Source organism: Onychostruthus taczanowskii, unplaced genomic scaffold (assembly GCF_017590055.1).
Source record: "Onychostruthus taczanowskii isolate IOZ18803 unplaced genomic scaffold, ASM1759005v1 scaffold11, whole genome shotgun sequence".
In the NCBI taxonomy this organism is placed as follows: Eukaryota; Metazoa; Chordata; class Aves; order Passeriformes; family Passeridae; genus Onychostruthus; species Onychostruthus taczanowskii.
In genome coordinates this window covers 3,059,494-3,203,672 of record NW_024497629.1, presented here as the reverse complement: position 1 = coordinate 3,203,672, position 144,179 = coordinate 3,059,494, and the positions used below count along the sequence as shown (strand labels likewise).

The 144,179-nt window shown below is 37.9% G+C and overlaps 1 protein-coding gene across 1 annotated transcript; it reads right to left on the bottom strand.

The window, feature by feature from the left end:
* Positions 1–90,390: 90,390 nt before the first annotated feature.
* On the bottom strand, positions 90,391–125,365 carry APOB (apolipoprotein B). The gene is given in 30 exon segments (XM_041420971.1): positions 90,391–90,641; positions 90,643–92,253; positions 93,308–93,491; positions 94,326–94,440; positions 94,895–102,475; positions 103,353–103,729; positions 105,448–105,593; positions 105,862–106,049; positions 106,169–106,344; positions 107,588–107,798; positions 108,363–108,484; positions 108,728–108,910; positions 109,132–109,343; positions 110,385–110,552; positions 111,317–111,508; positions 111,800–111,976; positions 112,522–112,759; positions 113,098–113,309; positions 114,758–114,904; positions 115,067–115,184; positions 115,355–115,582; positions 116,373–116,578; positions 117,324–117,420; positions 117,608–117,732; positions 118,698–118,853; positions 119,037–119,190; positions 120,200–120,345; positions 121,156–121,271; positions 123,896–123,934; positions 125,265–125,365. Coding segments are annotated over 30 exon segments (13,893 nt in total). The 5' UTR covers positions 125,323–125,365; the 3' UTR covers positions 90,391–90,431.
* Between the last annotated feature and the right edge of the window lie 18,814 nt (positions 125,366–144,179).

Below are 144,179 nucleotides of genomic sequence, written 5' to 3'. Positions count from 1 at the left end.
TATTAATCAACTTCTCTATAACTGATCCTCTTTTATATTTTTTAAAAGAAATTTGCAGGAGCCAAAAGTTTATTAGATCTGTATGATCTCGGTCCGGTATCAGATATCAAGTATGTTGTTTGAATCATGTCAGGTGATCAAAGTGTTTCTTTTTGATTGATGAACCTGTAAACACCAAACTATTTGAGTGGTCATTGCTCTTGCATCTGTTTGAGACCCTGACACATCCTTTGAAAAAATGGCCAAGATTTTTAAGAGTGACTTGCAATAGTGAGACTTCACTTTTGGGTGCCTGCAGAAGACTGATTGTTAGACAGCATTAAGTACTCTGGTTTGCAAAGCTGTTTCAAGTTAGATGCTTCCAAAACAGGGCCCCAGAATCATTTGTCACATACAAGAACTGAAACTAAGAAATGCAGGGCCTGATTTTTCCTATAGCTTGTTTTGCTTTGCTGGTTTCAGTCACTGGTTTCAGTGAAGTTGCACCAAATTTACATGCACATAAATGAGAAAAGAAATAGGACCTTCATTTTTTAAAACATGTGCTATGGAAATATGCAGAGCTGCAGGGTATCCAAGTGAGCTTAGGAGATATTTGCAGAAAAGACTGGATCTCAGATAAGCCTTGGCCTAAGAACCATAGAAGATTGTCACTATCCTCCCGCTCTTAAGGCACCTGAAGGAGCTTGGGATCTTGAATGGGCTCCAGAGCCTGGAGAAGGTGTCCAGGCATGCTGCAGAATGATGCTCAGGGGTGAGGACCCTGATTTGTGACACTCTGGGTGTCTTTGCTTGCCAAATGCTGAACATTTTCATGTTTCTAAAATTAGTATCATAAGTCCCTTCCTTCACGATCTGTAATTTGGTTGTCTTTGGTGAAATAGTGTTCTCTCTGGTTTTAGTGATAAATTAGAGAGGTTTTGCTCCTGAAGTGGGATGTGTGTAGGGTGCCCTCCTTTCTGCAGCAGATCAGGACACTGTGGTGTGACAGATTCAAATCCTTTCTCCTCTACTGAGAATTGATGCAAAAAATCAGGTGCTGTGCGAATCTACAGTGGGCATGAGTGAATTTAAGCCCCTCTGCATAAAGGATCTCACACTGTCTTATGCTAAGAGGGACCATGGTTGAGCAGGGATTCCCTACAGTTGACTATACACCTATAGTGTATAGTGTAGATACCCACCCTCCAAGGATCATTTCCCCTACCCTGATTTGAGCTTCTACCATTAAACAATTGAGCAGAACAAAAGTTATTCCTCTTTGTCTCTTTCAAAAGATTTTGGTCTGTACCTTTTTTCCTAGGTTCTTGTCTTTCAGGTGAGCTCTGAGTTTGCACTTCAGCTTATAAATGCAACAGTGCAGGGCCTGGCAGCCTGTCTTCATATTGAACAGGAAGATACAGCCTTTTGGGAATGTTTTCTGGCTTTTGCTAACTTCCTGAGTGTGCCCAGAAATTATGAGAGTGCTTGGTGACCTGGGCTGTAGATATGCCAGGAAATTCCCTAATAAATTCACAGATCAGCTTTTTGAATGCCATTGCATATGCCAGTGTGCTGGTGCTGCTTACAATACTGGTATACACAATAGTTTACAGGCTATATATACATATATTTATATATATGTACACACACACACACATATATGTATGTTTTTCATATGTGTGTGTGTATATATATATATATATATATATGTATATATATATACACTATAGATACAGAACCATACATGTAGCCACAAGCTGCAAGGAGCCCTGCTGAGCATTGCCAGCGTCAAAGAGCAGCTAAGGAGGCTCCAGTGGCCAGAGCAGGTGCTGTAGGAGCGCATGAGCATTGGTGATGTTTGATCACAAAGGATGAACTGATCTTTCATTGCAGGCTTCACTCATAAAGTGGAATACCAGATTAGAGGTAGAAAGTGCAAATGAAGAGTAAATGTAATTTAAAAATTATTAGAGGTTATTTTTCCACTTAGTGACTGCCTGTTGCTGGGTGCATCCTCTGTGGTCAGGTAAAGCATCTGGGAAGAGGACACTAAAGAAAACTTTTTCCTTTCTGTTTGTGCTGAAGCCTTCTAGTTCCCAAATTAAAGACTTCTTGCCTTCACAGTAGAAGTTCCAGTCTTTCTGACATCAAAGTTGGTACCCAGGTAGGGTAGGTGTCTTATGTTTGTCACTGACTCTGCTCCTCCCAATTTACCAGCACCCCTGGAGGGAGGCAGTGCTGCAGTGACTGACAGAGTTAATCTGGGGGCTGCTGGTGAGCAGGGTGGCTGCCTGGCTTGTAGTCAAATTCCCAAATCTTCCTGAACTCCATGTTTTTGCTCCTTCACTGTCCAGCACCTTCTAGCCATTTGCACACGTACAGAGTGAATGTAAAAAACTGCCAGTCCACAGGACACTTCTCACCTACTTTGCCCAAGTTTGAAATGCTGCAGAAGCTGCAAGGCAGCAGAAGCTTCTGCTGAGGGACTCGTTGCAAAGTACATTGTCCCACTTTTCCAAAGGGGGAGGAAGGCAGGAGGAGTACATGGAAGGATTCTTTGTGGTAACCTTTTCATCTTTAATAGTCAACAGGAAAAAAAGCTTTGCTTTGTTTTTTCAGATAGCTTAGCTATGATATCATAATGATAAGAACTTTGCCTTAATGTCCACTTCTGTAACGTATCAGCCAGATAATCAGTTTCTGCTCCAAGAATTTTAACGAGAGGTTTGTGGTCTGCAATCAGAACAGCTTCTTCCAATGTAAAGACTTGTGGAATGTCCTCATACCAAAATACAATAGTCAGAGGGTGAGTCTTTTTTCATACATCTCATGGAAGTGGAAGCAATTAGCATCTTTTTTCCATTATTATTTTAGGTGAGAAGCATCTATTCCTACATCAACTGAGCAGAAAGAAGGGGAAAGGTAGTGTTTTTTTATCTCTTCTTAACTTCTTGATTTAATTAAATAGATTCTAAAAGCTTTCAGTCTCAAACAGTCCAAAATGCAATTTTTGTCATTGCAATTATTAATGCAGATAAGTCATAGAGAAATTTGCTATAATAATTAGCTGTATGCAAAGAGGATCTGTAACAATGTATTCTTTGGCACTGTGCTTTTTTTTGTCATTCATAAACTTACTTTTTCTGGAAATAGTTTAAAGCCTTACAAGTCACTTCCATAACCCAGTCAGCTGCTTGTGAATGGAAAAAGCCATGTTTGTCCTTTGTCTTACCTTTACCAAATTGTGTTAGACATTGCAGCACAGATTCCAGGCTTCTCAAGTGTGTTTTTTTACTTGGGTTTGAATAAAAATCTCTTTCCAGTTATATCTTTCACACTTGTCATATTATAAATGGAGGTGTCACTAGTACACCAGCTATGTGCTGCTATTCCAGAAAAGACCCTTATTCATGTTAATGATGATGCACATCAAGACTCTTGTTCCAACTCCATCTGCTGGTAAGCCTGAGACAGATGTACCTTTGTAAGAAGCTGCTCCCCATTTAGCAGTGGAAACACTCTTCTGAAACTCTTGTAGAGGTCCCAGGATTAATAGTTACATATGCTACAAGTCACATTGCTCTGAGATTTCACTTGACTACAGAATGTGATCCTCTGTGCTTCAGAAAGAGGCATTATTTGGAGTAATCTTAAGAAGTCTATACCTCTGGTTTTAAGGACAGAGATTTTTACAACAATGTTCTTTTATCTTTTTCTCCAAGCTTGATCTTCTAATTGTAGATATAATAACTGAAGAATATGTGGCCAATTATGACACCACGAGTAACACATAAAATAGTTCATTAATGTACACTTATTCAAAAGTACAATACACAGATTCAAAGACAAAGGTTCTTTCTTTACATGTGGATTAATTTCCTAGTCTCAGACAGAACAGTTAGTATTTCCATTCTAAAGTTAAACAGATTAAGCTGTTGCTGAACATCACCTTGCCTTCACTTTTTATGTTAATGTAACTTAAAGAAACTACAAATATGCCCAACAGAACTGACCTGTGCATAATATGTTCACATGTGTCTACTTCTGGTGTTCAAAGGAACACAAGCCTTAACTTAAGTTTTTAAACAAGGATCTTTACAGAGTCCTGCTGGCATCAGTCATTTATGAACTAACATCATGGTGATGTCTTTCTTTGGAAGTGTTGGGAACAAGTTAGTATCAAGTTAGTATTTTGGAGACCTTCTGTAGTTTTGATTCTTGTTTAATGGGACTCAGAAATTTGGGCACTCTTGGCAAGGTGCAAAATCTCAACTAATAAGCAACCCACTGAGAAATCTCTTTATGTGTATTTTTTTTGTGTGTAACATAACTCAAAGAATTTTTTTCAAGAATAATGAAATCCAAGGTGAGTTGAATGGTGCTCTTCAAGGATTATGTTTTTTTAAAACTTCCCCATCTTTTGTGCCTTTGGCACTCCTTCTCTTGCAACAACAGATATCAGGTACCTCACTTAAGAACTGCTTATTAAAGCAATAATCACTGATCTTCACAGTGGGAACTGCAGTGCTGAGCCAAAGTCACAGGTGCCAACTCCACCATATTTGGCTGCAAACCTTTATACATCATCTACTGTCCTGCTGCTTTTTTGGCTGTTAGTCTAGGAATTCCAGTCAATTGGCAGGCTTGTTGGAGAAGCTCAACAGCTCCAGTGAAGCTGCCCTGTGCTCAGAGATCCTGAGCAAATGGCCATTGCAGATGTACAAATTGACTTCACATTTGTAGAGGATTAGATATGTCAGATCAGCTGTGTCAGTGCGGCGAGGCTGCAGCAAGTTGAGTTCCATGGCTACGCCCATGTTAGTAAGTTGGTCAGTGCCAAGGCATGTTTCTGAGCACTGGACCCTGGTTCTGTTCTGGCAAAGTGTTTGAAGAGATCTGCCATTGTTTTGCCATGGACTTGAAGCAGCCTTGCCCAGTTAAATTAGGTTATGGAGAGGGGGACTTCAGTAGCTGAACCAAGGAGCAGTGCTGGTACAGCCCAGCTGACTGACAATGGCTTTGTGTGTCCTACATGAAGCATGTTGGGCTGGCATTAACTGCTTGTCTCTGCAGCAAAGAGGGGCTCCTTTAGGTTTTGGAGCAGAGCCTACAGGAAGAGGCAGCTCAGCACGAGAGCAGAAGATGTCTTACACAGGGCAAGTGCAAAGGCACTGGGGTGAAGCTCAGAGACCCCTGAACCAGCCCCAGCCACCAGGCACAGAAGCATTGCACAGCCGTGCCCTGCTGGAAGGGGATCAGTCCCATTAGAGGTGTGTGTCTCTGCCCTGGAGAAGCAGGACTCATCTTCTCATCCACCAGCCTGTCCTGGGTCGAGCAGGGGATTTCTGCCTTGCACTGCCCTGCACAAGGAGGATGTGTTCCAAGGCTAGCACAGATCCCATAGTCAGTGGTTAGCAGATCTTAAAAGCTGAGCTGTTACATGAATTCTTTGCCATCAAAGTTATTGGTTGGGCTGTATGTGTGCATATCATACATATCCACATACATCAGAATGAAAATTGACCAGACACACAGATTTCAGAGACTGGAAACAGGCAGTTCTACTATTAAAAGTTCTTCGAAGTTTTGCCAGGTTAAAGCAGGCCACTTCAGGTGGGAGATTAACCAATTGTTAAACATGTAAACATCTTCTACATCCAGTGGAGGAAGAGAAAATGTAATTTAAGATATTAAAAATCACCTTTTGTTTTTATCTACCCTGAATATTTCGAGCTTTATTGCAGTTATGGCAGTATTATTGGAGTGATGAGGGAGTAATGACCTCATTACAGGGCAAAGAAAGCAGGGCTAAGCACAGCTCCCCAGGTGTGTTTTGCTGCTTGTGATGCAGCAAAACTTACAGCAAAAGTTGAAATTAGAGTGTAATTAAAACATATATATATATATATATATATATATATATATCTGATACTTTTTATCTTACTGTGATTTAATTTAAATTCTGATCAAATCATAGGAATCTCCCAAGTGCTCCTTTTCTTAGCATCACTATAAACAATTCTGGCAAGCTCTGTTGAGAAAAAACTGTTTTCCAGGTCTTGCTTCCTAAAATTACTGCACACTATCTATAACAGATTATTGGTTAACCTCTACCTCAATTTTTCCACATGTACAGATTGAGTTTGAATTTCCACCTGCTTTTCCTGACTGACATCCAACATAAAGATAGATAGATTTACGCATATTTTAGTACATTGTGGTGAAAGTAATAAATTTTGTTTTAGCTTGGCAGTTCAGAAAACATGGAAGGGAAATATTGTCAGTCAAGGCAATTTAAATTATTTTGATTTTTATTCAGACAGAAAAAATTGAAAAATATTTTGAGTAAAAAAATGCTTTGTTTCACTTGAATTACTTTGATTCCTAAGGCATTTTACTTTTTGACATTTAAAAAAAATACATTTGAAACCCATTTCAAAGCTTAAAGTCACTTCAAATGGGAAACCAGGAATCTTTCAACTTCTAGGGTGTTTTCCAGTTCTTTTCTGTTATTGAACAATTTGTTGGAATTGTTTAGAAGTCATAAAATGTCTGGTCTTTTTTTTCCACAGGAAAAAAAAAAAAAAAAAGGAAAATGCCATGATCTATTAATTTATCTATCCAGAGGAAAGAAAAGAAAATAAAGAAAACCAAAACCCAAACCAAAGTGGAGGCCATGTAGGCAGCTCTTGTGGTCTTTCTTGCCCTTACCTTCACATTTTTCTTTCCCTGCTGACAGACCCCTCTCACCCACTAATTGTAGAGAGAGGGAAGGAAGTGGTATAAGTTCCTTTCCAAATTGGCTGTCAGGTACTTGGTCACATATTTGCTACTTGCTTGGATAATGCAGAGAACCTGTAAAGTTTTTTTTAATTTTTTTCCCCCCCAAAATTTGTATTTCAGCTCCTGAATTTCTGATGTGTCTTGTGTTCTGCCATATTCTGTTACATCTTTTCAGACATGACAGTGTGAAATAACACAGTGTGACAGACAGAATAGCTTGAAACAGCTGTGTGGAAGAGACTTCCACATTTCCTTTTTGAAGATTGTTTCAAAGCAAAAGGTAAAGTTAGCATGACACAAACATACAAATCTAGTGATCTTATTACACAGGACTTTGAACGAAGTGGTATTGCTGAACATTTCTCCAAAGAAATGTACAGTATATACTGTATCAAAGCAGAATAAATTAAAGGTATGTTCACCTTTATTTTAGCTGCAAAGACAAATTTGACTGTTTAGCTAATCTCAGCAGAATCCAATCCAAAATCACTTTTGTGCTTATAAAGTAGTAAGTCTCAGAATTGCACCACAGATGAGCTGGACAATTACTGTCATTTTCATTGACATTTTTAAGTAACATTGACATCCTTCAATGCAGAAATATGTCAATTTATTAATTTCTCTCCCATATGGTGTCCCATACCTCATATTTTTCATATTATTTAAAGAGTCTAGGTTTGTAAGTTAAATAAATACTTTTAAGAGATGGTTGCTAATGGGTTACAAATCTAGCTAAGACTTTTTCCCTCTAAGCTTGGGTAATATCTGTGAAAGACCATGTCATTTGCAACAGGAACCACTGCAAACAAACAAGGCTTGTGCAATCCAGGCATTTAGATCCATGACAGCATCTGGCTTTGGGCTCCTGCTCACAGGGACACGCCTGACTCTCGGAGTGGGGACTTTGGGCAATCACAGGGGCTCTGACCACCCCAGCTTCCTGCCCTCCACTGGGGCTACTGCAGCCTCATCAGCACTGAAAACTTGCTAGATTTGCTAAAATGAGCTTGAGAAGGTCTCTGGAGGCCAAACACACCTGATTGTCACACTGACTGAACCAACTAGACGTGCCTCCTCCCTGGCATAACCATGGGAAGACAACTGAGTCACCTTGTATCACACCTGGCTGCCTTTGTCCTTGGTGCCCACACAGTGATTCAGCTCAGAGCTACCTGATTCTTATTCCTCAAACTAAGAGCATTCAGAATTGAAGTCTGACTTCTATGCAATAGGCAATTGCTTTTCTGGTATATTGTTTGTTTGAAAGCTGCATCACATCATGGGTTTTTTTTTAATTTATTGCAGCACTATGCATGCTTTAAAGACCAAACTGCAAATGTTCACATCTCAGTACTTACTAGTTAATGTTTCAATACTTGAAAGTTAACAGTTCAATTCTTCCAAGTTAAATAGACATTTCCTGACATACAATATACTTACAGAATTCATATGATTCCAGTGTAGAACACACACCCCTATCTGTGAATTAAATGAGCTCTCTCTCGAGCAGATAAGCACACACATGATAAACAGATCACTCTGCCTACAAAGGCAGATGAATTTCCTTAATCAAGACGATGTTTCTTATGCACCTACGCAGATTTCATAGAATAAAGCTCTGCTGGAATTTGCCTGAAAATAACAGGGGGCAAATTAAATTTTCAAGTGGAATTCAGAACAATAGTAATATTTCCTGAAAGGCTACTAATTCTAGTAAAGCTATTTCAAAGGCCACATTCTTTGCAGGTCGCTATGGAAGGCTTGCTCATGTTATAAAATGATAGCACCCTTTTGTGATCTGAGCTCTCTGTTACACCTGCTGTGTCCACTTTTTTCCCCTCCTCATTTTTGGTTCTGCTTGGTCTAGCACAGACTGGTGCTGCATGAATAGAAAGCAACATTATAAAGAAACCTGTCCCATATCTCAGGGATTTTTTTTCCTTTTTGACTGTGTCTAAGATGCAATTAACTTCTCATAAGACATAAAATAACATAATTCAAAGCCAAAATTACTAGCTGGTATTATTCCATGTGTTAAATTACCAGAACACTGAAGCTAAAGATGGGAAACACCCTATAAAATAACTCATTATGAACAATGCTGGTTTTATCTTCTTGTTTTTTTGGGTTTGCACATCCCTTTGATAAATTTTGTTAAGAGGGATATTGCACCCACTCTGTTGCTGAGGGACTACAAGTAAAAAGCTAGTTCCAATCACAAAATATTTTCAGATGAACCAGTTGGGCGTAGGCTCTAGAGCTAGTTTATATTTATTTAAGTTTCTGAGAATATGCCAATACATGTCAATTGCACTTTAAAATAAGCACATTCAGACCACTAAAAAATGTACCTGTATGTGAAGTTCAGCTCCTATAGCAAATCTGTTTATAACCTCTAAATACGCAGAGGATGAATCAACACTTCCCCTGCTGTAGCTAAATTGGTGTCAAAAGAATTTAGTCACAGCAATACACCTGCTAACTTGTAATAGCCTTCGCTGGTATTTTTCCACAGAAGCTTCCTCATTTTCAGTAAATCAAAAGCTTGTTATTTTTTCCCTCCAGTGAGACTTGTCTGATCTCTCATGCCCCCTAATTCCCCTGACTGCCATATCCATGACCAGTGTATCTTCATAATCCATGGTGAGTCTGCTCCTGCAGCTGCAGAAAGGGAAAAGAGAAATAATTGAGAAGCAACAGAATTCAGACTTGAGTCTTCTCAGATGGAAGGAACCAGAAAAACAGAAATTAATATTTCACCTGAAATAGAGTCCTGAATACCAATGATATAAAATCAAGCAAAAAGACCTGGGGAAAAATGTAAAGCGCCTCAGCAGATAGGGATGCCTGTGAAGAAGCAGTGCTGAAAGGTACAGCAAATAGTTTTGCACTCAAAAAAAGAGATAAGTAGCAGATCTTTCTACAGTTCTGTGCTTTCTTTTCTGTGCTGATCAGGTCTGCAAAGAGCATTGTCAAGAAAACACTGACAACCTACAGAAAAACAGTGCAGGTGGTTCTGGGAAAAAGGAATAGAGAATTCAAGTTTCCTGTGGATGAGTCATGTGCCTCATCTCATCACCCATCCACTGCAATTATCTCAGTCTTCCTTCTCTGTGTCTGTGATCGCCTCGCCCCTCCATGTCTTTGGAGCATCTCCAATTCCCCACCTCACATCTGCCGGACTCTTTCGCAAGCTGGAAACCAAGATTCACGTCTGTTCTCATGCTGGAGACTTTCCCACAGTGGGCAGAGTAGCTACTTCTCTCTCCTCTACTCAGCCTTTGGTTTATCCAAAACTCCCAAATAGTGCAGAGTAACCTCTGTAAATACCGAATTTGGGCAATTGCTCCCCATGTTTTTAATGGAGGACTGAGAGATAAACAGACAGATCCTGTGATCATGTAGCTTTCATCACTTGTGTAGGAAACTGGGATGAAAAATAGTTAGAAGCCTCAAAGGACTGATTTATGAGGAAAGATGATCACTGTGGTATTTGTTATTATGTGATAGATCTGTCTCCCTCTCTCCCTGTGGTTTTGACCAGAAATTCCATTCTGGACCTGAGAAAATTTTCCCAACAAAAGTCTTTTAAAACTTGCATGTTCCCATGAAACATGTCAGTTTCTAGGACTGGCATTTTTCCGAAGAAAAAATATTTTCTTGAAACACTTGACCAACGCTAGTGTCCACATGAGCTATAATAATTTGTATTTACAGACTGGGCAGAATGGAAGAGCAGAAAATGTTAAACCAAACAGCATCCACCCAAGCTAGAATAACTAAGAGAGATTCTCAATCCTTTGTTAGAGGATATCAGCTGGAAGTATGAAAGCTTTCATCTTCTAACTGAACATTATAGTTTCAAATTCCTATTCAATCAATAAACTTACTTTGCATTACTTCAGGATAGAAAAACCTGAAAAGTCTACATTTATTTCGAAAAAAAATTCTTCTGGGATTTTTCTATGAATTTTCATGGATGAAAACTCGTTAAACGGTGATACCTCTTCTCTTCTGTGGTAGTACCTCATTGCCCATAAAATCTGTGATTTTCAGCATAAACCATGGCATCAAAATCTGCCTGTGATTTCAGAGTTCAGTCACTCTTATCACTGACTCCATGGCCAGGAATGTTCACTGTGGAAGTGACGTCAGCTTTTACTTGGAAGAGGTGGTGGGCTACAATTTAACAGAGGAAATCCTTTCCATTTTGGGCTGGATTGTTTGCTTGTTTGCTTGTTCTATATAACATTTTCTAGGGTTTAACTAAAATTCTGTGCTTCACTAGTTCATTGTTTACTTTACTAAAAGGTTGCAGGCTAACCCCTGCAAAGCAATAATTAGAGAAGTTTCATTCTTATTGTTGCATTTAAGTATTCCTGGATCTGTGGCTGCTTGGCTGGAGGTTACAGGGAGAAGTTGATATATATTTTGTTTCTTTTTAATATGACATCCAGCATCTCTCCTATTCCAACAGTGGGCCTCCTGACTTTGTTCATTAAAATTAACTGAAAAAATGTTGCTTTTGAAAGGTGAAACATGAAAAATTACAAGCAGCCCAATGAGCTTTGCTACATCCTTCAATGTTTTGCTGCCTACTGGTAGTTCTAAATCATTAGCTGGAAGAGACAAGCCATTTTGAAGAACTTATGTATTGTGCACTTTATACTAAGAGAACCTGGAGGATTTTCTTTCCTTTGTCTCTTTCCATTTGGTTCCTTTGCAAGTGGAGCCTCTACTGACATCCACTGGTAGCCACAGTTCAGCTGCACTCCTGCAAACTGCTTGTAACCCACCCGTGCTAATCCCCTCTCTTGTGCCAAGTCACTGATTTAGTACCGTGCTAGATGTCAGCTCAGATGTAAGGTCAAAATAATGCAATCCTTCCAATTTCTCCCTCCTTCCCAGAGGAACAGCCCCTTTCCCCTTCCATGGTGGTAAATAAATTCAAGAGATGAAAACCTGCTAGCAATTTCTTTGGCTGTGCTCACCAATTAGCAATACAGAAAATCAAACCACAGTTTCCTAGGTGTGTAGTGGGAATTTATAGGGAATGAGTGCTACCAGGAACATGAGCTTCTTTTTTTTTTTTTTTTTTTTTTTGTTTAAACTGCAGTAAATTAAGACTTAATGATCAAGGGTGCAGGAATGAGAACGAGAGACCAGATGGGAAGAGCTGAGGTTGCTTTGCTGAACATGCTGTGCCACTGACTCTTTCTAGTCATTAATCCCATGGCCTGGCTTGTCCATAAGTACTACAAGTACTGCAGTGTGTGATGAGTGTAAAGACAATTAAGAATTCTCCCATCAGCATTAGCTTCTTCTGTCGCTGTGTAACTCTTTCCAAATTATAGGGGCATGTCTACAATATAATTAAATTCCAGGAGGTGTGGGACTTTGGTTTAGATCCCTGTAAATGTGCATGTCTTTACACAAAGGAAATCGAGAAAAAACTGTGCTGTAAATGTTGTGAGACATAGTGGGTGAATCAAGAGCCAAAATAGTGGGCTCATGAAAATTTGGCCAAGTATGTTATTTTCTATAATTTTAGCCAGTTCTTTGCACACTGAGTTTTTTCTTAGTTAACTTGCTTGGTAGTTACATTCAGTGATTCATTAACAGTGCTTACACTTACTTGTAATCTCTGCATTTCTTCTGTGTATTTCAAATTTTTCTTTAAATCATTTTATGGTCACCTTAGTCACATGTTTCTCATTTCTGGTTTGGAAATGTAATTAGTAAGGAGGGCTGTTAAAGAAAAGGAGACCACAGTTTGAGCCATTCACTTTTTACTTTATTTACTTTCTTTTTTGAAGAAGGAATAACAGCCATTTTATTTACATAGAAAAGTCTGGCACAAATCATTATGGTGTTTCCTTTTTTGTGTTTCCTTTTTTGGCATCACAACATCCGTGCCAACCTGCATCAGTGTAACTGGAGCAAAACACTGAATATAGTCATGGAGGCTCAGCAAAATATTTTGCTGATCCCAGATTTAGAGGTCTGCCTTGCAGTCCCACCAACCTAAGGACTCCCAGCACCAAAGATGCAGTATGCTTATCCTTCACAGAAGTTTCTAGAATAGGATTGATTTAGTATTTTCTGGAAAAAAGCGCCAGCTGTGCTGGTCACTCATGGTGTTTCTTCTGAGTCACACTATTTCTGCAACAGCAAGTAATTCTCACTGGTGGTAGCTGAGAAGCTGAGTTGCTGAAAGTAGCAGCAGCAGCAGCAGCAGCAGCAGCAGAGTTGATGAGTACACGTAAATCTGAGGTCCTGCCCTGCAGCCACACCATCAGTCCTGGTGTGTGCTATGTTTGAGGTTGGCTTTTGCTTATGAGGAGCCTTAATGGGCCTAGGAGAGGCAGAGCTGTCACTGCCGTGGTGACACTCTCAGTGGCTACTGATGGAAAGATGTTTGTGTTTGTTTTGAACACCGTCCCCAGGCTCCCTGATCTTTTCCCAATGGCCCCACTGGCTCCTATTTAGGAATTTAGGAAGATCACTCCAGCTCTTCATCTTTGGCTGCTTCATCAGGGTTGTGTCTCTCCTGCTAAGGAGTCTCAAATGAGTCCTGCAGCAAATGGACAGTAGTTTTTGTCAACTGAAGTGTGGAAAAGCCTTCTGCTCCTCTGTTTCTGCAGATCTTTAAGATTTATATATTTTTAAAACCACAAATGATTAATCTGCAAGAAAGTGAAGCTGAATGGCTGAGTGGTGAGGTTCCCAGGGATGTGAAAGGAGTTGTCCAAGCAGGCTGTTAGTGGAACCTAACTTTATTTGGCCAGGTCGTTGAGCTCCTCTGTTCCCCCAAGCTATTTGATGCTGTTTTCCACTGTGCATATGCATCTGTTCATGTAATTTAGAAATTAATAGTTTAAAAACACTCCAGAAAATTACTTAGTATGTTTCAGCTACTTTTAAAATAAAACCTATAAATTCTCTCTGAATGAAACTTGGGGGGAAAATGGAGCATACTTACTTCATTGCCCAGGCTTTGGTGTGCTAACTGGGCCATGCACATCATCTTTATTAAGGCATTCACTGCCTAACATCCTAAGGATAAGCATTAGTGTTTTCTCCTGGACCTCAAGCAGTATTTAAATTGGAAGTTGGAATGTCAAAGCCCAGAGATCTGAGTGTGCCTTTTCCTTATGGAAAGTTCAGTGCTTGGGAGTTCTTAATCAAGATTGTCAGACGTTTCCTGCTCATTTTCAGCCACCAGCGGCAGGCATAGGTGACTCCCTCCTTGCTGTCGAGGGGCGGACAGAGCAGGGCTGTGTGATCTCCTGCCCACTGAGCCACCTGCAAGTCGTTTCGCTCCAGCTGTGGTAGACCTCATGCAGAAACACAGCCCTGAAAGAGCTGGCTCCTGGCCAACAACACTGTTAGGGGTTTTTAGCTCAATTCTTTCACTGACCTCCTCCTGAGGAGCATTATTCATTAAGTACAGTATCATAAAGGCCATGGCAATTAGAAACAGAAAACACTGCCACCAGTGTAGCCCATAAAGGAGGAATCAACAATACAGTGTGTATATATATATGTATATATCTTTTTTTTTTTTTTTAATTCATGTTAGTTTATTCTGGTATTAGGAGCTGAGAAGGAAATGTCTCCGTTCTTGTTTGCTTGGGATCTCTAGGTATAAGTTTAAATGGATAATATTTAGTCTATGCTACTGTAAATCCCAGTGTGGGGCACAGCAGGCTGTCCAAAGTCATCATGCTCCTAAGCAAGGATGTGTGGCAAGGATAAGGGTCACAAATCAGAGCACTTCATGGATATCTCTGCTGTGAATAGAAATGCAAAATCTCACATCACCTCACAGTACCAGTACTTAAGGGGAAAAATAAAACCAAAGAGGGTAGGATATGCAGGGTTAAGCATGATCAGAGCCCATTTTGTATATTTTCGCACGATGACCCAGAAAAACTTATATTTGAGAACAAATATTATTCTGTCATCTGGCAGATGATATTTTGAGTAACTCAGGGTTATGACTTCCAGGCAAACAATCTTGTTAATAGATATGAGACATCCTAAAGGTGTAAGACACTGGATAACATTTTTTGATCAATCAATCTCATTGTAAGTAGGACTATTGTGAAGCTATCGCTAGGCCATACCCATAATTACTTTTGAATTGCACCAAAAGAAGAAATTTTGGTCATCTTCAAAGTCTGGTGACTCATAATGATTATTAGGAATAGCAGACTTAGAGGGTTTTCCATGCAAAAGAGGAAGGAATTTGAAGTTTTAGTTATGGGCCCATTGCTGCTCTTCCTTGTCTGATGGTTAAAAAAGAAACTAGGAATGACAAATTTTTTAATGTACAGTATGAAACATTCAGAATTTAATACTTATCCGGCCTTTCTGAATATGGTTTCCTGACTCAGTAGCCGTATACACATTAATGTGAAAACTGTTTCAGACACAGGACTTGCTTGCTTTATTGGCAGCATGATAAACTTACACAGGCAGGTATCAATCATCTTCAGGACTTGAAACATTCAGTCTCTGCTCATTACTTGAACACAGCAGAGTACAGCACTCTGAGGGCTGCATTATACCTTATACATCATCAGGAATGAAGTGTTGAGGGATAACACTGCAACCGTGAACTCCCAGGGCTTTCCCACTCAGTGCACCCCACCTTCAGTGATTTATCACACTAGAAGAAAAGGCAATGTGCACCTTTTCCTTTCCTGAGGAGTTGCCCTTGGAGGCTTAGATGAGTGTAGGTACATGGACCTAAATTTCTACCTGATCAACTCAGTTAGCTTCTATTCCTGGCAAAGGAAAATCATGAGAAAGGAGTTGGTTACTTGTTCTGATCAAGCCATGCCACTTGCTAATAAAATTTCCTTACTTGATTTCTTGCTGTTGGATACTCAGGACCAGATCCAGAAATAGAAGGGAGTCATTGTAGTGCCCAGCGTTGTGATATTTAAAAATTATACACAGGAGTGGTATTCAAAATATAGGGGTCTGTGCCAAAGTTGCTGAAATATGTACAGATAGGCACAGGTAGGCAGCTCAGAGTGAGAGTCACAAAAGGTATCTCTTTAAGTGAGAAAATAATAATAATAATAAAAAAAAAAAAACAGCTTGGAAAGGAGAGATTTCTCTTGGCAGTTTCAGGATTGCAGTTAGATGATGCTGTGAAATGGATTCCTTTTAAAAAACCCCTCCTGGTTTTTAGTCCCAGTTCTGGAAGGTGACAACTCCCAGATGCATTAGACCTAATTATAGATTATATTTTCATTGTTAGTCAGTGTCATTCTTATAGTACTTATATAAAGCCCTTAAATTGGTATTGAAAACAGTGTAGGTTTCTCTGATGAGGGGTTAGACAATTCCAGCAAAAATTCAGCAAGCATCCCATCTGAACAGCCCTCTTACAGCTATGTATGCTAAATAGTAAATTCAATAATGCTAAACTTCCCTCTTTGGCCTCTAGGCCAGCTGGTCCTCTTTGGTAGTACCAATATTATAACATTCTCTTATTCTCCAAAGCAAGATGGTTGTGCTGAAATTGCCCATGGCAAAAGTGGTGTGCCTGTGGTAATTCTCAGATTGTCTGGAGGAGTTCAAGTTGGTCTGGGTCAGCCTTCTCTGTGGTCTAGCAACAATAATTTGCATGGTCACACTGCAGGGCACGTGTTCATGCCCTGGCTCCATGCACAGAAGCAGCACAGAGGCACTTCCTCCCCACTGATTTCAGAGTGGTCTCAGGGTGACAGGAGTCCTTATTTAGGAGGTTATTCAGGTGCACAAGGTCAATGGGATATATATGAGTCCATCTGTTCCCAAAAGTATCTGCTGGTATCTGCTGGTGCTCCATGTTACTCAAATGACAATGATCACCACTTTGATCACAATATGAAAGAATTATCATGTCTGCCCACTAAGGTGACTTCCTGTCTGGACTGATCTAAAATTTTCCATCATCAGTTTAAGCACATCTAGGGGTTCTGTTAATATGATGGCCATGTCATTGTGATAAGACTTTCATGCATTTCTGACATTTTTATGCTCTGTTTTGTTATTGATGACAGATGAAATCTGGAAAGCAAAGCAAATTGCTTTAAAAATAGTGAGTTTTTATTTTTCTCTTTAAGTAATTTATCTTTCTCTTCTCATTATGTAAATTTATTTATTATCTCCATTTTGGAGTTTTTGGGACATATTTTGCTGAGTGAAAGTTAATTTTGTTTGAAAGTTGATTTTAAAAAAGGAGATGAATAGTAGAAAGTTTCACAAAGGTTATAATATCTGCTGTGAAAGGGCACCAGAGGCAATCTGGCATAATATTTTTAATTCTAGTGTGTTGGTTATTCCTATTTGTGGTTTTACCAAATTCTTTATTGCCTATAAATTAACACACCTAATTGTTCTGGCTATTGCATTATTTTCCCCAAAAATCCAAAGCAAATAAAAACACAGTGTCAGAAACCAAGTCATGAGCTCATATGAGAAAGATCTGCAGGAACTCGATCCTAGATCATACGAGAAAGAGAACATCTCCTTTTTCTTCCACTGTTATTCTGTTGTCACGTGGACCTAAATATTGTAGGCACTGCAACAGGGCTGGGGTCAAAGTAAGATGACACTGAATGTGTTTAAATTAACCACATTTTGCCTTTGCTTTTGCTAGAATTTTCATCCCTTTATTCAAGGTGTTCCACCCTTACCTAATTGAATTGTGACCCAGAGATGCCTCTGACCTGCCATTCACTCTAGAGGGAGCATAGAGTGTAAATGGCTCAGGAAAGTACATAAAGTGGAATGATTTAGGCTCTTGGTACAACGCATTGTGGGCCAGTCTGGTATTTTGCTCTGTTTCTTGGCTGAATGGTTAAGTGAGCAGGAGCAGCTGCCTTCCTTACTGCTCAGAGAGGAGCAGCCCTTGGGGAAGCCTGTTGGTTACATCCCAGGAGAGCAGGAAGGGTTAACCCTTCAGTGGTCACCAGGACCACTCAAGAAGTCATTTCCTATGCAGAGCATATGCTGCTTGTTAATACAGACGGGCAGTGAGCTAGGAAGGAAATTTTAAATCCTGCAGTGCTGCATGGTGCAGTAAGAATATATTCACCTGAGCCAATCAGAAGAATATTTGTCCAAAATTCCATACAAGAAACTAGAAAGGAAGAATCTCTGGTGATTCATGACAAGGGTATTATGAGTGGAAGAGATTTTTCATTATGGAGAGTTATAAGAATGAGGACAAGTTTGGAGATGGGCCATTTATGGCTGTGGATTTATTGGTGGAGCTGTGGTTTCTTATTTAAGGATGATTAAATGATGTGATTTTGAATTTTTAATTCTACAAGCCTCCTGTCAAGGGATATAGATACCTAGCACAGCATTAATACTTTAGTAAATGTAGGTAGCTACAACACAGACAAGTGTCAGCAAATTATCCAAACTCCTCATACAGTCAGGGGAGAAAAAGGGACTTTTAGGATGGAGTTACCAAAACAGATATCTATGTTGAGTGAATCGTTCTCTGAAAGAGTTTTCTTCTCTTCTCAACAGGACAATTTAAGATCGGTATTTCAAATATAAATGTAATAATCTATATTTTCTGTCTCTACAAGATAGTGAAACAGGAAAGGTAAGGGATAACCTGGGTGTCTTAGGCAAGGGTCATTGATGGTTCTTCCTGGGTGAATGTTACATAGGATCCATCTTCATCTTTATTAATTGCAGCTATCTTACTGTTGTGTTTAATTTAGGAAACCAGTCACCAAAAGTTCCCCTACAGTTTCCAGTTGTCCTTCAGTTTCTGTTATAGAAAGGCATAAAATTAAAGGACCTGAGGCTGAGGTAGATGAAATAGCTCCCTAAATGCTGATTTGTGTGAGGGGTCATGAGCCACGTGGTACAAAATGCTTGCATTACCTTCAAATCCCTCTCTCACACAGAGCTGCCTGGGTCCAGAGTCTATAAATGCCAAGTCAAACCCACAAAAATATTCAATCATGATAAGAAAATTTTATATCAGACTTGTCTAAAGACAAAAAGGATATATGCTTCAGCCCCAGTGAATCCAAATCTTTGTGTGGGATAGTTTTGATCATGCCATCTCCTAGTTTTGATGTCTCTTAGGAATTCCAATTATATTCCACCTACTCCATTTAGCCGTCCTTCCTTCAGACTTAACTTTGCTTCAGCTATAGCATATTCTTCTCCCACACTTTTAGGTGGATCAAGTAACCATTCAAGTAGTCATTCCTTTCTCTGGGGAATGATTACATAAGTAAAAGGCTGATGATGGAAAAGGATGATGAAAGAAGTATAGTATATAGAAGTATAGTATATAGAATATCTATATATATAGAAGTATATTATATAGTGTATATGTATATAGATAGAAAAGGATGATGAAAGAAGTATAGTATTCCCAGCAAAGGCCAGAAGTGGCTAGTTTGGGTTTCTGGAGACTTTCCTTCACCTTTATTTCTACATTCACTACCTCTGAAACAGCATCACCTTCCCAGAAGACAGAAGACTGCAGCATCCCTGAGTAATTCTTTCTGGAAGAGATCAACAGGAGAATAGAGTGGCCCATCAACAAAGGTTTCCCTTCCTCCCCCTTCATCAGGAACTTGTGAGAACTGGTTGGTATTTTGGAATGAGCATTTGCTGTGCTAGTAACCCACTGCAGCCTACCTAACTGTCTGTATACATTGACAAACAACTCCTAGAATCTCAAAGAAAATGTTAAAAATAGACCACACTTGGGTAAGTTAATAGTGCACATGTCCTGTCCAATGACAAAGCTGGAAAGGGGAAGGTATCTGATTGAACTAACAAATCTACCCAGCACAAATGGTCTCAGTTTGCAGCAGCACCTGAGGTGTCTTCACACCTCCACTAACTGGATCATTGAAAAAATAAGTACAGGAGCTGCATAGAGGAGAGTGCAAAGGAGAGAAGAGGAGCCTGCACAACAGTGAGGCAGGAGGTGGCTGATGAAAAAGCACTGAAAAAGTAATGAGTGAGGAAGAAGAAATGAAGTAGGACCTTTCATGTAAAAAGGGAAAATTTTCAACTGAAACAGTCCAGAAGGTGGATAGAACAATATATGTAGAGAAAAAGGAAGGTTTTGGTACTTCTGGGTAATGCAAAATGGAATGACTCAGAAAGACAAATTCCCTCATTAAAAACAAACAACTTACAATAAAGGGTGATCAAGTATATCCCACATCAGTGCAATCACACATCAGTTAGACAAATACTAGTGTAATTGCACATGGAAAGAAGAGTAGACAGAGAGGGTGATTACATAGGTGACAAGTAAAAGTGCATCCTTTCTTCATAGGAATGTTAAAGTAACTTTCAAAGTGCAAAAGAAGTAGCATTGCTTGTGGAAAAATATGGACCTGCATGTGTTTCAGAGATGGGGATACCTTGTCATATCTTTAGTATTTAAACTGTATTTTGTTAGTTGTAAACCTATGGATGAAGTAAATTTTGTGCACATATCGGATATCTGTGTGGTTGTGCTGGAATGGATAAAGTGTGGCAGCATGTTGGATCACAAAGTGCATCCATGCTGTCATGTGCAGTTCTGACTTGGTGGTGGTGGGTGTTTTTAGAACTATTGTGTCCTTGAAAAGTAATTTCACTGTGTTTCAGTGGTTATAGCATTAGGAAAGATAATTTAACAGTTTTAAGTGTAGTCTGTTTTAGGGTGCATACATGAATGTCTAACGTGTAATGGCAGTCTAGATTGAAGCAGCTATTTTATTACTTTTGATAACCAGTTGCTTTTGGTGTTCTGTAGGATTTAAAAGGGATGTGAGAATGTGGGACAACACAGGCCTCCAGCTCCAGCACAATTTGCTTTGACTGCAGATGAGCACCATGATGAGGTGAAGGACTATCTCTGATATATGGGAAAGAAAGGCAGCATTTCCTTCTGCAAGGACCATGTGTTGTCTTTCATAGAAAAGTGTGCATGCTTTTTTCCCTTTTGATCTTTATACAGTATTTTCTCTGTACTGTTGAACTACACCAAATGTCTCTTTGAGAGCTAGGCAAACAGGTATTAACCTTTTGCCAACTGGTGTGAAATTAAAAAAGAAAAGGATTTTTTAAAATCTATTTCAACTGCTTTTTTGTCAGACAATTATTGTATAATTGAAAGACATCCAGTTGATAAAAAAGAACATGTTTTTTATTGGCAGCACAGTAACATGAGTTCAAAGACTGTATTTGCCAAGAGTGCATAACTCTGTAATGGCCGGCATACTTTTACAAGTGTTCTGTGGTATTACTGACAGAAAGATCGCTTTGGTCCAAGACAGATGTAAAATACTTCATTTAACAAATATTTACTCCACAATTATCTGAAAATGTAGAAAGTACAACCTGACATGTTTGAATATCTAAAGAACCTGTTTATGGGGTATTCTATTATTGTTCCTGCATAATAATCCAAAAAATATAGTTGCAGGGGAGGCTGAATGATTTAGGATATTGGTAACAGGATACAAAGCCTTTCACTTCTTGGTCAGCAGTTCAAATCTGGCTTAGGCTGGTAGTAACTCAAAATGATTGCTGTACTGTGTCTAGGGTTAATCACAGGGTGTGCCTTCCAGATTCAGAGGCCACAACCATAATGACTAAATTGGCACGATGACCCTGTGGTCATCATGGCACTTTTGCACGAATTAGGGAAGACCATGAAGGTGGCTGCAGAGGTATAGGACCCCGGCACATCTTGCAGAGAACTGTACAATTACCTACTCCAGGAACCTGCCAGAAGTTTTGTCTTATCTCAGTAGTGGTGGAGACAGTAAATACTCCTGCAGATTGACCATCATGGCATGTCGGCATCTGTTAGGAGACATGGATGTCACTATGGGATGTCACTATGGGATGTCACAGCACCAGCCATGCTGATGGAGGACTCTGTGGCACAATTACTGATGGGTAATCAGAAGACTCACTGAAGGGTGAGATTTATCTCAGTTTTTATTTGGTGTTTTGAGTTTGGGAAGCAACAGAACACTGAGGTTTTGATCAGCAGTGTAGATTTAATTCTTGAAAGAGAATGTAGTGGCCTATTTCAGATGGATGAAGGGCTGCATTTGGTCAAGTCCTATGCCTATCCCTGATGTTCCTGCCTTTAACTGGGAAACCAAAGGCTGCTGATGCCCATTTCCTCTCACCAGGACCAGCTGCATGACCTAGCTCACATCCACACTCTTCAACATTCTTGCTGTCCAACACAGGGCATCATAGTAAAGTTACTGACAGACAGTAATCCCTGACACATGCTAATGCCCAGAATGTGCTCTGGAACAGTTTTGGAGAATATTAGCTGGCCCAGACCAAGACTATAACAGGGACCACCTAAGAGGGTAACAGTTCAAACAGTCCTGCTCTGGTGGTAGGCATATGGTCAGGCACTCTAATTCAGTAGTGTAAGGACAGATGTGTGACCCTATCTAAGAGGTTTTATTTTCCTCTTTATACTGAAAATTGTGTCATTTTTTGTTCTTGTGCATTTAGATTTTTTAGAATAAGATTTATAATAAAAAATAAAAGGCAACTAATTTGACCCTTCTCTCTAGTCCTGTAGACTTTTAATCTGTCATGAAAATAATTCTATGTGAATTTAAGCTCAAGATTCACAAGGTGTTGCTGCTCTAGCTGATATAATTTTATAGAATCACAATTTGCATCTGCAGTTCTCCTCTTCCAAATACCTAGGCACATGGTGAGATTCTTTGGATTATCCTGGGAATGGCTAGGAGATGGACTTCAATGATCCTTGTGGGTCTCCTCCAACTCAGGATGTTCTATGATTCTGTGATATTTAACACCTTTTCTCTCATTAATAATGGCAAACTGGGAGAGACTGCTGTGACATCTTGATGAGCAGAGGGTTTTCTGAGGAAGGGAACAAATTCCAACACTGGTGCTCTTTTAAACTTTTTTTTTAGAAAAAGGTGCAGGTTATTTAAACTTATTCCCCGATTTCTAAATGTATTCCCTGATTTCAAGTTCAGATACTTAGAAAGAGAAGGTGGTATCCTGACACCATTGCTTACAGGAATTTCCCAAAATGGTCCAGTGTACTTCTACCATTTCAGTCTTAATTTTCCTTCAGGTAGTAGTGATAGAAGTCTTTATTTTAAATTATATTCTTTCCCTCTGTCAGATGTTATACTTTCTAGCAATGACTGATGACTCTGCACTTTAGGAAGTTGTTTAAAAATGTGCATACCAATACAGGTGGTTACTTAAGTTACATAAGATTGAAGAAAAATGTTTAAACACCGGGGCTTGGATTCAGGTAATTCAATTAAGATGCCTGTGTTAGGATCAAAGTCACAGTTTGTTCTCTCTAATTATCGGAGAAATAGGCACCACCAGGAGTAATTCAGTATCCTCCAGCATATAATTACTCTGTAAAACCTGAACTGCCTTCTGCAGATCCCTGTCTGTACTGATGGATAGGCAAAGACAAAACCAATCCCATCCATGATGGTTCTGCCCTAATATGGCATGAACCCAGGCCACTGCAGCTTAGAGGAGTTTTCTTGGCTTTCAGCTGCCTCTCAAGGATCTCAAATTGGGCATTGTGAAAAACCTTTACCTAAATCACTTTCAGATACCTGAGTCCATATAAACTGACAGATTCAACAGTGGCAGACCCTGTAAAAGGCAGAGCAATGCTCTCCATCAGAGAGGCAGGGACAAGGAGAAGGCAGGCCAACCAGCCACTCATCTTGGACACTTCTATTTGTTTATTTTCTGCCACATGGCAGTGGATACCACTTCTTATTCTTCAGGACAAGCAAGCAGAAAGCCCTGCACCCTGATGGCCTGGCAAGGGGCAGGCAGCCCTCACCATTCCCTGGTTCACATCACTTGGCTCCTGGGACAATCTTTGCTGGCTGCAGGAACCCCAAAGGTTTCTTTTTTTTATGCAGGTTTTCCATTCTGAAACACAAATCCTCTCTGGCAGCCATATGGAACTGTTCACCCTTTATCCTGCCTTGGGTAGTAGAAATGGAGGAGCAGGGGCTGTTTTCCCTCTGCACGTGTTCGTCTTCATTTGCAGCGTGCAGACCTGCGCCAGCCCACAGGCACCATCCTCCCTGTCTTGTGCATTCCTTGCCCTGTGGATCTGACCGTGGCTGCTCAGTTACAAGTGATAATGAAATGATATTCAATGGTACTGTGTGGATGGAGCAGAGAGTGATATTTGTTTGGTATTGTTCATGTACTCGTAAACGAAAGAGAAAAAATAAATTATATACTTTAAAAATGAAAAACAGATTGGAAAAAGTTGGTCTATAGATTTTTTTAAAAGTGTACTTCTACTGACAAAGCTTATAAAAACATTCCAAACTAATGTAGTGTGATGACCCTTGCTCATAATCACAGAAAGCCTCTCCAAGTTTTTTATTTTTTAATAAGTCTATCATTAATCTTCAATGAAAAGAATATAGATTTTATGAAGAAAGCTCAACAAAGCTCTTGGAAAACTTACAAGACATTTAACAGCTGAACAGTGTATCTCACAAATGGACTTTAAAGGTGCTCTTTCAAACTGAAGTCTGTATTTGATCTGGTTTTATAGTTAGCAATTGCTTTGGTCTGAAACTTCACCCATTCTTTCCAACTAATAAACAAAAGAATCCTGAAATATAGCACTTGTTGGAGGTACAGCATGACAGCCTCTGAACCAATTAGTATTACATCTTAGATTATTGAGTTTGGATTCATAATTTGTTCTAAGACATCCTGCTGTACCAGAACTCTGTATTTGTATATACTGAACAACATAAACCACAGGATTAGCAGTATTTATATACATGTAATAATCATGTAGAAGAAGTGATGGGGTTTTTTTTAAAGTTTTCTTTTGTGTTTTTATTTGGTAACATTGAGAATTACTCAAATGTTTTCTCCAATAACTTTAATCTGGATTTCCTTTCTGATAAAACTCTGGTTGTTTGCAGATCCACCCGTCAGTTTTATGAGGATATCTTTGAGACATCACAATTATAAAACAAACTGGAAGGAAGAGCAGCTGTACTTACAAACAAACATCACAGGCACAATTAATCTGCTTTAAGGTTTATGAGGGGAAGCATAAAATATCAAATAAAGGGTAATGGGAAATATTTAAAAAATGCTGAAGCTCGTAACAATCCACAGAGCAGAGCAGCCAGTGCACATTCAGGAAACAAAATGTAGCTAGTAACTCATCTGGTTGGAAGCCACCCATTCTCTACCTCCCAACCTGAACTTCAGGGCTGTTTCATGTTTCTGAAACAGATGCAGCTCTCTCTCTCTCTCTCTCTCTCTCTCTCTCTCTCTCTCTATATATATATAGTCCATTTACTTTGTAGATTACGATTTAAAAGATATTAATTTTTTTTTTAAGTAAAGATGGTAATAAAATCTCAAGAGGCCCATTTTGTTTTCTGTTGTTCAACTTAAACCAGGCATGATCCCATTCTTGTGGTTGAAATTTATGTCCCTGCTTAGATAAAGGCATATACATACAAATGCTCTTTCGAGCTCCTTTTTGTTTTCACTCTCACACCTCTGTGCCAACAAAGTCTTCTGGAATCAAGCAGGTGTGTGACTGCTTTGGATAATTTTTTTTAAACCTCAGTGTATAGTTTAAGATTTTTTTAAACTAATTCTTCTATACATAACAAAAATTTAACCCCAAAATTCCATTCTAGAATCTGAATAAGTGGATAAGGCATTTGTGAATTTCTCATCATTTTCTTAACCTTAACAGAAAGTTTCACCATGTACCAACTGAAATAGTTTGGTGTATATAATTTCTTGAGGCCTAAGATTTGAGACTTAATCTGCTCATGTCACAGGTAAAGCATTTTTATCACTTTTTGTCTCACTGTCCATGGAATCATATATTATCAAAGACACTGCTGTGGTCTGCTCTGCTCATTGTGGCATTTCTGCCATATCTACTATATATTTATAAAATTATTCTTTTTTATGTGATAGAATGTGCATTAATGGATAGATGTTGGCATTAATATGATATGAATTTCCATTGGTTAGAGAGAAGATATTTTTTTCAAGATGTACAACAAATATAATCAGAATGGTTCTTTAAAGAAAAGAAAAATGCTTGCCTCCCCTCACTAGAGCACAGAGCAAAAAGGTTCTTTTTTATCATAAAGTTCACTTGGCTTTGGTTGTACATAAGCTTTTTATCAACAGACTGTCAGCTTGGGCCACTTCTATGAATTGGTCACAAGTGCCATGAACTGTTTCAAAAGAAGCTGCATGTTAGATCTTTCTTGTTGGAGCTCTGTAAGCATGGAGGCTTTTGACACAGGGACAATTCAAATTTAAACTTTGGTTTCAAAGAGTAGTTTAATTAGTGTTTTTGAAAAGATCTGTCTGTGGCTGATTCTGATCTCACTTAAATTTAGGCAGTCCTGTAATTGAAGTATGAGATTCTGTCTTGTAAAGCAGTTCCTTGCTGCCTATTTTGAGGAAAATGTATTTAAAAAAAAAAGTGTAGAACTGAAAATGAATCAATTTTTAAAACATAAAATAAAAACCCATGTTAAAGAGCAACAGTCCAATGAATTTTTTCCAAGATGAAGACAGAGTGCCTTTGGATTCCTGCCTGTTTGTACACATGAGGAATGTTGGTGTCTTGGGATAACCACACTCCTTGTCATGTATTCTGCTTTACATGGACTCACAACTGTCATCGCAATGCGTATAAACATTTTTTATTTTCTTCACCTGCTCATGTGGCGCACACCTGGGGCCTGCTGGCAGCAGGTTTGGCTTCAGCAGGCGAAGGAGAGACACTGCCAGTTTGGAAAGCTAGCCCTGTTCCCTTCATGTAAGCTAAGTCAAGTTGATCCCCCACTGTTTTTATGGAGTGGTTAAGGACAGGGCTGAAAAACTTTAGCTTCCACAGAAAATTCAGATACATGGGGAGAAAGTGAACTGCAGTAGAGACTCAAACAGCCCCATCAGTGTTTCAGTGAGACCCTTGAAGCAGGGCCTCTCTCCTTTGCGTTTCAGCTCTGAAGTTTGCCCTGCTGAGTTTTCTGTCTCTGCAGCATGAGCAGCCCGTGCAAAGCGCTGTGCCAGGCGGGCAGCGAGCAGCCCTTTAGAAGTCAGACACATGGCACAGGGTCTGTTGTTGCTCTATTAACGTAATGGCTTGGACTGAAACCTTTGCTGCTGCTTAGAGCTTCCTGGAGTAAAGGAAGTGTCAGCTATGGATTGCTCAGAGCTGGCTGAAACATTTATAGCGGAACCGAAATTTTAATTGATTTGAGTTCATGGGTATTACATAAAAATTCAACGCTTCCTGCTAGGTTTTTTGCATTAGTAAACATTTTGTTGAAAGATTTTCCGGTGTCTGGTTGTCAGTCTCTGAGGCCTAAAAGCTGCAGGAGAATAGAAACAGCATAAGGGTGAGTTGTTGGAAGGTGTCTTTTGATGAGCAGTGAATTGAAACTTCAGTGCAAAGGCGTCTTCTGGACCATGATCAGATGTCATCCTTGCAGATGTGTGCACCAACACACAGGTATGAATATACCTGGGAGTTACCAGGCTGAATCCTCTCTCCTGCTCAGAAGGAAGAGGTGTTACCTCTTTTTTTCTATTTATGCCTACATGCTCTTACTGATTCAGTGGCCAACCTGTGTGGGCCATTTTGGGGTAAGGGGAGTCAGAGACCTGTCCCCTCCCATGCCTGCCTACCCTCGTTTACTCATATGATCAGATTTTCCCTTGCTTTGCTATAGTGGGAGCTGCTTTCTCTTGGAAAAATTTAATTCCTAGGCCCCTTTATTGCTGCAGGTGCAAAATGTTGTGGTTATAATTGAGTTTGAAATTGGAGAATTTTGTTGATTTATTCTGAGGGGACAATTTGTGCTTGGAGTTAAGACTGACATTTGTTTCTGGTGAGGAGAAAAAATGGAGCACACTTGGATTTGATTTGTGAGTGTGATCTTTGAAAGTGAAACTCTGCAGTGATGGTTATAATGTAAATATCAGCACCAGAACCACCAGTTTGGAATAACGTGTGTATGTCTGGCATCTTGTTTCCTCTACATACCCCAGTTATCCAGAGGATGGATGCCTACCTGTACCTTTAATCAACCTAATCCACAGCTATGTAAGTGATCAGAGTATTTTCAGGTGCAGTGCTTTATGAACAGCATTCATATTTCAGTAATCCCAGCAAGGCTGTCCTGGACATGAGTATTCCCACACACGGTGTGTGGCATTCTGCTGCAAAAAAACCCAAGGGTGTTTCCAGTTAAAATCTGGCCTTTGCATCAAGTTCATCCTTTGGCAGAAGAGTTTGTATTAGGTCATGAAGAAGTCCAATAATCCTATAAACACACATCCTTGAGATACAGAGCTTTTTTTAAAATTAGGACGATGTACCATGTTATCAACATTTATCCAGCTGGTCAGAAAATGAAAAGACAGAGTAAGAGACTATGCAAGTATGTATATGTCATTAATAGATTGCTGAAATGAGCAGCAGAATGATTCAACTCTCTTGGGCTAAGTCCATAATGATTTAAAACCAATGTTTATTGTAAAGCATGGAGTTCAAGCTGTGGAATTTGTCTCTTCACTTCCTGTGTCTTTCCACTCACACTCACCAGCACACACTGAATTCAGTGCTATCAGACAGTTTGTGATGGTGGCAGGGGTTTGACTGGACCTGTTTTAGGGATAGAAACTCTGAAAAATTTCTGATCTGACAGAGGATTTTTATTTCAAAGTTCATGGCTGTTCAGATTCCTGCCTTTGATTTTTGCCCACACCTATTTGCTAATATCTTTGTAACTGACTGCTTTCAGAGAAAAGATTTTGGGCTAGATGGACTTTTGATCTGACCCAGTACATCTGTTCTTATGGCAAGTGAGGCATTGCACAGGAAGTAGGTGATGCAACTTCACAGATTGCTGGTTAGGTCTGGACTGGGTGAAAGATGCTCTTTTCCCCCCTGTAAAGCTGAAGATATTTTGCACTTTGGCCACCACATAGACATGCCTCTTTCCTTCAGGGACACTCCAGATAGCTGTTCTCTGATGGAAGATAAGGACTGTTACTAATACACTCTGCCTCACTCAAACACATTTTTCTGCTTTGGCCAATAAAATTCCTGATTTGTAGATCTTTGGAACATTCTGTCTGGTTTATTTATTGATTTATTTATTTACTTTTCCTGGCAGAAGGAAAAAACTTGCTTATTTGCTGGACACTAATTACTTTTATTCTGAGGTCTTCATGACTTGGATTAATTAGACAATGTTACTGAGTGTTTCTGGATTTAAACACCTGTGGAGAGTAGGGAAAAGGATTCTTGAGATGTTCCATGGCATTCTTTGCCTACATCAGCAGACCAGGCAGATCCAGGACATGCAGTCACCCATATTGCCAAGTTGTTCACACAGTTCTGAGTTAGACACTTCCACAGACAGTTCTACCCTACCCTCATGTTCATTCCTCACTTGACTTTATTAGCCAATGCTTTACCAAAAGTCAGGTTTTTTGTATTTTTTATTTTTTAATTCTCTAAGCAGTTTTGCTGAAAAAGGAAAAGGCAGAATATCTATAAAAATAGTGATTATTTCCTTCTATCTGGGATTTGTGTCACCACATCCAGGGTACTGCACCCTGTCAAGTAAGGCATGGACATAGTCGAGCAAGTCCAGTGAAGAGGAATTGGGGTCTTGCTGCTGCCCATAGCAACCGATTGTGATGGTATGGAGAAGGCCAGGCCAGACCCTTCTCAGAGATCCTCAGTGATTAAATTCTGATATGAAAACCACAGGAAATTCCAACTACATTGCAGGAAATGGTTTTTCACCATGAGGGTGGCCAAAAACGGGAACAAATTATCCAGAAAATCTCTGGAACTTCCATCCTTGGAGTTAACTCAAAGCTTTATTGGACAAGAACCTGAGCAACCTGATCTAAGCTGACCTTGCTTTGAGTTGAGGATTGGATTAGAGAGATCCAGAGGTTCTTTCCAACCTAAATTATGCTATGAATCTATGATTATATTCCGAAATTAAATCTAAGGGAAACTTATCTTCTTTTCCTTCACCCACCATTAGTACTTGAGGTTTCTAAGTGCAGAAAGGCACATATTTTTTACTTATTTTTACTTTTGCCCCCTTTATTTACATCAGGTATATCTTCATTTGTATAATTTCACTCATCCTATATAAAATTCTAATGATGCATACTAAGAAAAGACAATTCCAATGAGATCTTATTTTTAGTTTGTAGCTCTATTCTTCCCTATAGAGAAAAATAAAGTACTAGTTCAGAGAACTATGGGGCTCATTTCTGAAAGATTTTAGATGTGACTATTAATTTTTGATGCCTCAAATTCACCTAATTTAAATTCTAAGAAATCTAATTTTTTTTTTTTTTAAACATTAGAGCTTGTTGTTTTGGCCTCAGTCACCAATAACCCAATTGTAGTTAACAAAAGCAGAAAATACATCAGCATGTCCACGAAACAGAAAATGAGTTTTCCAAACTGGATATGTAAAAGCAGAGCCTTGTAAAATCTGAGATTATTTCTGAAAATTTTATAAGCCCAAGTGAAATCCAACAATCAGAATAAGTGCAGAATGCTAATCAACTTGCAATAAGTTTAAATGCCAATAAAATTGGTGTCAAACTGATGAATGGCAATCTTCCTATTCAGATATTCAGTGTTGTAAAAACAGATGCCCAAATCAAAAGATTAACCATAGAAATACTGTGATAAAAAATACCAAAGGATCTGATTTATATTACACAGTTAATACACTGAGCTTGTCTGGTGTGAACTGAATGTTCCTGAAACTTGAGCAAATAATTTGTTTTTGACTATTTATGGAGTCAATAAAATGAGAGATCTCTGTCTTCTCTCAAGCCAGCTGACCTCAGGACATATATTAGATCTCATGAAGGGGAGTGATGACCATAAAAGTAGTGTTTTTCTGAAGAAAGAGGAGAAATTTAGAATCTCATTTGGTTTTCAGACTTGAAAAGGTTTAGTAAGAGAGAACCCTGGGTTATTGCTGTGAATACAGTCTCTCTTTCCTCAATCTCTTTGCATTCTTCCACTTTTCCAAAGTAAATTTAAAACTGGAAGAGATGAACAAACTAGAATTAATTTTAAAATTTCTACTATTCATAGCTATGTCATGGCAGATAATTCTACATGTTCTCTAACAATTGGATGCAACATGTGTTTGTGTTTGCCCAGCTTTGAGTGTGTTTGTAAATGCACTTGCTTTGTGATGACTGGCAGGGAAAGGAAAACACAAGAGGCTGCAGTCCCACAAAATCGGAAGAACACTTACTCTGAAATGGCTTGAGTTGATGTTATGAAAATGTTAGAATGTAAATACAAACTATTTTCATGCCAGCATCCTGGCCCTTGTGAGAAGTGATGTTCATTTCCCAGACCTTTCTCTGGAGCAATTTGCAGTAATTTATAGCCACTGTGAATAGCCACATCTCCTTTGTGCAGCACACATTTGTTTGAAATATTAATCAGTTCCATGAAAGGAATTACATTTTTGAACGTTTCCCACTGACACATGACAGAACATACAGTCATTACTCTTTTCTGTGGTTTTCCTAAAGGTCTGTTTTCCCCTCATTATTACATCAGGAGAATGGAAGGCATTTTCAACACCTGCTACAGTAGCTCTAAAATGAGAAGTCAGAAGAAGACCATCTGCTTGCCGGCCCTTCCTCTGGTTACTCTGTTTACACAAACCTCTCCTGAAAACCACCCACTGTTTCCACACTAGAAGTATTCTTCACTTCTGGAGAAGGAGTTAGCTAAGAAGAGACAATTTTATTTTATGAAGCCCTACATTTTGATGGAATTATATATGTCAAACCTTGCTAAGCCACCGCCGTTATGTATTACACAAAGTACACCAGTCATTAAGAAAACTGTGAGTTTCAATGAGAAACCACTGAGATATTTACTTTTAATTCTACCCAGTCACACAGATCAAACAAACTGGAACTTCAGTGCTAAGTGGGTTTTTTCTTAGCACTGAACTATCAAACCTATAATGAAGGAGTGTCAAAGTCCAGAATGATTTGTCCAGGTTGTTTTTAGGTACTCTAAATATATAATATTTAATGTTTAATATCAGTTTTATTCACCTGAAGATTTATGATGTTACAAAGTGCCACAGCAATGTACAAAAGTGTATGTACTATAACAAAAAGATATTAAAATAATTTAGTGGAATGATAAAATAATTTCATGTAATGATACCATAGACAGTATCAATGTTTACTAGTATTTTTTGAAGAACAATTCACCTTTCCTGGAAGCCAGAAAAACAGTGGTCTCTAGAGTGGATATTGTTATCAATTGTCATTGAAAAACATCTTTATGTAGGATCAAATTAACTGCTATGCAAAGAATGATAGAATCATAGAGACATTAAGACTGAAAAATATCTCCAAGATCAAGTCCAAGTTTTGACTGAACATCATGCCAACTAACCCACAGCACTAAGTGCCACATCCATTTTTTTCTTGAACCCTTCCAGGGATGGTGACTTCACTACCTCCCAGGGCAGCCCATCCCAAGGCATAAGGACCCTTGATGCCCAACCTGAACCTTCCTTGGCACATCTTGAGGCCATTTCTTCTCATCCTGTCACCAGCTGCCTGGGAGAAGAGGCCAAAGCCTACCTTGATACACCCTGTTTTCAGGTGGTTGTAGACAGCAATAAGTCATCCTGAGTCTTCTTTCCTCCAGCCTAAACACTCCCAATTTCCTCAGCCACATCTCACATGGTTTACTCTCTAGATACTTCACCAGCTTTGTTGCTTCGGCACCTCAGTGTCTCTCTTTGAAGTGTGGGGCACCTCATTTGTAAATGTGGTGGACTGAGGATATTCATCAGAACCATTATAAATGTGCTGCAGGCTGGATTAATTTTTCCTACCTATAAGCCCTTCTGTTATACATGACATAAGACCTAGAGCTTTCTTAGACAAACATGAAAGCAAAAAGATAAGGAGTTGTTTGTGTTTTCCAGTGCTGGTCAGATTCTGTTGTAACATTTGAACGTACAAAGCAATTATTTGCATTCTTGATATGAATGAAATGAAAAAATACCATGTGTATATATTAAGTGCTTTATTACTCTCAGGATTCTTGCACCAGCTAGCATACAGTCATTCCACTGGATATAGAAAAGTTTTAGTAAAACGTGTGCTCTATTGTGGTCTCAGAGCTCACAATCCTGAGTGCAGTGACACTTCATTTTACACAGTCAATGTTAAGGAAAGTGTTTTCCACTTACAGCAACACAAAACTGCTTGTGATGCACATAGCCTGGACACAAGTTCTCATCTTAAATTTTTCCAAATTTCAAATGATCTTTTCTTGGCCATTTCTCTGCTTTATTCCTGAAAAAATCCATATTCCTTTCCTTGGCTGATGTATCTCTGAGAGGCTTCCCCAATTTGACTGCCTGCTGCTGTGTTCCAGAATTGCAGATCACTTAGCACATATGGACCCCAGAATATTAGCCTTGGCAAGATCCCCAGGTTCTTTGCAAAATAAGAATTCACACTTCCCAAGCCAAGTGTAAGTGGAAGGTTCCCACAACACTGGTGAATCCAGAAAGGTTCTTGAAGGCTGTTCACATCCAAACAACAGAAGAGTTTAAAGTTTTTGATGAGTACTTCTGCTTATGGTCCATTCTTGTGGTAAGAAGCAAGTTATTAAATTTTCCTTTTGAAGACATACTGCGTGAAGATGCCAGAAAATAAGGACTTTTCTTAGCCAGTGCTAATAGCATGCAGTTTAAGCTGGAGAATTTCAATTTATCTAAGTTCATTTTATTTTGCATGGAAGAAAACCTACTCCTTAGTAACAATTTGAGTATGGTAAAAATAAAAGTTCAGTGGAATTTTTTTTCTGTGAGTCCTCTACCTGCTTATCCAGTAAAAACATGGATTCATCAGTCCATCTCAATTCTTGGAGCTGGAATCAGTGGGAATAAAATCACAAGCAGAGGAAAATTATACTCCCACCTTGACTTTAAACTGGCTTTAGCAAACCAACCCCAACCTACCTATATTGGTATCTTGCCTCCTAACCCTTGACTCAGAGGAAGTATTAGAAATACTCTCACTACTTGGCTTTACAACAGAGCAAACACATGGTGCATGGATTAAAATCTCCAAGAATTAATTCATGTTCATGTTCAAGAAGGCAAAACTGCATCTAGGTACTGCCACCTGAGGGTTACAACAGCAGAGGAGATTCTCCTTGAGGTTTCACAGATGTGGTGCACCCTTGCACACCATCCTTCTGGGGGAGGCTGATTTTAACATCAGGAGCTTCATAACAGGGTTCATTTAGGGGAGATGGAAGTTACTCAGTGGTTTCTACTATTCTGGTGATAAAAAGACTTCCATGTGGTGTTTTTATAGGATTCTGGGGTGTCCGTCCATTCCTCCATCTTACAATACATTCTTCCACCTTACAGATTCTGTCTGTATGTATAGTACCTGTAGAGATCCATGCAGCCATCTTTGTAAGTTCAGAAACTGCTTCTTTGATGCTGACATCAGACCAGGGTACATGCTGGTACTGAGGATTTGGGGCCTGGCTTACTTTTTTACTCAAATAGACTGAGCACTGTCAATTTTGCAGAATATATTCTTCCTTTTCATAGGGAATGATACACTGGTCATCAATGCTGTTTCACAGAAAATAATGGGAAACTATGAGAAAAGTTTGGCACTAAATTTTACTTTTGTTTCAACTCATTTCCACAGGCCAGGCAGTAAGAAATCATTAAAAAATACAGCAGGAAATATTGCCCTTTGGACAGTTTTGAAACTAAATTTAGCCCAGGAGCAGGAGTGGTAAAATATTCCTCCTCCAACAAAGAGATTCTTGTAGGATTTATTTTTAGCTAAAATGCATCTGGGTACATACATAGGTCTTTAGAACTCCATCTAGAGTTCAACTGTAGCTTACCTTTTCTTATAATGACATTCTACAACTGTAGTAAAAAAAAAAAAAAAAAAAAAGTGATATGCAGATTTATTCCAGGTTCCTTTAATTTGACTGATCAAGTGTCAATAAGAACCTATGCAAGGTAACACACACCTGACTGTGGGCTGTATGAGTCCCTCTTTTCACTATTCCCTTAATTAGATAGATGAGGAAAATCAGCTTTAAGCATAAAGTGTAGTCAAGCACTTCTCCTTAATCAGGATCACATACATGATGAGATATAATGAGATATAATGAGATTGACAACAAACATCAAGAAACCAGAAACAGCTAAGAGGATTACTGGTGGCACTGAGAAATGTTAAACCAATACTTGCTATATATTTACATACAGAAGTAGGAAGACAATTTAAAAGAATAAGAATAGATTCTACAGCATCGTTCTGATTTCTGAACACACAACACACTTAAAGGACTCTTTGCTCTCCTATGTTCACATGCATTTGTTATCTCTTAGCCAAACAGTTTGCAAAAATATGAAGTGAGAGAACTAGCTGAGTCCCTACAGAGAAACGAATGCTTATCTGACAGTGATATCGGCTGGAAAAACCCAGCATCCATGGGTCACTTGCAAATTATAACCTCAGGCCATTATCATCTCATAGCCCTTCAACTGCTTGTGTGAAATATGTTGATGGTCTCAATCCAGTTCCTAGCAGACAGGTGTCTGCATCGCTGGAATCACCAGGTGGAGATGACTGCATTTTTTCCCATTAAAAAAGGTGATTATAGCTAACACAGTTTACAACTTTAATATAAAGTACTTACAGTTCCCACAGCAGATGTTACAGAAACTTGGAATCCTACTCACTGGAGAAAATTGTGCCCAGATGCTTGTACTTAAACTTTATGGTCCGAACTCTGCCCTCAGATGTACACATAACTCCCAGAGATTTCAGGGGGAGTAATGCTCATGGATGTCAGGGCCATGTCTAACTCCTTTCACAGAATCCATATGGATGTTCAAGTGTATTTTGGGGTGTGTGGTCAAAACCCAGCAGCATGACTGAAGATGATGAAGATGATAATAGCAGAGTAGCTCATATGAGCCTGATTCAACTTCAGGGTCAAAAGATACCAAGCATTTCTCAAACACAAATTCATGCTTTGTGCTCTGAATAACCTCAGCTTCAGAGACTGGGAGCCTTCAGGTAGTTTTGCTTTCAGCACTGGTCCGGTAGGCTCCTGTGGAGATGTTAGCTGAGGGTCCTCTCTCTATTACTGCTCTGCTTGTGTATCAGTCACTCCCAGAAGCTCTAGATTGGTTCAAGACATGAGTGTGTGCACTGACCCCCCAACAGAGTTCTGTTTGAGGTCACATACTGTGCCTGTCTCTATATCATTTGCATGCTTGTGTATAATACCTTGATCTTTGACACACGTAATGAGAACATGAATTTTAACCACTACATGAGCTGCTACACAATTGTTATGGTATGTACATCCTGGTTTATTATTTGGTGTTTTAAACATCAGAGCAACAGAAGAGCCCAAATGAAAACTGTTTAAATAAAAGTTTAAGATATCTTTTCTTCATGCATGTAATTTTGGAGATGTGATATGATGTGCCATAAATTTAGCTAACACACTGTGTGATTAATCTGTCAGCATAATCTACAGATAATGTCCTAAGGGCTGTTGTAAATCAAGCTCTTAACAAAAGCAGAGGCTAGAAATAATGTTTTTAGTGGTCATTAATAATGATATATAGAAAAAAAGGATTTCCCACTTTAATGTGGGATTTTGAAAATTTAAGTTCAGCTCTGAATGCTGAGTGTCTGACATGTGCAGCTACATGCTCCCTTTAGGGAAACAGACACATCAAAATGTGCTTAATCTGATCCTGAAATGAGTGGAATGAAACCTCCCTGGGGACTCCTTCATCTTTTTATTATGACTATTGAGTAACCCCATGACAGCAAATTTAAATAAAATCACAAATTTGTACCTTGCCCCTCACCAAGAAGATTTATGCTGGAAATGCATGACAATCATGGCTACATTTGTCTCTGAGCAAATTAACATCTGGGCAGGTGTTGTCCTTTAAATAACATCTATGAAGATATGGTCCTTCAAATAACACCTGTGAAGACATGGACCTTCAAATAAACATTTTATTTCAAAATTTCTTGGCTCTGCAAATTGCACAAATTTCTGTTTTGGGAGGACCAGTACTAGTTGTACTGCAGAGATTAATCATGGGTTGAAAAGAATTTTGAAAATATCCTAATTAGTCATTAAAGAGGTTTTTATATATTTTGGAGTAATAGTAATAGTAATAACTGATTATTTTTAGCATTCAAGAAAGGAGATCAGACAACCAAATGAGAGTGTTATAAGACATTATCTTTGCAAAATTAGAAGCATAAGGATCAGGCAGCATTCTCCACGGTTCTGGGAAAAGGGCTTATGTGTTCATGGTCTGAGCCCAAACAGGAAGAGGCTCCAGCACCAGAGACCTTCCTGAAGGTACTCCCTGGCTGCCAGGTCTCAGTGCAGCTGATATGGAAAATGCCTGTTCTTTCATGGGATGGAGAGCTGAATATCTTGTCCAGCCCTCTTCCAATCTTTGCAAGGCTCTTGCATTTTGATGAAGCATTTTGTTACTTCTGGTGGAAATAAAAGGCTGTATGTCAGACACTGCAGAATTTCAGGAGAACTTCTGGAAAACTGAAGTTCTTGGGCATTTCACAGTGAAAACAGACAGGAAGCACTGCACTGACAAAAGAAAGGAAGACAGGAAAACCCTGAGAACAGTGTAAATTTTTGCATCAGAAAAACTAAGATCACATTTTTACTTAAAATATGAAACATGGACACCACTAAGAAAAGGAAGGTCAGTACAGATAAAATATTAAATCATATATGGCACTGGTATGAAGTGTAGAAAATACATGATCATATCAATAGCAAAGGAGAGAAAACACAAGTAGTAAATTATGAAAAAAAAATCATTAAATGTGAAACTTTCATTTGCCTTGAAAATTCTTAGTAGATGGCCAACCTGCTAAGAAAGAAATCACAAATTTAGAAGCTGCTGGTAGGTGGAATTCTTTTGCCTAAACATGGGCAACCAGGTGCGTTTGAGGTACCTCAAACTACCCAAGAGATCTAAGGGGAACTGAGAGACAGGTTTCAGGCTTCAAGGAACTCTCTTCTCTGCAGACTCAGGTGGAGGCCATGCAGGACAAAGCTCAGTGCCTAAAATGATGCTGAATCCTTTAGTTTTAGGCAATGGAATCTCTTCCTGGGTTACCAAACAGATCATGTAACTGCTGAAGTACCCTCATGCAGGACTGGAGAGACAGTGCTGTAATAAACTGTACCAAGGAGCCCAACATTTCTCTTTCAAGTGCATAGCAGATTAAAATCTTTGTTTCACTGAATAGAGGAAAATTGGATACCACTAACGCTAAATTACCCCTATCTGAGTAAGACAGATGTTTTGATTTTAAATTTCTAATACAAAGTTATTCTTTTTGACACCACAAGTGGTTGGGTTTGATCAGGTTGGCTTTTTGACCTCTGCCCATGAAATCACCTGTTAATCTCCACCGCTTCAGTATTTTTTGACTGACTTATTTAATGTTAATGTGATTATAATTCTGTATTGGAAAGAAGTGCAGTTTGCATTTATATTCTGCTATTCTGCTTTTCATACTGTGATGTTAATTTGTTTCTAAATTATTGTCAGTATTGGTTTTTATGATCAAGTCAAATAAGCACCTTCAATATTCAGTGCCTTGGGAAAGATGCAGGATTCCTTTTGGGAGACTTCAGGAGTCTGGGAAATGCTGGCTGGTGTATGCATGTTGCCAGAACTCAATGTCCTGAGAATTTGAAAATATTGTTCATGTTGATTGTCTAAGTCAGAACGTGTTGCAGGACAATCCTGTGTTCGACACTTGAGTTAGAAGAAGAATTTCCCAATGCTTGTGGTTCAGCTCAAGCATTTGCAACTTGATTGTAGTTGCTTTGAATAAACATAATAAAATCCCAACCATCTGTGCACAGCTGCGCCATGCACACACGGACACACGCCCGCACGCACTCCGAAACGCTCGCGCACACACACGCATGCATTGATGCCTGCAGCCTGTGCGTGTGTGCATGTGTGTGCACACCCCGGGGGCTTGGCAAAGGTCACTTCCACAAAGCTGAACACAATTACAAACCAAATCATCTGGGAGGAAAAATTTAATCAGGAAAATGTGAGTGGTAATTAAAACCTGTTTACTTCAAACCCTAAACAGCATAATCCCACGACTGAAAGCCTTGTTTAAAGAACAAAAATACTTACCAATGAAAGCAGCAGTTACCTATACCTGTAACAGGTGTAGCAAAAAAATCACAACTTATAATGTGGATTTTGTTGGGGTTTTTTATATTGGGAGCTGTAGAAAAACTGACACTGTAAGAGGAAATCTGGCTGTTAGTGTTAAGGACAGTATGAAGAAAGCAGTTTTTGGGCATAAATAAAATGACCAGATTATTGATTCAGTTTTAGAACAGTAACTAACAGTATATACAAAGATGTGTTTAATATATTTTTTTACTCTGAATGGGAAAGGTAAATTACATGTTATATAAAATATTATTTTCTAGCAATAATGTTCTTAAATGACAATCAGCATTACTTTCAGGGTTTTTTTTTAATTTGAAAGTTTTAAAATTGCTGCCCAAAGAAGATTTTAGAATCTACAGCATTCTCTTTCAGTGAGTATTTCAACAATTTGGAAATGCTAGACTGTCAGAAGAAATATAGTGCCAACACTAAACATAAAAGGAATTATTATACTGATGTTAGCAATTACAGGATTGTCAGGGAGATGCTGATTTCAGACAAAAGTATGGAATACATGTTAGTTCAACCAGATTCATAACAAATTTGAAGAATTTAATTTAAGGCAAGCATCATTTGCTTATGAAAATAGATTTCAAAATACTTTGATTTAGCAATAACATTACAGCAACATATTACAGTGATAATAAGAGAAAAGGTCAGTGTTATATATTTTTATTTTTGTTGATATTCTTTCATTAAGAAGAAAGGGGCATGGAATCAGCATTACATTAAATAGAAGTAATCTGCCTAAACAATAGATCCAATAAATTATTTTAAACAGGGGATAAAGAAGGTAATTTCTTTAAAAAGGATTAAAAATGATGGTCAATAAATATCTGCCAACAGACTTCTAATGTGGACTAATGGATTCATTCATCAGTAGCTCCTCAGACTTAGTGCACTCTACCCTGGGGCCTTATTTTGATGTCCATAGTGCAAAGATCTGTGAAGAACAATGGAATGGCATTAGAGAAGGGCACCAAGGAGTGGATCAGTTTTTGAAGAACTCACTGGAAACAAAATCTTTTTAGCTGGGTTTTAACAACAGCAGGAAATTAAACTCCAAATAAGCCAGTTCTCTCCCCCACCCCTTTTGGTATAGGAGGGGCAAAAAAAGGAGAGACTATGGGTTGAGATAACAATTTAGTAAATGCACAGAGTAATGGAACAAGACACAATAACCATGTCAATATTAATGGCAAAAGTACACAAAAAAGAGATGGTATTTTATCCAAAACAAAATACTCACCACCAGGAACAAAGCAAGAAGGCAGACACCCCCTGAAGGTCATGTCCACGTGGTTCCCCCAGAAAAAGGCAGTATGGTGACTGTTCCTGTGCCATGCCACCTGGCAAAGGCAATATGGTGGGGGAGCTCCCACAGATAATGCTTCCCACCCCCCAGCCTGAAATAACAAAAGATGGTGATAAAACAAAAACACTGGAAGCTGGATTGTCTGAGTAGGGGTGGCACTGCCCCCCTGACAAGCTCAGCTCTGTGCAGGGACCTTCACAGCAACTTCTGCTGTTCCACTGCTGCTTTTCCTGCCTCTCCACCATGCTCCTTTCAGCCTGACTTGCTTGGACCTGTCTAGGTTGGGGTCAACCCCTCTGCCAATCCCCTCCCCCTTGCATTGTCATTTCAGCACTGCCATCAATCACCTTTTCTCTGCTGTCCTTTCCAGCACCAATTGTCCATAGTTGCATTCTGGTGACAATTCATAGGGACGACAAAGGGACCAAGGATGGAGGGATGGATGCAAACACCTTCCCAGAGTGAGGGAAAATGGCCAACTTTCAGTGAGGACACCCTGGCTCCACAAAGAGGTGAGCAATATAGAATAACAATCTGGTCATACCCACACAGTACTAAACTGTCCTCTGTAACCAAAACATAACCTTTGGTCTTTTCTTAATCCACTTGTCTCTTTTCCAAATCTCTTAAAAACTTGGTAGGTACAAATGATATGTTCCCTTAACAAATGTGGTTGAATTTGGTAAAAAAGGTCAAATGTATTGGCAAGCTGGGAAATATAGATTCACAGAATAGTTTATGTTGGAAGGGATGTTAATGATCACCTAGTTCCAAATCCCTGCCATGGGCAGGAATACCTTTCACTTATGTACCATCCAACCTGGCCTTGAACTCTTCCAGGAATGGGGGATCCACAACCTCTCTGAGCAACCTGTTCCAGTGCTTCACCATCTTAACAAAGAATTTTTTTGAAATATTTAATATGACAAAATAACATGACTGTGTGCCAAATAAACCCTTCTCTGCAGTCACCTTTCCTATCTCTAGCAGGATCATAATCTCTTAAAGTGAGGAATGCCAGAAGATCCTTGAAATCTTTTATAATGCTGCTGTCTTCAATCCAAGGCATGTGCAACCATGATACTGATAGTGGCGGTTCTACCAACAAGACACCTTACAGTCTTCTCACCCACACTCCATGTGGCTTCTGGAGATGCCGCTTGCTGGGATGGGGGTTCTGTGGAGGATAATTTTCTTCAGACTCTTACCTCTACCTCCAATTGCCCCACCTTAAACCCATCAGGGAATCTATAGCCTGGGCTGCACCTGCAAGGCTGCAATCGCAATGTGTGTATGTTTTCCAAGTTCCCTTGGGATATGTTGATATGTTCCTGAGATAACTTTGGACTGCAGCATGGAAGTGGCCTGTAAGTAGCATCAATGGGCTGGGAGGTTACAGCTGACAAAATTCTGCCTGTGGGTGCAGAGCTGTGCCTGCATTGGCAGAGCTGTGGTCTCACCATGCCTTGCCTCACTTCCTAATCAGAGGGAACCATTCTCCCAAACCCTTCCTGCTGCAGCTGGGTTCTGCAGCCCCTCGCTGGCTCTCTGTCTTCAGGTACTGGCTGAACATCATCTGCACGTGGCAGAGCAGAGCCAGCCATTGGGCATTTACAACTTTTAAAAGGGACATTGGGTTAGAATCTCATTCACAGTAGGATTTTGCCATGGAGCAAAGCCTTTCAGTGATTAAGTGCCTTTGGTATTTGTTAGTAGTCAGTTTTCCTAATGGCCTTGTGAAAACCCAATAAATGGAAGTGCTAGTGATTTGCAGATCTTTTATATTCACTGTCTGGATGAAGCTCAAAAGTTAAATTATTTCAGATCCCAGCTGTATCACTGCCATCAGTTACCATAGTCCTTAAAAATGCATATTTGCACTTACCAATAAGCAGCAAAAATCCTAGTGGAGGATGACTTCTTATTTCTTTTAATTCAGGGAGTGACATGAATCTTTTTTTTTCCATTTTTTTTCCCAAGGTCATTTAATTAATTTTTCACTTGTAAAATCAATTCCATCTCTCAGGCCAAGACTAATGCTGGTGGTGTTGTCAATCAGCTCTGCTACTTGTATATCCACAAGGGATTTCTTTTACAAGAAAGAGGCAAAAAGTACAGGTGATAATATCCCAGAATCAGGGGCTTGCTTTGACATAAACCTTGAACCATATCTTGTTACTCAATATCAACAGAGTAGTTGTTCATTCTCAGCTTTCCTACAAGAAAATGTATGGTCGAAACAGAATCAACATGTTGAGACTAGCCTATGTTCATGATTGCAAGTTGCTTTTTTTCTTACCTTATATTACTGCCTTTTTCTCCCATGGAGTTTTCTGATGGATTAACATGGCTAAAGAAAATTTGCAAATATTTTGCTTAAGGTTTCATGAATTCGTTTGTCTTATAATCTATATATTCTATTGTAATGTTCTCAGTGTGGCAACCTTAAATGTTTGCTTTTTAAAATAAGTTAAAAGTCTTGTAAATATTTTAAAATTAAAACATCTTCAGAATTTTGATTATTTGTGAAAATTTTTTCACTTTTTTCCTTGCCATTAATCTTAATGTCCTGAATGGATTCTTTAACAACTAGAACAGACTGAAATAGTCTAAAATTTAAAAAATGAAAAGAGATGATAATTATATTTATTGGTGCGCTGAGTTCTCAATGGCAAGGGAAGTTAATTAGTCTGAACATTTTCCTTGAGGAAGATGAAAATAGAATAAAAATAGACTCCTCCATTTGTTAGAAAATATCTTATAAGGATTGATATTGTAATTACAAGTCTTGTGTAACCTCTGTGCTAGTTATCTTACTGAGCTGAGTACATTTAACATATGAAGTTGAAGAAGTCAAACAAATATTTTGCAAAACAAGTCAAAGATGTTCTGAGCTGAGCCATGGTGACAGTTAAAGTCCTGTCCTCTGGGAGAAGGGAGGTAGTTACAAACCTTCAGCGTAGATGGTTTTGAGTAATTTCCTTTCTGACTTCCATAAATCACAGAATACTCTAATTGCGAATGCATTACCAGCAGACCATGGCATAAACAGGATTATGGACTTCCACTTGTTTGTAAGATTAACCCATGTTTTTGCAGTTTACTTAAGATCCTTTCAAACGTTTTTCTCTTATCTATAAACTATATTAGTGATTGTATTTCAGGCTGCTTAATTATAAAACTCCATTAAACAAATGTAGTAATTATATATAATTTGATATAAGCATAATTTTGTTAAACACTGAGTTCATTTTCTGGCTAAATGAAATAAGAAGTAGGAGAGAAAAAGACAAATATTGAACTTTTCCCATTTAAGCCTCACATTTTCCAAGTTCATAAAGTAGATGCAAAACTTAATTCATTTTGCAAACTTCTCAGATTTTACAATGATGTTTCCATCCAATATACAATTTATCTGCAAGTTCTCGAAATGCCTTTTCAGCCTCATTTGAAATAGAATGTTTGGTTCAGATTGCTCAGTCAGTCATAAGGTGTTCATTCTGTTAATTAAGGCTTTCCAGATATGCTGAATCCAGCCCATCTAGTCAGGGGGCTTCAAAAGCAAATGTTTCTTTTTCAGGAATCCTTAAATTACAAGAAAGTGGAATAATCTGCTGTTCACAGCCATAATCCATAAACAAGATGTAACCAATTTAACTTGCAGAGAGGGACAATTTTATTATGCATTAAGTAAAAAAGGCACAGTCAAGGAATGGAATAAATTTTCTAGAGAGGCTGCAGGGTCCCACTCACCAGAGGATTTAAACCCAGAAATGCTTGTGTCTGTAATGGTGAATATGTGGACTCTGTGTGGATATGTGAATATACTAAATGTGTTAGTTATATAATTTGTGACCCTTCTTTATGTTATCCTCTGATTCTATATCCTTTTCCTAAGTGTTCCTCAGACCAGCAGTAGGATACTCAGTGTGGCAGCATGGAAAGAAGGATGTACAGAAGGATGTGCTAGTTCCAAAGTAACGTGGAAAAGAAGAATAATAAATGAGAATGAGAAGGAACTCACAGTATATGCAACAGATAGTATTTGCATGACTTAACATACCACTGGCAAATGATGAGAATTTAGTGTTGGAGAGTTTATAAAATCTAGACTTGAAAAACTTACCCAGGCCAGCACAGTAAGGGAGGTAGATATTCTTGATTGTTCCTTGAAACACAGTGGAAAAGAACAATTCTTCTACCAGTCCAGAGAGAGGTATGCAGTAGCCTGTTTTTCAACATAGGACTCACCAAATGGTGGTGAGGAAGTTAAATTTTCTTTTTTGAGGAGAATATATGATAATACAGCTGGATTGAAGTGTCTTCAATAGGGGTGGTCTTTGTGAAACAGGGAACTGGATTTGGTAGTCTTTTGCAGACTCCAGCAGCCATTCATCATGAGATACTATTTAGAATTTTGAGATGATTCAGCTAGCTGAAACTTTGCCTTCTCTCAGCTTGTTTTGCTGTTGTTTATATTTCCTGTGCTTGTATATTTTATGACTAGGGTAATAAACAATAAAATATTCTTTAACTCTATTTTATAGCTTCTAGTAATAAATAATAGTTGGGACATATTTTGGGATCCTTCTAGGATATAAATTAGCCTGCCTGCTACCCTTCTGTATCAGCAGTAATGCCATCTACTTTCCACGGGGCAGTGCCAGAATTTCTTGGAGGTCATACACTCCAATGCTGACTTGGTTCCTGTCTCAGGCTGAAAGCTGGTGAAGATGTTGTATTTCAAGAAAGGAGTGTGCCTTGAGGAAGATATTCCTGGCAACAAGATAATCAACAAAAATCAAGTGTCTGCTACTAAATTTGCAGGGTCTGCATGATTTTTTTTCTCCTCTAAATATCCTGGCCCAGAGTTTTAATATAAATGCTTATTAGTCAAAACAATGAGAGGAACTTTAAAGAATTGGCTGCAATGCACAGATGGTCCTGTGAGAACACTGATAGTTAAGTGAAGGCATGTGAAGGACAAACATTTTAAAGACTGTATAGGATTCAGAAGATCAAAATAAAGTTGTCATGGACATGGGTGTTATATATACATATTCATGTTTATCAAAGAACACTGTAGAGTCTGGCCTTAATCTAAGGCTGAGTGTAAAGCTCGGAAGAGGGAAAGGTTGTCTTGCAGAGCAGTGAGGATGGAAGTGAAAGGATCTCTTCTTGTTGAGAAGTATTTCTGAAAAAAAGTGGACTAGAAAACAAAAGCAAAACAATATAACAATTGAACCAAGATCATGCAGAATTGAACCAAGATTGTGCACAATTGGACAAGGAGAACACCTTCTTCGTAGAAACTGCACATGTGAAATAACCTACCTAACCATCACAGAAGTAATCTGGGAAAATAGAAAGTGGTGTTTCTTTGGCTTTTTGAAATTACAGTTAAAAATCCTAATGGGTTCACTGCAGCCATATGTTTTATTCATGTTTTTTGTAAAGACATTTTATTACCTGATTATGTATTCAGTCTGGTGTGAAAATGTCAGTTCTTCTGACAAATACACAGTGGTTAGAGAATACCTTTCACAAAGGGTTTTTTCCCTCTTTTTTCCTTTTCTTTTTCATAAAATGGTGAAGAAACTCTTTGACATAAAATACCACCAAAAAAACTGAGCAACCTCCAGCAAAAGGTAAACACAGGCTCAAGACATATGCCACAGAAGAAAAAGAGTCCTGTACTTTAAGCTGAGATAGTACCAATTGAAAATTATGGGCAGAAGAAGTTATCAACTTGTCAAGTCTTTCTGGAGAAAATGCTCAGCTTCAGAATGAATATTATAAGAAGAAAATCAGAGGATATGATGTTATGTCCACCTGCAACATATCATATGCATATAAGCACTATTTGTGTGCATGTGTGTTTATGTGAATATTACATGTATATTTCATGGTAAGTAAATCTAATGCACAATTTTTGATATACAATACATAGCTGTCATTGAAATAGGTGGATATAGAGCTGTATTTGTCTTCTGAGAAGATCACAGGGGAGCTGAGGAGATCCTACTGGAGTTAGTTGCCAGTTCCCAGAAGATGTGGTTTTTCCCTTTAAAAGAGTAGATGAAGTTTTGAATAAAAATTTCAAACTATGAAAAGTGTTGTAAAGATTCAAAGCCATCAGCCACTGATAAAAATTTAGGTGATAAATGCATGTGAAATGTCCAGGATAGGAAGAGCTGTTAAGAGCATGGCTTATTTAAGAACTATCATGCTAGTATTTTGTGCTAACAGTCTCTGCCAGGCATGGTCACATGGCATTTACAGGCAGGATTTCAGGAGGACGTGAATATATCCACATATTAGATCCATTTTTCCATCTCCTTCTCTTGTGGTGAAATATTCATGCAAAACACTTAATTAATTTCCATATTTTTTCTCTCTTCCATTAGACTCACCAGAATCCCACACATCCTCAAAGCTGAAATGACCGAGGAAGAGTGTTGCAGCTCTTTCCTTACTGCATATGGAATGTTTTTGCAAGTATTGACCCGGTGCTTGAGAAATATGTCTAGTCCAGGTTCATGAATTTGGAGCAACTGTTTAAGGAAGCCACAGCTCCTGGAGGAACCTCCAGGACCCAGGACATGACACTGCCAGGGGATGTTGGCAGAGTTGGCAGAGTGCAGCAATCTCTCCTGTTTGACTTGCTGAGTGAAAATGAGTGAACGGAGGTAGTGGAGTCCAGGTCAGTGCCTCGCTTGTCATTTGGTGGCCTTTCAGTTGTTGATTGCTTTCTCCATCGTAAGGTCTTTGATTTTAATTGGATCATTGTGTGCACATATGGATATTCCTGGTGGCCTAACCAGTGAACATAATTAAAAGAAATGATTGCCTTTCACTTTAAGCAAACATCTGGTTTTACTTGAAGCAAGATGACTTAGCTGTTTCAGAAACATTCTTGTAACCCTGGATTCACATTTTCATCTTAAAATATGTATTTTCTCTGTTCAAGCAGCATGTTAATGTAAACACTATATATAACTGACAACCAAAATTTTCAGAAGTATTTGGTGCTCTGAGCATTAGTGAAACCACAAGAATTATTACATTTTTGATTTGATCTCTGTAAATCTGTTTCAACAGTCACTCTGATTTAAACAATTATTCTGATTTATATTCCAAGAACTATAATTTGCAGAAAATGTAACCATGTGAAAACATGTTTTTGTATAGTATATCTTGGCAACCTTGTTTTGTTGTGATGTCATTGCCTGAGGTTTCATGGAAATACTGAGGGAATAAAAGGAAAACAAGACCCTCTCTTTGAAGTATATTTGCGCATCCCCTCTCTCCACCTCTAAAACAGTTTTAATGTCCTTTTTCCATAATGACACTGAGTTTTCTGTTATTGCTTGACTGACATTATGGCCAGAAATGTACTAAAGACTCTCATGAAGGGAATTTAATTGAGAGGGAAGGATTTGTCACCTTTCACTTCTCCCAGTCAGGTAGTAATCATCATTTATATAACGAGATATTTTGTGATCCTGGGGTTCTTTACTTTCATGTTGTTACAATTCCAGTTTCTAAACAGTTAAACACAGGCATGTAAGCAAGGTACACAGAGCAGAGAAAATGAAATTTCAGACCATTTATCAACAGCAGAAGTAACACTGGAACTTTATCCATTAAAGTTCTATCTAATCTGGTTTATTGTAACATCTGAGAGAAGATGACTGTGCTTTATTAAACCAAGAGCTCTCATTCACTTCATCACATCTGCTCTTTCTAAAAAAAATAAAATATAATAAATATAAGGTTATTAAGAGTAGCCCTTCCTTATAAAAAACATAAGTTACAGATACGTACAATAGAATGAAAAATGGCAGAAGAAAATGTCTTCATATGGAAGCAATCCATCTGGATACACCTAGATATGCTGTATGGGGATTTCCAGTACTATTAAAAAGGTTATCCCTAGTACAAGATATTAAAAATATGCCTTGTATGATTTAGGGATTTTAAACATTTCCAGTGTTTTTACTGAAAGAAAAGGAAAAGAAAATGGGGAAAAGGAAAGCATCACATTCAGAAACATTCCTAACTGGCTTAATATTTTTGTTTTTTCAGCACCAACAAGAAAACACATCAGAGACGAGCTCATGCCTGTCAGAAGTGATCATATGCTAAATCAAATGACATCATTTGCTAATTTCATTTCCCCAGTACGTGCACTTGTGTGTTTGTCTGGCTGTTATGTGTCTGGGAAGCTTGGAAACTGCAGACTTTTCTTATCTGCTTTGTTGCACAATGAATTACAAGGAATTTTTCTGTTGGGGCTGATTGTGCACTCGGTCACCTTATTGCTTATCCTAAGCAATTTCATTGATTTCAAAGTATCTCTTACCTGATTAAGAGAATGGGTGGAAAATTGTCACTACTGGCCCTGTAAATTCCATCAACCACTTAAGTGCTTAACTACTGTGAGTTGTCTCCTTTGGCACTCTCTGTCAGGCATAGGACCAGGCAAGTAATGCATCCTTTGACTAGAACCAAGTCTTCATAGATCAGATAGGATAGATTTTTTTCATAGGAGAGATTTTTTTTAATAAATGCAATTTTCAAGCAGTTAAAAATCGCAAATAGTTTATGTTGGTTCTGAGTTTATGTGTTTACTTTTAAATTATACTTTTCTTTTAGCCTACCTCTACATATCTTCTCTTCGATATATTATTATCAAAAAATCCTTTTCATTTTGTGAATTGGCAGTTATTTCATCTCCTCTTGCAAAAGTAAATGAGCAAAATGTATGTTGGACATGATCTCAGCACTAGTCATATACTACGTTCTAACTGTTGAAGGCAGCGGTCTATAAATCTCTACAGGTATATCCATAGGTTTGAGTAATCTACCATATTTCCTTCAAAATGCCAATCATGAACCTCATCTCTAGCAAATTTGGTACTTGTTACAATAAATAAAATTAATGTTCATGCATTAAGAAGAGCCGCTGTAAATCATTGCTCCCTCTTTCAGGACTATTGCTTTAGCAGTTGGCATAGGAAATGAAGTCGTTTTGGGGGGCAGGAAACAGCAAGAGTTGTAGAGTACATTTGAAACTCAAGTTAAAGCTGATCTCAGCCCACCTCCACATTAGTCATTCCAAGATCTACTGCAGGTGGTCTTCACACAGAAGCTCAAAAGAGTCCACTTGTGCCAAAGCATGGAGCTGGGAGGGGAAAGTGATGGAGCATTCACAGGGAACAATAAAGCTTTCATACTATGGAAGGAGTGGAGAACCAAGCTGAGCAACTTGGAAAAATGTTAGCATGCAGAAGGCAGAAATAAGAAAATAAATTTTAAAAGCATGCAAAAAAGAGAAGGATAGACTTTGTCTTTGGATAAGCATGGAAGCAGTTCCAGAAGAGACACTGCTAAATTGCCTATCTTCTGCTAAAATGTTATTTTATAAAATAAGTAGAATCTGATCCCAGCTGAAACAGCACAGTCAGTATTGACAATTTTTCCCTGTTCTACCTCAGTTGAAATTAATTATTCATTTTAATTTTTATTGCACCTCCAACATTTCTCCTTTTTCCTAGTTCCATCACTTTCTCCAAAGTTGGCTTTTCACCCTGCTGGAACTAAAAACTGAGGGTGACGTCTTGGCGCTGTTGAAGTTAATATAAGTTTGGCCTCTGCAATGAGGTCTGGATTTTACATAGATGTTTAAGAAGTTCTTTGGGAGCATTCATGCCTTCACCCAAGCATTTGTCAGATTTTAAAGCCTCTTTCTCTCCACTGACCTACAAGAATCTCAGCTTATTGTATGAGATTAGGGGTTTGCCTTGCATTCCAAAGTGTCACTGATGTTATTTTGTTCTGAATTTGAACAATTGAGTCCCTGAGGGGGAGTTATGTCCTCTAAGCTTTGTGGAAACCTGGGCTAGAGGAAGCAGCAATCCCTCCAGAAACTACAAACATGGGGTGAAGGCATAGAAGTCTTTCTCCTATGCAGACAGACTGAGAGATTTGGAGCTGTTCAGTCTGGAAAAGGAAAGCACCGGGGAGAACTTATAGCACCTTAAGTACCTAAAAGGGCTACAAGGCACTTGAGAGGTACTGCAGACAAGAGCCTGTAGTGATAGGACAAGACAATAGCTTTAAAACCACAGAAAACAGATTTAGACTAAATATTACAAAGAACTTCTTCCCTGTGAGGGTGATGAGACTCAGGCACAGGTTGCCCAGAGAAGTAGTAGATGCTCCATCCCTGGAAGTGTTCAAGGCCAAGGTGGATGGGGCTTTCAGCAACCTGGACTAGTGAAAGGTGTCCTTACCCATAGCAGGGGAATAGGAACTGGCCTTTCAACTCAAACCATTATGAGATTTTAAGTAGTGCAGAAAAAGATCAAATAAGGCTGTGATGGCAAGCATAAATAATTTGCATGACTTGTAAGAGCTAAGGTCACTGAAAATTATAGATGTCTTACAAGGGGATTTGTTTGACTGTTGTCTTTGCTGATTCCCTGAAGAACACCCTATCTAGTTGTCCTAGACCAGAATTTGTGTGAGAGTAGTAGAAGAAAGCTGAGTCAGGAGATCCCATTTCCCATGGGACAAAAGTGAACTCAGAAAATTCCCCACTTTCAAACAAACTGTTTGAAGACTGCTGGAAGATACTGCTGTTTGAAACTGCTGGAAGATAATGACTGGGGTTTTGCCAACATCATCTCTTTGGTAAGTCTGCTGTTCCTCTGCTCTGTGGTTAAGCTAGGAGTCATACTGTAGCTTACAGCAGAAAAAGGGATCAGACTTTATAGCTCATCTTCTATTTATGAAAGCTAAGCACTGCATCCCCCTAGTGCAGCAGACAAGATTTAGTTTCACAGATACAGCTTCAAAGTGAAGCAAATTCAGCAAACTTCACCATGACTTTAGTTGTGTTACTAATGCAGTGGGAGAAACCCACATGCTTAGGGTTTTGCTGAATTAGGGTCTAATTCTGCTGCTTTCTTCTCAGCACGTATTTAAAACAAATTTGGAACGAATCAGTGGAAAAAAGAGCCTGAACATCAAATAGTTGTTATTCCACATGACAACCTTAATGAATTTTCCTGTAGAAGCTGTCTGTGTCTGACTGGTTTTGAGCACTGTCACTGATGTAAGTACCACATGTAGTGTCATTTCCAGGTGACAGATTAGCAATGGTACAAGGAGTTGGCTGAGGAAGAGTTTCAGACATGTGAGTGTAAGACTGTGGATGTCATTCATCAGTTGCTGATGGAGTTTTATTTCTGCTTTAAGAGATAATCTTCGCAAAATTTTAAGTTTATAGTAAGAAAAACCCCATGATATCTATGTCTCAGAAATTCTGCTTTTCCCATTTTCAAGTGCTATTATTGCTATGGTAGTTTATACACAAGTGATTATTGTGTAATTCTATGTTGTCAATATTTTTGAGTGTATACAACCAATATTTTACAGGGCAAAAGGAATCTAACAGACACTTAGAGTATCCCAACACAAGCTGAGCTTAAGATTTGCTGGTTTACTCTTTCTCCACAGGAAATCAGGGGTAGTCACACAAGGGAACTGACTGCGGTGCTGAGGTTGCGGTTCTGAAAATTTTCCTATTCTGTAGGTAAGTTAAAATCCAATCTTTTGTTGTCTAGGTTGTAGGCCTTCTGACATTTGGCAGAGATCACCATAAAATAATCTATTTCTATTAAATGAATTAGTGAATCAGTGATTATCTCTAGAACTACGTCATTATGAGATTACAGTGCATGCCAATTGCTGCACTCATATGTGTGGTTTAAATGGGTATGCAGGGAATTTACAGGACTGGGTGAAACACTTGTGCCATTTATTATGTGTTTAACAATCAAAGTAGAAGTAGAGGGTGAAATCAGCATCATGCTCCACGATGTGATGTGGGAGGGGCCATGACATCCTAGCACTACGACGTGCCTGGCTGGCAGGGTTGCCATCCTCACCAGCTGTACCGTGGCTGGTCTACACTGTCTCCTCTTCCCATTAGAGCCATACATACAGCAGGCATGTGCTTTTACTGCCTTATTGCCCTTATTGTCACATGGAAGAGTGGTTTTGGGACGCTCATATGCCTGTGTGCATGCCAGACTATGCCCCATTTCGGACCCTACTATTGTATCCCAAACTTCTGCTTTATAGGAATCTAGTCCCAAGTATCTGTTTGCCCCTTAAATAATGAACTGTAGCTTTAGTGTCACCTGGATTAGATAAATAAACATGAACTCAGAGGTAACAAAGCTGATCAAAAAAGTATTTTATAATCACAGAAACAAAGTAAAGCCTTTTTACAGAGAGTTGAGTGAAATTTATGCTGATGAAAAATTAAAGTACAATGCAAACTTGAAATTTTTGAGACACATTACATGGCTGAATATTTCATTTATTAAACCACAGAATATTCCATAAAACAATGGTTCCCTCTTTAATGAAACTCTATTAAAGAAACAGACCTGTCAAGGGAATACATTTTTATATCCAGTTAGGTTTTGTATTTAACAGATTCCCACTTTGTATATTTTTCTGTGGTAGCTGCTAAGTAAAATATATATACTCTTGAATGTTTGCTTACTTCTGGAATAGGAAATTTCCACACAATTTAGTGATTTAAGAACTGATTCTAATCTAATAATAATAATAATAAAGAAACCCTTTGGGAATACTCAATGTCACTCAGTCTGTGGAACAACAGCCTTTGTTCATTTAGAGCATCATCTAGTTCCCAGTCTTTCCAGAGGTTTCATGGGGAGCTGAACTGCACCCTGGAGCCTCCAGTGTGCCAAATTGCTGATCTGACTGGTGCTCAGGCTTCATTAGACCTCCTGAAGAACAGCTCTGGAAGTTTATCACCTTTCAGTGATTACTCAGTCACTCTGTCTTGCTTTCTTAACTAGATTAATAATTAAAAATCCCAATAATGATGGTAATCAAAGTTCAGGAGGAAGCACAGGAAGGCTCAGAGGGATCATGTCACTGTTCCTTGACAAGCTGCCATACATCTGAGGTGCTCCCACTGACTGTGAACATACTGTTAGCACATGGAAAGGGCCAAGTGGTGGAGTAAAGTCAGGGGCAGGGCCCTACATAAAGATGGGTGTCCCTTAAAAGATTTTAAAAAAGAAGATATCCCAAATCACAAGCCACTCACACAAATCTTCTCACTATTATCAAGAAAGAATGAAATACTTCTGAATAGCTAGTTTCATTAAGAGTTTGCAAGCCAAAGACAAGCAGAATCCATTAACTGTTTCCCAAGAGCAAACAAAGTTCATAAATTTCTTCCCCACTACAATAAATAAAGAGCAGCAGCTTTGAAATTGTATTTTACCACTTACAGAGTCACAGGATCATTTAGTCATCTGGTCCTATTGCCTGGCCAAAGTAGGGCTGAATCCAAACCTAGACCAGATTATCACAGAATCAGAAAATGGGTTGGGTTGGAAGAGATGTTCCACAACATGTCCAGGGATGGGGCATCCACAGTCAGTGTTTTCTTGTGAAGATTATAAACATATCCACAGGTGGAAATTTAACAAATTTTTCATGGTGTTGGTTTCTAATCAACCATTATCATAAATTGGGTACTGTTTCTGAAACACTGGCCTGGTAGAGAAAATTGTTATTTTCAGCCTCTGGACTAAAACTCAGCGTTCAACCCCAAATCTGATACAGTGTTTAATTTAAAGATTTTTTTTTCCGAGTTATTGAAATAATTTAAAATTTCTTTACAACTTGGATCCACAAGCAAAATTCCAATCTGGATAGTGAATTAAGCATTTTAATAGTGGGAAGTAGGAAAAAAGGTGTAAAATACAAGCTCCAGATTGTTGTTCAGGTTAAATTTTTTACCTTTATCTAGTAGATCAGCAACTTTGCTAGTCATCTCTGCCATTTTTCATTGAAATATCTTTCTGTTCTGTACATCCTGTTCAGCTATGAAAACAAAAATTGAAAAGCCACTTCCTGACAGTTTCACTTGTAATGACTCCAGCCACTTTATCACATTTTAAAATTATAATAGCAAGTCAATCAGAAGTTGTCTGAAAATATTTCCCATGGTATCTGATTCAAAGTAAGGTGACTAGAAAGGGTGTTGCCTATTTAATGGAAGTCAGAAAGTATGGATGATGCCATCCAGTTTCCCTTTCCAGGTTCTTGAAATACTTTTTCTGTAAGTAGCATTGTAGGTATGTGCAGGTGTAGTAAATAAACTCAAATACAGCTGCTGCATGTTTTCTGTAAAAAATGCAAGATGCCACCAACTATCTGGCTGAAAAATGTCACCTCATCTGTTCTCCTTTAAGGCTAGACCCATTTTAGCTGTGTAATCTCTGATTTGCCTTAAAATCTAAGACATTAATAGCTTCTGTCTCACAGATTATTCTGTAAAATGTCAATGAGATATTATGGCAATGTAAAGAAGCTGAAAGACATCCATTCTACTTACTTCAATGTCTTTTTATATTGGCATAACAGATATAAAATATCTGTATAATAAATATAATGTACTGGATAATATATAATGTACTGGATTCCAAAGCTTTTTCTTATAGAGGATGGGACAAAGGTGCTTTGTCAGAGTCTATAAATCCCCAATCATTCAGTTCCTTTGCACAAAACTTACTGACTGAGCGCTCCAGCACAATGGCACAAGTTACATTGTACCCCAAGAACTTCCCTCTCTTTAGGGATAGATCGATATTCACACTTGAAAAATCCCTTTGCCACAACAACACAGCACTTTTCCAGAGGAATGCATGTACAAGGGGGATCAGAGGAAAGGAAAAAAGGCATTTGTAGAACAATTTCCCTACTCAACATTTTCTAGTTGCACACATTAGTTCTATTCATCTGTACCTCTGCTGTGGCCGAGCACTTCACTAAAATATCTCATTCTCTTCACCACTTTATTTACAGAGAAAGACGAGCCTTAAACCATTTCAGTTTTGCTCAAATTTTTTCTGAAGTGATTTTTCCTCAACTGTTTGTTTTCATTTCTTCACAGAGGACCTGCAATATGTGAGATGTTTGGTTGCCAGCAGAGCGCCCTGATTACCAAAGACAATGCTGCTATAGAGAGAAAATATACTTTTGTATGGCATTTGGCTCAGTTTCTTCCAGGAGCAGACAAGTGAGAAATTCTCCTTGGGCCTGCCATTAAAATGGAATCCCCAAATAAACTCAGTAGTGAGCAAGGCCAGCATTTTTCATGGCAGTGAGTGCAGAGCGTTGGCTGCAGCTCCTCTTTTTAGCCCTGATAGATGGTCAAGAGTTTAGAGCAAATACAGTATCAGGAAGGGAAAGAGACAGGTACAGGGTTGGATTCAGGCAGTACAGATGTGTTAAAGCTGTAAGCCTCTAGCCCATCATATTCTTCAAGCTGCCATACAAAATGGACAATGAGTATTTGCTAGGTTTTTGTGGCTATGCTTCATTTCCATTTCTTTTTGCTCTATTTGGGTTTTCTACACCTGTTATTCTGACACAAAACTTCTTTAAGGGTGAGCAGTAGGTGACCAAGTTTTATGCCTAAATATAGATATCTAGTGGTACCCTTAGGAGTCTAGGTGTGGTGGGCTGCCCCAGGCCAAAGGCCAAATACCCACTCATCTACTCACTCCCTCTCCCCCAGCAGGATGGAGAGAAAGTAGAGGGAAAAAACTCTCACAGGTTGAGATAATGATGGTTTAATAGGGAAAACAAAAGCCACTGTGCAAGCAAACAAAAAAATAGGAATATGCTCAGCATTTCCTATTGGCGGGCAGTTGTTCAGCTGTTTTGAGGAAAGAAGGTAACAGCTGGGAAGACAAATGTAATAATGATGAAAATCCACCTCTCATTTCTCCTCCTTTCCCTGGTCTTTTATTGCTGAGCCCAGTGCCATAGGGTGGGATTGCTCTTTGGTCAGCTGGAGTCAGCTGGGTCCCCTCCCAGCACTCCCCACCTCCTCACTGGGAGCAAAGTCTGGCAGAACAACTTGCTGCAGTGCTAGCGGTACTCAGGAGCTATACAGCCACTGCTGTGTTATCAGCCCTGTTTCAGCTGCCAGCTCAAAGCACAGCACCCTGCAGGAGTGCTACCTCCACCCAGCCAGTCCAGTACACCATGGTAGTCACAGGAGTTGGTGAGCAAGACACGGGACCTGCCAAAGCTTGCAGCCTTCTGAGGCACAGATGAATGACAGGTAGGATGCCCTGAAGCACCTGAGGCAAAAATAAACAGCTATTTTAGGCCTATGTTCTGTAACACTTTGGGTCCTGCCTTTATCTCATTTGTATTAGATTTTTTCCTCCCATGATGCTATATTGTCGTGTGGTGGTAATCCCTGATTGATACCATTGCTGAGTGAAAAACAACCACAGCTTCTGAATGTAGCAGGCACTTGCTTGGAAAATATATCTGAATGCACATGCATCTGGATTTTTCTATCTCTACCAGTGACAAACATGTGTTAGCCCAGTTGAGCCCATTTCTGATCCTGCCAGATGTGTTGGTATCATGTACTTTAAATCACTTAGAGAGGCAGTGTGTTTTCCACAGCAAATTCTAGGAACAGGGAATGAAGGCATATGACAAGGCATATGACTCTTTTATGACAAAGAGTCATAAAGTGGTAAGTAATTTCCAGTCCTGGATAGGACTTGGCTTATGCAGCACAGATGGGCAGTTTTGACATGACATCTTTATGTCTACTCAGTTAGTGCCTCTGAAATGTGTGCTAGTAGCCAGGTAGATGTTCAGATGCTGAACGACTTTTGGTGCTCTTGATTTGAACTGTAAATCCACACAAATGTTATTTCTAGTGGAGAATTTATTTGCTATAAACTAAGGAGGTGAATGCAACATACATAGTTCAGAAGAATTATAACTCTTGACATCTTTTTACTGGCTGGTGGGGCAGCATTTTTGGCTTGGTATTGCTTCAGAAAGGATTTAGGCAAATTGTACTTAAGGAGTCTTTAGTAATGAGAAAAAAAAAGGACAAATGGAATTTACCTGTCTAGACAACTGTATCTGCATGGGATAACCCCAGATGGCAAGTATCAAACTCTGACACATTTGAGGTGCATCTGAAGATTGAATCCCACAAATAAATTAGCTTTCCATTTCAAAAAGAGGCATTTTGAAGTGCAGGACCTTTGACCTGGGCCTCTGCTGCTGTGGAAATAGAACAGCTTTGCCAACAAGCCTGTCCCACTCTTCCCTGGATGGGGCAGGTCTGGTTTCTGCAGGTCAGGGATACAGCTGCCCATGACCTCAGTAGTGAAACTCTCCCATCTAGGCAGGGCATTGCTTTCAAACTGCTGAATAATTTATTAGCACCTAAATGCTGCTGAAAAACACAGCATTCATAGCTTTGGCACCAGAGGAAGTGTTAAATGGCTGGCAGGAGGGCTATCTGCAGGGGCAGGAGTGGTGTTTCACACCTAATTATCACTTTCCAGTGTCCTCTGGCTTGATAATTGAGAACTGCAATGTGCAAAAGTTTCAGAAATATTTTGGAAATGTAATTACCTAGCTAACATAAATTAAGCTATAATAAAGCCTTTTCCCCCTGTCCTTTTGAAAGTGTTTTCTGCTTTCTTATTTTCTGGAAACAAATTGGCACAGGCAGGGTCAGTTCTTCTGAAACAAAACAGGGACAATCATGTCCCAGTTCCCTCTCTGCAGACATACATACTGTAAAACATTATCAAAACTGATATTGAATGAGTAGAGGCACTCAACAATAGCATGTGACAAGCAGGTGGCAGAACAGTATGAAAAAAACCAGAGATGTCCTTCTTGCCATCAGCTCTGTCCTGTCTGTGGGGAGCTGACTGGAGAAGTGGTGGATCTGGGTAAAGGAGTACAAAAAAGGCCTGAAGGAGACAAGGCCACTGCTGCCATAGGCAATCCCAGTCCAGAGCTCTGTTGTTGAAGTTATAAACTCTTGAGAGAAGGTAGAAACTATTTGTATTCGACTCTCACTCTTTCAAGAGTCCTCCACTCCAAGGATTAAAAAGGGGTTTCTTTGTTTTTAATTTGCCATCTGCATTTATTTCTAGAGACTTTATTTCCATTTATTTTTCTGTCAACATTTTCTCCAGCTTCTAGCAGATTTATTTTCCTGACTCCTGTGTTGCTCCTGTAAATTTAAATAATAATTACTTTATTAATGAATTAATTAATAATTACTTTAATTTTTTTTGTTTATTTTTAGAGCTAGAACAACAAGTTCTAGACCTCACAGGTGCTGATTGTGTCTCCCTGTAACAACAGATCTTGTTTCTGTCACAGCTTATACTCATCCTTACTGAAAATGGAGATTCAAAAAGGTTTTTAAATAACCCAGTCACACAGCTCTTCTCAGCTGCTTTTCTTTGCATTCATTGCTGTTCTCTACATTACTGCTGGAAATATTCCTTGTTGTCTAATATCCCATGTGATGGAAAAGTTGCTATGAGAATTTACCAAGAGAAATCAGAGGAAGAAGCTCCTGGAAAGACTGGTGGTCTGCTGGGATCTGGAGGAAATGAGTTTTGAGCTGGTAGGTTGGATGACTCTTCTCTCAGAGTGAAGATTAATGGGATAACCCTGCTACTGATTAAAGGCAGCTGAAAAGGGGATTGTCAACAGCAAGGGACCACTTTATGCATTTGCTGCTTTCACAAGACACTTTCTGAAGGTGAGGAGGAGTAAGACAAGGGATATAGAAAGTCATTGTGTGTTGGTAAATTAGGAGCTGTAACATGGAGGAGACTGTGGTATTTTGCCACCACGCTGTCCAGGTCACAAACCTTTGCTCAGTAATGTCTGTATCATTACTGCTGATAAACTCTAGAGACAAGGGCTCCAGATCTTGCCAGTTTAATGCTAAAGTCTCTAGGCATTTTTTAAGGGAACAAGTGACTCCCCACATGTGTCTGTGATGGCAAAGCCTTGGAATGTCAAAATCTGTCTTAAAACAAGTGACAGCATTTATCACAGTCTGATTACCAAAACTCATGTTAACTATGTCACGTGGCAGACTTCTTTAGATAATAGGGCACAAAATTCTCTTTCCACTTCAAAGTGGCCTGAAGCCAGGTTTTTCTGAAGCTTGGATTTTGATGCATTTTATTGCAGAAGTTACAGTATACAAATAACCTGAAATGAAACAGAGTAATTGTTCAAAAAAAAAGATGATGTTTTAACTAAATTGTGCAGTGATACTGACACTTCCAAGTCCGCAGGTCTGAGGCACTAGTGTTAAATCCTAATATTTCCATTTAGACTGATGTTTGACAGTATTAGAAAAAATGGTGATGTCAAAAGGACTACTGTTCCCGTGGCTGACAAGGAAACCATTTTATATAATTGTTTCAGCCTACAGAAGAGGGTAATTCCTTTGGACATTGCTGGTTTTTATTTTCATAAAGAGTGAATAAATTATCTCAGTCCCCGGATCAGAGGATGTTAAGTTCAAATCCTGTCGCTGAAATAATCACTACAAAATAGTTCAGTGTTGATTCTGCAATTTGTGGGTAGTTTTGGTGGGAAAGGCATTTTTCCAAGTTTGTTCTCTTGATATGTTGAAATTACAGAAAAACTGAATTCTCAAAAGGGTGGCCAGGATAGTCAAAATGGCAATTGGCTGAAATATGTCCAATAAAAAGTAGACTAAATTCAATAAAATGTAGCCTTGCTGTTATATTTTCATATCTACCAAAAGCCTATGACTACTTAACTAGAACTGGCTATTTTTATGATTTTTAAGATGTCTCTCTTAGAAGTCCTAGGGAAAGAATCCACATGGCTTTTAAGAAATCTCACATTGAGTTTCTGCAGAATTTAAAGGTGTTTTCTTGTGAGGTTTTTTTATGACTGAAGGCTAGGGAAAATTATGATCAACCATATCAAACATCTGATTCTTCAATACTTTATTCAACATGGACTTTATTAATTCAATTCACATTTATACTATTTCTATTTCAGATTTATTAAATTTTTATTTTAGAACTACTTCTGATCAATTAATTTTTTGGAAGCTAAAAGCAGTTCTTATTAGCTTACAAACAACATTGTCAAGAAAATAACCACTAGAACAGGGCAGAAGTACAGAAATAAGAAACTTTTACCTTTCTAGCGATTAATTATACTTAATGTGTGATTATATTTTAAAAATGTTTCTTTTCATGTTCTAGTCTAACCTTTTTGTCCTTGAAGAACTGAAAAAGGTATTTCTGGGTTTTATGAGGTTTTGTAAGTTATTTCCAGCGTGCTTTAATTGGAAGTGTAACATTACTGATCCCAATGTGCATCACCTCTGTGAACCACCTATTGTAACTTCACCACTCTGCCATTTCACACAGCAGGTGTAGCAAGCACAACAAATGAATGTCCCTTCATTTCATATGCAGAATAAACTTCTGGGCATTGTTACTTTCTTTTTTTTTTTTTTTCAGGAAAAAAATAGAAATACATTAGCAAAGATTCTCATAAGGAAGGCATAAAAAAATTATGAGAAAATTATTTCATCTAGCTGATGAAAAAGCAAAAACTCCCAAATCCCAACAACCTGAGTTCATCATTGGTGGTGAAATGATGAAATGAACAGCTGCTGGGACACAGTTACCAGACGTGTGTGTCCACCAGAGTAAGTGAAATTTATCTATTAGATCAATTTTTTTAGATTGATATTTAGTTCAACTTTGCCTAAAGTTTAAAATGTGGGAGCAGGTAAATCTGTGTTCACTAACATTGACAATTTTTTTTTTTTTTTTACCATAACAGATGACCTTTCTGCATCTTACTCATTTGGTTGTTTTCTTGCTAAGCAATTCTTTTCATGGCCAGTCCATTCTCAGCAACCTGCAAGATCAGTGTCACTTACAACAACAGAGAAGTCATAGAGATTTGAGTGGTGAGTAGCTCACTGTTTTTTTATGGTTGTAGCTAATTACTCTTCAAACTCTGCTACTTCACAGGGATTTCACTCTTAGGGTCTCTAAACAGAAATCAGTTAGTTTTGGCAGCCTCTGGTCTGCTGTGTAACATTCATCAGTGTCTTTCCCTGGCGTTTCAAAGGCAACACTTACATGTAATGGTTTTGCTGTGAAACAAAACAGAGAAGGAGTATTGTGGTGTTGAAAACACATTTCACAGGGTTGTTACAGTTTTTTTGGAAGGATGCCCTTTATTTAATTAATCTTGCTGCCTTTTTTTTTTTTTTTTTTTTTTTTTTTTTTTTTTTTTTTTTTTTTTTTTTTTTTTTCATTTTCCATCACCATTTTATTATTCTCTGATGGACTTGGTCCCCAGAGCTGGCCCCAGGGAGAGGTCTGCTGGATCAGACTGTGGTGCTTTCCACCCGGAGTATTTCCATGAGTCCTTCATGGTTCGTAGTGTGGCGTGCAGGCCTACTGTGAACCATCAAATGATCTGTTTTCTTTTCCCTTGAGGTGAATCACATTCGCTTGTATAAGAAAGCAAAACCTCCACAGTAGACCTGAAAAGCAGCCTACTGCTTTGGAGAGGGCTCCAAAAGGCCTTGATGTAAAACCCTGACCCCTGTTAATGGGATTCTATTGCCATAAAGCCTCCTTCAGACATTTATTTATTAGACGTGTATTTATTATATAAGGAGGTGATGCCAGTGTGCTCTGCTGGATTAAAGGTTGTTGAGCTTCATGATTATTCTAGAAAGATTTATTTTCCTCTGCAAGCAATTACACACCAGTCCAGTTAAATGAGCACAGTGGAAAATCTCACCCCACTGCTTTGATGGACTAAGCTGGTGCCATCCGCAGTCTGCAGACAAGGGCTAAAGAAACTGAGACATTTTCATAATGTTACTGAATGACAGCTGAGGTGTTAAGTAATTTCTGTGGTAGACAAGCACCTGGAAGAAAAAAAAAGTAGCTTGCCTTTGGCAGAGCTGTGGCTGAACTCATTGTCCAGGCTGGGATCTATCCAGACACATCATGACTTTGGCTACATCTAAATAAACAGCTTTGAATGCTGATTTAGAGGTATTAATGTGTTTCTTGAATCATTTATGACTATGTGTAGTGACAATTGTGCTGCAACAAATCCACCACATAAATCAGGTGTGTGTTTTGGCATGGTCAGTCCTGCATGATAGGGCAGCTTTTAGGTGAGGAAAAGAAAAGTTGCCTCATAAATGTCAATAAGATACTCATTCCATCAGATGCCAGAAAAAAAGAGAAAGGCCCCTAGTAGCAATAGCAGGGTTGCCATCCATGAATGCTGATGAACTATCAAGTAACTCAAACCAAACTTTTATTGTCATTAATATTCAGAGAGATTAAAAATAAGCCAGCATCGCTTTCTTTTTATTATATATAGGGCTTGTATGCATCTCTGTGTGCATATTTGTCACCTGGCAACCCAGCTGCAGTTTATTCAAACAGTTGTATGAATTATATATATTTAAGAGTTGCTTTAAGCTCTATTTGCAAGCAATGTACTGGCTGAATGTAACTGTAGAGTAAGATTGATAAAAAGTCATGTAAAGCAGTAAGATTGTCTGCATTTTTGTGCCTGATGGTGTGGATCCTCACTACCAGAAGTGCATTAGTTGAAGTGTGGACTCATATTAACCACACATAACTGGTGAGAGGCACATGATAAATTGTTCAGCTGCTGATTGCAGGCTTGAGCTCTCACTTTTCTCTATAGCAAAGTCTGCATGAGCTTGAAGGCTTAAGAGGTTTTTGAGAATTTACAAGAAAAATTTGTGTTTGTTTTTAAATATTGGCAATTTTGAAATGAGGTTGACATTTCAAATGCTACTCTGAGTTCTGGAACTTATATCCATCTTGGGTATTAGAGCCATTTTAAAATCTAGAAGATTTTACACCCCCAACAGTCATTGAAAAAAGACTCTCCCACGGGACAATTCAGAAGCTGCACCACATTCAGGAACCTTCTCTGAATCCAGTGGCCACAAAAGGTGCATAAATTCTTATAGGGTCCTCTGACTTGGTTGCTAGAGCTAAATGCTTGGCATGAGGTCACTGAATCTGAATTTGAGTAGGAAGAAACAAGCAGGGAGGCACAATTAATGAAAGAAAAATGGACTTTATCCTGACTTCTTTTTGTTCCCTTCCTCTTAAAAAAATATTACAGAGTCATTAATTTGTTAATTTTTTACTGGCTTATAAAAAATTCTCTTTGTGACACTCCCTTTCCAGGTCCTGTTCTTCCCTGATCAATCTTTGAAATGGAAATTCAGGATACTTGATACCTGACTTTAGAACAGATCTTTGCCCAAGTTATACCAGCATAGCCAAACTGGAGCTACCTTCTTTGGGAATCAAAAATACAAATCTCTTCTGTGGATTAACAAACATATTTCTGTTTTTGAAAACATGAGCAAATGTTCCATCAAAATAAATCTTTTACATAAATAACTTATTCAAATATTTAGCTACAGAACAGTGCTTTATGAGGCTTGCCAGCTCCAACTTCCAATATGCTATTATCTGTGTTTAATAAAAGAAAAAACAAGAAAAAACCCAAACCAACCAACCAACCAAACAAACAACACCCCCTCCACCAAACAGAAGCCAAAACCCCAAACAAACCAACAAGACCACAAAACACGTTTGTTGAAAAATAACAACTTGCCACACATTCCAGGGTATCTCCTTCAAGCAAGAAGAGGTGACCCTCTGGATGCTATGATTTCCAAGACGTTATCCATGGCAGGCAGAATATAAGTTACATTTCACTTACTCTGAAGCTCCTCAGCCAGCAAGGGGTCATTTCCACTCATGGGAAGAATGAGGCAGATCCCAAAATGAACTCACTTGTTGATCTTCTCCATTATTTATGAAGTCTTTTAGGAACACAGTCTTTGTGTGTGAATTTGAAATGAGGAGTAGGGTGATATTTGCTTAGTGTATGGGTACAATTAGTCATTAGAAAATAAACCTGTGTAAGGATAAGTGATGGACTTGATAAAAGCTGGCAAAAGATTTTGGGTGGAATACACCTTTATTTCTGGCTATAGTTACTTCTGATTCAGATGATGATATGATAATTCAGGTGCTCTAGTGAGTCCAAAGGTGCTGGAGCATGTCTAAAGAAGGTATTGGAACTGGTGAAGAGTCTGGAGAACAAGTCTGATGAGGAGTTGCTGAGGGAATTAGGTGTGTTTAATTTGGAGAAATGGAGGCCCAGGAGGGAATTGATCTCTCTCTATAACTACCTGAAAAGAGGTTGTGTGGATGTGGGGGTCACTGTCTTCTCCTGGGAAACAAGTGGTAGGATGAGAGAAAATGGCCTCAAGCTGCATGAGGGGATGTTTATATTGGATATCAGGAAAAATTTCTTCACTAAAAGGGTGGTCAGGTGTTTGAAAAGGCTGCCCAGGGAAGTGTTTGAGTCACTGTCCCTGGAGGTCTTTCAGACATGTACATGTGGCACTTGGGGACATGATATTGTGGGGGATCTGCAGTGTTAGGTTGATGGCAGGACCCCATGACCTTAAACATATTTCCCGAGGTTAAAGGTTCTATGAATCTATGAATTTCATGCCCAAATGTGGCTGTGGAACTGATTCCAGTGTCCCATGAATTCAGCAGGATGGCTGAGGTGCAGTGGTCCAAGCTAGAATAGGATCTAGGCTGTAAGAAAAATGTTCCTTGTGGATGAAACCCTACTTTGTAATTTAGCAAAACATATTAAGGAATGGGTTACTGTAGCAAAAGGTAGAGTGTGAAAATACTGCCCAGCAAAGTGATTTCTATTTTATGCCTTTTGGCAGCCTCATGGTTTGGGTTTCTCCCGTATTACCAACATACAGAAAAGCCAGGCTCCTGGATTTCTGGTATATTACCTGGTTTTTACTGGGGCTTAGCTCAAGTTGTTCAGGCTGTGTTTACCCTCAGTACAGCATCACCTGTCTGCTGAGCAGACCCAAGAGGCTCAGCTGTGATCACTGCCAGTGGAGACTGTTGTGTTATTATTGCAATCTATTCCTGGGAACCAATCCTGCGCCATCCAACTCCTTCACCCTGGACTTTTGCAGGCCTCCTTACTTCTCAAGTCCATGGCAGTGTTTGGCCAGGCAGAGAGTGCAGACTGGTGCACTCCGAGAGTTTTCTGTACATGTAGGATAGTTTTCTCTCGTGCAGAGATATTGTCTTTGCCATGGAGACTCCATTACATCTGAGTTGTTTCTTTGACAAAACAGGTTGGATATGAGAAGGTTAGTAAAAGTCTATACACTTTGTGCAATGTGAATGTTGTTTCAAAATCTATTTTAATGATTTTTTTCCTTTTTAAAGTTTATAAACACAACTATTCTAAGTATTTATTCACAGGATAAATGCCACTTTAATCATATTCATGCATATGCCAAAACATTTTTACTTCTGATCAACATTATGTTTCCTTTCTATCTGCTCTTCTTAATTTCACTCCTCTTCTCCTTGGGTCATTTAAATGAATATTAACAGCAGGATACATTCTGCCAGATTTCCATTTCTCTGCCTTTCTCCAAACCAGCACCTTGAAGGCTGAGAGAAGAGTTTGATTGAGAGCAGAGCTGTACAGCTAAATGTCTCACCTTGCAGAGATACAAAATAAACCTGGTCGCTTCAGTATCATTTGTCCCTTTGCACTTGGAATAAGGTGCCTTGAGGAATCAGGTGAAGACAGGGCAGAGGTGGCAGACACCCTGATGTTGTGGCAGCCCTTTTCCCAGCCACACTGTACCATGTGGTGCAGCTCTGAGTGGGAGTAGCAGTGCCAGGACACAGGAGTCTCTGTGTGACCAATAGCCATTATGGCACCTGCTGGGTGAACACACAGACACAGAGACAAAAACCTCCAGCTAAAATGCCCTGCAGCATAAAGAGCATTAGGCACACATCCAGAGATCTCCTTTTACACTGTGGGGCTGCACCAATTCTGCTGGTCGTAATTTTCTGTTGATGTACTCAGTGGTATAAAACTGTTAATGGAAAAACACTTCATATAGAAACAACTCTGATGAGCACTACTATCCTTTTCTCCTTCAGAAGAAAAAAAAATGCATATTTAACAACAAGTTTGATTACAGCTTTTCCATAGCAATGATACAATCCTTTTCTGACTTATCTCCAGATCTGGTGTGAATGGAAAAAGAGAAGTAAGCCCTTGAAACACTTGTCTTTAGCTCAAATCTTGCAGCTTTGTCCTTTTTTCTCCCATAATGCCCCATATTTGTAAGGAGACAGATCATCACCCTGATCTCCTTTTGTCTGTAAATCTTATGAACTGAGGATCTATTTTTTCCCTTGGTTTCCATCATATTTAGTTAAGCAAATTTATGCCAAAGCAGTGTTGGAAAAGGAATGTTTCAAATAAAGAAGTGTTTCCCAAAATCACATGAGGAAACCCATTAATCCAAAGAGTTACTGAATGAGTTAGCATCCAGTTTCGAAATGGATGTCTCAGATGTAAAACAAAAGCTTGAACTGAGCACAACATAGTTATGTGGTAATGCTGAATACTTCACTGTTTTTCACTGTGCTGAAATACAACAATAAGTTAAAATTGCACACATTTTTTTAAACACAATTGAGAGATTGCGCTGAATTACAAAAGCTGAAATTTTGGTATCAAGCAATTAAAATTTTCTGATGAAAACAACATTTGTCGCAAAGCATTGATCTTGGATGATGCATTAGCAAATTGGGAAACAACAAATTACTAAACTTTGCATCCTTGGCCTGTTTCTGGTTGCTTAATTGCAGGCTGGCTCCTCTGCAGCTTTGGAGGAGATGGCATCTCTCCCCACTGCTTCCAGTTTAATTTCACATGGTTTCACCTACACTTCATTGAGACCTGGACCCAATCTCGTATCACAGAAGCTGTTTAAGGATCAGAGGTAGAATTAACAGAATCACCTTTTTTTTCTTGCTCGGGGGAGCCAGAGAAATGTTCTCTCAGCGTTCTCTGCTGTGCAAGGAGTAGAGTCAAGCCCTTCTAATCTTCCTGAATGTGGCAGAAGCTCCTTTGCTATAGGATTTCCTGCTATGTAATTGAAATGTTTGCCTCAGACGAGGAATTTACTTCCACCAGGCACCAATCTATCCTTACATGCCAGACTGGCAGCTTCCTTTGTTATTTTGAAGAGGCTGGAAATTCTTTCAGGAATTCTTTCAGACCTGTGGGACTAAGCCTACTATTTAGTTACTTTCAATTGTATCTTTGTGGGATATTGAAGGTTGAACAATGCCATTTCAAGAGCCCAATTCTCATTCTTCTTTTCTTCATTATTTCTTACATGCTGCCAAGTCATAATTGTGACCCTCTTGCAGTAGGTGTTCCTTAAACATTTACACAGTCCCTCTCCCAAAGAGCTTGTAATTTAACACAAAGACTTAGTCAAGGCAAGATTAAAGGGGAAAAATTCAGAAGCCAATCACTTGGATGGGGTTGATATACACTATGTGAGGCAGCACCAATTGTTTGCTGAGGTGTTTTCAATTCCTCTTATGAGCTTCTTGCAGACTCCATATGAATGATTAAAATCACCATATTTTTATATATATCCATTTTTTAAAATTTTCTTCTCCCACACAGAATCCATTGGCAGATACTTATGCATACCATAGACAACACATTGAGTTAAATAATATGGATAAATAAACCAAAAATTCAACCTATTGCAAAGAGGTTTCCGTCTAACATCCTGTCAGAAGATTCATTCCCTCCCTTCAGCACACATAATCAGGGCAATCTTGACTGAATGCGCAGGGATCAAACCACCAAATATTTCTTGCTGATGTTTTACAAAAGGTTTATTCTGTCCAAGTTCTGTGACCTCCTTTGGCATCTCCAGTGAAACATGTCAGATCCCAGCTGGCCGAGTTAGACAGGCCATGATGCAGAAGCAAGTGACAGAAGTAATTTTTCAGCCTTTCTCAGAAGAGGTGGCCATGGAGGGCAAGCAGAGACTAGTGGGGTGTGAGGAAATCAATCTTCAAAACTTTTGGAGAAGGCTTGGAGGAGACCTTATTGAGGCCTGCCATTATACAAAGTGGGCTTACAAGAAAGATGGAGGAGATGGTTTACCAAGACCTGTGGTGGCAGGACAAGGGGAAATGGTGTTTAACTGGAAAAGGGTAGGTTTAGATTGGACATAAGGAAGCTGCTTTTTTTAGATTTGATGTTGGTGAGATACTGGAACAGGTTGTCCAGAGAACTTGTGGATGTTCCATTATTGGAAATATTCAAAGCAAAGTGGGATAGGACTTTAAGTAACCTGGTCTAGTGGAAGGTGTCCGTGCTCATGACAGGAGGGTTGGAATAAATGGTTTTTAAAGGTTCCTTCCAACCAGGAGCATCCTGTGATTCTGTTAGCATATCCACATCCAGCATAAATGTTCATCTTGAGGCTCAGTGACCTCAACATCAGCGTGTGATGGACATAGATCACATGGATGTGTGATGGATATGATGCCCAGTGAATCAGTAGGAAGAACACTAAGTTTTGTTGCTACCAGCGTGGTTTATTATCTGAAGGGCAAGACAGTTTTCACCTTCTGGTTTTGGGCTTTCCAAGGTGTGTCTCAAAGGTGTCTGTGGACAATGTCTTGTTGGCAGCCACTGCCAGTCTCAGGGGCTTTGCAGTGCACATTAGAAACCATGTTAGATGTGGGGAGAGACAATTTAACTTCTCATATTTGGGAAATAAGATTTTTACTGTTTCCTTTTCTTTTACTTTTAGAACAAGATAAGTGCTAAGGTTTTTTCTCTATCACCTCATAAACATTAAGTAATTCTCAAAACTGTGCTAGAAGAAACAATTCAGAATTAACATGGGGCAGTAAATAATATAATAAGGTTTTTAATCAAGCCATGCTCATTCCCATCTGTAGAAGACAGAGTAGACAAGCAGAGAGATGGACAAGTAATACCTTAATAGTGACACATTCACAAATGTTCCTAGAAATACAGAAATTGAAAGCGTGTTTTAACTGTGTGCCTTTAAAAATGCTGAAAAGCCTGCTCGCTTCTTGACACCGTATGTCTGTTTTCTGTATTAAAGGGTTCAGAAACATTGTTTATGGATATTGCATGACCATGAATGCCAAAAATAATAATCCTATTAAGTTTAGTCCAAATAGCATGTAATGAGATTCAAAATGATATGTTAAATACACATTCTAATAATGAAACTCAAATTGCTTTACAAATAGCATCGGAGAACATTAGCCTATTTTGATTCTAATAATTACTTGCATCCTGTGTTCCAAATCTATTCAATATGCTTTGTGTAAGAACAAATATTTGTTCTACTAATTGTTCTGCAATTCTCCTGGTTATTTTTAAAAGGCTAAAGGGCTACACAAGACCAGCAGTTGTCTGTTAGAATAAGGTCTGGTTGTTTTTTTTACTTTAATCATCTTACAGAATTTGAAGAAATTAGGTTCTCTAATACCTCTGTCTTTTGTCCAGATTTCAGTTGTCTGTGTTTTGTATACTATCATTAAACCACTTTTCAAGTGAATCTTTGCCAGACTAAACATAATTTTTCCTTGTAGAACATTCCTTCCAAACCACATACAACCACTGTAGCCCTTTCTGGATTGTCCTAAGATGTAGATTGTTGATTTTGAGGCTAGGCATTATTTCTAGTTTACATATTAATTCTTAACTATTAATATATTATGATCGTATCATATCGTCAGTTAAAAAGGAGCTATCGATACATTTTTGACTGCAGAAAAATGTAAACTATCTATAAAGAAACCATATGGTTTAAATGTTTGAAAATATTGTTTTAAATAGAAAGAGAACAACTATGAATGGGAAAGGAGCTCAGCTTTCGTTCACTTCTGGCTTCACAATGAAACAGCCTGGGATCTCAGTGGGTATTAGAAATGGACCAGAATTGTATAAATGCTACTTTATCCACCCCTAGAAATATTTATTCAGGTTTCTCTCCTTAAGTCTTTTACAGATGTGAAGTCGATTAGTCTTCAGTCTCACTGCCACAATCTCAAAGACCCAGTGTGTGGCCTCCAACACATGGAAAGATGACCAATGTGCAAGATGCACAGGGGACTTTTCAGATCTGAAGCCAACAGTCTGAAAAATAAAGTACCCAGGGAAAGTGTGTCTTCTTTCCACTGACAGTGAGATCAGGTTCAGGGAGAAGCTAAACATGCAAGTTAGATATGAAGACAAAGTCAAGCAGACAGAACACCATTGTCTTCATTTTTCACCACAGTGTATTTGTATTTTGCTCTTTTAAAAAGTGCTTTAATTTTGTTTCATACTATCCAAATGGAGAGTATCTGAATACCACTGTTATATCATTGCTTTTTGATAACTTCATCTCTTTCCAATTTCTCTGTGTTCTACTTAAAGAAGTAGAGGAGAGAGGCAGATAGTAAAAATGCCCACTGCAATATCCTGGCCTTAAAAATATCCTGTGTTTGAATGGCAATTCCTTTTTTTCTTAGCTGAGTTGCGTGTAATTCTTTTCACATATATGGAATAGTCCTGGGTATTGAGTACAGCTGGGATTTCTGAATACAAATTCAACCTGACTGCATACCATTGAAATAGAACTCAGTTGCTTGGAGAGTCTATTGGAGAATTCCTTAAGTCTCATTAATCACGTATGTGGTGACACTGGAAGGGGCTCTTTACTTTTTTATTTCTCATTTGTCTCTGATATTCCCTGTTTATTACAAAATCCCTTCCTTTGCTGGATTTATAATGTGGCTATTTTCCAATACAGTTGTATCCTTTCACTCCCAAGCGGAGCCACCCATGTGTGAGAGCTGGGAACCTGGAGCTTTTTTGATGAATATCCTTACTTGCCATAGAGCAAAGAGACCATGACAGACCTTGGAGATGCTTGATGGTGTGGCCCACCAGGAAGATGACAATTACAGATGGAGTTTGCTGATGCTGCTTGCACAATCTGATTCCAGTTCCCTCTGCAGCAGAATGTGTCTGTCCCTCCACTGTTCTCCAAGAAATTTGTCATTTTTAAAAGAAATATGCACATCTAATTAGGAAATTTATTAATTAATCTTATTTGCAGCATAGTTTCTGTATTTTAATATTGATGCTGAGATGAAAATTTGCAAAGATATTTAGGTACCAAGATGTCTTTGAGGCTATGATTGCCTTATGGGTGTCCAGCTACAGATGCCTTAAACAAATCATCTTTCCCATTTCCAATTTTCTCAATCCTTCTCCTGCTCTCTAATTCAGATTCCTTTCTTGATCTGTGCAGTGGTAAATCATGACCACATACTTTGAAGATCAGTTGCTCCAGTCAGCTTTTTACACAAAGGTGAGATGCTCGGTACATGGAATGGATTTGCAGAGGGGTTTCTCCTTGTGTTGGAAGTGTGAAAATTGAAAACACTTCAGAGGTGGCAGTGCATGCTATTGATACTGCACAGTTACAGCTCCAAAACTCCACTTTATTCTATATGCAGACGACAAATTTTCAAGTGCACATGAAAAATGTCACTTTTTTTTGTGTCTAGTGCTCATACCTCATTTGTCCATAGACATGAGAGCTGAGCATGAAACCATAATTTTCTCTTAGGAGGCACCTAAGGTTCTTTTCCTTATAAGCTCATAGCAAACATTATTTGTTTGGAAAAATGTGACCTTTCAGATGAAGAACTATGTAAGGGTATAGGGACCTAGTAGAAGTTGTAGATGTGCAAAAACTTACTAACCTTGGAGCAAGGAAGGACTAAAGAGGAATTTTAGTTCTGTTTTAAAACTTGCACTGACATATGTGGTGCATTTGTAATGTCTAAGCATTACTCATAAAATCACCCACACAAATAAATTTCTAACTGCATTCATGGAGCCTGACACCTTTTCCCTCTCATTCCAAACAATACTTAGGTGGTGTTTCTTCCCCTCATTTGATGTGGCTAATTCTCTTTCTGGTTTTGTGGTAGGAATTTGACATAAAGGGGAGCACCACTGCAGTGATTTCTATTAATTGTCATGTTAAGTAACTTGATGCTAAGAGCTACCATAGGTGTTAACAAAAAATTGCTTCCAGAACATAAATGTGTGCTGCCAGCAGAATTTAACCTCAGGCTGTAAGAGTAACACTGAGACATGAGGAGGCTGAAGTGGAGTTCTGCCAGATTTCCCTGTGCAGATTATGCAGGTGTTTCCCTAAAAAGGAAAAGTCGATAATAGATACTATGGCAATTTATTTCCTCCAAATGATAGCAGAGGCAAGCAGACTTTTTGGCATGAGTTTTGACCAGGAAATAATTATGATCTCCTCAGTATTACTTAAATACATTTTTTATAGAAAGCATAAGGAAATTTATATTAAAATATATCATGTGTCAAAATCCCTGTATTTGATAAATGAAAAATGTTGGTGGCTGTTCCCATAATGCTTTTTGAATTATAAATATGGGGAAGAATCAAGAAAATGGAAAAGAGAAATACTTCAAAATGAAAACATTTGAAATAGAGAAGTTTTTTTTTTTGTTTTTTTTTTTTTTTTTAGCAGCTCTACTTGGCAATTTCAGGAAGAGTTTGTTAAAACTTAAACTGCTGACTCTGCACACTGGGGTGGAAGATTACCTTCTACTGCCTCAGTTGTCAGGGTCAGTCCAAATAGGTAATAGATTGTCCCACCATGTCCAATGTTACAGCAGCTTCATTTCCAAAGACACCAGCTGAAGTCACACCTTGGTAGAGAGCAGAAGAGTGACCTGTCGGGTGGCTTCTTCTCTTATTTGTAATGGTATAAATGAGCTAAAAGCAATGGAGGCCTGATTCAGAAATGGTAGAAAGTGGGAGCTGGGCTTCTAGATTTGACCCTCCCCAAAAACCCATAATATTAATAACAGAACCAGATGACTCAAAGTTGCTAAATTCAGATGCTAAGGGATTCAGTAAAACACACATCCAGCACTTTGCAATGACAAGCACTCACTCCTGGAGAGACAGACCCACAGGGTGATATTTGAGCACAGGGTAAAACAGGTGAGATCGGCAGCTGAGTGACCCAGGTGAGTGTAGATGTTAACTACATCTGGCTGAAGTTAAACTTCACTCAGTGCACCCAGCCACTCAGCTGCCACACAGACACAACAGACCCCTCAGTCCACTCAGGTTGCTTTATTGAGCAGGCAGGATGCAGTTCAAACCCCACTGTAGTTGCTGAGAAGGCTCCCGGGTATTTGTGAGCTATAGGATGAGGCATGCAGACATGGTTTGCTTTGGGAAGCAGCATTATTGCGTGAAGGTATCCTGGAGTGAAACAGCTTGGAAAAAAACAGTCTCACAGCAGTGATGTTTGAGTGGGATCTTCCTTTGCACATTCTCATCTATTTCCCTCCCCACCCTGCCATATATGTACTGTAAAATACAACTGAACTCAGCGTTGAAAGCTTAGGAATATTGTGAGAAACATTATTCTTGGAACAACATATGTATGCATTGAGGGATGACAATGACTGTGCTCCAGTGTAGGGTGGTTAAGGGGGTTCCAACCACATTTAGATTAAGGCCACATTTAACCTCAGCCCATGAACTTGATGAGCATTTTATTCCTGTTTGCCAAAACTAAAAGCTGAAATGGAGGACAACAGAGGGAAAAGAGGGAAATCAGCACATTTACAATGTTAATCTATGTGAGATATTAATGAATAAGGTTAAAAATGGAGGGGCTTCATTAGCAAAAAACATAGACTGAATATTGATTAATGTTTGCTATAAATGCAAACACAGTTTAACAGCATTTTGAAATGGGAAATCTGCAAACCAAAAGCAGGCCTGGAGCTCCTGTCTGTGTCTACGTTTCATCCTGTCATGGGACAATAAATGTGTATCAAAGTCAAGGCATAAACTCTGCTAATTCTTCAGTATAACTTTTTCACATCACTTGGCAACTGCCCATTTAACTGAAAACTGCTTTAGGAATATGCTAACAAGGAGATTTAAAGGTCTTTATAAGATCAACATATCTCTCTCCCATATACACTCTGAGAAAAAGCGTAACTAGTAAACAGAGCCGTAAATCCTTCTCAGTTTTTGAATTAAAATTTTAGCTTTATTAATATAGCAATTTTTCCTCTTCAAAATAGAATAGAAATAGTACAAAAAGTAAGATAATTTTATTTTGTTACAAAAAAATCTGTTGAGTTCTTTCAGATGTTTTAATTTCTTAAAAAGGAAATTGATTATGAATGGTACTGTCAAAACTTGCTTATTAAAAATTTTTCAATGCAATTGTAAAATCAAAAATGTTTTTCATGCAAAAATGTTGGCCAACTATAACAATGCAATATTTGAACAATACCTCTTTTAAAAAGAGCAATGCCACTCATGGTAATCAGTCAGTCACTGATATTCCTTGCTGCCTCTTGTTTTGCAGTGTGGCATAGGAAAGTGACTATTAAAATTCAGCTGATAGCCTAGAATGATTCCTGTGTTTTATGTGAAGGGTTGCAGAAAAAGAGAGCTTTGATGCTGCTACGAAACATTTAGCTTGGACTATATCAAGAGAGGTAACTTCAAGAACTAAAAAATAAAACTCTTAGGCTCTGCTGAAATGCTTTTTTTCCTCCAATTTCCTTCACAAAATGGAGTGGAGAGTTTGAGCCACGCACAAGTCCAGTGAAAAGATACTTTTCAGCTATAAGAACCAGCTTGTTGCCAATTTCCGTCAAAATAATTCCCCAGGTTAAATCCTGGTGCTATTGAAGTCATTGTCCAAATGCTCATTGGCTCATTGGTGAGGGGAGATCAGGATTTGTCCTGTTCAATTCATTAGTGATGGTATGAACCCCAAGTAGTATTACGCTTCCTTTAAAGAAAGAGAAGCTCCTACTTACTCTTTATATACTAACGTTATTTCTCTCACGTTTATTGTGTTACTCTCCTTAATTTGGTGCCATGCTGGGTCCCTGTGGGATGCCACTCAAACATTATGTCAATGTTCTCAAAATTGAACTCCACTGCTTTATTTTACAAATGGCTTCTAGCAGATGTGTGGCACACTTTATGAACTTAAGTACCCATTAGTTGAAAATTTCATTAGTTTGGGGGAAAGGGATCAGTTTCATCAATAGATCTGGTATGGGTGGACCCTTTGTGTCAACCTGACCCATATCAAAACGGATTATTGTTGTAAGTGAGACAAGTGACCTAATGTTCTGCCTATTATGCACACATGATCTATAACCTTTTAAAATACTAGTGTGGGAAAGGAGCACACTTCAGTGCGTCCCCAAACCATGGATTCCTAACAGGTGGCAGTCCCTCTCTTAGCAACGTTTGACATGGGCTGTCTGCGCCAGCATATGAATTATCAGGGGGTACAGTTTCCAACCAGGTAACCAGGGGGAAAGTGGGATGGAGAATGAAACCAGAATAATGAACGGCCAAGCAGAAGTTTTAATGAGTGCAGCTGGTGGGCCTGGGTCTGTAGTGCCATCGTCTGACTGACCAGTGCATTTCAGCTGAAGTGTTCAGCGTGCTGCCTGGATCTGTCAGGCTAATAAAGCCCCAGAGGTAAGGCTGGCTGTCATTGCAGCAGGAACATATGGTACATTTTACTCCACAGTTTTAATGTTTTGATGCTGTTTGTTCTTTGAATGATGGCAGCAGTAGTTTCCAATGCATTCCCTTGACCTTGTTTTGGAAACCATTTTAGGGCCAACTTGAAAGTCCATGCAAAAATATTTGGCGGGACCACACACTGAAAGGTGCACTATATAACCCTTTGGCTGCTTTGTGCAGCAGCTCTCACACCTGCCTTGAACTGATTGACCTTCTGAAGAGGAAAAAGTAAACCTGTCTGGAAGCGATGAATCATAGAATCATTGAGGTTGGAAAAGACCTTTAAGATCATTGAGCCCAACCATCAATCTGACACTGCCAAGTCCACCACTAAACATGTCCCTAAGTGCCGCATCTAAATATCTTTTAAATACCTCCAAGGATCATGACTCAGCCACTTGCCTGGGCAGTCTGTTCCAGGGCTTGACAACCATTTCCATGAAGAAATCTTTTCCAAATAGCCAAACTAATTGTCTCCTGATGCAACTCGAAGCCATTTCCTCTTGGCCATTGCTTGTTATTTGGGAGAGCAGACTGACCCCTAACTGGCTACAACCTCCTTTCAGGGACTTGCAGAGAGCAGTAAGGTCTCCCCTGAGCCTCCTTTTCTCCAGGCTAAACACCCCCAGCTTCCTCAGCAGCTCCTTATACGATTTGTGCTTCAGATCCTTTGCCAGCTCCTGCACCTTTAGGATCTCCCTGTTTCAGAATACCCAATCTTCCTGCACTTCTTTGCCCTTCAGGACTGCCTGCTGTTGCAGAGAAGGTTGCAGAGCTCACTTCTCCTGAGCTCTGCACACTGGGGTGGAAAGCAAGAGTTAGGCTGGACAAACTGCCCTGTCTGGGATGACCCACTTAAGTGCCATCCTCAGGACAGCCACTTCCCTGCCATATACTCAATACCAGAACGCTGGTGATGTGATTAGAGGTGTGAGAAAACCAGGAAGGCACCAGCTGGGGTAAATTGGAGTGATCTGTTGGAGTCTTTGACCTGATTTGCAGCCAGTTACTCCCAGAAATGTCTGGGCAGCTCACAGACAGAATCTGCCAGACACAACTGATGTGGAAAAAAGTCTTGTTTTCAAAGTTTTGAATTTGGGAGACAAAGGGAAGGTTGGTTGTGCTCAGTGTTTGTAGAAAGAAAATTTGTCATGGAGCCATTTGCTCATCTTCAGTGATAGAGAAAAAAAAAGTGGAACAAGACAATTCCCCCTGTTGATAATTAAAATCAAAGGCAAAATATAGAATCAGTAGATTCCAAAATCAAAGGAACTGAGATGGGCAAATTAGATTTCCTAGTTTAGTGGTGGCTTCCTTTTTCCTTCTGCCAGCTTTGATTGATTCTCAAAGTTTGGGGTTTTGTCATTCATTTGAACAGATAGAGGTTGTTTAGCTGCTGCAGACCTGACAGATATGCACTTATTCCTCTAGGAGACACAGGTTAGGTACAGAAAAAAATGGCTGAGAAAATCAGAAGAATGGACTATGTGCCTTGGCCAGCATACTCCCAGATTCTAAGTGGTTGTGGGACACTTATTTCAGTTTTAGTTGCTCATGCTTGTTTCTCATCTCTGAAATTTAGGTCTAGTTTCCTCCTACAGAAAGTGTTCTCAGGTAGGCTGAAGAAAATTTTATGTGAGAATTCTTATACAGTGTCACATCACCATAAATCATGTTCTGAAACAAACCCATGCTAATATTATAATGTTTAATCTTCTGTCTAGTGTTGAACAGACAAAGAATTTATAAATATTTAATTCCAATCACTGCTTCTGCTGAAAAGCTGAGGTCCTCCCTCTCTCAAGTCAGTAGGGAAACGGGCAGTTGCTTCTTCAGCTCAGGTTCATTGCAGTAATTTCAGTATATTTTGCTGGAAAGTGCTTTCTCACAGCCAGGTCTCCCGTGATACTAATACGAAGTGTACACTATATTCTTTCCCTGTTTCCTCTAGAGCCTAATATATCCTTTGCAGCACTTTCAGCTTGAAATGAAGTGTATGACCTAAAGTCTATAGAATAACATGAATCACTGTACAATAATTTATAGGGTCACCTCGTAATTACTATTGAGTATAACATGACTCCGTTTATTGGAACATATACAGGAGAAAGGTTATTTTTGAAATTTTTCTTATTTATTCAAGCCAACATTACTCCGGATTTGAATGGATTTATTGACACCACATTAAAAGTAATCATTGTCAAAACAACTGGGATAAAAAAAAATTAAAAGGTAGAAATTTCCTGTTCCCGAATCCTTCTTGCAGAGAGGTGGGGAGCAATCTATGCCCCATGGCTTTTCTGTGACAGGTGATTTTTTTTCATATCTAAAGAACTGAAATCTACTCAAGGATTGGTAATAAGAATGGACTAACTGAATGATAACAAAGCATGTTGCATGGTAGTGTTCCAAAAAAATAATGTTTTATTTGGAAAGAAAGCAGATTAAAGCAAGGAGAAGCCAATGATTTAAAGGAGGAGAGTTATGTTTTGGGCTTGTTTTGCAGATTTTCAGGTTTCTGCACTTACTATCCCTAAGTTATAATCCCCCATGACTTTGTCCATGGGAAAGGACAGGGAGCGGTAGAAAGGGAAGTGTGCTAAAACCAGTGGTGCCCTTGGTAGTAAATGGAAAAATCTTCAGGCAATTCCAGAAGTAGTGTTGCACAAAAAGTCTACCTTTGGCACATGTTTGTGGGACCAGAACCAGAGACCTTGCTGAATTTTACCAAAATTTGATGGGTTAAAAAGCACCAAGGCTTTTTACACCACAGGGGTGTCCATAGAGGCTTGACAACCAGAGAACATCAAAGCCAGTGCAATAAATATAACTGCTGTGTTCAGAAGCCCAGCTTGTTGCTCCTCTGGTATTTAGGATCTCTTAACACCATCACACATTCCAGATGTGCAGTCCAGGTTGTGCCAGTTCTGAACGTATGCTTGGCTTGACCAAACATGGAGGGTTTTATTCCAAGTAGAGATGTATTCATTTGCGGTCATCAAAAAATGTATATTTATGGAGGGAATTTTGGGCGCTGTATGCCAACACACCAATTAAGAGTGTGTAGAGTGAAGAGGTACTGTCAGGCTGCATATGTTTCAAATATATAAATTCAAAGACCAAAATACTTAGAGGCAGCAGATGGATTAGTGACACATTCAGAAAACTATGGGTACACATATTCTGGTAAATTAAGCAGTGTCAAGTCACAGGCACAGGCACTGGGATTTACTCATCCACACTCTTCTATTGTAAGAACAATCCTTGGTGTGATTTTGGCCTAGATCAACTAACAAACTCCCAAAAAATTCCTAGGTATGGCTTGTGAGTTAGTTCAGGCCAGGGACTATTGCCAGCAGGCAACATGCAGGCAGCTGTCCTGTGCTAGAGGTTAAGAAAGTTTAATATTATGGATGCGTCAGATTGTTCCAGATGGCTCAGTGGCCCTGACACTATTTAGTTTACTAATATAGATTTAACCTTTAGGTTTTTATACTCATCCACTTGGACCTGTGACTCACGCACACCAAACAAGCAGCTGTGGTGATTTAAGATGTTATTGCACCTGAGCTCTTTGTTACTGGCTCTTGCTGGAGGCTGCTGACCCCACTGTAGAGCTGCCAAAAGTAATGTACTTCAAGTGTTTCAGGACCAGTGAAGGTCAAGCCACCATGTGAGGTCTGTACATGTACTGAATATGGGGAAAAGATCTGTTTAAGATTCTTTCCCCACGCCTTGAATCCATGTATTTATAGAGCCCAACGTAAGGCCAGAGCTCTCACTGGTGCTGTTGCTGTCTCACTCCTCAGCGCAGGATGCCCTTAATCATGAGTGACCTTTTGGATAATGACCCTGTCCTAGAACCACTATTTGGCTTTCATGGGCTGCACTGCTTTTCGTGAATCTGTGTTTTTCTCTGTTTTTTCCTGAATCTGTCCTTCCCCTGTCCTGACTTGTGCAAGAGTTTTGCACCCTAAAATCTATTATATTTTCCCTATATGCAATCACTCCTACCTTTAGAGACAAATTAGCTTTATAGATAATTAGTTGAAAGACATTAGTTTGATGTCTGTTCAGTTGTTCCAGGTAGGTTTATTGTGAATAGAGCTTCCAGGAGGAAGCTCTATTCACAATAAACCTACCTGGAACAACTGAACAGGAGGACTGTGGTAGGGTACAGAGATGCAAGGTGGTGTATGGCTATGAGGAACTATCCCCTGCTGGTAGCACTACAATGATGGTACCAGCTGGGACTATGCCTCTGCCTGAAGGGCAAAGAAGTGCAGGAAGATTGGGTATTCTGAAACAGGGAGATCCTAAAGGTGCAGGAGCTGGCAAAGGATCTGAAGCACAAATCGTATAAGGAGCTGCTGAGGAAGCTGGGGGTGTTTAGTCTGGAGAAAAGGAGGCTCAGGGGAGACCTTATTGCTCTCTGCAAGTCCCTGAAAGGAGGTTGTAGCCAGTTAGGGGTCAGTCTGTTCTCCCAAATAACAAGCAATGGTCAAGAGGAAATGGCTTCAATTTGCATCAGGAGACATTTAGTTTGGCTATTTGGAAAAAAATTTCTTCATGGTTGTCAAGCCCTGGAACAGACTGCCCAGGCAAGTGGCTGAGTCATGATCCTTGGAGGTATTTAAAAGATATTTAGATGCGGCACTTAGGGACATGTTTAGTGGTGGACTTGGCAGTGTCAGATTGATGGTTGGGCTCAATGATCTTAAAGGTCAAGCCCACTTGCCAATGAAGGGCAAAATATGGAGAAATCCACCATGGCTTCCTACCAGACACTTCTGGGGCTATATGTGAACAGACATGAAAAGGGCATAAAAAACTTTAAATAGAAGAGACTGAAGAAATTACAGTCCTCTGGAAAAGGTTCACGGCCTCTGGTGTACACAGAGCAGTGCTACAGACACTCTTAGGAAGATATGCATGTCTGCATGAATGGTCTTTTTTTGTGTGTTATTTCTCTGAGTGGAAACCGTCTCAAGAAAATTTTACTTGACAACCTGATAGCAAAAGGCAAACTCAGTAGTAAAAATAATTGGACATAGGCTTTTTGTCTTGGTCAGTGTCTCCTTGTTTTCCTACAGTGCTTCTTTGGCTGGAGAAACACAGAGCAATAAATGTAATTTAAAAGGCATCCTTGACATTTGTGAGGTTCTTACCATCACAGTACATGCCATTCTTGCCCTCCAAAATATGTAGGGAAAGTGTGGTCATCTCAGAGAGAGCATAAGAACAGCTGCTGGATAATGGTTCTTCTAATCACAAGTGCATTCTAATAACAAATAAATTCTACTACTTCTTATTTTAAGCCAAGTTTATGTGTTTATTTTAAGAACAAAATCTCAAATGCAAAAAGTGTCAGAGTTGGTCTAGCTAAAAAAATTGTAGTAGTCCCATCTCTCCCTTCCCCAGAAGAAAAAGGAATTGTTATCTGGTTGACTGCAAGAGCAACATTTTTAGATTAATCTCAAAAGGCATCTAATGAGTAAGAGGAATGTATTACGTCAAAACAAAAGATCACATTTACTGGCCCATCTTTCCACCAAAACAATTTCTACATGTGTTGAAGGTAAACAACAGCAGCAGAGCAGGGATTCTATGACTACTAAATGTTGTGGCATTTTTCTGTGACTAGAAATGTTAGTGAGAAACAGTTCACTTACATTACACTGAATAACTTTGGGAGCACAAGAATTGCTGAAGCCATGTTTGATATACATTTGTGTTGCATGGTTGAATGTGAGTCCCACTGGAAGATTTTCCTGTGTAGGACATTCATAATTAAGCTTTTCTTTGAGAAATCTCTGTCATTTAATGGGTGTGAATTTGCAGCCTTTCAATGGTTTTGGGAGGCAAATCCCAAAAAGAGTTTAGATCTTATGAAATAGAATAACACAGAGTGTAAAGTACCTCTTGTGATCATCTGATCCGTTCCTCTATACAATGTAGGACTAACTTGGAAGTTATGTGGAATTTTGAAGTCAGATGAAGTTGTTTGTGAATGTTCCCATCTGAATTCTGAACATGTCCAAAGAAGAACATTCCACAACCTCTCCTGGATCTATGCTAGTGTTTGATTATTCCCAGGGCAATTTTTTTTTTTTATACTTCATATGGCTTTTAGTTATTGCTTTTTGTCTTTCTGCTCTGAGAAGATCTTGACTGTCTTCTCTATAACCATGCAACAGGTCATGGAAAACAGAAATAATGTGTCTCCTCAGTCTTTTCCTCTTAAGACTCAGCAAACCCATCCATCTACCACTTGTTTGCATGCTGTGCACTCCAGCCCCCTGAGCAGGCTGCTGGCCACTGCTGAACTCACTCTGGTATTTCCATGGTTCTCTTGCTCTGGGGATCCCCAAACCAGACACAGTAATCCAGATGTGGGCTCACAAATGCCAAAGAGAGAAGGATCTCTTCACAGACCTGCTAGCTACAACTTCCCAGTATGTGGTTGGCCTTCTTGGGCAAATGACCATACTGCTGACTCCTGTTCAACTTCTTGTCACAAGGATACTACAGAAAGGTAGATATAACATCTAAATGCATATATTAGACATTGCACATTACATATTATATCTATATATATCCTAAATTTTATGCTCCCCAAAGGAACAAAGTGGGCTTAAAATGTTCTCTTGCAACCTTATCCAGAGCGGAACAAATGGGCTATCTGCTAACTACATTATGGTGGATATCAAAAATCACTATGGGAGTACTCGACTTCAGAAACACAGACTGGCTGCAAACCAGACTCAGAACAGAAGTGGGGGTAAAGAAGCAGCTGAGCTTAGCATCAGACTTTCTAATATGTGCTGACTTTTCAGTATCAATCTTTGCAGGCTATGCTTCTCTACTTTAAGCACTTTTTTTAGTTACAATTATTTGGTTTTTTAATGGGAAAAAAAAAAGGAATGTAATTTTATTAAATAAATCATTTTCCCCCTGTAATGTCAACTAGTTTTCATGCCTTGCTAAACATTAAACCAGACGAAATGGGACTTGGTTACATACAGTTAAGTAGCACACTCTTTGTGCACGGTAAATGAGATTACTATTTGTTATTTTTAAACAAATGTTCACCCGTAAAAAGAAATATCTCTATTAGACAGAAAAGTGACTTCACAAAGGTGCATTATGTGGCAGCCAAAAACTGAAATGGGCGGCGGATTATTTCCAAAGTTAAAAGTTTATGGTGAAACCACGATATAAATTAACTGCTAGCAGCCGTTGAGTCCATTCCTCGGATCATTTATCTGTATGAGAGTGTTATATGTTTGATGCCTGGTATGTATGATGGTTTTGGGGTGGACTAGAGTGTTTCTGAGTGATTTAGCACATGAAATCAACTCCAAGTTTCTAAAACAATAAACATGATGATGGGAGAGAGAAGTCAATATCTCTGTCTTGATTTCTTGTTGTCATTACAGTGTGTCTATCTACTTCACGGTCTTCAGCACTATGAGATTTACCAGACTATCTCCAGGTCATGAGTTAGTTTCATTCTGACAACTCCATTGAAAAGCAGAAAAGTATAATTCCCATTTTACTCATGGGAAACTAATATATGAGAAAATGAGGTGGATGAATGATGCAGTGGATAAAAAACTTGCCTAGGAACTGAACCCAAACACAGAAAGTGGGTTATTAAAACTTGAACCCATCACTTCAATGGGTAAGACATTTTAAGGGAAGTCAGGAATGGGGTATACATCAAGAAGATTTGTAAAAAGCAAAAAGATAGTGATGTTCAGTGGAAACCTGAAGAGGGATGACACAGAGTGCAGATGACACACATACACATGGCCACAAAGAAGTTACCAGGTCATTACCGGGCTAGCAAAATAACAACAAAATTTTTCTTTTAAAAAAGTGTGTTTCTAAAAGGATTGGAAAATTTAAGCTCAAATCTTTTGGAGGAGGAACTAACCATTGTTGAATAAGATCAAATGTATCACTTTATAAAACTGTGCAATGTTTTCATCAGCACATTTCAGCTGAAATGTAGTGCAAAAAAAAAAAAATAAAAAAAAAGGAAATCTGCCTCCCTGCAGGACTCCAAAACTATAACTTTCTGATTCTGTGTTTAAACAAAAATTGAAGTTTTGGAAGATGAACCTGGTGGAACACCCACCACTGGTGAAACTTCTGGATTAATGGGTCCTGAGTGGGAAGAGCTACATCAGCTCACTGCTGATGGGAAGGCTTGGATGGCTCAATGTGCTGAAATGAAGGGGATGACCTAAGGATTAAGGATTAACTTTAGGCTTTTAACTTGACAGTAATGTACATAGTACATGTGTGTGTGTTTGCATAGACGTTTGCACATATAGACAGATGTGTCTGAGAGAGAGACGTTGTGGGGTTTGTACTGCTGGAATATGGGCTATGTGTGAGAGATGTGTGTTCCTTCAGATTTGGCTGGTTTTCTGTTCTTCAGCTTTAAAATAAAATGCTTTTGCATAACTGTCCATATTGTTTGCAAGTAGTTATAAGCCAGTCATTTCCATAGAGAAAAACAAAGGTTTATTAAATAAACATAGTAACAACAGAGAAAGAGCATTATGGAGATACAAACAGCCTGCTAAAAATGGGAAATGTGTGTGCAAAGTGTCATGCAACACAGATGTGAGAGCTTTTTATTTTTTTTATCCAGCTTCTCTTTGAGAACATTCAAAGGTAGTAATCTTGAAATAAATTAAATTTACACCTATGCTGAACTTTGGAGACAGTGATACCACCTTTCCATTTTTTTTCCTTTTTAGCAGAATAATATGATGGAGTCTCAATGGGATTATGAAGTGTAAAGGAGTGTGCATATACCTGGGAAATGGGGAGTTTCTGGCTAAATGCAGGAGTTTGATCTGGTGGCCTTAGTGTAGGGGCCTAATAGCACCTTGTAACTGGCTTTGGATCTTCTCTTCCAGCCAGGAGAACCACTAATTTAAAACTTAAGAGTATTACAGGTATTAGAAGGAAAGAAACAAATAACCTTTCAGAGTGACTGGTTGGCGCAGTGTGGGGCTGTTTATGAGACCGGTGACAAAACAACATGTTAGCAGATAAAGAGATTTCTGAGGGTTTCAGTGCAAAAACCTTCCACAGGTGAAACCAACCAAGAGAGCTACAATTACCACTGCTTTTGGAGCAGTGGTAGAGCTGAATACAAAGACATCCATAAAATACTTTCTACAGAAAACAGTTCTGACAAAAAGCAGTATCAAGTTTTTTAGAAATAAAGTTCTGTAGTCATTAAAAATACTACAGCAAAATAACAAGTTAACAAGTATGTTAACAATTTTCCTCTAACTGGCACCAACGTTGGAATACATCTTGAATGTGGCAGAAGTAGTGGTAGCAGGGAAAACATGGGGAAAGGAAAGTATGATACGGAGGCTAAGTGTTTCCTTTCCATCCTTAGTCAAAGCTGCATAGAAACCAGAGCAGAATATTATCCCTGTAAGAATAACCAAGTTGCCCAGAAACCCAGGAGTCACCAGCCTCTTCAGTAGCATAATAGAAGTGGCAGGCAACACTTAAAAAGTTGTAGGTCTGATACTTTCCCTATGCATGGCCTTAATTAAGACCATCTTTACTCATCCCAGTGGTCTCCTCTAAGTATCTAACCATGCCATTTTTCTAGTAGATAAAATATTTTAGTGAATATTTTAGTTCTTCATGCTCTCTCTGCTGCGCATTTGGTTCACTCCTTGCTTCATACCAAGTCCCAGGTCCCCCAGGCACCTATGCTTCATATGGCTTTTGGATCACTCTTAGAGGAAACTTGGACACTTGAACAGAGAGTTGTTCCAAGTCTTATTTCCTATATGCTATATAATGTTTGAGCTAGTTCGTATCACTTGTTCAGAGACTAGATCTTGCTCCTTGAGTCCCAAAGGCAGTATAGATTAATAGATTTATCCATAAATTCAAGATTGTTTTAAACATGTCCCCTTGAATTCATTTGCTGGGAAATCAATGTGAGGCTATAACTTGTGGTAGGTCTCTGCTTACAGCAAATACCTCGCAGATTTTTCACAACAGATGCATGGTATAGGCATTTGACCTTTGTTACTTCCCCAAGTTTGTGGTGGATCTGCTACTCATGTACTTGATCCTCTCACTCTGACAACACTCAGCTTAGCAGAGGACCCTTCTTCAGCCACTCTGAGAAGATGTGCATCTTATTCTTCTAACAGCTACCACAGTCATGCTGTCAGAATATGAATGGTAATAATCATGACATCAATTCCTGCATATTGGGAAAACCTCTGTGGTTTAGTATGGCAGAAGTATTCACATGAAAAGCATAGAAGAGGAAAGATGCAGAACCAGCTGAGAAGGCTTCAATTGCTAGAAAGCTTCAGGGAATTTTAGGTGCCTCATGGCTGCAATCAGAATGAGGATGCGTTTACATGCAGGGATACCCTGAAAATTTCTGTCTATGTATAATGATATATTACAATAATGATGCAAATTGCTCGTAAACCATTTACCAAAGGGTAGGTGAAGTGTTAGAGATGGCAACCTAGAGCCATATCAATTTAGTCACAAGAGAATCACAAAGTAACTCAAGTTGTAGGGGACTTTGGGAGGTCTCTACAATCTACTTCTCTAAACAGAGGCAAGCTTTAAATCAGATTGTGTTGCTCCAGAATTTGCCCAGTTGGGTCTTGCAAACATCAACACAAATTTTTATTCTGTAAGGTCCCAGATTCCCTTAACGCCTTGAATGGATAATGAAATGAGGGAAAGGGTGATGAGATGTATGTGTATATTTCCATGTCTAAGGCCTGGACCAGAACCTAGAATTCTTGGCCCTGACAGACTTTCTCTGTGATACTAAGTAACACTGGGTAAAAAAATTGTAAAGAAGCTCTGGTTAATGTTGTACAGGCAAGCTTCATTCTGATCTGACTCAAATTTGTTAGTGATTAATTTTCTTGTCTGCATGTTTTTTCAGTGGTATTTTTGTGTAGATTTTAATAGATAATAATATAGCTTTGTCCTACAGGATCCCAGAGTGCTTCTCAAGTTATACACCTAACTGGCCAAAGCCTACTCCTGCTAAGGCCAACAGACATTTTGCTATTGATTTCATTTGGGCCAGGATTTGGCTGTGTAGAAATGGAATATGAGCAATTCTGTATGTCCGCATGGACTTCAATAAATTCTGGTTTCCCACCTGGGCAGTAAATCTGCCAGCAGAAGAGTAGTACAAATTTTTGTGTCACTTACTGAACAACTAAATATTTTAATATAAATTTTGAAAGGTATCAGTAGGCCATAATGGCAGTTGCTCTAAAAGTATCAATAGCACAGTTTAGAGCCAGAGGTGGAAGATGGTGTGTGTGGATGTGGATAAGTGTGTAGAATCTCTGGATATGCAGCAAACTGTGCATGTACTTTCAAATCACTTAATAAAAAACCAGCTCTAGATGGTTGCATAATCTAAAATTCTGGAACATTTTTGCTGTCCTACGTCTGCAAAAGTTTTTCATTTAGGAACACACACGTTTCTTGTCAATGTTATTTCTACACTCACTTAGTTAGAGCAGGGCATATTGTTCTCTCAATTTCTTGTTAAAATGTTTCACGTAATTAAACTTTTACAACCAGTTCTGCTCTATGTCTGATACCTGCTGTAAATTATAAAGAAAAACCCCTCTGGCATTTATGAGAATTCAGATGATGAAGACTAGAGAAAGAGAAAAGAAAAGAAAGAAGCAGTGTCACTGAGCCCCAGATAGTTGCTGATTCCCTGCTATCTCCCACACAATTTGATTTAATGAAATAAAATATTTCCTGGTATATAAACTAGACTGAAAAGAAGCCAAAATAGAACTAATAATATTACAAATTATTATATTGCAAACATTTCATAAGTTGCAACACAATTTGAATAATTGTGGTTTTGTCTATATTTCTGTAGCTTACTACATGGGAAATAAGGCTAACATTTTCTAAGTTCTGAAAGAAAACAGCAACAACAACCAAACAACAGGAAAACGAATGGAAATTAAAGTGACACCTGGTTGTATGTGCTTGTGTCACATGTGATGCACACACGCAAACATAAACAACCTCTTCTTGTGTCAAAATATTGCCTGAGTTTCAAAGGGGTGCTTCAGATGACCTCTCTGGTGTGGAGATTTACAAAACAGTTAAGTTCCAGTAAGATCAATTTTGAGAGCAGTGTTCTGCTTCCAGGCCCTCCCCAGACCAACTGTGGGATGACTGCAAGATGGCACATCGATTACAGGATGGAGAGCTTTAATCGAGTTGGCGGCAATGCTGCTCTGAGACTTGGAAATCTCCTCTAACCTCTAACCACAGTTTAGTGTGCAAACTATTGTGTTTGCTCTTGGGAAGCTTCACTCTTGCCAATAAGAGCCAGTATTTATACTATTTGGCATATTTATTATTCAGTTAACCCATTCCTTATAAATAAATCCTTTTTTAGCATTTAAAATCCTTCCAAGAACAATGGATGATGGACAGAAATAAATAGACATGAGGGGGAAAACAAAAGGAAAAAAATCTTTAAATCACTCTTCTCCCATAACTGGTATAATTTATTCTATTGTCCTTTGTTTCACGGGGTTGTTTGTCATGATGAAGGGAAGCAACAATCAGTCAGTGTCCGAGAAATCTGGTTGTGCTTAAACATTTGTGAAATTCAGGGAAATGAGTTGTGCAATCTGACATCCAATAAAGATCAGGTGACCCATAGCCTTCGGTTTCCTTGTGAATGAAGGTGAAAGGGCTCTGCAGCCAACATCTTTTTTACTGGGATGCTCAGTAGAACATGTAAACAGGGATTTTTATACCTTTGGTTCCCCTGGGCAGGGCAACATATACAGATTAGTTCTATTCAGAATCAAAACATATTTTATATTTCACAGGGGACTATTCTGCCTCTTATTCTGAGAATGTTTGCTGTAATTGTGATATTTGAAAGTTCTGAAGAGAAATGGATTTACCTTACTTTCTAAGAGACAACCACTTGCTGACAGCTAGATAGGTATGTGTATAATAACATGCTTGTGAGATTCTGATTTCTGGGTTAAAGATAATAATCTGATAAGTATCTGATAAGAATCATTATCTGATAAAAATCATTACTGGTGAAGTTACTCAGGTAATAATATTATCTATCAATAGGGATATCAAAGTCTGTGTGTTCCATTGCTTCATGTATGTACTCCATCACACCATGGAATGAAAACAGATTTTCTGTTTTCCCATTAATGAACAAGCAAGAACCATATTACAGAGTGAACTGATTGTATCAAAACAGACATGTGCACAAACTTTCTAGTGTTGTTTGTCAAAAAGTTTATTCTCAAAGAGGCAACATTATTACAGCCCGAGCATGCATTTCTCTAGGAATGTCTATATAGTACACCACTGCAGCTCAACATATTTTCCACTTAAAAACAGTCTTATTATGTGAGGGACTTCTTCAACATCTTAAATTAATTTTTTAAACTGAGAATTAATTTAAATGGTCTAGGCTTCTGCCTAAGAGGGGAAAACTTTTTGACTGTCACATACACAGTAATGTCCATGAAACTTTGACACTTGACTAAACTCATAGTAAGTAAAACATAGACAATTTAAAGTGAAACCAGAAATATCATGGGGAAACAGGTGAGAAAACCCTGTATTTCTGAAATATAAATTAGCCAGTAGAAAGAAAACTCATATAAAATTCTTGGTATAGCTGTCTGAAAACTGACACAGGTATAAACTAATTCTTATTTAAAAAACCTTTGTATTATTATCTGCAATTTTCCAGGAGTCAGATTTCTACATATGTTCATATTTCTATGTTAATTTTCAATTTTGATGCCATTTTCAGAATTTATAATTTTTTTTAATTCATGTTTTTATAGTCTTTTCTTTACTTATCTATGAAGGTATCCCTATGTTGGGATGTGTTTCAAAGTCTTCCTTCAACTGGCTTATGAATGTGACCTTTATCTTAAAACCTGTTTATCCTATGTATTCCATAGCTTTTGTGACTATTTACAATATGCATTGCACATTATTAACTTGATCCAACATATTGTGAAATTACAGAAAAAACTTCCCATTGACCTTGAAAATTGTTGGATTAAGCCTTATGCTCCAAGTAAAAGTAGTTGTAATGAATGACACAAAAATGTAATAAAGAACTCATTTATTGGCTTATTAAGCTTATTAAAACAACCTATTGTAGATTATCAAGTTTTCATTTACAAATTCAGATTCAAACATATATACCTGAAGCTCCAGTATACTGATTGCTGTTATATTTAAATACATTTTGGTAGAAACATCTTACTTCTCTTCTACATGCCCATTCAGGTGTTCATGTGCTGCTGAATATTTTCCATAATCTCCTGAGGACTCTTTTGCTCAGTGTCAAGTTGTTCATTAGTGAAGTGTTGCATTTCTTTCCATTTCTTGGAGCCTTTCTCAATGCCTTGCTGAATCAGTATGTGTGTCATTTCCACTTTATTCCTGAGTGCCTGTCTGCTTTTTTGGGGCATTTGGTAAATGGACTGCCAGTCACATGGGCACCTGTATTCTGAGCTCTCCTTGACGAACAGCTACATACGGCTTTATGCTCTCAGCTGTTATTTGCTCAAGCCAGCGAAGAAGCTCTGAGAGATATTGCAGGAAAGCAGAGTAATTTTCTATAGTTACATCAATTAACCTCTTGGCTTCACTGATTAGCTTTTCTTGGGACTGGCTAAGCTGCCCAGAGATCTCCCGGAGCTTTTCTTTGAGCTGCTTGTTATGTTCATCGATTTTCCTCTTAGCAGCTGCAGACCAATATCGGATTTTTTCCTGAGCAGCAGATGAGAGTTCCACGATCTTCTCTTTTCCTTTTCCTTCAATATCAGTTATAAGGTCATAATATTCCTGACTGTAGATTTCTGCCAATTCTCTTACTTGGTCTGTCAGGCGTGTGGCAATGCCAGCAAGATCTCCAACATACTGGTTATGCCAATCTACGAGAAGATCTATGATATTCTTCAGCCATGCCAGTACTTTGTCTTCCACCTCATAGTATTTCACTGACAATCCAAGTGCAGTTGGGTCAAAATATTCCTCCCGCAATGACTTTATGTAGAGGAGCAGTTGATGCAGCTTTTTTGAAAGGTCCCGGAATGTCTTCTGGCTAAAGTCTTTGAACTGAGAAATGTACTTTTTAACATCTTTTGTCAAGGATCTCAGCTTCTGGGCAAAGTCTGAAGCCATTGCATCTTTGTACAGCTGTTGTGCTTCGACTTTGATGTCTTCAAAAGTTTTGGATTGCAAGCTTCTAACCATTTCTTCTACCTTCTGAAAAACTTGTTGCACAGTTTGTTTCAGTTGCTTCAGCCTTCCGGCAAAGTCAGCTTCCTGAAGAGTAGCAAATGTCTGCCTGATTTTGTTCTGCAAATCTTTCAGCATTTCTTTAATTTGATCAAGTACATTACGGCCTCTAAGAATTGTTTCAGAAGCAGGAAGTCTGACTTCCAGCTCATTGATAGCTGCAATCAAGGCATCAAAGTACTCCTGAAGTTTTGAAAGGCATACATCAGCAGTTTTTGCTACCTTCTCTGTAGTCATGAGGTATATTTCTGCACCACTGTACTTTTCAGACAACCCAGGGACCTGAAATTTTGTGGTTTTCAGGAATTCAGTGGCTGCGTCAATTACGTGCTTTATTTTCTGGTGGTACTCTTCTATTATGTCAATTAAAACATTCAAAAGTTCTGCTTTTATTCTTTGATAGTCAAACTGTTCAGCCTGATCTGCTGCTCTTCGATAAAGCCGTTTAGCTTTGAACTTCAGCTCCTGATATTTGTCAGAGGCCTCGTTGGCGGCTGTGCGAAGATGAGCATCTATTTCATCTATTTGATTTGCAGCAAAAGTGTACGCTTTTTCAGCATTATTCTGCATTATATTCTTCATCTTTAAGGTGGCAGCACTAATTTCCAGTCCCATATGCTCCTTATGGTACCGATTAACATACCTATAGACTGCATTTGTCATTTTAGGCACTCTTTCTTTCAGACCCAACAGCAAGTCTTTGGCAGCATCCTCGTTCCAGTTGAATTTAATTTGCATCTGGTCAGGTTCTTTGAGGGATATCTCACCTTTTAGTATATCAATATCATTCTGGGGAGCAGACTAAAAATACAAAACAGGGTAAGAGAACTCCAGTATCATTTATGAGCGTATTTTAACATTCTCATTATTGCATCTTTAATTTTATAATTTATTAAGACAAGCACTCTCCAATTTTTTGTCCACTGTCTGTTTGCTGTCGTTTGCTCTCATTTTGAAAGGTTATTTTGGAAGAAATTATCTTGTACCAAGCTACTTCAAGCTTCTTCAAAGTGCAAGACTAGAACATAACTTAGTCTGATCTTTAATATCTGATTGCAAACAAGATTTTTCCTTCCTTTGTATTAAATGACTATCATGTCTCATAAGGCAGGTGAATTACTTGGGAAAATGAGCCTTCTACTCATTCCTGAAATCAATTAAAGTGAATTCAAAAAGCATCTTTTTCATGTGAAAATATTAGAGGATTTAATTGTGTAATCATTTAAATAAATGAGACAATTTAGGCAGTTATTCAGAGTAGTTAATAAATCCTCAAATAAGACTATATTTACATGTATAATTTTTCCATTTATAATAAATAATAAATAGTGAATTATGAGTTGCTTCTGATCCCTAAATTAGTATATAATTTTGGAAGGTAAGATTTTAATTTGGAGATTATTGTAGTATGCCAATAATAAGAGCATGTATTGTAACACATTAACAAATTAAAGAAGACATTTCACAGATGGTCTGACCTCTTCTAGTCACCTTACTCCTATAATGGTCACTTATGTAGTAATTCTAAGTAGCCTGATGGCTATCTATTAAATCTGATGGGTAGCTTATCTAAAACTGACTTTGTATATTCTTCACTTTCAGGGGATGTGCTTTCTTGACCATAGGAGGCAGAAAAAAAAACTCTGTGAAGGGATTGAAAACACCTCTTTACACAGATATTATTTTTAGCACTGGAAAGGCCAGTGTAGGAAATAAAACTTTTAATTACTGATAATACAGTTTTTGTTTGGTGGTTAATTTATATCTCAACATTAACACACACAAAATTTAAAATGGAACTTCTCCTCTAACCACACCAAACATTTTTGCTTTTTATTGCTCATATTAAGCTTACCTGAGTTTGGTAGTACACTCTGGCAAGGAAAGTTTCATCATTCCCTCCCATGACATAAGCAAGGGTCCCAGCTGAGGGTGAGGATATTGAGCCAGATGATTTCCTTTCATTCTCTTGGTAACGCACATGAACATCTGTGAAAGTTGGGCTGATGATGTCTAGTGATAAAGTGTCCTCCATGGCTCTGCAACCACAGTAAATACACAGCTATGAAGCAATGCAGAAAGCACAAGTCTGTATGTCTGAACATAGTACCACCTATAATTTCATATATATATATATATATATATGTAAGTAAACAATGCCTTTATGATGAAAATAAAATGTCAGGTTTATTGTCCATATTTCTTAGAATTAAGCCTGACACATTCAAAACTTCATGTCACTGTAATTTTCCTGTTTTAGATAAAACTATATTCAGCTCTGTTGTGAATTTTCATTAAATTAGAGCAGGTAAAAAAAACCTGTAGCTGAACCATTGTCAGCTTTCTACAGATCAGATTTCTACAAACTGACTGCAATTTTTCCACCAACACAAGTATAGGCACTACTGTTTATTTGCATTTGTATTTGCTTTCACTGATTCTGTTCCTTGGCTGTATCAACACACTTGCAGATTAAAACAGGCAGTAAGAGAGCCAAGTCTAATCCCTGGTGTGGGCACTTGTGAATAAAATTTACTCTGTACTGGCTTGTGGTGACAGAGGGATCCACTGGGAAGAAACCCAACTATGTTGATGGTTAGATCTAGAACTGCTCTGATTATAAAATACTGTGTTTATGTCTCAGGTTTTCTGACAGGGGGCTGGTGAGAAAAGCTGTTCTGGAAAACCTGACAGGGAACAGTTTTCAAATTACCTTGAGGGGGAAAAGGACACAGTCAATAATGGCAAAGTTGATATAGATACAGGTTCTTATTAATTACTGCAAAGCACCCTGGGGCATTAGAGATCAAAGCAACAACACATCATTTGCAATTATGTGTATTATAAATTACATTATTAGAGCAAATCTTTACCTAAATCCTGAAATAGTTAGGTTTTCCTGGTAGTTTGCACTCAAGTCACGATGTGAAAAGCTGCCAGTTGTCTTCACAACAAACACGCCTTCTTTGTATTCATAGTTTGAAACAACTGTGGAAAAGATTTCAAATGTGTATATTACCAACAAAAAATACATAAGACATATCCAATTGTATGTTAGATGGCCAGTTGTGGGGTATTTCACTGATGTGTCAAATTATGCTTCAAGAAACTGAATGCCGATAATGTCTCAAATAAAAAGACATGGAAACATTTGTTTGACCGGAGCATTTTAAAATTCACATTATATCTCAACATGGATATGACACACACAAACATATATATATATATATAGTCATTAGCCTCCAAGGTGACTGATTGAGACTCCGATAGTAATTTATGAAAAAATGTCACTGCTGATAAAAGAAGTGTCATCTAACACCAATGCTAAACAGACAGAAACACCTTCATATGCAAAGCCCTGGGGAAAAAACATCTGAAAAAGCCTAGTCTACAATATTTTTTTCCCCTCAAAATCATGCCATATAGAATTTTAATGTCTTACCATTCAGGTCATATTCCAGGAATTGCAATGTTGAGCTGCAGGTAGAGTCAATGGAATGTTCAAAAGAATCCTTCTTATTTGTGAAGTCTGTTCTCCAGGTGACGTTGTACAAAGGGGAAACAACTTTGAAAGATCCAGTCAAGGCACCAAATGATGGGATGTAAATTCCAGCAGGCAAGGATATTTTCAGAGGGGGGATCTCAATTTTCTGTTCAGGAATGGTAATTGTAGGCATTTCAAAATCTGCAATTTTATTAGCTACTTCATCTAGATCTACCGAGAAACTGCCAAATGAAACACTCTTTGGTAAAGTGAATTGAGACATAGTTATTTGGTATTCAGGTATTGTCACCTCAAAAAATGGCATTTTATATTCTTCTAATGTAATATAATTTGCTCCTACATCCACTTTGGGGAATCTTAGCTTTGGCAGAGTGGGTAAATGGACATCAAATGGCATTGTGCTTAGTGTCTGTGGAATTTTTATGTTGCGCAAGTCAACAGTGTATGCTGGGACCTGGAGAGTGGTGAAAGGAAGGCTGAACTCTGGAGTGCTGAGGACAGCGCTTGGAGCCTCTAGCTGTAACCCAGGAATAGTGACAGTGAAGCCATCGGTCAGCTTATTCACAGGTATGGGGAAAAAGTAACCATCCTCACTCTTGGTGTACACGAGGGACACCGAGCCATTCAAGTACTGTTTCCTGTCAGCACTGGTAGTGACATCCAGCTTCAAAATATCCCACAAGCTCTTCTCAGAAATGGGACACTTGATGACTTTGAGGAAGTCCATGTATCCTTCCAAAGATCCAGAAATAATAAATTTTGCCTCTGAGTTTTCATTTGATAACTGCACATCATGACTGAGAGATAGTGAGTGAATTTGGCCTTCACCCTTCCAGCCAGCTTTCTGGTTTGCAGGACTGATTTTCACTACAACAGCCTCATTAACTGATGCCATGCCCAGGTAGGGATTTGGCTGAATGGCTTGAATCTGAAGATCTGCTGATACATCCCAAGGAGCCAGCTCTAAGGTTGCTTTGCATCTCTGAGTCCCCGTTGTTGTGAAACGAGATGTACATTGTGCAAAGTTCTTCCCATTGTGCTCCCAGACTGCATAAATACGACGGGCAGATGCTTCAACTGCAAGTAATTCTTTGATTTCAATCATCCAGAGCCCATCTGCTTTAGAGTGGGCCTCGAATCTGAGGGATGACCGAGCTCCATTAGCATTTAAATAGGCATTTGCCTCATGGTCTAAACTCCCAGAAAATGCATTTCCAGTATAAAATACTCCATCAATATCCCCAGTTGTAGAAGATTCTACTGATATGTAATATGTAAGACTCTCCAAAGCAAATTTGTGAGCAATTTCTCCCTTAGCACTGGTACCATATTTGGGAGTATTAAAATCATATATTAATTTTATCCCTGAGGAAAGAGTGGGTTTAGATTTTGTATTTCCAGAAAGTTCTTGGCTGAAATTCATTTTTAAAACTGGTGTGTCAACTTCTATATTTGTTGCCACAGAAGCTTCCATGATCCTCTTTAAGAGAGTGATAGTGCTATCATGGTTTCCTCCTAGATATTTGTTATTACTCAGGGACAGTGCTGTGGCCAGCTTCAACCCCCTTTTTCTTGTCAAACTTGTTGAACCATCCAGCTTAAATTGCAGAGCCTCAATGACAGAAGAGGATGAGACACTGAGATGTCCAACAATATCTGACTGATTGAACAGCCCAGCATTTGCTGCTAAAGTGATTACGCTGGATTTAAATGAGAAGTCATAAGTAATGTTGCCCATGGCTGGAACTAAGATGTTGTTTGCTGAGCTATTGATTCTGAATCTAGGAAGCTTTAGAGTGCGTAGATCCTGGGGGATATGAAGTACTGGAAGCTCAAAAGAAGGTACGACTAGTGTGTAAGATGGCACTGAAAAGCCAATTATTGGGACTGTGAATCCTCTTGTGCTTATTTCTTTTGGAAGTGTGAAACCAAAGGCTGGCATCTCAGCAGTGAAAGGAGAAACTTCCATATTCACAACTGGAATGGTGTATCCTGGAATTGTGAGGGTCCGTGGTATTTTGTTCAGTGATGTTTGTATTTTATATTTGTCCAGTTTTGTTTTGGCTTCATTATATGACTTTGTAAGAAAATCTAAAGCTGCATTTCTCCCTTTTTCAAAATGCTTGTTGAATAAAAGAATGTTCTTATTAAGTACTTCATGCACTTTTGCTAAAGGAAGTGGGATTGCATGCATATCTTTGTTTTTCTCATACTGAGCATTCAAATTTAAATCAAAGGATTGTCTTGTTGTCTTCAATAATTCCTTCAGGCCTCCCTGTTCCCACAGTGAATAATCTTTCAGCTGAGGAGTTTTGATTCCAGTGTAGGGAATCTGAATCTGAGGAATGCTTAGAGGAATGTTTAGGAAGTCCAGGTTGGCATCTCCATTCATTTCGATATGAGCTTCAATTCTGTCCTCATTACTGCCAGCAGACATATTATGGGAATATCTGTATTGATTGAATCTGCCAGTAGCTTGCCAGTTGACCTGCTGAACAGAAGAACTGAGGGCAAACCCATAGTTATTTAGGAAGTCAATTTTGCCCGTTAGTTTCATTGGGAAGCTGATTTTCACATTTCCATCATTGTTTGTTGAAAGACGAATTTCAGAAGGGTTTGCCAAGAAGGAAAGTTCATTATTTACAGTTCCAGTAATCCGTCCATGGAGCCGAGCATTGTGAGAGCCTGTTAATTCTACTTTCATTCCTAGAAGCTCTCCTGTGCCTTGCACATTCAGAAGGCTACGTCCCACACGCTGTGACTCCATTTCAGACTGAACCTGAAGCATTGCAGACATTAAGGAATGACATTCATATTTCATAGCTTGGTTGACTTTCAGGTACTTATCATTTATTCTGTTGCTGGCAGAAAATGTAATACTGGGGCCCTCAATCTTGAAAGTGGCATGTGAATCATGAGTGCCTTCATCGGAGAAATTGGGTGAAACCCATTTCCAGTTTCCTCTACCAGCAGAGGTAAATGATATGTATCCTGCTTCTACCTCTGTTGTCATGTTATTGATCAGATCAGCCTGGCTGGAGAAACCAGCTTGTGGAATATTCAGTCTGTGAGAATATGCCATTCCACTCTGCATCCAAATTTTTCTTTGCAGCTTGACCATCAAGTTATTCTGTAGCTCTACTGAATTTTTCTTTGTATTTAAGTTTGCTCTAGTTTCAGCTTCACCTTCTACTGAAGTCCCTAAAAATAACACTTCATTGGTATGATCAACTTTAAGGAACCTATGGTTGACTTTCATGGCATTCTTAAGATTCAGCTGCTTCATGTCAGGGGCCAGCAGACGTGAATCTCCAATAATACTAAAAACTAGGAAGTCTAATTTGGATGTTGTTTGAGCTGAAATGGAGGTAACAAATTCTGGACTGTTTGCAGATGTTGTGGTATTACGAATCTCAGCTTGTGTAGACAGTGTGAAGAATGGAGAGGTGACTCTGAAAGCACCAGACAACTTGCCAAATGTAGGGACAGTCACAGTATGTGGGATACGTGGGAGCTGGAACTCTGGTATCTTCATGTTAGGAATCTGGAGCTCATTTAGATTTAGCTTTGGAATCAATAATTCTGGTATTTGAAATTGAGGCATTTGTATTTCTGGGAAAGAAATGTCAGAAAAGGGCATATCTCTCATCTTCAGATCTTTCAAATAGACATCAATAGATGGGAACTGAAATTCCGCAGACATGATTTTGTCTATTGTTCTCACAATCAGAAGCTTAACTTCAATCAAGTCAATTGTGAAGGAAGGAACTTGTAAGGCATTTAGAATTTTAAATTCTGGGGTAGTAAATTTCATTGGGATTTTCAAGTCCTTTAGTCTCTTAATATTGATCTCATAGGAGGGGATATGGAGATCAGTCAGTGGGACAATGAATTCTGGTGTTCGAAATGTTGCTTCCCGAAGACTTCGGAGACTAACCTCAAAGGCAGGTATAGTGACTATAACTGCCCTGATTTCAGGGACTTTAAATCCAGTTTCAACAAACTGCTTTACATGTTCAGCCCAATTTTTTAGATCATACTCTTCAGCCAACGCAGTGATTTTTTTGGAAGCTGTGTTCCATTGGTCAGAGATGTATATGACAACAGAATTGTAGAATTGGCTTATCTTCTGAAGACACCACTGGAATTCCTGAGAAATATCCATTTCAGAAATCCTCTCTCGCAGGTCTTCCAGATGTTCATTTACCTTGGCTTTGAGATTAGCAAATGTTGTTGAGTCTATGAGCTCCATGAGCCAGTTAATTACTGCAGCAAGCTTCGTGTCCTTTAGTTGTTCCATGTATTTTGAAATCACAGATCTAAAATCTCTTATATACTGTTTCAGTGCTTCTGCTTTCTGTGGAAGTTCTAGATTTCTGAGTTCTTCATTTATTTTCTGAGTCACTTCTCGAATTTTGTTATTTGTGTCATCTACAAATTGGTCATAATCAAAAGCCTTGAGCTTTTTAATAACCATGTCAAGGAACTTGTTGACTTGCTTTATCATCTTTTCATAATCAAAGGTTTGCACTTTCTTGACAGCATCATCAACAAAAGCAACAACTTTATCAAAGCATGACTTCACATCAGCATTTTGCAGGTAGATGGTCAGTTTCTGGAGAGTTTCTTTTATTCTGTATGTTTTAAGCAGTTCTATTATTCTGTCAATTAAAAAATATATCTGCTTATCAATTTCATATTTTATAATCAATTTGTGCATATGACCACGGAAAGCGCTGATCTTCTCAGATAATTCATATTCCTCTATCCAATTTAGAATGAAGTCTTTGATTTGTTCAAGAATTTCATTAATTTTTTTGATTGGCAAAGATCGCTTTAATTTTTCTAAACATTCTTTAGCATCAAACGCTTTAATCTGTTGTTTCAAATTTTCTGCAATGCTTCTGAGATCAATGTTCTGAATCTGATTCTTGAGTAATTCTAGGTTTTCCTGTATTTTTGCTGTAATCTCATACTCATCATCAACATTTTTAATCCAAGCCAAAGTGCTGCTTCCGATTTTGTTAAGATCATATTGTTGGAAAAAAACCCGCAATTTTTCAATGATGTTGATTACAGTTGTTCTTACCTGATATTTGTTATCTAGAGCTGTCATTGTTTCAACTATTTGATCAAGAAGCTGTGCAAGAAGTCCTTTAATGTCATACTGCTCATAACAGTCTTTGATGTATTGCTCAACTTCTATCAGATAGATCTGCAGCAGAGACAGTATTTCTTGAAGATTGTCCATGGCTTTTTCTAGAATAATTTGGAGATCATCAGATGTTATTCTGTAGTCCTTTGTGAAAGCAACAAAATTATTTTTCATGCTGCTAATTTTGCCTGTGATATCTAATTTGTCCATGTAATCATTAATGTCCTGTGGCAGTTTGTTCAAAGTTGCCTTGTATTTTTTCATGTGTTGTTCTACATCTATGCTCTTCAGATATCTTTGTATGGCCTGCAGTGTGGAGAGAATGGTGCCTCTGAGTTTTTCAAAGTAAACTGGCAAATTTTCCAAGAAGGGTAGGCTAATAACATGCATATCTTTATTTTTGTCATACTTCAAAAAGCCAGAGATGCTGAATTCTTGAGGCTCCGATATGCTGTTCCTGAGACCCAATAGATCAATTAAATTAACTTCTTCAGATGTTAATGGTAGTATGACTGATGTGTCCATTACAGAGAGATCTGCTAAAGCTCTTCCATTAAGTTCTACACCAATCTTTTCTCCATTATTGTAAGCACTGAAATCTTGTGAATATACATTATTGTTTATCTGACTTTTCAGTTTCCAAGCACTTGACTGCTCTGATGGAGTAAAAAGCATATTGACTTTGTTGTCAAGCAGCGTAGTGTACCTTCCTCTAGACTTCAAGCTATGGCTGGTAGAGCCTCTGTAATCATGGGAGAAAGTAAAAGCAAGAGGCTCTGCTTTAAACAGCAATTTGCTGTACAAGTCTCCTGTGTGTTCACCCACAGCAACCAGCTTTCCATTAGCATTGGTGTGTACGTCAGCTGTGATGACAAATGGGGCCATAGTGGAACGCACAGCATTGCTGAAACGGAGAGGTTTGGAATCACAGTTTGTGTTCATGGTAACTGAGGAAGAAAGTCCTGCCACATCCAGATGAACTCTGTGACTCACTGCTGCGCCTTGAATGTTTGCCACGGTGTCTGTTTTCAAGTCTGCAGTTACACCAGCACATGTAAGGGTGTAGGTGTGCCTTATTTCATCTGCTTCATGGACTCCTCGGACATTGCCACCCAACTTCATATTCAGAGGCTCGAGAAGGAGTTCTGCTTTATTGGAAACTTCTGTTTTAATGTATTTAAGATTATTGCTCAGTTTAGCTGTTAGTGAGCTAGGCTCTAGTTGAAGGTCAAAAACATGCTTGTGGAACTTCTCAAAGCTGAAGCTGTTGTCTAATTTTGAAACAAATGTTAAGGATAAGCCTGGAATATTCAAATCATTTGTATACTCCAACTTAATCTCTTTGAATGATCCCTGCAAATTATTTGAAAACTTGAGTCCTTCTCTATTAACTCTGAAATTTAAAACATGTTTGTTGTCCATACCCAGAACCGTACTCTGATATTCACTTCCCAGCGTTATTTCTGTTAGGCTCACTCTTCCACCTACATTGAATTTTGCATTGTTTTTCCCATAGCGCCCAGAAGAGGACAGTGACATGGAGCCTCCAGCAGTGTCGAGCTTGGCATTCATTTCACTCTGCATGGCCAAGGGACTAAACTGCATGTTGGTGGTTGCAGTGCTGGCTAGACCATACCGATTGACATTGAGTGATGACTTATGTGCAGCTCGATTCTTCTGATCAGTCAGGGAGATATCAGTGTTGAAAACAAGGTCCTGGGAATTGAGAGAACCTGCAAACACGGCAAAATACTGGATTTGCTTGTAAGTGGCTTGGCATTCGGATCGAAGTGCTGCCATCTTCTTTGACAAAATTATTTCAAGCTTATTGACAGCTGCAGTATGTTGATACCTCCAGTTGGTTTCAGATGACATTTTCAGCTGGCTGTTTTCACACTTCAGTGAAGCTGTGTTCTTTAATAGCCCATTTTGCACATCAGAAACTGAAGTAATGGAAAACGAACCATCACTGTATCTGCCAGATATCTGATTGGTAGCCTGAAGGTAAGAAGAATCCAACTTCAGATCTGATTTTCCTTCTAAAACCCGTCTCTTTTCATTGTATGTGGTGGACAGAGTGTAAATGCTTCTTGCAAACACTGAAGCCACTTCCAGCTGCCCTTCCATATTGACATTATTGGTATTCAGGTTATTTATCTTTTCAGAAACAATGTCACTGGAAAATGAAAGCCGAGGACCCAGAGTACTTGATGCTGTAAGTGATAAGGTGTAGTTTGCAACTGGAATAGGTTCATAATTCTTTCTGCTGGACAGCTTAAAAACTGATGTTAAGACTCTGTGCTTCAGGTGATTTTCGTAAGCACAGATGAATCCGTTTCTGTTATATGATGCTTCTCCAGAACCTTAAATAGGAAAAAAGAGACAAAAGGTAAGTGTGTCTATACCTTTTCATATTTGAGAACTTGACTGATACCACTGAACTTCTATGCTACCGCTTGAATTGCAATTACTGTTATGACATTTTGTTTTAAAGGCCTAAGTGCTTTGGTAAATACTGAATATTTCAGTAAAATGGCTACTATTTTGATATTTGAAGCTAAAGTTTTGAACTACAAATAAATTAAGTTTCTACACTACACTACTAAATATAATAACATGAAATGACATAAAATTATGTAATTATTTAAACTCAAATTAAGAAGATGGACTCAAGAATAGCCCGTATCTAACATTCCTAGATTTCAGTGTTTTCTTTATAGTGCCTCAGTTATCGTGAGGAGTTTAGAAGAAAATGAAGTCAGGTTGTCTGTTTGCTGTTTAAGAACCCAAAGTGCAATTTTAGGGGAACTAACTTAAAAATACCATATTATGGCAATATATGGACAAAAAAAGATAAGACAATTTTATATACATATATACACATATTAATAGACTGAGAAATAAATTGTGGGCATACCTACACATACACTTACACACCTGATTTTGAAAACAATTGATTTACCAGCTGCACAAGTGTTTGTACAATGCCTTCAGTTTTGAAGGACATTTTCTTCTGTAAGGAACACCCAGGAAAATATGGACTGTAAAAGTCTTAACTGAATTAAACTGACTTCAGCTTCAGTGCCTGAATAAACAGACACACCTAACATCTTTAAGATCGAAGGGAAAGTGATTTCACCTGTCTTTAAATAAGTGCAGGCAAATGACTGTACCTGATATAAGGGATACAAAATAATTAAAGTAGGTTTGCAAATATTGCAGTATAGCAAACACTCTTACCTTTCACACTGTAGGAAAGCAGTTCAAGAACTGAATCAGCATTTGTGTTATAGGTAGCTTTAACGCTGGTCGCTCTCTCTGTGGTGCTGTTAGTCACGGTGTACGCGGCTGTCCAGTTGTAATAGTTGCTGTACACGTTAGCAGAGACCTCTAACTTGCCCAGCAAAGGCACATGGAAAGGGTAGGATTTTGGAACAGTAAATGTTGGGATTCTGTACTCCTGAGATGGCACACTTATTCCCATGGACTCCACTACCAGAGGAGGTGTTTTAACAGTCTTCGGCATCCATATCTCATCAGATGATTTTCCCGCAAATGGCAGTGGAATATCAATTACAAAACTGTTTTTATTGAAGTTGTATCTGACCCGGCCCTCACTGGAAAATAAAGATAACTCTGTTAGAACTAAGTTCATAAAGCATATGTTTTCATGATTTCCTCCTCTGCCCAAGATACTGAGCTTACTTACATGCTTATATCAATATCCTGACTTTAGTTTTAGAGAGAAATGTAATGATCAAACATTAAAGTCAACATTTTCAAGCACTCATTCATCGGAATTTATCAAAAGTATTTTTGGTACCAGGGAATTGTTTCAATGTTTTTTTTCTCTTATTTCATAAACAAAGGGACTTGTAGGTAAAATAAAAAAAAGTGTTCCAGAATCACTGGCACACTTGTGGGATGCTGAGTAACAGAAAAATGCAATTATGTTTTTTTAAAAAGTGATGTATTCTTAGAGAAATGCATGAAATCATATTAGTGTTAAGTATTTATCTATATTTCCCATTACAAGCATTTCAAAAGGTTCATTGAAATATTCAGCCTTTTTTTTTTTTTTATTCTGAATAAAAGGAAATAAAAATCTAAGTATGTGACCAGGAACCAGGACTGGAAAATGGATCGTTGGCTGAAAAAACGTAATTAGGAAAAGGCAACACAGAAGGAAACTTGGCCTTAATTTCTGAATGAACAATAAGCTGGCAAAGATACTTTTCTTGTTTTCCTAACTGGTCTTTCATATTGCAAAATCTTTAATTTTTACACTTAGAGCTACATCCTAAGATGAAAATTAAGCAAAAGCTTTTGATATTTGTTCCTTTACAAAAAGATTACAAATTTACAAAAGGAAATTTGTTCCTTTAAAAAGTTACATAAAAGAGCAGTAAAAAACCCTATTATTATTATTATTATTATTATTATTATTGACATTATTATTATTATTATTATTATTATTATTATTATTATTATTATTAACACAGATGACAACAACCTATGAGAAAACAGTTTTTTCCTTGCTTACACTTAGCTCAGGGGCACAATGGCAGCAATAGAGATGTGTATCATTAACACACCATATCATATTAGCACAATGAAAGATAATACATGGAAAAACAGATCTAAGAGATACAAAAGTGAAGACTTCTCCATTTGTTTTTGTAATCCAATCTTACACTAGCCTCTCTTGTCCTCTGCATTTATTTCAGCATTTCATTTCTACGAAATTTAACAGACGGGTAATGACATTCATACAAGTCCTGTGAAACTCTATTAGGTAGAAGAGATGGGACCAAACTAGTGCAAGCATCCAGTCCGTATGTGTGCAACTTCCCTCTGAGCACATCAGGCATGGGAGGAGGCCAGGTTGCTCTACTGCTGGAGGTTAACCAGTATGTCTAGGGGAATGGAAGAACTGTCCAACAGGACTGCATAGGAAAATGCAGAGCTATGAGGGTTATGGCTGAAGTGTCAGTAGGGATGTAGGATACAAATCTCTGAGAAACTTGGCTTCAGTATTTCTGTGGCTTAAAGACTGTTGAATGCTGTATTTTTATTCAGTATGCCTTATAATATAATACAACACTTTGGGATCTATTCATATACTACATGAAGTCAAATCTGTATCAAATATGTGCACCAATTCCTCCTTTCATTTCTCTGACCATAAAGTTCTTTGTTATGATTCCAATTTTATGCTAACGTTTACAGCAATTCCATGCTGTTTTATAAAACCAAAGCACAATAAAGTAACACTAAAATGTGAACAAATATCTGTTTTCAATTTCCTGTTTCATATCCTAATTTCATTCCCTACCTTTTCAGGAAAAGTTCTTCAGGAATGGTGACAACAGGCAGGTTGAGTTTCTGAATGTTCAGTTCCTGCAGTGCACTTAGTTTGTCTTGCAGAGTCTGGGCATAAGGGATATCTTTTGATGTCTTTTGCAGCCAGGTGTTGGTTGCCTGCAATGAGGAGAAAAGTTTTTCAAAGTAAATAAAAAGTTTTGGGATTTCCCAGCGAAGGTATTTGAAAGTTATTTGAACTACCCAAATACTGGGGTCAAGCTACCTACTAAAGTGACTCATTCTATCAAAGCTGGAAATACATAGCTTATTCAACAGGATGAGTGGTTTTACAAGTAGTTCTTATTTTAGCTTTCATAGGGGAGGCAAGAACTCCTCAGGGCTATGTACTGAAGCTGTAATATCTACTGCAGGTTGAAAACCATACCACAATAAATTGTGACACGATATGTCGCAGTGTCATGTCTGTATGAGCCACTTTCCGATCCAGAAGTTCATTGGTATGCTTCTCTAGAGTTTTTGGGTAGTCTGAAAAGTCAACTGGGAAGGCAGAAGACAGTCTTTTCACAGCAGCACTGACACCTGAATTCCACTCTAGCTCAACTTTCTCAGCATCTAAAAATTTTAAAAAGGGTAAAATTAGTACCATTCTTTTTTTGAGAAATACTATAAACTAATGTAAAAAGATGCTTAAATTTACAAGTTGTGTATGTGGATCATGTTTTTGCCCCTACCATATCTGAGAAGAAGTCTTTTTGAAATTGAGTTTCCATGAATTGTTGCAGTTGAGCTTATTTGAAGATATCCTTTGTTTGGTGAATAATTAACCAATGCTTCACTTCTAAGTTCGGTTTCCAGGTGAGGAAAAGAAATGGTGCCTCTTAACATTGCCTCTTCCACACCAGCATACCTGTGAAAGAAAAAATATATGCAAATAAAAATATTTAATTGTATTTTTTCAGGAGTATTTTCAGCATTTAAATCTATAGCACAGGCATAATAGGTGTTATAAAAAAAAATTAGATTGAATCAAATTTGTAAACATTGTTCTAATTCAATTAATATTTTCAGCTTCTGCTAGTTACTTTGAAAAACCTGTGGTAGACTATTATAATGCTACTGTGCAGATACACACAGTAATGAGTCTGTGTTAATTTCAAAGGAGTGAAAAAGATGGAAATATGTACCTGTCCTGTTAAAGTTGTAACTGAACCAAATTCTAAATGCCTTACTCAAGCTGAATTCTCTACTCAGGATACAGACTGTGGCCATGAATCACAGAGAAACACAACACTTGGCAAAATATATTATGCCAGTGGGCTTAATTTTCCTTTATTCGCATTTATTTTATATCTCTAACTTTGTTGACTCGAGCAAACTTCTAATGTTATGTTAGTGCAAATAAAAGGGAATTGAGGTCTCTGACATCTGTCCAAAGCTCCCACTGATATCAGAGGCAATTCTACACGAACAGCAAAGACAAAGACTCCCTGGGGCACCATCAAGATCACAGAATTCCATGGAAGATTGAGGTTTATTAAAGAATGTGATCAGCCCATTTCACCATGGGCTTGTGAGGCAGACAATTTTAGAAACCCTGGCAGGCTGAACATTTTTGTTAGCTCCCCTGTAGATGTTCCCGGAAATATTCTCATCGAGAAGCGTGGGAATTTTTACAGGAAGCTCTCAGTTATTTTTGGTTTTGTTTCTTACTGAGTGCCATTAGATTTCTTCATGGGGAGATGTAATAACTTTTTTTAGAGCCAAACATATCCAGTAAAAGATAATACCTCTCTGAACAAACCTTGCCTTGTTTATATCCTTGGATTATCACACCTGCAATAACAGTAGTACAACGCATTCTTGTACTCATGTGTGTGCAAACATGCAAGAACTACCTCAAGGAACTTGTAATTGAAATTATATCTATAGGTATAGTAGGAAAGATCAGTCAATGTGTTATATGTATGCATTTGATTACTATTACAAATAAAATACTTCGAAGTTTTTTATAATGGGGTTTCAATGGCAAGTTTATCTGTCTCTGTATTTAAGAAATTTCTCCAAAATGAGATAAAATTTTGCTACATTTTTACACCCAGTGAAACCTTTTCAAAGGTAAGTTTTAAATTCTAAATGTTTTCCTGATATACCTTATCTGGCCAGTAAGAGTTACTTCTGTAATCTTATTGTTGTTGACATCTAAGACAAAGGTGTATGCTTTCTTCCCAGAAATGGATTCATCAGTAATTCTGAAGTTTGTACCAAAGTCAACACCAACATCTGGAATCTGGACATCACTGGTCAAAATCTTTTTTCCTCTGTTGTACCTGAAGGTCAATGTTGCCTCATGCTGGTTTACACCTAGAAAATATAATGCAATTTGGTTATTCACAACTATGGAATCTGTTTGGACTTTTCTTAAAAGAAGAACAAAAAAGAATCAGCTGACAATTATATCCCACTAAAGATCTAACACAACTTTTAATGAGCCTGATTAGCAACTAGGTCATCTTCTTCTCATCTTCTAAACACACCATGGGCTGACCCACCAACTCATCAATACTTTTGTTATTTAAATGACCCCACAGATTTTTTGTATGCTTTCACTCCGTATTTCATAAGAAACATATTTTTCTCTTGCTTATATAGACCCCCTGAACATCTCCTCTTCCTTGCTTCCATTCACCAACATCACACTTTTATTAAAATCATGCAAAATACAAAATCGGACTCTCATCATGAAAATCTTGCACTGGGATTACATGAAAGGAAATGTAGTTAAATTGTGGGCCTGCTTGGGTGTGAAAATGGTATTCTATCTTACATGGTTAAGAATACTATTAAGATTATTAATAAAAATGTCTTTTCTGTAAAATGACAGTTCAAAACTGAGAAAAACCACACAGGTTTTTTTTTGACTCTTACCTTCTGCCTGGACAGCAAACTTTAATGTGTCTATCTGGTCATTTCCCTCTCTCTGCAGTTCATAGTTTGCACTTGCAGAGTATTCCTTTACTTCGCCTGTGGACACTAATTCAACCTCAAATCTACAGGAGTAAACAAATGTCTTATGAGTAATGTTTTTGTCCATGACTACAAACAGAAGAAATCATACATACAAATCATATCATACATAGAAAGAGCTCTCAACAGCTCTCTTTCTGAGCTGCTGCTGCTGCCAGTAAGCTTTGAAAGATTTTTAAAGGTAAGCTTCATGCGAGAGATTACTGGAGACTAAGCGGGAAGGTAGTTAGCACAAAATAAACATAGTTTAAGTTGACATGACTTACCTGGATTCTCCAGTCAAGGGAAAGTATGGAACTGTCTCTGTGTCAGTGGAATTAGGGTACAATACTTTGGTGCAGAAATTTAGGCCAGGAATGAAAGGCTTACAAGAAGTTGAGGTTTCTTGGTTCTCTACCAGAGTTGGAATCTCTTCAGTTTTGGCTGGAGACACCAAATGCAGCGTATTGCTAGAACAGAAAAGTCAGTAATTTATTCCCAGGACAAGTGCTCAGATGTCCTATTAACACAGTTACTTCTGAATAAAAATCGCTTATTAATTTAGGGGCTAACTGACATAGCATCTGGCATTAAATGATGTGGGTATTATTAGTGATAATTATAATTTAGTGTAGTGAGCCATTTGCTCTCTCTAAAATTAATGTAAGTAGTTCATTTCAGTTCTCATTACCTGATACTGAGTAGTTTTACTGGACTCTTCGGAGCAGGAATGCTGAATTTCAATTGTCCAGCTTTTACACTAATATGTGCTTCTATTCCAGATTCATGGAATATATTAGAATTCATCTCCACACCACTTCCAGCAAATTCAGGCATGTTTATTCCCAGGTGTGTCACAAACTCAACTGCTACTGAAGGTTTAGCAATGAGATCTGCTTGCATCTATTTAATAAAAACAAAATGGGGTATTTATTTCCCTGATACACTTCTTGCTGGTTATACAAAAAAACCCCATACCACTCCTGTTAATACTCATGCTTCAGAAAGATTTTGTACATAGAGCTACTTGCATGTATTTTTAAATCTGAAGACAACAGCAAGTTCTCCATTGTAAGAAATAAAATAGCAGTTTTCAAAGACAATGAGCAAACTGTTTTACAAAAAAGAAATCAATCCAAGATTTGAATTTCTCTAAACACACACCGGCTTATTGTCAAACTTTTGCTTTTGCCGTTAAGAAAGAAGGGACAGAATGCAAAATTCTGGAAAAGATTCCAAAGCCAACTGAAGGGCAACAAGTACTAAATGTGAGTATTTATTTCTTATTTTTATTTAGATCTTGTATGTGGTAGAAAATGAAAACGTTTAGATTAACTCAAACTAATAAGAAATTCTTACAAAACATTGACTAGGTTAGAGCAAGGCAGTTATTAGAACTGTAAAAAGGAGTACAAACATTTATTTTCTTTTAATTTGTGTAATTAATTTTGTGTCGCATGCCTTTTCCTTGTTACAATTTTAAGATGTTTCCTCTCAGGTGAAAAAATATTTTACTTGACTCAATTTTCAACATTTCTTTTAACTGCTAATCAAATTTTTTCTCTTTCAATTTGCCACAACAAAATGTTTTGTTAACTTTTAGGCTTGAACAGCAAATTCACATACTGTAGCTTTTGTACTGTTGTATTTTGAATGCAGGGGGAGAGAAAGAAAAGATCAACAAGTTTTCTTTTTGAAAGTGGTTGAAATACTAGTAATTCATAAATGTTATTATGTCTCATTTGTAATTTATTATATGCATTACCTCTTAATCTAATTTAAATGTCATCCACACATTAACCAAAGACCTCTAATGAGTTAGGGTTTTTTAATATTGAGAACATTTTGCAATCTTTAAAATGTTTCTAGTGTTACAATTTAATCCATAAACTAAAATGTAGATTATTGGGAGGAGAAAAATTACAGACAACTATTGGGACTTACGCTTTTTTGATGAAGCTTTGCAGCTACTCTTGCCCCAGGTGTTGTTATCCCAGACAAGGCAAACTTCAGTTGCAAACCTGCTCCAGTTGGAAGCTCAAACTCATTGTCCATGAATAGGTAGTGGATAAATAGATCCCTGTCAATACCTTTTGAGATGGCTTGTGCAATCTGGGAATCAAACAAAGAAATGAACACTAATAAACCCACACCTTGGAATATGCACATTTTGTATTTTTCAAACTGATCAGGGAATGACTGCAACTCTATAATCCAAAAGTTAATTTCATACAGAGTAAGAATCTAATTTCCACAGATTCACTGCTTCAAAAAATATACTAAAGACTGTCAGCAAAATCTGAACTTTAAATGAATACCAGATTTTTTACCAGCCTTGACACACACGTTATCTACCTTAACATACACATAAAAAGGTGAATTGGTTTAGGTACCATGTAATATTCTGGTTTCCCCAAAGTCAATGGCAAAAGATTATTTTACTTCAGTGAAAGAAGGATATTACCAAATATTCCTAAAATGTACTACATCTTTTTTTTTTTTTTTTTTTCTTTTTTAACATGACAAGGATGACATTTTTAATATTAAAACATATTTACATAATTAAAAATTTAGTCATGTAACTTAATGGCCAGTACCAAAGTTTTTGGGAATTGTTCCAGTAGACATCTCAATAATACAATATGAGCTGAACTTTCCCTTTTCCCTTCCCCTCACCAATCCTCTAGGACTCCACTTGGTTATTGAGGAGTCTTCATAGATATCTCAGTCCTTCAACATAAGTCTGGATATTTTATTTTAAATAATTTTACTGTCATGCTGGTATCAAATATTTTTACATAATACAATCTAAATCTTAAAAAAATCTGTTTGAAAAGAAAAAGGCGATAATGCACAGTGCTGCATCAGAAACGTACCATTTCAGGAACAGTCTGAAGAGTTTTAACACTCTTTAAAATCAAGCTTCCCAGCAGTTTAAAATCATTGAGTTTCATGTACCCAAGTTCTTCTCCCAGGATCCTTAGATATGCTCTTCCTTCCGGAGCTTCTTTGCTGCCCAATTCTTTTATCAGTTTTTCAAGGTTGAGTATTATTCCTTTCACAATATCCTGAAAATTCAGTCAGAAAGCAATACAACATTTATAAGAAGCATGTGAGGTCATTTATCTAGAACAGGTACTTTGTGAATGTCAGCTACTCTGCACATACACTTATAGATTTCTCTTCATACAAAGATCCCTCCAAATACAATTAAGAAAACACATTGTTAAATAACATTAAGGATTTCTGTTTATCTCACCATAGAGGAGAAGGAACATATAGAGTAAAGCACTAAGTTTTGTAATTACTGTGTAAAAATAAGAATGCTGTGCTGCACAAAGAATGTTTTCAAGCTGTACCTGATCCTGCTTGCCATCCTGTGAGTAACCAAAATAGTCAAAAAGTGCCTTGGAAACCTTCTCTGGCACTTTGCCATCAACCCAGTACAAGGCCTTGGTTGCAGTGTCTGGGAAAAATCCATTCTCTCCAAACAATGCTTCCAGTGTTGGTTCAAATCCCTTTCCATCCAAGCCAAGCTGAAATGAATAGAAAGGACAATGCATAACTGAGACAGTTGTCTCTTTTTCTTTGGAACTTTACAACAAAGAGACTTTCTGGGGAGCAAAAAATGCATTTAAAATGTATCCTGGAAGCCCATGACTGTTAGCAGAAGATATGGAACACTATGTCTCATAATTAATTTTATTTGTATGGTGAGGTTCAACAAAAACCTATGCATAGGTTGTATCTCACTTAAAATCTACTATGAGTACTTCAGTGTGCCAGTAATGATTCATTAGCACAAAGTCAATTTGTTCTGGATGGGTTCATTTTACCCTGAGCCCTTTAATAACTTCAACAGGGTCGTCCATCCAGTCAGTGGCAAGTGACATCACATAATGAATGGCTTGCTCTAAAGCCCATTGAGACCAAATCAAAGTCCCCTTGTAGTCACAGTGATCTTTAGACTTCTCCCAAGGCTTTTAAAAAAATACATTATTCACGGAAAGTTGTTATAAGAAAACAGAAATGAGAAAGAAAGCAGCTGAATACTAGCAAATGTTTTTGATAATTGTTGTACCTCAAAGACATCACTTGGGTCAAATCCATAGGCATGCAGGGTGGTTTTCAGCATGGTCTCCTTAGGAACATAGCTGTTTGAATCAAATATCATATTTCCTTCTACTTTGGCAGAGATGGGGTCAATTCCAGGTACAGAAACTCTTTTTGAAATCTGATAATTTTGTGAGAATTTTCTGAAATCTTTGGCTGGTGGGAGCTGATTTCCTTTCAGAGCTTCTTCAACTCGGCTTTTCAGACTAGGGAAGAAGATAGCAATTAAAATATGATTAGTATATATTCCAAACACTCATTTAGTCTTAGTTAAGGGATTTTTTTTATGGCTTTGCAGACATTCATACAGCTGTGCTGATTGCTAATGGATTGGTCTCTGCACATATTTAACAGTAAACATAAGACTTAAGGAAAAGACTATAATCTGGCACTGTCCTGACAAAGCCAATTTACTCAGCTGATGTGCTTGTACAAATAAACAGAAAAACCAGTCAAAAATTCCACTGCTAGTGAACTACTACTGCAACTATGGTAAAAACTTTTTTCTTCCAATGAGACCAATATACACCTAAATTTCACTTACTCTTCGATGCCCAGTTCTTCAGAGTCCAGGATGTTGGCAATGTGTGAGGCAACAAAGCTTTTCACCTGCTCACTCTTCTCCTTTGTGAGTAGTCTCAAAATCTTTGCAAGATCACTTGGAGAGGGATTTTTCATCACTAGGAGATAGGATGCCAGACGTTTTTCTATGGGTGCATCCAGTTCTTGGAAAGCTTTGAGAAGGGCTGAACGGTCCTACACAAATAGAGAAAGATTTGAATCGATAAACTGGCTCACGGATAATATTCCTAAAGCCTTTTGGGAATATATAGGTTGGAAGGGACCCATAAGGATCACTGAGTCCAAGTCTTTAGTGACTGCATACCTATTTTTGTACTTTATTTCTACAGCTTACCACCACAGTTTCTTTGAAGCTATTTTGTTAAACTTTCTTTTGCTAGAAAATATTATAGAAGGTATGGCTTTATTAAAAGTGATTTTCAGAGAGTCAGAGGATCACAGAATCATTTGTATTGGAAGGGACCTTTGAAAACCATCTAGTTCCAGCTTCTCTGCCATGGGCAGGGACACCTTTCACGGGACCAGGCTGCTCAAAGCCCGATGCAGCCTGGCCTTGGACACTTCCAGAGATGGGGCATCCACAGCTTCTCTGAGCCAGTGCCTCACCACCCCCACAGTAAAGAATTTATTTCTAATATCTAATCTAAAACTACTCTCTTTTAATTTGAACCCATTCTCCTTTGTCCTGTCAATAAATGGTCTTGCAAATAGTCTCTTTTATCCTTTATTTTCTCATATTTTAAACTTGTTTTTCCCCTCTTTTTTCCCCTTATATTTTTTGTTTGCCTTTTTTTTTTAATCTTTTGTTTTTTATCTTGTACATACAAGTTACACTTTTACTTAAGAATTCTATTTTTGATCATTGGGAATCATATGTGCAGACAAATTGTCAAAATTTGGAAAAAAGATAATTCTATTTAGGAAAAGAAGATGCTCAAAATCTACTGCTACAGGAAAATTAAAAACATTAATTAAAACTAGTTTAAAACTAAGTAATAATTAAAAAAATTAAATGTATTAAACTTTAATTTAATCAGAGGATATGAGTTTCAGGTGTTTCCAGTCTCCCAGACCTTTTAAGCCTTGTTTGGAAACAGGAGCATATGTTTTAGAGAAGAAATTTTTCAACATTGAAACTATCTCACCATACTGAGCAGAAATGCTCTGTATAATGACATCTATTCTGTAAGGGATGCTGTAATGTCACGCATTGTAAACATCCATCTACCCAGTACAGTTAACAATGATAACAAAACACCAGTATAAAACAGGAATATGACTTTTTTTCTTGGTTAAATATATTTAAGTCTGGGGTAATTAATTAGTTAACACCACCTTTAAACAAGCAGAACTCCACTTAAGACACTAAAAGGAGTAGATCCCTTTTAAACTGAGACTAACTATACAAAGAAACTGCATCTCAAAAGAACAGCACCCACTAAGTCAGGAGGTTTCCCAGCTATGTGTATGTAAACTTACTGAAGGGGTTCTGAAAAGCTGGCTCCAGCTAAAAGGGAGATAACAGAACTGAAACAATGGGAATAGCTTTGCATATTCAGTAACTCCTGTGAACAGTCAAGGTGAACTGAGAACAGCTCATCCTGGTTCTTGCACCAATTTACCTCTTCAGTAATTGTCATTTTCCTGAACGCCTGGATGGCTGCTTTCTGAACTGAAAGTGATGCAGCTTCATTTCTGATACATGTCTTCAGAGAAGATTTCACACTGGGTTTAGCTTTCTCCATTACTGCACCCATGTTTCCAATAGCCTGGCAGAGAGGAAAACACAGAAAGATGATAAAAACTTCCTCTCCACTAAGAGAAGTAGAGTAATATATGTGATAATATAATATAGTATAATATAATACAACATAATATAATATTAGCATTATAATAATAGCCTGCATAAGGAAATAAGGAAATAAAAATACCCGAAGTGTGAGGTATGTGAGTTCATCTTCCCCAGAACAATCAGTGCCAAGCAGTGATACCATGAAGTCTGCAACATCTGCTATTTCTTCTGTCACAATCTTCTTCTCATTGTAGAACCTAAAGAAATAGATAAATACATCACAAACACAAGAAGAAATTGGGAAATGTCTATATTTTATTCCTAAAGAGCAAATACATTAAAATAAAAATATCCTCCAAAAGTGAACACTCTTAGGGTTTAATCAAAGCACTGTAATTTTGTACAATTGCATGCTGTCATTACTTACTTAGTAACAGAATGACTCAAGCCATAAAAGGAAGCTCTACTTGGCTGATACTGGGCCATGTTAAGAATTTCCCGTATTCTTTGTGGAGTTGGAGAAGGCAACAGTCCCAGGGTGTATGTGACCAGGTCTGCCACAAGTGGATTCACATTTCCAGTTCTCAGGATCTGAAGGATTGCGCTGTAGCACTCTGGAGTCCCACACTGGGCCAGGGCTTGGACAGAGATGGAGCTGAAAGGAGAAGAGATGACTTGTATTAATTAATTCCCTGTTTGCAGTTATCACTGCATGTTGACAGTTTGAAACAAACATATGGCATGTTTATTAAGGTTTTTTAATATAAATGATGTAAGCTTGTGTTCGTCTGGAAGCAAATTATGCAAATTCTTACCAAAAAGAAACTTCTTGGTTTTACAAGTAATACCAATGACCCAATTAAATTAGAACAAGTATTAACAATATGATCAGTACATGGACGTATCTTTTTTTTTTTCCTTCACAACAGACTTTTCCACAACTTTAAGTATTATCATCGAATATATTGACCCATACTGAGGCTGTAGCTCCTTTACAGATGGAGGACATAAAGGATATGTAACCTGGCTCAAGTCCAGCTCGGACAAAAGAGTAAGGGTGTGGAGTGGAGCGCAAGGTCAGACCAAACTAGCACTCTTCCATGTCTGCAGAAGTCTCACACTCAAAACTATTTCTAGTTCTTTGCTATAAGTCACACTTGGGGGTTTGGAATTGCAGCCATTGTCCTTGAGCAAAGCTGCATGACAGATATTTGGCTATAAAAACGCATCCAAAGGATTGTGTCAGACACACACAGCTGGCTTGATGCTCCCTTCCTTATTTCCCTCTCTGTTTAGTTCTCAGAACACTTATCTTTCTGAAAGACACTCATTACATTCAGTACACCTCTAATTTAAAACTATTTGCAGAAAATCATCAACCATAGAATGGTTTTGCCAGGTCATTGATGTGTGGTGTTCTTGCACTGTGAACTACTGAAACACACCTTGAGGTTTCCATCATCTTTGGCACAAGAGAGCCAAGAGTGCTGTTGTGTAAACTCCTCAGCCCAGAAACAAATCTGTAAAAGAGTCTTGCTCTCTGCTGGTTCTCCTGGGAGGCTGCAAGTTTCTGCATTTCCTGCAGGGTTTTCAGAACAGCATCGCCCTGCCTGGGCAGCTTGGCATCTGTACTTTCCAGTGCAAGTCCCTTCTCTTCCAGTGCATCTATGAAATTAGAAAAAAATTGCATTCTTTATGTCTTTATAAGGGACCTGTGTTCATTTTTATCTTCTGTCATACATTCAGTATAAACACAAAGTCTGTACATTATTTAATATGATAACTGTTGAAGTTTAACAGCTGAGCAGTTTACAAAAATAATGCTGTGGAATTTAACATGATTGTCCCAAAAGTTGAATATTTGAACACATTCTTTTATATTTTCATGAAGATTATTCCTTAACACCTCTCATATATTCCTTAACACTCTCATTAAAGCATATTTTGCTTTTTAAACTATTAATAAATATATGTTATAAGAAATATTTTATGACTGGGATTAACAGCTGCAGGTCAGAAAAGTATGTTTCAGAACAAAATATACATACTAATAATGGATTGTTTACATTTGGCACTGAAGCTAAAGGATGCTTAAGAAATTATGGGTAGCTGAAAAGGGTAATTTCCAATAAGATTAAAATTACTTTTCAAGCAAATGATACATTTTTAATTTTTAAAGAAGAATTTTAAAATGAAAACACAATGATTATTTAAAATTAGGGTTTTTTTAAACTTCTTGGGTTTTTCCATTTTATACTCAAACTTTTCCTTACTAAGTTGATAAAATTTCATTTAAAATGATGAGTTTATTTGGTCCCCTCATCTTTAATTACTTCACTATGAAAAAAATTGTCCCTGTATTTGTATTTTGTCTCTGTATTTATAATATTGAGAACTTCAGCTATACCTCCATCAAAATTTTTGTTAGTGATCTTTGGGGTATCTTCAAGCTTCAGAGTCTGGTTGACCTCTGTCATGATACCATAGCGTTTTCTAGGAAAGAAAGACAAATTTAGTGCTTTAGTTAAGTCCAAGTGCTTTTACAAGGTCTTGACAGGCCTCCTGTCTTCTTAAAACCAAAATGTCCATTTAGGGATGTAGTCAGGGCAGAATGTGATACATCACCATTTAAAATGGATATTTATAAATATAGGCTCATAATAAATAGTGAGCAACCTACTTGTATGAGGAAGGCAGAAACAGGTGTTTTTCAGCGCAGACAACATCTCTTATGTGCCTTTTCTTTGCATCAATATTGTAATGACAGAACTGAGTGCTCTTCAGGAGGGCAGATAATGGGGTGTTCTGTAAAATAAATAGTTTGGCAGTCAGCTTACTGAGTAGAATAGGAAACAATCATAGTTTTAAAGGCTGACAGAGTTTTACTGTAAGATTAACAGTTACATGTTGGAAATGGAGGTGCATAACTGGAATCATTCTTACACAAAGACAAAATTGTGCCAGTAACAATCTTTGGACTTAAGACTCTTCTCAGCAAAAATCCCACTGAAATGTTCCCTCAGGCCTTATTGAGGTGCTTGGGTTAGTAGTTGCTTCATGATTGATCCCCTGCTGCCTACAACAAAGGCTCCTTCATGAAAACAATTTGTAATTTTTGGAATAGTTCAGTCCCCTTGTAACAACTGTGATGTTCAGTCTCATGACACAAATTTGAAAGATTTCTACAAAAAAGCTGTAGAAGTGGTAGAAATGATAAAAGGTGTTTTCCGCATTATATGAAACCATTTTTTGTTTTTAGTTAAAACATCCAAAAACACAGATGCCATCATATCAGAAAGAAATCTGACAATATGCATGCAAGCAACTCCATCTGATCATTGTGGACTAACAGGTAGACTGAGCATTTTGTCAAACCACTTACTTCAGGGTATCTAGAGCCCTATCCTCCTGGACCTTACACATACTTTAGAGTTTTGGAGGTCTGCACATTTTAGATAAAATTAGAATTTTGAAAATTATGACCTAATTTGGCTATGCTCTGATAGATTATTGAATAATCAATAGTACTAACTCCAGATATGAAAAGCTCTCATTTAAAATAGAGAAGAACATGAAAGAAGGTAATTTCACTCTTACTCTGTTTTTCTCTATTGACAGCCAACAATGCTGCAGTCTGATCTAACGGAAGGGTGCAGTAAAATTATGTTTTCAAAAAATAAATATAAAAGTAGTCATGGTAGTGATATTTATCATTTTAAGTGCAGGTGTGAAAAATGTTTTAATTATATAATTTTTAATGGCATACTTACTAGTCCTTTTACAATGGCAATGGGGCTGACATGATCTCTGATGGGACTGAAGTTTTCACAGCCTTTCAGGTACCTGGTAATTGAAATATCTTCTGCAACATTCCCTTTTCTGGATTTGAATTCAACTTCACTGTCACACTTTCCATACACAGTATCCTGGAAAGAAGAAAGGAGTCAGTGGCTTTGCTCATGCTGTCAGACATTTTCTGATCTACCTGAAAGGCACCCTTTCTGATCTGAATGTCCAGGCCTTTTGAAAATGATGTTCAGGAATAACTGTTTAGGTGAGCTTTTTTCCATTGGCTGAAACAATAAAGTGAATGCTTTCAGAAGACCTACCATTGGAATTGTTTTTATGTTTTCCACTGTTTCTGTTGGAACAAGGAGAGCTGAGATGATGCCTCTCTTGAGGTTCAGTACATTCACAGGCTCATCCTTCTCTGGATACAGCTTGACTTTTGTTCCATCCTGAATGCTGAATTTTAGCTCATTCCTGCCCCCAGAAAAACAACATTAGTATGAAGTCATGTTAAAGTCACACAGTGAAGAACATGTTATCAATAACCTACTGGGCTAGAGATAAAGCATCATGTTTATCTTGGTCTATCATTATTTACTATTCACTGCTCTACTAACAGAAAGTATTACTATTAAAGCAGCAAAATTCTAACCAAGGACATTTTGATTTCGCCAGATTACGTCATCTAAGGGCAAGCAAATACCAAGAGCAATGGCTGAAAGTTGGAATTGCATAAATTCAGAGAGGAGATAAATAAATTTTTAGAATGAGACAATTATTAACTACTGCAATAAACTATGAAATGATGGGAAGGATTCACTACTAGTCTGAGTCTTTAAAGAAAACCTTAACTGTTTTCTGTAAAACATATTTTAACACGGTCTCTAGTTGTATTGAGATCTATAGCTAGTGAGATGAGATGACTACTGAGGCACTGAAAGAAGCATGAAGGTAAATAACTAAAATAGGCACTGACAAGCACTAGAGACTAGCTGGGTAGAGGGAGTAGAAGAAATTATTTACATAGGGAAAAGACTAGCTACACAGGCTGTTAGAGATTGGGATTGGAAATCTGGATTTCAATCTCAAATACCTTTCTATTGCACAGTCTGTTAGCAAAGGAAAATTATCTTAAACCAGCTGAGTGCAGCCATTTGAGAATGTGCTTACAAGAAGGAATAATAATTACACTTGCAATAATCTTTTGGGGCACTACCCAACAACTTCTGTGGATGACAGAACTGAAGAAACCATTCCAGCTGAAAATGTTGTATGTAAAATTCCCTTCCCTCCTGGCAATTGAGAACTATGTTGACTCTTAAGTATATCAGGCATTGTTCTGCTGTAGAACCAGCTTACAAATCTATCATGTTATCATGAAATGTGTTCCATGCCTAGAAAAACATAATCAGGGTGGACTGTTTACACTGCAGCCTGTTCCATGCTAAGGTCCCAAGTATTGATGATAATTGACATTGCTTACTTTGACATGGCATTTGCAAAGTCCTCAGAGTTCTTGGACTTTTTCAGAATAGCCCTTCCCTCAGTGTCAACACCAAATGTCTCCCTCAGGGAGCAATGCATTGTCCTCAGGATGAAGCGGCATAGCTGGGGTACCTCCAGCTCAACCTGAAAACACAAATATTATACGTCATTCTTTTTAGCAATATCACATCTCCAGGATCACCCTGCTGCTGCTTTGAAAATTCCTTGGGTTTTGTAAAGTCTCAGGATCACCCTGCTACCAGCTGTTGGGAAAGACTCCAAAGTGCTCTAAATAGCTTAAGGTAACTCCATGGAGGAGATAAGAGGGCAAATATTTGCTTGGCTAATAGCATGGATCATACTAAGTGAGCAACTTAGTTTCTGAGAATTTTGAGTATTAGAACTGTATGAAAACTTGAGTCATTGCACCGATAAATGTGTTTAGACTCCATCAGAACAGTATGTGCTAAATAAAAATATTTTTCAGAGTTACTCCATTTTAGGAAAAAACCCCTTAAAACCAACATGATGTTGAGAAAATTTTGGGCAAGATAAGGTGACATTGGGTACTTAAATGGCCTATGGGACCCTTTCCATCAGCAGGCTTTCATGTGATCTTCTTGGTATCACTGAGTTATTTTAATTCAACTTCTAGATGGGCATTGGTAGACCAAGCTTTGGAGCTAAGGAAAACTGAAGTACCAGGTCTTACCCCTTTCTCATGTAAAAGTACAGCCAGGTATTGAAATGCACAGGCACAGAGCTATGAAGGACTTCTGCCATCCTCAGTGCCTCTGTCCAGAATAGGGGGGGGCTTAGTCTTCATGATCCTCAAGATGTGCCCTTCAAAATGATGGTCTTGTTTGGAAAATTGAAGGATGCTCCCCAGCTGCCAGTTCCCATGTTGTTAGGTACATAGTCCCCAGCTGAGTGTATTTACTCCTCTTTGCCTACCTTGCAAGTGATCTTTGAACCGCTTTGAGAATCTGCTGTTCCTGTGATCCCACTTGCTGTCTCTGCTTCATATGAGTAAACATATTTTCTGAGGGGTTTAAATCTGGTTGCATCCTCTGCAATTGGGAAAATGAGAGTGGTTTTATGACCTGGGTAGGATATGCATGTATATTCCTTACAGCGTGTGCTTAGTGTTGTGTAAATAAAATGAATGCCAGAAAAAGCAAGCGTGAAGACTCATGCTCCCACTATTTCCTTTTACAGAATATTTTTCAGAGACAGAAGTGATGCCTTCATGTCAGTTGGATACTTTCTGAAGCAGAGGACAAAACTTCTGGGAGCAGCATAAATTTTGGGATCCACTGCTCAGATGGGATTTGACACTGTGACCCCACCTGACCTTCAAATCATGCCCAAAAAGCAAATGAGAAAGATAGGAGAAAACTTGAAGTGTGAAACTGTTTTAAAATTACCCTATGGCTTCTAAATTGAGACAATCAAATTGTAATTTTCAAATTGGTAAAAAAAATTCCTTTCAGTTCAGATTTTTCCATCATAATGCAAATACAAGGTGCATTTTACCAGTCACATGACTGAGAATGAAAGCAAAAGACGATAGAAATAGATAACACACCAAAACTATCATTCCTCAATACAATTTCACTTGAATTTATGGACAATCTTCCTGCCTCAGACTCTCTGAAATATTATTTACTCTCATTCACTTATTAGATCAGAAAATTTTACTAGGGTAAATTATTTCTAATGGACATAAACTTTAGTTAACTGGAGAACATCCAGAACAAGGGAAAAGCACTAAATTATGATTAGATGCTTCCTCAGCAGGAGGGAGTATCTCCAGAGGTGTTTCTCTTTCTATTAAAAACCTAATAGGCTTTCTCAAAAGAATAGATTCCACCTGTATTTAAACTCTCCCTGTTGCCCTCAAACCCAACCCTCTGTAATTTTAAACCCTGCAAACACGAATGAAAGTGCTAATAGAAATATAAAGAAAAAAATAGTCTCTAAGTCAAATACAGAAATATAAGATACTCCTTTGGTGTCTGGATTGAGTAACATAATCCAAATAATATCCTCAATCACAATTCACTCCCACTAAAACTGCAGGCATTGTTTGATGATAACTAAAGATGATAATTAGGCACTTGAAGTGTCTGTGTTTGAGCAGTCTAGATCAATCTGAAGCAAAAATTACCGTTCCTCTGGTTTAGACTCAGCAACTCTCTGGCACTGATTCTGTTGTGATCCTGAATGAAAGGCAATTTCCTAAATTGCTCCTTTGTGGTTATTTGTGACTGCCTGACCATGTACAGTCCTGATTTACTTTTATAGCAAAACTGAAGATAGGTAATGCTGGTGTAACCCAAATACCCACCATCAAATCTACATGACTTTGCCTGCCTGTGCCTGCAGGAATGAAGCTTAATCTTATTTTATCAAATCTTTGTCATGTCAGAAGCCAATGGTAATGCTAACATTGCCCTTTATGCCACACCATTTCATACACAAGGAGGACAACAAATTAGTACCATAAATCTCATTTCCTCCCTGCACTATCACTTTTATAAGGTTTACATACTTTAGCTGAGATTATTTTCATGTAATTGCTAAACAGAATCATTGCAATACTAACTGTCATACAGTAATCAGCATCTTAAAAACATTTGAGAACTTAAATTAAATTATCTATTTAACCCTAGAATTGGCTGCTATTAAAAGATTCATCACTAATCCTGTCACTTTTGGCTGTCTTGTCTCTGACTGTACTCAGAAAAATTTGCAACACCAGTATCTACATTGCTAGAATGAAAATTATTGCTTCATATCCTGCTTTTAAACAGAAACCAATGAAAATGGAATAGAGAAATGATGAGCTTAGAAATACACACAACAAATACGTAATTGTATCAAAAACAAACAAGAAATTGGCAATGAAGGCCAGCTACCAGTCTTTGAGGTGGTTCAGCCATCTGAAGTAAACCAAATTGCCTGGAGGTGGTGCTAAAGCATCCAACAAAGGAAAAAAAAAAAAAAGCCCCTGAAGACTAAGAACAAACGAACTAATTCAGTACTTTGACCCTGTGGTGGAACATTATGTATCTAACCGAGCAGTCAGCACCAGTCAGAGTTCATGACAAAGATAGTGCATAAAGTCAGCATTTCCTGACTCTTGGCTTGTTTAAAGAAATTGCTGTCCTTGCTGACAGAGTTCATGATTTATTCTACAGGTATTTAGTTAGAAATCTATGTGCAATTATGTGGGCTTAGCAGCAGCTGTGAATGGTAAATAAAATGTGAGATTCGGTCCACACTGAGGTGTAGTGTACTTAACCTCGCTGTTAAAGCTTCACACTTGGTAACCAGGGATTTCTAGATTAAGGAAGTTGCATTGACAATTAAGAAATAAATAAAAAAAAAAAAACCCAACCAAACAACAAACTCACAAACCCAATGGAAAATAGTTTCTTAATGAGAACTTTAAGAAAGTTCAGAAACTTAACGTCAGCTTGTTTCTTAGGAAAGTTTTAAAGTTATTTGAACCAAGCCTAATGGATAATTGAACACTTAAAATAAATGGCAAGAAGGACATAAGAATATTACCATCACATTCATTTAAATTATTTCAGAAGAAAAGATTAGGAAAACTCAGGCTTTGAAAGATGTTTTCAGTTAAAATAGTGACATAAGATAACAAAAGAAAATGCAAAAATTCACTTACTTGAACATCCTGGATTTGCACTTTCAGGTGATTCTTCTTCTGTAAAAAACCCAGACAAACAACATTAGAAATTGGAAAAGCTGTTTACAAAAATGTTTGTAAAACAAGACAGATGAAATGTACATATAACACATTTTACTTTTAAATTTTAGTCTATCTGACCACACAAAAATACTTCAAAATGGATGAATGGCTGTACTCTGGTTTTTTTATGTTTAAAATAGGACAACTTTGAAGGTTAATGCAAAAATTCTCTGCCAATAAATTTTTTCTGAATATTGAGAGTTTATTCTTTGGAGGACAAGAACACTGGTTGGAAGCCTATTCCAGTTAAGAATTATTTGCTCCAATCAGTTTTAGATATGTTCCATATGATTCTATTTAAATAAAATAAAAATAAATTAAATTAAACATAATCTACTAAATTTCTTGCATTTATTGAATGCTATGTATTCCGTGGGAATCACACATGAAGGCCAGCACTTTTCACAGTGTTTTTTGTACACTTTCCACGTTTTCATTCTGGAAATTCTAAGTAGACCACTCTATAGAAATAGACTGTAACATTAGTCACCAGTAACAACAGTATCAGAAATACTACTATTGCTATTAAAATAAAATTAATAATATCATTAATAGCAATTAGAAACAAAGTTTATTGTATAGCAATACATTTGTGTAACATCAGTCAGGAAGAGCAACAAAGACGTCCATATGATGAATTAGATCTTCGTATAAAACCAGACCTGCATAATTACCTCTAGACTGACTTTTCTCCTTAAGCTCCTTGAAGCCTTAGGTAACACTACAGAGCTGTATTCTAAAAAGCCACTTCTTGGGAAGCAAAGATAGCTCACAATCCATAGCATCATATTGATCTTAGTTGTTTTTTCTGATCTTAGGAAAAGACCCCTCTACTGGCCTACTTATTTTACTGATGACTGTGTCCCTTCAGAACAAAATTGCATTTAAATTGCCTGCCAAATACAATTTGCTTTACAGCTCTTTCTTCACATTTGCTGCAAAATAGGTTAGCAACAGCTGGGCCAAGTCTGCATGGTATCTCCAAGCTACAGTAGCTCCATGAGGGTTTAAAAAGACAATGCTACAGAAAAACAGTGAATGCCTTACAAGTTGCAAAATACTTTAAATCTGTTCAAAAGCCATCAGGCAACATTCATGACTTTTCTACATTGGGATCTTCCTAGGACTGCCCATTCCTATGAAGGGAAGACATTATATATTTGCCACACTGAACCTTTCTAATTCTAAAAGCCTTGGTCCTTTTGATTTTTTTTTTCAATATTGCTGTTTTAATGGGCTCATAAATAAAGCAGTAAAGAGCACTGACATAAAAGAGAATACTTACGTGTGAGAACACCACTACTGAGCAGCAGGGAGAGCAGCAAGAGCTGCACAGGGCCCATGGTGAGCCCCGGTCCCTCTTGCCGCTCTTTCTTTATCTATTTTTTCTTCCCTCTTCAAGTCTTCCCTGCTGCCTCAGGGAGAGTGAGCCTTCAGACTTGGATCTCCATTTATATAGTCTGTAGCAAGCAGCTGAGTCAAACAGTTTAGAAAGCTCAGAGCAAATTGCCAAAGGTCCAAAGGTGAGAGTCCCAGATCCTCACTGCGCTCCACACCATGCCCTGCTTTGGTTACTGATAGTCACAGAAACATTTAGGTTGGAAAAAACCTCTAAGATCATTGAGCTAACCTCCAGTAAACTCGGAATTCTCCAGTTAGTCAGGACTGTTCATAAATGATTGACAATGGCTCAGTGAGCACTCCTGCTAGCTCCCCATCCTTCCTTCTCTGAGAATCAAAAACTATCATTTTGTGAACTCTGATTTCTTGATGAATCCCAGCACTTCTAAAATACAGGGCTATCCAAGTGCCTTTTCTACCTAGCCTGCCCCTTCTGAAGAGTTTAGAGCCCTCCACTATGGCTGTCCAGTAATTCAAGTCATCCCACCATGTTCCCATGATGACCACTACATCACAGAATCCCTGCTGCACAACAGCTTCCCGCTCCTGCTGCTCCATATCCATGCTGTGTGCGTTGGTGTTGATGCACTAGAGTTGTGCTCTGGTCCTGCCATATTTTTGAGGGGAGAAGCTCTAATTCCTATGTGATGATTCTCAGGAGCATCCACTGTTTGGAACACATCAACTCCTGTGTCTTTGCTGCCACAAGAGCAGGTCCCCATGCCCTGCCTCTGCTGAGAGGGCAGATCAAGGGACTGTGGCAGGACACGGTCCCTCAAACACTGGCATGCTGCCCCCAGGCTTATCTGAAGGCACAAGACTGAGCTGGAGATAATCACTTCCAGTTCACTGGTCTTTCCATTAAACAGAGTTTTACGAGCCAAATCCCCCAGCTAGAGGCTCTAACAATGTATTCAAATAAATGTACCACATCTACATAAGTGATAACAATGCATAAATTAGAGATGGAAGAAATTATCATTGCATTGTGCTTTAGTGCAGATGTTGAGAAGCTCAGAATATAAGTACTTGACAAAATCAGAATATTGTGCAACTACTGGCAGGAGACTGAAAGTTTGTTTTTTTTTCCTTTGGAACAGAATTTGTCATATGACTTTTAAAAATATTTTACTTTGACTTACAATATTCAGGTAAAATAGGTTGTGCCTATTTTGAAAGTAAGCTCTGCATAATTCTTTTGTTTCCTTATTTTTAGATTTAATTTTTGTTTGCTAATAACAGCAAAAATATGAAAACTAGATGATAAATTTTATCTTAATGAAGAAGATAAACTATGAAGAAAATAAACTTGATTAAATGCAAAAACAAATCCCCCTTTTTAGGGTTACATGTATTGGCAAAAAAGACAGGGTTTATGTCATGAGAAATACTAGTAGTTTGAATTCTTTCTCTATTCATATTTATCAAAGCTAACTGCAGTAAAAAAATTGACTGTGGAAATATTTAAGAACATTTTGTTCAGTAAATTTAATTTTTCATATATCTGATCAAATGGAAATGTTTTGACATTTACATATTTAAATATTTTTCCTTAGCTTGTTGAATCAAAAATCAAATTTTGGCTTAGCTAAGAAGTAATTTATATAACCCTGCAATGTTACAATTTCACCATACATCATGGCAGTTATCTTTAAAGTCTCATATTTCTTCATACCCTTTCTCTCTTGGACTTAAGGATTACATTTCCCAGGGTGCACAGAGATCATGTAACTCCTAACATCAGCTCAGCCAAATGGTAACCACTGATGTATGATGGCCTGCATTTTCGAATAAGGAAGGCATCTTTCTTGTAATCAGGATTTTGTCTGATGACATTAACAAAAGTATGCCATTTCATAGAGATTTCCTGCAAAAATTCCTTTCGTGGATTCATTGGTGTTGGAGACACCAGAAATAAAGCATTTCTTTGATTTTACCATTCCGCTTTCTGTTCTTGGCTTATATCAATCACAGATACAATAAATCAATACAGATTTTATTTTTTTTACTTCCAAAAAGTAACATTTTTGTTTGCTTTTGAGTCCACTGCTGCCCCAATATGTGCCGTGATGTATAAAAATAACTTTTTCTTATAGTAAGATTGTACCAAAGAGACTGCACAAAGACAGCATTTTGTTCATAGCATTTGATTCATTTCTGCATGCAAACATAATGGCTTTGACTATTTCCTAAAATCTATTTACTTGTTCACTGTAGCACTGCAGAAAAACAGAGCTCTGGACTGTCCATCATTCAGAGTTAGATATTTCCTTATTTTGCCTGTGTCTCCTCACAGCCTTCATGTGATTATTCGGGCTGAAGTTGAACCTGACTGTATTAATACCATGTTGCATGGCTATAAAAAGGTTACAGAAGTTATGACTCAGCCCACAAGCATGCAGGTAATAAATGCACCAATCTTGATAGTTTCATACTGCTATATTGCCTAGTGTCCTGGTTTTGGCTGGGATAGAGTTAATTTTCTTCTTTTGTAGCTGCTGCAGTGCCCTAGTTTGGATTTAGCGTGAGAATAATGTTAACAACTCACTGAAGGTTTGCTTGTTGCTAAGTAGTGTTTACCCAAAGTCAAGATATTTTTATTTTCCCTTGCTCTGCCAGTGAGGAGGTTCACAAGAGCCTGTGAGGGAGTGTGGCCAGGGCAGCTGTCCCAAACTGGCCGAAGGGATATTCCATACCAAGGAATTCCATACCAAGTTTATGACTGGAGCAGAAACAGGGGGGAGCTGGCTGGGAGCTGCTCAGGGATGGGCTGGGCATTGGTCAGTGTGTGGGGAGAAGTTGTACTGGGCATCACTTGTATCCCTTGTGTTTTATTTCTCTCCTATTCTTTACAATACTTCTGGGTCACAAAGCCCATTGTTTGTGCATTCCTCAGACATACTGCCTATGGACTGAATCAATGGTCTTAGGAAATGTAGGAAGTAGGACAATACTTCTGATATGCTGAATTAATTTTATACAGAGAGATAATTTGTGGGTGTATATTATGGATATACAAAATCTCTTACATGCTGTGAAAGCCTTAGCAATTGTGGAATTGTTAAATGTATAGAACTGAACCAAAAACCATTTAACATTCAAACTTTAACCGAGCCTATTAAACTGATTTGGGTTTAAATTTTGATTCTAAACTATGTTGTGCATTAGCACTTTAGTTTTTGAAAACTCTTAATTGTAATTCTTCTGACATTCAGAATCTAGATTTGTTTCTTAAAAGAACAATTTATTTTATGAAACTCTGTCTTCAGACTTCACCTTTTTCCACAACTGCACGGAGAACTCTGCATCAAATCACTTATCTGAATTCACTCCATCCTACACTTGTGTCTGCTAGTGAGGAGCTACTTTTGTTGTGCCTATTTTGGCAATGCAACAATATTTTCTTAATGCTGATATAATTTGAGAAATTCCACTAACCTTTAATTATATATTCTATAGTATATATACAAAAAATATTTTGTATCTGTTATGTATGTGCATATATTATATATGGCATGATATATTATAGAATGTAGTCTTTTTGTCTGCTTGGTGATACTGAGACTTTCTCTGTCTCTCTGGAGACTGCTGAGATGTTTTGACAGTACTTTTAAGAGAGGATTTTGCATAGTCTTAGGATAAGACTTCTTTAATTAACTCATTGAAACACTTTATTAAGTTTTGTATCTTATTTTCATTCAATGCTTTTTGCAAGAAAACAAAACAGTTTATAAGAGCAGTGATGGTTAGTACTAAGTTACTTATATTCCTTATATTACTTCCTATATTCCAAAGAATCATTTTGTCTTTCCTTCTGTCCCTCTCTCTTTTTTTTTTCTCTCCTTCCTTCTTGTCTGTCCATTTTCTTCCTTCTTTCTTTTTTTCTCTTCTAAGAAATATACCCACTATGTGGCATTCACATTTATTTTTATCTCGTTCAGGTCAAGGCCCAACATTTCTGTTATTTGGGAAACATCGGCCTTAGCCTTCTACCATGTTTCCCAGTTCACAGTGTCATCTGTTCATGTCTTAGCATGTCCCTCATCAGGGAAAAATGGTTGTATTTTTTGGTGAAACACCTCTGGTGCTAACTATAACCCAGTGGCAATTGGGGGAAACTGTGTCTCCCAAAGGAGGTGCTGGAGGTGCACAAACAAACCCTCTGTTTGTCTAAGAAACGCTGCCAGAAGCCTGCTGAGGCATCAAGAGTTGAAAAATATTTGGCATAAGCCATCTCCTCCAGAATTTCTCTCCTTGTAGGTAGTGGAAAATGTTTCCTTTTTACATATTTATTTAGTTCTTTTGAGTATATTCTTGGGCAAAGGGTCTGAATTCTTTCAGCACTAACAAGAAAATGTATCGAATCATTTGAACCTTTTATTCCTACCCTCCTTTCAAAGTATTAAACCTCCTCAGTTCCTTCATTTCGTTTTGTCATTAGGCAAAGACATTTGCTTTTCAAAACTGTGGTAGGTTGGATCTCTAAATTCAGTTTTGAATTTTCCCAAGATATTCCTACAAAGATGTTGCAAACCCCTGATTTATTCTTTCTCACTGACAAGGTGACATCATTAAGTGGTTGATGTATTGCCAAACCAGTATTTCTTTTTCCCCGTTTCTTTCTTATTTGCCCATACTTTCTATTCAAATGCTTGGTTTTTAGCTCACCACTGGAAAACTGATCATGTATTAGCTCTTTTAGTATTAATAATACTGTTTCTGGTACAGATGTTCAGTGCATCTGCAAAAAAGGTAAGACTAAATAATCCATTTACTCTAAGAATGACAATTTGGGGATTTCCTGTAGTAAAATTACATGCTGTTGCACTAGTAACTCCCATTAAACCAGTGGCATTTTGTTGTCCTTTCTGTCCAGGTTGCAATGTTTCAGTATTGCCTGCCCTGCCAAAACATTGTATTCATGACATAAGTGGTTCAGTGAGCCATGGCTTTTGAAGGCTCCAACTTGAAACTCTGTGCACCTTTTTGCTTCATCTCTCCCATGGTTTCAGCTCTCCATCACTTTCATACTGCTGGAGCTCATGCTGTGTCCACAGGCTTTCATGTACACAGGATGCCATCCCTGCCTGCAAAATTCCAACTGCTTTCCCAAAATTAATTCACACCACCACTGTGCTTTCTATGATGCTTTTCCCCATCTCTGCATCTGGCCACTTCTCAGAGTCTCAATTTTTTTTCCAGACCTACAAGCTGAATTCATCAAAACAGAAAGTTTATTTAAGTTTTGGGGCTTTTAAAAAATCGTTATTGTTATTTCTTTTCAAATATTTATCTGTCACATGTCAATTTTCTACAGAATACCACGTTCCTCAAAGAATCACACTATAGCAAAATAGCCTTCTGCACTTCAATTAAATGGAAGCGTTGAATGTAAGAATTATCATTCAGGGTAATTGTGCCTTGCTGTTTTTCTTTTTGCTGGCTTCTACTGCTCAGAAATACACTGAGGAGTAATGTTTAAATATTTTCCAGTTGTTTTGGGAGCTCATTTTTTTCATCATTCTGAGCAGGTAATTTTTCTTTCTGCTTTTGAGGGCTGTTCAGTAATCATTCAAAACCAAAGACTCTGACAGGTCGCTTTCAGTCTCTCTGAGCTGATCCATCAATTTGATCCATCAGTTTCAGCTGATTGATATTGTGCAACACAGCTTTCTACACAATATTATATGGAATTTTACTAGATCATTCCTGAGTCTTTTTAGGACACTGTTCTCCTTGGAGAGGCCAAAAAAATTCCATCTTCATATTAGTGATAGGGAATAAAACCACAAGCAGACAAAACTTGCCCTACAGAGCAGAGGAAGCCCTCACTATCAGCTTTCTGCTAATGTTAGATAATGAATACTGCAGAAGATGTCTCCTGTGACACACCAGGTGCTTGAAGGCCACAAGGAAGTCTCTGTGGACTCACACATGACAGCTAAGAAAATAGGTGTGACACCCAGTGTCTCATCTGAGGAGGAGAAAGAGGTATCTATACATAATTTTTCCCTCTACGAAGATGCAGATGAAATACAAGGAAGGGAAAAAAAATGAGTCAGTGCTTTTGCATGATACCAGAAATGAAAACAAAACATGTGAAGCCACAAGGGTGACGACAGCAGATATGGCTGTCAGATGGGGACTGAACTTTAATCTCAATATCGACCAGGTTATAATTCTCATTCCTGGGTGATGAACTGCACCTGTGGGGCTGGAGGCTCTGAAAAGTTAGAAAGAAGGGGGGGGGACATGTTCTGCATCTGACTGGTAGTGACATCAAAGGTTTTTTACTTTCTGGTCACCTTTGATAATGTAACCTTAATAAAGAGTGGGTTCAGCTCCCTTCCCTGGGTAAAAATGTTTTCAAAATTAGAAACATTGTTGTAGTGGTTGTGATTTTAAATTCTAGGACAGGCCAAGAGTCACAGATATTTCAAAAAAATCCCTGCCTTTTATCTCTAAACATAGATTGCATCATTGAAATACCTTCAGTTTACCCATACACCTGAATATTTTACTGATTAAACAGCACAAACTACTGACAATATCCAAAATTCTTCATTTTTAGAAGGCATCTGAGAAGAAAGGACCTTTTACCCTCTGAGTTCCTTTCTAAACTCAATATACCAGCTTAGAGTCACATACCACTAACAGGAACGAAAACAATATTTTAAATATCTTTTAATATATTTTAATACCAAGGTAATATTATTGCATGAAATAACTGTATCCTTATTGTATGGGACAATATATGGGACAATATTGTGGTGCATAAAAATACTACATATTTCCCTATCACAGGAACAAGACATCTAAAATAATCTGTCAAATCTAAAATTTTGCAATGTATTTTAATGTATTTTTGTAAGTAAAGCATTTGCTGTACTTCATTATTTTTTTAATTTTATTTTATTTTATTTTATTTTATTTTATTTTATTTTATTTTATTTTATTTTATTTTATTCTTTGATTTTTTGTTTTTATGATTCAGTTATTACCAGTTTGGATTAAAAAAAAAATTATCAGTCTTCTAACTAGGATGAGACTTTTTTTTTGTTATTGCATTTCTGAAGAAGGAAACATGTATCCTAAAAGTCATATTAGTGAGAGTTATATGTTTGCAAAGGAAGTTAAGTTTTGATGAATTATAACCTTGATGGAATATAAATCATCATTTATTCAGTACAGTAACTTGTCTCTATTATTTCACACAGCAAATAGAAGTTCTACTGCAAACATATTACATGTGGAATGGTTATTTCTTCACTTGTCTACAGATACACACTTCCATACATTGATTAATACAGACTTCTGACTAAATCAAGGGGGTTCTAAATCTAAAGATTTGGTTAAAAATTATTTCCAATATTACTACATTTTTTCAGTAAAATCTGTTATTTTTTAACTCCACTGCACAGTCAGAAAGAACGGTGCTGGAAATAAGCATGCTACCCTTTGCTGGCCCTGCCTACACATCTGATGATGTCCCAGGGGCTACACTGACATCGTAACAGGATTCTGTATGGAGCTTCTGTTTTGGGTTCTGCAGGTTTGAAAATCACATGAGGCAACTCAGTGAGTTGCAGACAGTTGCCACTTAAGCCAAAACTCCTTTATTCAAATATTTCAGTGAAGATGGAGCATTTTGTCTTATGTTAGTCCATGACTGTCCAATTGTCTCTGCTATCAACAATGTAGTGATTCATTATGCTGATCACTCAAATGAAACCAAACCTCATTTAACACTAAGATAAGGTATAAACTGTGAAGATAGGTTAAGGTTTATCTTTCAACAGCAGCTGGAGCTCAGAAAAAAAAAAATGGGAACATCCTGCTGTTCAAATAGTATTCAGTTCAGATGTTATTTAGTAACAGAAAGAAAACTTTCAGAAGTTAATTTTTTTTAAAGTTCTTTGCAAACATGCTTAGTCAAGGTAAATAAAATATCTAACTATTTATTTGGTTGGCAAGAGTGAAGATTTCTTATTTAGACTTTTTGGCATATACTTCCAACATATTGGCATGCCAATTATAGCATATTTTAATGAAAAAGGAAGAGACATGCAACACTAAGAGTCACTTTATTTGCAAGAATGAATTGGTTGAGCATGATGGAGTTATGTTAATCTATCTGATAGGAGGACTGGGCTCTATTCTGAAGTTGCCTCTTTGTTGTCATCTGATGTTCTCAGCAGCTATTTCTCTGTTGACTGCTCCACATTTTGCTTTCTATTCCTTGACCTTACACCGTTTTTCCCCTTGTATCCAGTACCTCTGTTTAATTTTTCTTTGCCACAATTACACCTAAGAACTGTATTTTCTAATGTTGTTCTTTCATTTCTTCTTCCTATTTTCAGTTTCAGCACATCACCCATGCCACACACTATCTCATTGTTATCTTTACTTCTTCCTAATAGCTAGAATTTTGCTAAGTCTTGCTTTAGTGCTATAGTGCTGAAATCTCCTCATTTCCCTGTTCACTAAGCCCCTGTAATCCATCATCCTTTCCGGAATTCCTCTGCCAGGACAACCTAGCAGATTCTTATCATACACCACTTCAGCTCCTTAAAGTGCTCACTTTTGTGGCATTAAACCACGCATAACCTTGGAGTGCTTTACTGTGGGGTTTCCTGCAACATCCCTCTGCCCGTTTCCTAAGCTCATGATGCAACATTTGTGCCTTTCTAGTGTAGAGCAGACTTCAGGCCTCCAATATTCAGATGTTAAATTCAGGTAAGATGAATTCCACCGTAACAGTAAGGATTTGGTGGGCAGAGAACATGCATATAGTTGTGAGCAATTCAGGATTGTGGTCAATGTCTAGAGGTGAGCAAAAAAGAAAAGTAACATAATGAAGGAAGAGAATGGACAACAGTGTTAAAATATTATATCAGTTCTGTAGTAATGCAAGCAATGATATGTTCTCAACAGCAAAAATAAAAATAATAGAAAGCAAACACAGCTATTATGTAGTTCCAGTGGTTTCTGTTCAATGAACATGTAATGGAAGCTAAGAAGGATCAGAGAAACACAAGTCAGAGCCACATCATCTCTTATCTGAGAGAGACTAAAGAGGCTCTAATTGTGTGCTTTGAAGAGGAGATAAGAAGAAATAAGATAAAGGCAGGCAAACCAATTAGAAGAACTGAGGGTCTACTCTTGCAGTACTGAAGACATTTGGAAGGTGTCTGTGTGCGAAATCCATTCCTGACATAGTGCCAGTCAAGTGTATTTTTAGCTCCTTGGCTATTAAGGACACTTGTATGGTGGCTGGAAACTTTACAGGAGACTTGCAGCCATCTCAGCTAGCAACTGAAGCTCCAACAAGACAATCCACCATGGATGAAAGTATACTAGATGCACAAGCCTTTAATCTTGCATTCAATTAACTTGAAAGTTGGCAATATATCTGAATGTAAAACCTAATCCAACTAAACAAAACCAAAGAATAAGTATGACCCACAGGTAGCTTTTGAGATCTCAGGTTTAAATATATTTATCAAAGTACCTCCTGGAAGTCCTATTCTGGTTGGACTGTGAAGTTGTGTTCTACAAAGACATAAAAGAAGAATTCTCTTGACTGAACTGGTGATCTGAATACAACCTAAAGACACTGAAGCAGGCAGATACAACAATGCAAGAATACAGGAAGGATGTAATTTATGTATTTGCAAACTTGAACACCTTAAATAAATTCATATCCTAAAGGATCTTGTCTGGTTTACAGTTGCCACATCAAAAGTTTAAGAACCACTTGTTGATAAAATAGCTGCCATTTTTGAGGAACACAAGGAAACTCAGATAGTATTAGGTACTTGTCTGATTAAGCATTAAGATCTCCACAGAGTATAATGCAAATGTAAATATTTCTATTACCTGCACACACCTACATCACAGATAACAGTTTTGAAATGGTCCAAACTGTCATGCTTAAGCATATAAACTAAGAATTTCCCTTCAGAGCAAGGTAATTCTATAGCTCCTTCTGATAATTTCCAGCATACCTCTCTGAATCACCTTTCATTGCTGGGGAAAAAGTATAGCTGTTTCTGTAACTCTACTTTATATTCTATAAAAATCCATCTTTCAGTCTAAACAGTAATTCATAAGGCCTGATTCTAGTGGGGCTGGAAAACAAATTTAAAAGATTCAGCTATGTCCTCGCACAGAATTTTCTCTTCACAGGCTCACATAGGTAGACATTTGTTTGTCTGTACTTAAGTGGGATAATTCCTGATACACTCAAAAGTGTAGAATGTAGATTGAGGGAGAACGTGGAGGGTAGAATGAAGTTACTTGTTGATGGATAGTAGAGTTAAAGGAGGTAAATATGAGAATGTAAACCTTCACCAAGTCTTTGAAATGGAAGTTGTGCTTAAAATTCGTAGTTAGCATTTTTATTATTCAGTTTCATGGGATTAATATCAAGCCTAATGTTGAATTTCAGTTACCTGAGATTTATGTTGGGAAAGTGCTTTAAATTTTCCCATGACTTTATACTTTGGTAAAAATATTATTCTGAGGTGAATTTACACATGGGTTTACCAGCTCTTAGGTCAGCCTTTAATCACTGCTGATGGACATCCAACTCAGCCAAAGTACAGAAGTAGGATTAGATTGAAACACCAAACGGTCCGCAGTCAAATAGTCTACAAACAGGTTACTTTGGATGGGATTTCCCCCCTATTTCTTTAAAGTTTGGGTCCATAGAGAGAAGGTGATGATGGTTAGGAGACAGTAGGTCCAGAAAGCCAGAAGTTGTATAATCTCTGGATAACTACTTGGATGAAGCTACATATTTGAAAAAGTAGAATAAAAGAGGAAAAATGTCAGAGGAGTGGAAAGATGGTGTTTGAGTAGGGATGGAACACAGAATTTAGGAGGTGAATGTGATGCTCAAATATCCACACACCTAAAGATTCCCAGAAATGCAGACTGTAACTTGCATGAAGAGAAATTCAGACACCCCTTGCTACAGAAAGACTGCTTTGACAAACAGATTTTGGTAGTGGAGAATATGAAAGACACAAAAGTATTTTTCTGGGTTTTGGCAGAAAGTGTCTGGCAAAAACCAGAAATTAAACTAGTTACAGGGGAAAGGGGTGATGAGGACAGTTGAGTTTGTTTGTACTTAAAAAATGAGCTCACACATAAAATGGGCCAAGGATAATTTTCTGGGTCAGAGTCGAAGGGTCATAGCACAGTCCATGTCCATCAGGTCAAATCCTCTCATTGATATGAGATGCTCACATGCAAAATGTGTACTGGGAATGATTCCTGACAGGAGAGAAGTCTGAAATAGTGCCTGGGCACTAAAACCTGCTATTGACTCTGCCATTTAGATGTGAGAAAAAGTAAGGGTCAACTGCCATTGTTTTGTTTAGTTTCCTAGCGCAGGTGTAGCCTGGGAGAGTAGAGTCCAAGGAGACATGAAGATAATATACAGAGAACTGCAATGGAATGCCATGACCTAAGGACCAAAGAAAAGCAGGGAAGGAGACATGCTGGAATTCCTCTCAAATCTATGAGAGGTTGGATCTAAAAACCTGGGAAACACCTTACCTACAATTAGTCAATAAGCCATTAAATCATCATATTTTGTCATGAAAGTGTAGGCAATGAACAAAAGTATGCAATGCTAGACAAAAGTAAGGATATGAGATACAAATCTGAGGAAACCTGGAAAACTTTCTATTAATTTTTAGGTAAGTGGAAAGCAATGATTTTGCTGGTTTCATACTAAAGCAGGTCTATTTAGTTTAGTTTAGGGAAAACAGTCAGGAAAATGTTATTTCCAGTGATTCTTCTAGTGCAATTGCAGAGATTTTAATTTCAAATGAAGGGGGGAAAAAAGGAAAGAAAATAGGTAGAATATTAATTTCTAGGAATCAGAGAAATGGTCAGCCAATGATGAGCATTTATGAAAAGAGAATTTTTTTTAGGGAAAAAAAAATCAGATTAAGAGACTGATCTGCAGCACATGGAAGTAGAATGTAATTTCTTTAGAGCAATATTACTCCCGAATTTCCATATTAAACAAGAGGATTAAACTTGAAATTAAGAACTTCCAGCCTAATGGAATAAATAATATCATAAATGTCATAAATGAAAATACTGTTAAAATAAAAAGAATATTAACAATGACTAAGAAAAGGAGAACCAAAAATTTCTGTCTTGGAAGGTTGAGGGAGTTGTGTCAAAACTTCAGAGGGAATGTATGAATGCTGCAAGAAAAAAACAGAAAGCAGGACAGGGAGAAAGTAGTTGACAGAAAGCTACTGTTAAGCTTGGTCTAAAAATTAAATTGGCATTGAACTTAATTCTCTATCAAAGCTTGGGGCACACACAGTGGCAGAACTGCTGTGATGTTTTCTAGCGATAAAGAGAGGTACTTCACAATGACATTGCCATCAGAGATGGGGAGCAACCCAGCACAAAGAGCAAACCAAAAACTGAGACTGAATCCTATCACATCTCTCTGTGGATCTAGGCTATAGTCAACATGGAAGTGTTGACTATAGCCAGAAAGTGGCCCAGGAAGAAGCTAAATTAACTTAAGAATTCAAATGTTAGGAATCAGTTTCTATAGTAAAAAAGGGAAAGATCATTAATTTAGGAGCAGATAGGAGGAACTGGAAGTATTGTACTGGTGGCACTATTATGCACTACAGTGTAACCATAATTACTGTTTATTTTCCTTGGTACTTGTGAGATTTCATGTAAAATACTCTAAGCACTTGTTCTTTATATTCAGGAAACATGAATTCAAACTAGATGGGAATGGAAGGACTATGCAAGTCGACATGGATGCAAAAAAGTATTTTTCCAAGAAGAGAGAAAGCAGCCTGACACTTCTATCCTGGGAAAGTCTAAGAGGGTTATTACTGATCCCTGTAAATTCACAGAAAGAGAGAAGAGCCATATAAGCTTAAGGATGGTATTGTTACAGGCACAAATAAAGCAGACAATGGTACATCAAGGCTGAAGACTGGAAATTATGCATTAGTCTATGAGCCTTTGTAGAAAAACAGTGGCATTTAAGGAACCAAACCTAAACATTTTTAGAGCCTATTTAATACATTTATGACCAGCATAAGAAAACACAGTTGCTTTTGACAGGAAGAAGTACTATGATCCTAAGGATTTTGATAGACCTTTTCATTTTTATTTTTTTTTCCTTCAGAAATGCTGCAGAACTTAGCTAAGCAGAAATAATTAAGAGAATGATGAAAATACACATTCTCTGCTTCACAGAGTAAAACTACAGAGTTCTTACAGAAAAGCTTTTCTGTTTGCGTGCATTTACACCTATGGTTAAACATTACCCTGAAAGGTGAAGCCACTCATTGCAACATCAGATGGTATTTTTCCTCGAACACTGATGGGTTTTTAGAAAAAGAAAAAGACAAAAAAAAAAAAAAAATCATACTAACAACCTACACCAAAGATTTCAGGAATGTTTCTAAAATAAAAATTGTGGATGCCTATGGCTGACAACTATGGAGAAAAACACACATTAATAAAGTCTTATGACATTGAAATACTCAGGTCCAGTATCACACTTTTTATGTTTCATTATTAGATGCATGATTATATCAGGGAATGCACAAACATAGAAGAAGACAGAAATATTTTTAAAAGCACCAAGAACTGCTTATCAATGGAAAGCAGGTGCCTAAGGGTTATTACACCTTTACATACAGATTCCGTAATTTCCGCAATTAGTGATGTACATATACCAGTTATATACAAAAAATGTACACAATCATAGCAATAAATCTAGGATTTCTGTCAGACCAACTGTTCTACAACTGGATATGTTTTTTCCTTTCCCTTAAAATCTTTAATCAAATTTTGCCTTTATGAAAGAAATTGGTTTCATCGCACTTCCAACAAAAAGAAATGCTTTTGTAATGCAAAACAATATTAAAATAGACCTGTTCTTCTACAATAACTGAAACTGGTAGAAAACAGAAGGTTTTTTTCAATAAGGTATCTAGTTTAATGTGAAAATGTTATTCTTCAAAACTATCTAATAAACCAAGTCAGACAGCCTGCTCCCAAGAACTCTGCCTGCATGAAACACTGTGTGTATGAAACATTTCACATTATTAATTAATGTAGAGGAATAATGTTTAAAATAATTTTCTTTGAAGTATTTAATAAGGTCTGGATCAAGTGGTGGACAGGATTTAAAGAGATTCATTCCCATGGATTATCCCAGCTCCCTTCAGCAGGAAGGTTTAGCCACTTCTACTGACAAACACACCTGCCAGATCCCATTTTGCCCTTTGCAAAAAGCTCATAACTTTTTCTTCTCTTCAGTGGCAATTTTTATTTGTAAGAAATTTTATTAAGAAAAACAACTTTCTGGATCACTGCTTATTAGAATACATTTGACAATCCATACCATTTTGTGGCAAGAAAAGAATTATAAGGAATAGAAGGCATTTCAATGAACTGTTCAATGACAGCAGAATTCACAAAACTCTCACAAAACTTTAATTTATCTTTCTGGTTATAATTTGGGAAATGTGATGGCAATGCAAAGAGCTTAATAAAGTACTAAATGTTGCAAATGAATGTTGACACTTTACTGGTAGAAAGTAGTGACTACTCTCACATTTGCAGGGTTGTGTGTGTGTGTGTATTACTCTATTATGCTGCCATTACTTATGATAATTATTAATAATATTGTAAAGATTTATTTTCCATTGGCATATAAGCTGGCTGCTTATGTCAACCAAGAAATGATATTCAGGGGGGAAAACATGTACATTGTTCTTCATTAGCACAGGCATAAATTAAACTGAGAAAAACTTATTATATCATGAACGCAATTAAAAGACAGACATTCTTAAGTTATTTATCTGATATAGACATACACAAACTCATAAAAGGTAATGATGAAAGGATTTTGAAAAATTGTAGCAATTAAAACGAGGCTTCTAACTGCACTAAATATGGGCGCATAGTAAACCAACCAGAATAAGCACCACAGAGATTTTTTTCAGAATCAAGCCTCCACTAAATTTTAAAAAGTTGATTACAAAATTGATTGAATGAAAATCAGTTTTCAATACTTATTACAGACTTAGAAGCTTAACTTTTTAAAAAATAATTAAAATTTTTAAAAAATAACCTTTTTAAAAACTTTTGGCTTTCTTTGGCCAAAAGTTTAATAATTTATGGATGTTTGGTGATACATTTCATTCTTTTTTTGGTGTGTATTTTAAAAGGCACTAGTGAGATGTTTTTTGTTCACTAATGTACCTGAAAAAATGTGGAATAAATTAGTTTTCAGAGTTCTTAGCCACAATGGTGAAATTTCCTCAAGTATATGAAATTGCTTAAAAGTAATAACTCCAACTCCTGACATACCATTTCACTGCACGTGAAATGTGTGTCCTGTGTAGACTGGGAATTCATGTGAAACCCTGGGGAGAGGCACAGGCTTAGAACAATTGCTTCTTGGCCAGAGCAGCAGCTGCTTCCATGGAATACCTCTGAGAAAGCAAGAAGTGTCATCAAAAATGCTTTGTCTTTGAATCTACATTCAATTTAGTTCAACATTTTTTCTGCAGTTATAGACATTAAAGAAATGCACAACATCAATTATTGCAGCATCAGTAAATCTGCTAAGATTTTAATTTCCTAGTGTCTTGCTACCATCCAAGTATCAATTCTGGCTTTTAACAGTAAAATAGAGGGAGGGCAATCTTAGATTGTTGTCAGTCAAAAAAAAAGCAGTAAAGCCCGCCTTAGAAGCTGGGTGATTGACTGGCAGCAAAGGTGCTCTGAGCACTGCCTGGGCTGGCTCTGCCTGAGAACAGAACCACGAACACTGAGTTCAAGATCACCTCCCTGCTCTGCAGCCCTTGCCACAGATATATATATATATACAGATATATGCCAAGCTGATTCCTCAGTCTGAGGAAGTCCTCAGTCTGAGGAAGGGCTCAAGGAGCAAAGTGCATGGGATAAAATGAAGAAAGATCAAAGTAAAGACAGAATAAACTTGTTAACCTAACAGATAACAAAGGCATTAAAATAGAAGAAGCTAAATATAAAAGTCACTGTAAAAAACTACAGAGTTCATGTGTGACATCCCCCACTCAGCACAACTTACAGCTGTGAGGAAGTCAGCATTTGCTTGTGTAGTCCTAGTATGATACATTTCATATCATTATACAAGCTGGTAAGAATAGTTTTTCTAAACTAAAAGTCATGTAGCAATGAGTGCAAAGAAAATTTTTTTACTGAGTAGCTGCCTGCCTTGCAAATGCTTTCATTACAGGAGGGCAGTGGAAATGATTAGACAAAAGGTGATTACTGCACAGGCTTATCAGACCACTGTTAAAGGTTGTTGCTGCAGCCCCTGGTTAGGGTCACCCATCTCCAAAGATAGGACTGAAAAAACAGAAAAAACAGCTTATGTAAAAGACTTCTCCCTCTCCCTCTCTCCCTCTCTCTAAGGCATGAATCTTTTCTGTGGCACTTACAGGCAAGAAGAACGATTTCACGACTCCTCTTTGATAAGAGACATTGAAAATTAACACGCAAATTCAACTATTGTATAAGAAAACTTTCTTGTTTGCATCAAATTAATTAGCAGATGTGCTCCTTTGAAGCAGAGAGAAAATGAAAAGACCACTGCCCTCAGCCTCAGTTAATTCCATATAGGAAAGATGTTCCCAGGCCATGTATGATTTGGGTTTTTTTTGTACAAAGCAGTTAATAGTGGGATACTTATCTCTAACTCAAACATAGACATAAATGTCAGCTATTTTGTAGAGATAGCCATTCTATGGAAAATATATTAATTAAAATACTCATATTCTCTTGTATTTTTCAACTGCAATTTTAAAGCTTTTTGACATTTTCATATGCACTCTGTTAATTCCAGTTGTTATTTTTCACGTTCTCTTGGAAAAAGGTAGAGTAAGGACTGTAGAAAAGGAATCCAGTTCTCACTTAAACATTAGAAAATAGCTCATAATCACTATAAAGTCCTGTGCCATTAGATATATAGCACCACTCTGGCACTTTTTCTTTATTAATTATTTCCTTTTGAATAGCAATCAGTGAATCCAGATGTTTGAACGTGAGAGATCTTAGCTGTGGCATCTGGATCCTTCACAGATTCCAAAAGTAAGTCTGTTATTGGCATTTAAACTGAATCACACTCCATGCAAGTATTTATACTGCCTTTGGCTTGCTGTGTTATTGTGCATTTATTAATAAGCCGCTGTGCTTACATTTGGACTTGGGAATACTCCGTGCACTTTGGAAGAAATCCTATCCCCATTGAAGTCAATGGGAGTTTTGCCATCAACTACAAGAGAGCCAGGATTTCATCCTTTTAGTTTTTGTTCACAGAGAGCAATACAGCTCGCCTTAGGAAGGGCCTTCAGGAACCTTTCAGGCCTGTAAGATTTCATTACTTATCCATTAAAAAAATCTGCTAAGGGAAGAGATTAAGCCAAAAAAATCCCAGTTTCTCCATTTTTGTATTATCAGCACGCTCATAGATCTCTGGCTTGGACAAGGGTTGGCACAGAACATGCTCAGATTGGGACTCTCAAACCAAATAGGTGACAGCAGGTAAATGCTACTGAAATACAGTTTTTGGCCCAAAGTTACACTCAGGGTCTATTTGGATTACAGCTCTCCTAGAATCCTCTGGCTAAAAGCAGTTATGTGCCATGTTGCCATGGACCCTCACAGTGGTGGGTTTGCATTTCTGCTCCCTTACAACACCACGCAGAATGCACAAATATTTAAAGATGCATCACAAAAAAAAAAAAAAAAAAAAAAAAAAAAGAGCAAAACCACAAAATTAATCCAAAATAAAAAACCCACCCAAAACCCCAAAGCAAAACACTGAACTCATATCTTTTAAACTGAAATTCACCATGTTTTTGATTAGTTTTTAAATACTTTCTAAAGACAGAAAACTTTTCCTAGAAAACTCTCTACAGATTTAAGAAGAATTTCTCATGGAAACATACTAGTAGAAAGCAAAGTGTTTTGAGACTGGAGCTCTTTTTCTTGAATTTTAAACTATTGTTTTCCATGAAAAGGGAATGAAAGGTGCTGGGAAAACTTCTGTGTGTTTTTCAGCATCCTGGTTACTTTGCCAAAGAAATCTAGGGCAAATTTTTTTTAGTTAAACATTCATTTGGTGACCACTGTTTCTACAAACCTTATTTTGCTATCCTCGCCATTAACCATTTGTTTCTATGAGTGCCAGCGAGTACCACACTATTCTATCTACAAAGAGGTGTAAAGGAAGTATTGTCTACTAAACATAAATTGCAGAACTCATGGAGTTCTCATGATACAAAATCTTGGGGTTTGCAGCTTAATATATTTTAGGTCATGAACCATTCCCACTGCTCTATAGTAAATCATAAAGCATATAAATCCCTATTATCTTAAAGAAATAATATGCAACGTACATGGCTGTAGGGGTTTTTTCACATGAGTGAATGCTTATCCACTAGGAATAGAATGAAGGTTTAGTTAAAAAGCCAGGTTACCAGAGTAATTCTCCCAGCTCACTCCCAGCTTGCAGCAAATGCAACTCAATGTCAGGTTAAGTTCACATCTCCATAGGGTTAAGCATGTGTATGTCAACAGCAAGATCAGCTTAGCTGACATGAAATAACTTCTGAAGGCAGAATATATTGAGTCTTTATCAGAGCTAAAAGCTGAACACTAATATTTAGAATTTTTGTTTTAATAAATACAGTATTTTGGTCAGGGATTTCTTAGGTGGACCACAATTTGATTA